The 139,760-nt window shown below is 46.9% G+C and overlaps 7 protein-coding genes and 1 non-coding gene across 17 annotated transcripts in view; 4 read left to right on the forward strand and 4 right to left on the reverse strand.

Annotated features, from left to right (window-relative positions):
* Positions 1-2,771: 2,771 nt before the first annotated feature.
* Positions 2,772-13,125, reverse strand: PTGES3L (prostaglandin E synthase 3 like). 3 transcript variants are annotated; one of them, XM_074389133.1, is made up of 7 exons: positions 13,069-13,125; positions 11,910-12,023; positions 11,737-11,803; positions 11,529-11,627; positions 6,852-6,941; positions 4,367-4,420; positions 2,772-3,234 (listed from the first exon to the last, which is right to left on the reverse strand). In XM_074389133.1, the coding sequence occupies exons 2-7, from the start codon at positions 11,975-11,977 to the stop codon at positions 3,199-3,201; spliced, it is 414 nt and encodes a 137-aa protein (XP_074245234.1). In that variant the 5' UTR covers positions 11,978-12,023; positions 13,069-13,125; the 3' UTR covers positions 2,772-3,198. The 3 variants fall into 3 exon arrangements, with proteins under 3 accessions (XP_074245234.1, XP_074245233.1, XP_039331926.1); XM_074389132.1 differs by having other exon boundaries at positions 13,002-13,087; XM_039475992.2 differs by lacking the exon at positions 13,069-13,125 and adding an exon at positions 12,753-12,905.
* Positions 13,126-13,179: 54 nt separating this feature from the next.
* On the forward strand, positions 13,180-32,867 carry RUNDC1 (RUN domain containing 1). Its single transcript, XM_003942730.4, has 5 exons — positions 13,180-13,773; positions 20,966-21,124; positions 23,576-23,774; positions 24,851-24,970; positions 25,392-32,867. The coding sequence occupies exons 1-5, from the start codon at positions 13,279-13,281 to the stop codon at positions 26,255-26,257; spliced, it is 1,839 nt and encodes a 612-aa protein (XP_003942779.2). The 5' UTR covers positions 13,180-13,278; the 3' UTR covers positions 26,258-32,867.
* Positions 32,868-33,451: 584 nt separating this feature from the next.
* RPL27 (ribosomal protein L27) lies at positions 33,452-37,165 on the forward strand. 2 transcript variants are annotated; one of them, XM_039475994.2, is made up of 5 exons: positions 33,452-33,559; positions 33,837-33,919; positions 35,353-35,522; positions 36,876-36,986; positions 37,072-37,165. In XM_039475994.2, the coding sequence occupies exons 2-5, from the start codon at positions 33,839-33,841 to the stop codon at positions 37,118-37,120; spliced, it is 411 nt and encodes a 136-aa protein (XP_039331928.1). In that variant the 5' UTR covers positions 33,452-33,559; positions 33,837-33,838; the 3' UTR covers positions 37,121-37,165. The 2 variants fall into 2 exon arrangements, with proteins under 2 accessions (XP_039331928.1, XP_074245236.1); XM_074389135.1 differs by lacking the exon at positions 33,452-33,559 and adding an exon at positions 33,613-33,636.
* A 4,599-nt stretch (positions 37,166-41,764) lies between these two features.
* Positions 41,765-52,268, forward strand: IFI35 (interferon induced protein 35). Of its 2 annotated transcripts, none has more exons than XM_010330577.2 (7): positions 41,765-41,979; positions 49,633-49,734; positions 50,909-51,056; positions 51,130-51,236; positions 51,339-51,525; positions 51,642-51,748; positions 51,925-52,268. In XM_010330577.2, the coding sequence occupies exons 1-7, from the start codon at positions 41,959-41,961 to the stop codon at positions 52,114-52,116; spliced, it is 864 nt and encodes a 287-aa protein (XP_010328879.1). In that variant the 5' UTR covers positions 41,765-41,958; the 3' UTR covers positions 52,117-52,268. The 2 variants fall into 2 exon arrangements, with proteins under 2 accessions (XP_010328879.1, XP_003942778.1); XM_003942729.3 differs by having other exon boundaries at positions 49,636-49,734.
* A 170-nt stretch (positions 52,269-52,438) lies between these two features.
* VAT1 (vesicle amine transport 1) lies at positions 52,439-63,221 on the reverse strand. The gene is made up of 6 exons (XM_003942726.4): positions 62,717-63,221; positions 57,215-57,422; positions 56,657-56,827; positions 56,462-56,551; positions 54,124-54,365; positions 52,439-53,960 (listed from the first exon to the last, which is right to left on the reverse strand). Exons 1-6 carry the CDS (start codon positions 63,125-63,127, stop codon positions 53,880-53,882), a joined length of 1,203 nt encoding a protein of 400 aa, XP_003942775.3. The 5' UTR covers positions 63,128-63,221; the 3' UTR covers positions 52,439-53,879.
* A 3,319-nt stretch (positions 63,222-66,540) lies between these two features.
* RND2 (Rho family GTPase 2) lies at positions 66,541-70,516 on the forward strand. Its single transcript, XM_003942728.4, has 5 exons — positions 66,541-66,807; positions 67,306-67,393; positions 68,482-68,591; positions 69,353-69,487; positions 69,720-70,516. The coding sequence occupies exons 1-5, from the start codon at positions 66,706-66,708 to the stop codon at positions 69,966-69,968; spliced, it is 684 nt and encodes a 227-aa protein (XP_003942777.1). The 5' UTR covers positions 66,541-66,705; the 3' UTR covers positions 69,969-70,516.
* A 6,142-nt stretch (positions 70,517-76,658) lies between these two features.
* BRCA1 (BRCA1 DNA repair associated) overlaps positions 76,659-139,760 on the reverse strand; it is an 89,163-nt gene continuing 26,061 nt past the window's right edge. For 3 of the 6 annotated variants that reach the window (XM_074389105.1, XM_074389107.1, XM_074389103.1), the window contains exons 9-23: positions 139,123-139,199; positions 134,440-137,856; positions 133,942-134,030; positions 122,934-123,105; positions 116,391-116,517; positions 112,962-113,149; positions 109,620-109,930; positions 106,256-106,343; positions 103,769-103,846; positions 103,237-103,277; positions 96,876-96,959; positions 92,261-92,315; positions 91,498-91,571; positions 90,299-90,359; positions 86,177-88,050 (exon numbers count right to left, since the gene is read on the reverse strand). In XM_074389105.1, the coding sequence (XP_074245206.1) occupies positions 87,926-88,050; positions 90,299-90,359; positions 91,498-91,571; positions 92,261-92,315; positions 96,876-96,959; positions 103,237-103,277; positions 103,769-103,846; positions 106,256-106,343; positions 109,620-109,930; positions 112,962-113,149; positions 116,391-116,517; positions 122,934-123,105; positions 133,942-134,030; positions 134,440-137,856; positions 139,123-139,199 (4,987 nt within the window). In that variant the 3' untranslated portion in view covers positions 86,177-87,925. Of the gene's footprint in view, positions 77,209-86,176; positions 88,051-90,298; positions 90,360-91,497; positions 91,572-92,260; positions 92,316-96,875; positions 96,960-103,236; positions 103,278-103,768; positions 103,847-106,255; positions 106,344-109,619; positions 109,931-112,961; positions 113,150-116,390; positions 116,518-122,933; positions 123,106-133,941; positions 134,031-134,439; positions 137,857-139,122; positions 139,200-139,760 lie in introns of those variants that run through there. The other 3 variants (XM_074389108.1, XM_074389106.1, XM_074389104.1) reach the window with 2 other exon arrangements.
* On the reverse strand, positions 89,157-89,218 carry LOC120367007 (U7 small nuclear RNA). The gene has a single exon (XR_005581510.1). It is a non-coding gene; the product is annotated as a U7 small nuclear RNA (small nuclear RNA).

The raw sequence follows: 139,760 nt of genomic DNA on the forward strand, positions 1-139,760 counted from the left end.
AGAAACTCTCTCTACTAAAAATACAAAAAATTTATCGAGGCATGGTAGCGCATGCCTGTAATCCCAGCTACTTGGGAGGCTGAGGCAGGAGAATAACTTGAATCCAGGAGGCAGAGGTTGCAGTGAGCTGAGATCATGCCATTGCACTCCAGCCTGGGCAACAAGAACAAAACTCCATCAAAAATAAATTAAGTAATTAATCAAATTAATTTTTTTAAAGTAAACAATTTGGCCAGCCTGTCCAACATGGTGAAATCCTGTCTCTAAACATACAAAAATATTAGTTGGGCATGATGGCACACACTTGTAATCCCAGCTATTTGGGAGGCTGAGGCAGGAGAATCACTTGAACCCAGGAGGAGGTTGCAGTCAGCCAAGATCACACCAATGCACTCCAGAGTGAGACTCTGTCTCAAAAAGAAAGAAAACCGCCGGGCGCAGTGGCTCAAGCCTGTAATCCCAGCACTTTGGGAGGCCGAGGCGGGTGGATCATGAGGTCGAGAGTTCGAGACCATCCTGGTCGACATGATGAAACCCCATCTCTACTAAAAATACAAAAAATCAGCTGGGCATGGTGGCGTGTGCCTGTAATCCCAGCTACTCAGGAGGCTGAGGCAGGAGAATTGCCTGAACCCAGGAGGCGGAGGTTGCGGTGAGCCGAGATCGCGCCATTGCACTCCAGCCTGGGTAACAAGAGCGAAACTCCGTCTCAAAAAAAAAAAAAAAAAAGAAAGAAAGAAAGAAAACCAATTTGGGCTGGGCGCAGTGGCTCACACCCGCAATCCCAGCAGTTTGGTAGGCCAGGGTCCCTGGATCAGTTGAGGCCAGGAGTTTGAGACCAGCCTGACCAACATGGCAAAACCTTGTCTGTACTAAAAATACAAAAATTAGCTGGGTATGGTGGCAGGTACATGTAGTCCCAGCTACTTGGGAGGCTAAAGCCGGAGAATCACTTGAACCCAGGAAGCGGAGGTTGCTGTGAGCTGAGATCCCACTACCGCACTCCAGCCTGGGTGACAGAGCAAGACTCCCTCTCAAAAAATAAATAAATAAATAAAAGCAAATTAAACCAGGTACTAATTTTTATTTTGTCAAATATCTGAAAAGTTTTACAGAATGTAACACTCTCATTGTTGGTAGGAGTGAGAACTGGTACGATTTCATCAAAGAGCAACTTGGTAAAGGCTATCAAAATATTTAAATGTATTTTATCTACTCTCTGACCTAGCAATTCCACTTCTAGAAATGTACCCTACAGATATTCTGGCAAACATATGTAAAGATCCACATTTTTTTTTCTTTTCTCTTCCAATTAACTGTATTAGTCTGTTTTCATAAAAGATCCACATTTTTATTTATTTATTTATTTATTTTTACTACCCAAAAGATTTAGGATTTTTTTTAATCCACATTTTAAAATGTTGATTGCAACATTGTTTGCAAATGGTAAAAGACTAATGACCTAACTGTCCTTCAATAAGGAACCTGTGAAATTACAAAAAATACATTCAATGGAATACCAGGTAGCCATGAAAAAAAGAGAGTTAGATATATATGTGCTGACTTGTAAAGATCTCCAATATATAAAGTGAAAAAGGGCACAGTGCAAGGTTTGCATGGTATGATTCCAGTTGTGTACACACACACATCACATTTGCTGATAATTATGATTAAATTTTAATATACTGCATATAAACAATACATACGATTTATGTTTATGTTCCATGTTATGTACTGTTTTGTATCTTATGTAATTATACCTTAAAACTACATAGTATAAAATAAATTATAGGTATTATAGTATTTATAATGCAGTATGGGGCCAGGGATGGTGGCTCAGGCCTGTAATCCCAGCACTTTGGGAGGCTGGGCAGGAGGCTTAAGGCCAGGAGTTCGAGACCAGCCTGGGCAACATAGAAAGACCCTGTCTTTACAAAAATATATTTTCACTTAGTCAGGTGTGGTGTAGTCCTAGCTACCCAGGAGGCTGAGGCAGGAGGATTACTTGAGCCCAGAAAGTCAAGGCTGAGGTGAACAATGAATGCCCCACTGTATGCCAGCCTGGGCAACAGAGCAAGACTCAATCTCAAAAATAAATAAATAAATAAATAAAGTTTACTTTTTAAGTAAATCCTAATAGTTCACCATGAGTTCAAGAGCAAAGCCTGTGGCCAATGCATTTATTTTAAGTTACAGTCATTTGTACCTATTAGGAACTCAGAAAATATTTACAGACAAATGGAATAGCCATTGAATGGACAAGTAAACATACATATTAACTAGAGTAACAGTTTTAAAAGCATAAAGAGGGCCGGGTGTGGTGGCTCACACGTGTTAATTCTAGCATTTTGGGAGGTTGAAGTGGGTGGATCACTTGAGGTCAGGAGTTCGAGACCAGCCAACATGGTAAAACCCCATCTTTGCTAAAAATACAAAAATTAGCTGGGCGTGGTGCTGCATGTCTGCAGTCCTAGATACTTGGAAGACTGAGGCAGGAGAATTGCTTGAACCTGGGAGGCAGAGGTTGCAGTGAGCCGAGATCATGCCACTGCACTCCAGCCTGAGCGACAGAGTGAGACTCCATCTCAAAAATAAAAAAGTATAAAGAGGTTTCTAGAGTGTGCAGAAAGCTGAAGTGGCTAGTTCTAGGGATGACAGAATTGGCTGTAACAAATCAGAGCACAAATCTGCACAAGAGGAAGCACCTCCGCTTGTTTACTAAAGGGAGAAGAGGCTTGCCACCAGGAGGAAGAAGTACAAAGAGACAGACAGAACAGTTCCTAGAGATTTATTATATAATCTCTCTTTCTTCTTTGGCTGTTTGCTTTGCCCCATATGCGCACAAACTAGAGATTTCTGTAATCTGCATGCTTCTTCTTTAGCTTTTGTTTCAACACATACACATGTACTCAAATAATCAAGTGGCCTAAATAGAGAGGTTAGAAACCAATCAGTAAGAAATCAAAAGCCCTATGAGTCTACTCCTCCCTGACCCTACCCGATTTGGAGCCACAGTCAAGCACCTAGGAGGAAGACAAGCATGAAGGAAGAACCTTAATGAAGAGCTTCTAGGAAAGTTCAGAGATCCTGGAGGAACTTGGTGCACAGCCAAAGCGCTGATAAAGGCCTAGGCCGCTAGCTTTCCAGAACAACTGGAAGATAGCCACAGGCATCTTCCAGCTTTGCCATCACAGAAGGTTAATTACTTGTTGCATCTGCACTGTCAGAATCATCCTAGGGAAAAAAAAAAAAAAAAAAAAGACAAAGCATGTGTAGACTGCAAAGCAGGAACATTGTGTTCACAAATACTGCTCCCTCCCTCCTGCTCGCCTAGTTTCTTTTTGTGATTTCCTAAACCACCCAATTTAGGGGACCAATATGGAAAGCTTTTAACTTACTTTGGACAATAAGTAAAAAAAAATGCTACTTTGTCATACATCATTGTTTCGGGATTTTTGTTGTCTGTTGTTGTGGTTGTGGTTTTGAGACAGGGTCTTGCTTCATCACCCAGGCTGCAGTGCAGTGGCATGATCTCAGCTCACTGCAACCTGTGCCTCACAGTCTCAAGCCATCCTGCCATCTCAGCCTCTTGAGTAGCTGGGATTATAGGCTACCACGCCTGGCTAATTTTTGTATTTTTGGTAGAGACAGGGTTTTGGCCTGTTGCCCAGGCTGGTCTTGAACTGCTGAACACAAGCAATCCACCTGCCTCAGTCTCCCAAAGTGCTGGTATTACAGGCATGAGCCACCACACTGGGCCTAGCTTTAGAATTTTAATTAATGCTATTATTCATTACAGTTCTAAAGACACTTGGCAGGGCCAGGTCTGCTCTAGGATGGAGAAACGGAGGGGGAGATGGAAAGCAGGAGGGTCTTGCTAGGGTTTTCTAAAGCCTGGAGAAGAATATTAGCCCTCTTGGGCTGGGCGCAGTGGCTCACGCCTGTAATCCTAACACTTTGAAAGGCTGAGGTGGGTGGATCACCTGAGGTCAAGAGTTAGAGACCAGCCTGGCCAACATGGCAAAACCCTGTCTCTACTAAAAATATAAAATTAGCCAGGCATGGTGGCAGGTGCATGTAATCCCAGCTACTCAAGAGGCTGAGGCAGGAGAATCGCTTTAACTGGGGAGGCAGAGGTTGCAGTGAGCCAAGATCACACCACTGCACTCTAGCCTAGGTGAAAAAGTGAAACTCCTCCCCCTGCCCACCAAAAAAAAAAAAAAATTAGCCCTCTTTGATCAAATTCAAATTTGGTTAACATGCACTGAGAACTACTCTGTGCTAGGAACTGGGATAGGAGCTTTCTAGTAGGTTATTTTTAAAGGCTACAAAGAAACTGAAGGGTTGAGGGGAAGGCTGTACTTACATCCAGGTCATCCATGGCAGGTGGAGGTCTCTTGGTGCTGACCTTCTTCAAAAGCTAGTGGGAAGAGAAAATAATCATAAGAGAGAAGGGAGTGAGGGAAGAGCAATCTGCACATTGATGGGCCATAGAAGAATGGTCCCAGCCAGAACCGGTTAGGCAATTGCTCCCATCTTTAAAACATCACTTTAAAAATTAATTTGAGAAAAGTAAATTGATCCCCTTTTTAAAAGAAAATGTAAACACACACAGAGCATCCTCCTTACAAATCCAGATTGGAATTTAGTGTTTTTATAACTGAAACCTAATAATATAATGACAGGGTGTGATTTATTGGGAGCCAATGATTTATAATATGAATTTTTATACTGCTAGTTTTAACTTCCCATGAAATTGTCTGGTTCAAGAAACGCATACACACACACCCGCACAGGCCGGGTGTGGTGGCTCACATGATCTCAGCACTTCGGAAGCTGAGACAGACAGATTACTTGAGGCCAGGAGTTCAAGACTAGCCTGGCCAATATGATGAAACCCCATCTCTACCAAAAATACAAAAAAATTAGCCATAGGGGTGGCATGTAATCCCAGCTACTTGGGTGGCTGAGGCATAAGAATCGCTTGAACCTGGGAGGTGGAAGTTGCAGTGAGTCACTGCACTCTAGCTTAGGAGACAGAGCAAGACTCTGTCTCAAAAAGAAAACCACATGCAAAGGCCAGGCACAATGGCTCATGCCTGTAATCCCAACACTTTGGGAGGCCAATGCGGGCAGATCACCTGAGATCAGGTGTTTGAGACCAGCCTGACCAACATGTAGAAACTGTTCTCTACTAAAATACAAAAAATTAACCAGGCATAGTGGCACGTGCCTGTAATCCCAGCTACTCAGGAGTCTGAGGCAGGAGAATCACTTGAACCTGGGAGGCAGAGGTTGCAGTGAGTTGAGATCATGCCACTGCACTCCAGCCTGGGCAACAGAGCAAAACTCCATCTCACAAAAAAAAAAAAAAAAAAAAAAAAAAAATTAAGAATCGGCCAGGAGGCCGGGCGCGGTGGCTCAAGCCTGTAATCCCAGCACTTTGGGAGGCCAAGGTGGGTGGATCACAAGGTCGAGAGATCGAGACCAACCTGGTCAACATGGTGAAACCCCATCTCTAATAAAAATACAAAAAATTAGCTGGGCATGGTGGCGTGTGCCTATAATCCCAGCTACTCAGGAGGCTGAGGCAGGAGAATTGCCTGAACCCAGGAGGCGGAGGTTGCGGTGAGCCGAGATCGTGCCATTGCACTCCAGCCTGGGTAACAAGAGCGAAACTCCATCTCAAAAAAAAAAAAAAAAAAAAAGAATCGGCCAGGAGTGGTAGCTCATGCCTGTAATCCCAGCACTTTGGAAGGCTGAGGCAGGCAGATCACCTAAGTTCGGGAGTTCGAGACCAGCATGACCAACATGGAGAAACCCCATCTCTACCAAAAATACAAAAAATTAGCCAGGCATAGTGGTGCATGGCTGTAATCCCAGCTACTCAGGAGGCTGAGGCAGGAGAATTGCTTAAAACCCAGGAGGCAGAGGTGGCAATGAGCCGAGATCGCTTCATTGCACTCTAGCCTGGGCCACAAGAGCAAAACTCTGTCTCAAAAAAAAAAAGTAGCCAGACGTGGTGGTGGGTGCCTGTAATCCCAGCTACTCGGGAGGCTGAGTCAGGAGAATCACTTGAACCCGGAGGTGGAGGTTGCAGTGAGCTGAGATCATACAATTGCACTCCAGCCTGGGCGACAAGCGTGAAACTTTGTCTCTGAAAAAAAAACCACACACACACACACACACACAAAGAGAGAGAGAGAGAAACAGAGAGAGAGAGAGAGAGAGAGACAGAGAAAACAGGAGAACAAGAATTACAGAAAAGTAGAAAAGGTTTTGTCAAACGTCTTCAGAATAGAGGTTCTAGGCTGGGCACATTGGCTCAGGCCTGTAATCCCAGCACTTTGGGAGGCCAAGGCAGGCGGATCACAAGGTCAGGAGATTGAAACCATCCTGGCTAACACGGTGAAACACTGTTTCTACTGAAAATACAAAAAATTAGCCTGGCATGGTGGCACATGCCTGTAGTCCCAGCTGCTTGGGAGGCTGAGGCAGGAGAATCACTTGAACCCAGGAGGGAGAGGTTGCAGTGAGCTGAGATTGGTCACGCCACCTCACTCCAGCCTGGGCAACAGAGCAAGACTCTGTCTCAAAAAAAAACATAGGCTGTACACTGTGAAAAGTAAGTGGATCTACGTATATAATTTCAATAATATTCTTTCCTCTCATCCCTATTAAATAAACATTGCACGAAATACATAAAGAATATCAGCATCAATTAGTAACCTGCCTAGAGAGCTTGCATATCTCTGCCTGGCCCCAGTGACATGTGTGCGGAGACGTGTGTGCAGAGAAACACAAAGAATGAGCAAATGTGCAGAACACAGCACGTGCTGTCTCTCTCTCACCTCTGCATAATGTTCCACATGAGCCAGCTCCACCTCTTCATCCCCTTCCCAGTCTCTCCAGTTATCAAAGTCCACAGACAGCCACACTGGCTGCAAGAAGAAGCACCAAGAGTCACAGGCCAGGAGAGCAGGAGCAGGAGAGTGTGGGAGAGTGTGGGCATATGCATGCCAGCATGCATGGGAAAAAGAGGGTCAGTAGGTGCATAGTCCTCTCAACTGCACCCCTTTGACCAGCCCCCTCTAGGCTGCCATGTTATCATCATCACCCACAAAGATTTACCAGGAACCTGCTAATCTCCACACAATGCTAGGCATCATAGGGTCTGAAAATCTCAGAAGTCCTACCCTCCTGCCAGGAGCGGTAGCTCATGCCTGTAATCCCAGCACTTTGGGAGGCTGAGGCAGGCAGATAATGAGGTCAGGAGTCAAGACCAGCCTGGCCAATATGGTGAAACCCCATCTCTACTAAAAATACAAAAATTAGCAGGGCCTAGTGGCGGGTGCCTGTAGTCCCAGCTACTCGGAGGGCTGAGGCATGAGAATCTGTTGAACCAGGGAAGGCAGAGGTTGCAGTGAGCCAAGATTGTGCCACTGCACTCCAGCCTGGGCAACAGAGCAAGACTCCATCTCAAAAAAAAAAAAAAAAAAGGTCTACCTTCCAGGAGCAGATTGACTGTGACAACACATCTGGAAAGATAACTGTATCATAAAGCAACATAGGAGTCAACCAACAAGACAGACAAGCTGTGGCTGGGCATGGCAGCTCACATCTGTCATCCCAGCACTTTGGGAGGCCAAGGCAGGTGGATCATCTGAGGTCAGGAGTTCGAGACCAGACTGGCCAACATGGTAAATCTCTCTCTCTACTAAAAATACAAAATTAGGCCAGGCGCGGTGGCTCAAGCCTGTAATCCCAGCACTTTGGGAGGCCGAGGCGGGTGAATCACGAGGTCAAGAGATCAAGACCATCCTGGTCAACATGGTGAAACCCTGTCTCTACTAAAAATACAAAAAATTAGCAGAATGCCATTGCACTCCAGCCTGAATAACATGAGTGAAACTCCGTCTCAAAAAAAAAAACAAAAAAAAACCCCACAAAATTAGCTGGGCATGGTGGCGCATGCCTGTAATCCTAGCTGCTTGGGAGGCTGAGGCAGGAGAATAGCTTGAACTCTGCAGGTAGAAGTTGCAGTGAGCTGAGATTGTACCATTGCACTCCAGCCTGGGCAATAGAGCTAGGCTCTGCCACAAAAAAAAAAAAAAGGGGGGGGGCTGGGCACGGTGGCTCAAGCCTGTAATCCCAGCACTTTGGGAGGCCGAGGTGGGCGGATCACAAGGTCAAGAGATCGAGACCATCCTGGTCAACATGGTGAAACCCTGTCTCTACTAAAAATACAAAAAATTAGCTGGGCATGGTGGTGCGTGCCTGTAATCCCAGCTACTCAGGAGGCTGAGGCAGGAGAATTGCCTGAACCCAGGAGGCAGAGGTTGCAGTGAGCTGAGATCGCGCCATTGCACTCCAGCCTGGGTAACAAGAGTGAAATTCCGTCTCAAAAAAAAAAAAAACAGGCCGGGCGCGGTGGCTCAAGCCTGTAATCCCAGCACTTTGGGAGGCCGAGGCGGGTGGATCACGAGGTCGAGAGATCGAGACCATCCTGGTCAACATGGTGAAACCCCGTCTCTACTAAAAATACAAAAAATTAGCTGGGCATGGTGGCACGTGCCTGTAATCTCAGCTACTCAGGAGGCTGAGGCAGGAGAATTGCCTGAACCCAGGAGGCGGAGGTTGCGGTGAGCCGAGATCGCGCCATTGCATTCCAGCCTGGGTAACAAGAGCGAAACTCCGTCTCAAAAAAAAAAAAAAAAAAAAAAAATCTGAGAGCCAGATCCAGCCATCAGGCAGTCAGTTTTCAACCTTTATGGAAGGAGCCATTGGTGGGCCTTGTGTGGGAGAGTGTCAGGGTCAAATGTGTGTTTTACACAGACCATGCTGGGGACAATGCAGAGGATGCATTGAAAATGGGGCTGAAAATATGCAACAAACTTCTCACCCTATGATGGATAAGGCTTGAACAAGGAAGAAATTAAGTAGTGAATTCAATAATATTTAGGAGGTCAGTAAATCCTGGTTGTAAGCCACTATGAGAAAAAATAGGATTCAAAAGGGCTGTATACAATAGCCCATGCCTGTAATCCCAGCACTCTGGGAGGCTGAGGCAGGAAGATCACTTGAAGTCTGAAGTTTGAAACCAGCCTGGGCAACATGGCGAAACCCTGTCTCTACTAAAAATACAAAAAATTAGCTGGGCGTGGTGGTGGGCACCTGTAATCCCAAGTATTTGGGAGGCTGAGAACCACTTGAACCTGGAGAATCAGGAGAACCACTTGAACCTGGGAGGTGGAGGCTACAGTGAGCTGAGATTGCGGCATTGCACTCCAGCCTGAGCAACAAGAGAGACACTCAGTCTCAAAAAACAGAAGAAAGAATAAAACTCATCAGGCCGGGCACAGTGGTTCATGCCTGTAATCCCAGCACTTTGGGAGGCCGAGGTGGGCAGATCATGGGGTCAAGGATCAAGACCATCTGGGCCAACATGGTGAAACCCCATCTCTACTAAAAATACAAAAATTATCCAGGCATGGTGGTGCGTGCCTGTAATCCCAACTACTTGGGAGGCTGAGACAGGAGAATTGCTTGAAACTGGAAAACAGAAGTTTCAGTGAGCCAGGATCCCACCACTGCACTCCAGCCTGGTGATAGAGCAAGACTCCACCTAAAAAAAAATTAAAATTAAAAAAATAAATACACGCCTGTAATCCCAGGACTTTGGGAGGCTGAGGCAGGCGGATCACCTGAGGTCAGGAGTTTGAAACCAGCCTAACCAATATGGTGAAACCCCATCTTAAAATAAATAAATAAGAAAGAAAAAATAAGACTCATCAATCAACTTCTATAGCGGAAACTACTTCTGGGACTGCGATATAAAAAAAACAAGAATCAGGGGCCAGGCATGGTGGTTCATGCTTGTAATCCCAGCGCTTTGGGAGGCAGAGGTCGGTGGATCATGAGGTCAGGAGTTCAAGACCAGCCTGGCCAATATGGTGAAACCCTGTCTCTACTAAAAATGCAAAAATCAGCTGGGTGTGGCGGCACACACCTGTAATCCCACCTACTCGGGAGTCTGATGCAAGAGAATCGCCAGAACCCAGGAGGCGGAGGTTGCAGTGAGCCGAGATCACGCCACTGCACTGTAGCCTGGGCAACAGAGCGAGACTCTGTCTCAAAACAACAACAACAACAACAACAAAGCAAGAATAGCCCAGGTGTGGTGGCTCACGCCTGTAATCCTAACACTTTGGGAGGCTGAGGTGGATGGATCACCTGAGGTCAGGAGTTCAAGACCAGCCTGGCCAACATGGCGAAACCCCATCTCTACTAAAAATACAAAAATTAGCTGGGTGTGGTGATACACTATTCGGGAGACTGAGGAAGGAGAATTGCTTCAGCCTGAGAGGTGGAGGTTGCAGTGAGCCGAGATCTCACCACTGCACTCCGGCCTGTGCCACAGTAGTGAGACTTCATCTCAAAAACAACCAAGAATCAAAGGTTTTGATTGTGAGTTCCAGTAAAGGGAAAGACCACGTTCATAGCAGCGCCAACGTCTGAAATGAAGTCTTACCCATTTAAGCGCCTACAATGGAAGCAGTTAACTGGGAGAGATTACCAAGAGAATAAAAAGAGACCCAGGACAAATAGCTAATATATGCAGGGGTTAAAACCTAGGTGACAGGTTGATAAATGCAGCAAACCACTGTGGCACATGTATACCTATGTAACAAACCTGAACCTGCACATTCTGCACATGTATCCCAGAATTTAAAGTAAAAAAATAAGTCAGGTTCAGTGGCTAATGCCCATAATCCCAGCACCTTGGGAGGCCAAGGCTGGTGGATCACCTAAGGTCAGGAGTTCAAGACCAGCCTGACCAACATGGAGAAACCCCGTCTCTACTAAAAATACAAAATTAACCAGGTGTGGTGGCACATGCCTGTAATCCCAGCTACTCGGGAAGCTGAGGCAGGAGAATTGCTTGAACCAGGGAGGTGGAGGTTGCAATGAGCTGAGATCACGCCATTGCACTCCAGCTTGGGCAACAAGAGTGAAACTCCAACTCAAAAAATAAATAAATGAATGAATATAAATAAAAATAAGAGAGACTAAGGCCGGGCGCGGTGGCTCAAGCCTGTAATCCCAGCACTTTGGGAGGCCGATGCGGGTGGATCACGAGGTCAAGAGATCGAGACCATCCTGGTCAACATAGTGAAACCCCGTCTCTACTAAAAATACAAAAAATTAGCTGGGCATGGTGGCGCGTGCCTGTAATCCCAGCTACTCAGGAGGCCGAGACAGGAGAATTGCCTGAGCCCAGGAGGCGGAGGTTGCGGTGAGCCGAGATCGCGCCATTGCACTCCAGCCTGGGTAACAAGAGCGAAACTCTGTCTCAAAAAAAAAAAAAAAAAATAAGAGAGACTAATACAGTCAGAAAAAAATAAAAAACATTTAGGCAAGACTTGGTGAATGACTGAATGTTGGCTGGAAAGAAGGCAAGAAGAAAAGGCCAATCCTGGCTCTAACCTGGGTACAGAGAGAAGGAGCAGGCCACTTTCCACACCCACCTTGATATCCTCCTTGGTAAGCCGGGGCCAGGCCACCTTTTCCTTCCATTTCCTCACAAAGCAGGTAATAGAGCGGGAAGAGCGCTTATCCTGGGAGTCCTGCCAGATAAAGAGCCTCATTCTTAGGGTCTGAGGTTTAGTATTAATCTCCAGTTTTCCTGGGCAGCTCAGTTTCCATCCAGACCGTACTGTCCCTTCTCACCCTTACCTTGGAGTTCACTTTGGCATAGAGCTCAATCTCATTGTACAATTCCATTCCATCGGCATTCTTGCAGCTGAGGAGATAATGAAGCTGAGAAGATGCAGAATACTCTGTGTGGGGGCATCAGGAGAAGAGGGAGGTTCCCGGGAAGGCAGGCCCTCAGAGGGGAGGGCCACTACCTGAACACAATGCGGTGATCCTCAATAAGCACGTGGACATCCGTGCTGTCCTCAACACAAAACTCCATGAATACATACTTGGGCCTGTCGTACCACAGGGTCCGGGCATGCTGCCTGAAAAGACGTTGAGGTGGAGAGGGAAGACTGAGGGCATTTGGGAAAGATGGAGGGAGGAGACTACCCAGGAACGTTTGATACCACAGTTTTTTCTTTTTTAAAAATTAAATTTAACTATTTTTTAAGAGATGGGGTCTTGCTATGTTGCCCAGGCTGGAGGGCAGTGGCTATTCACAGGTGCGATCCCACTAATGATCAGCACGGGAGTTTTGACCTGTTCCGTTTCCAACCTGGGCCGGTTCACCCCTCCTTAGGCAACCTGGTGGTCCCCCGCTCCGGGGAGGTCACCATATTGATGCTGAACTTAGTGCGGACACCCGATGGATCAGCATAGTGCTCTACAGCCCAGAATTCCTGGGCTCAAGCGATCCTCCCACCTCAGCCTCCAGAGTGGCTGGGACTACAGGCACGTGGCATCGTGCCCGGGGATGCCACAGTTTTTTCAAAGTGGACCTAAATAAGGTGGGGGCGGGGAGGGAAGGGAAAGACGGGAGTGGGTGGGTGTGGTGAATGTGAACCTGAGAAGAATATAAAGTGCAAGACTAGGGAAGTAGGGCGTCAGGGAGAACATACAGGTCATACCTCCCCTCACCCCACAGTTACAGAGACCAGGGGTCTGGGGTTCCCATAGAGCCTCACAGAACCTGGAGCGCCCAGGAGAAGACCTGGAGCAGGGACTGTCCAGGGAAAAGGGCCAGGGGGAGCACCGGAGCTGGAAACACTCACCGTGCCATTGCGGCTCCCGCTCCAGGGTGGCATTTAGAGTTCTGGGCAAGGGCCGCTATCTTTAGATCCTAGGGACGCCCCCAGCAGCTGCCTCTCCTTATATGGTGGGGAGAACAGCTGAGAGGAAGGGAGAAAGTGACCTGACAGCCAAGGGATCTGCATTCTGGAGATATTCTGGGAGAGCTTAATCCTTGCAGCCCTTCACCCTGGGGTCTTCAGAAATGCACAGACTAGGAACAGACAACCCACCTGCTGGAACCAGGTCAAAGGCTGCCCTAGACGCCACTGGGAATGACTTTTCCCCAGTTACATTCACCTGTTTCTCCCAGGCTTAGCGCTCAGTGCCCGATTCACAATAGGCGCTCAATAAAACATTATTGGCCTGAATTAAATCCCGAAGGAAGCCGCGCCTTTGGGACTTCGGAACTTCAGGCCCCCCCCGCCGCTCTTCCGGGGTTCCAGGCCGCCGCACCGTTGCCATGGCAGCAGGGGGGCGCGGCTGACGTGCAGCGGCGTTTCCGGAAAGATGGCGGCTGTCGAAGCGGCTGCGGAGCGAGTGGTGGTGGCGGCTGTTGAGCCAAAGGCGAAAGACGAAGAGGAGGAGGAAGAGGAGCCGCTGCCACCGTGTGAGGCGGTGCGCTGGGCCCCAGTGGGGGCTGTGGCGGAGGCCCGGCCTGGGGCAACCGCGTTTCTGGAAGAGGCGGCGGCCGAGGAGCCTGGCGCGGCCCCGGGCTCTCCGCCGGATTCGCCGGGCCGGACGCTGCGACGGCTGCGAGCCGAGCGGCGGCGGCTGGACTCGGCGCTGCTGGCGCTGTCCTCGCACTTCGCGCAGGTGCAGTTCCGTTTGCGCCAGGTGGTGCGCGGGGCGCCGGCGGAGCAACAGCGCCTTCTGCGGGAGCTCGAAGATTTCGCCTTCCGCGGCTGCCCTCACGTCCTGGGTTACGAGGGGTCCGGGGGCCCCGCCAGCGATGAAGGCGATGGGCTGCCGGGGGACCGGCCACGATTGCGGGGCGAGGACCAGGTGGGTGGCTGGAGCCGGGCCGCGAGGGATATGGGAATGGGAGGTCGTGTGGGTGGCGATGCAGACCCGGATGATGGTGCATGAGGGGGAGAAGCCTCGCCGACTCTGTCGGGTGAGTCAGTGGGTCGGAGACGAGGAGACTGGAGTGCGGGGCCGGCTGAAGGGCAAGAGCACAGAGGCTTGGGAACCTGAGCGGTGTGCGCGGAGGACTTGGAGAGAGGCCGGTGTGTGATGACGTGAGGGGCAGAGGAGCGGTGAGTGAAGTGAGTCATTGGGAGGGCCGCAGAGCAACCCCACTCAACTTTCCCTCACGTACCTAAGTCTTGAGCACTTTTGCTGCTAGAGGACCCCGACTCTGGAGATTGGGAAAACTGGCAAATGAAAGAAAAGTGAATTGGAATCCGTGGAAATTTAGGTTAACTCCCTGTCCCTGCTTTCCTAAAATCTAAGCAAAGTCTTCACACTTCTCTGGGTGAGAGTTTTAGTAATAGCAGAGTCTGTTAGTAATTGAAAGAAACACAACTCTGGATTATATAAATTTCCTAATACTGGAATTTTTAATTTTTTTTTTTTTTTAATGAACAAAGTCTCCAAGAAGTTGTGTTTTTTGTTGTTGTTGTTGTTTTAAGACGGAGTTTCACTCTTGTTCCGCCTCCTGGGCTCAAGCAATTCTCCTGCCTCAGCCTCCTGAGTAGCTGGGATTACAGGCACGCACCACCATGCCCAGCTAATGTTTTGTGTTTTTGGTAGAGACGGGGTTTCACCATGTTGACCAGGATGGTCTCGATCTCTTGACCTCGTGATCCATCCGCCTCGGCCTCCCAAAGTGCTGGGATAACAGGCGTGAACCACCACGCCTGGCCTTTTTTTTTTTTTTTTTTAATGAGGAATTTTTCTTTTCTTTTCTCTTTTCTTTTCCTTTTCCTTTTTCTTTTTCTTTCTTTCTTTTTTTTTTTTTTTTTTTTGAGACAGACTCTCGCTCCGTCGCTGGGAGCCAGGCTGGACTGCAGCAGCAAGACCTCGGCTCACTGCAACCTCCGCCTCCCGGGTTCACGCAGTTCTCCTGCCTCAGCCTCCCGAGTAGCTGGGACTTCAGGCACCTGCCACCACGCCCAGCTAATTTTTGTATTTTTAGTAGAGATGGGGTTTTACCATGTTGACCAGGATAGTCTTGATCTCTTTTTTTTTTTTTTTTTTTTTGAGACGAGTTTCACTCTTGTTACCCAGGCTGGAGTGCAATGGCGCGATCTTGGCTCACCGCAACCTCCGCCTCCTGGGTTCAGGCAATTCTCCTGCCTCAGCCTCCCTAGTAGCTGGGACTACAGGCGTGCGCCACCATGCCCAGCTAATTTTTGTATTTTTAGTAGAGACGGGGTTTCACCATGTTGACCAGGATGGTCTCGATCTCTTGGCCTCGTGATCCACCCGCCTTGGCCTCCCAAAGTGCTGGGATTACAGGCGTGAGCCACTGCGCCCGGCGGAATTTTTGATTTTTTTTTTTTTTTAAGACGGAGTTTCGCTCTTGTTACCCAGGCTGAAGTGCAATGGCGCGATCTCGGCTCACCGCAACCTCCGCCTCCTGGGTTCAGGCAATTCTCCTGCCTCAGCCTCCTGACTAGCTCGGATTACAGGCATGTGCCACCATGCCCAGCTAATTTTTTGTATTTTTAGTAGAGATGGGGTTTCACCATATTGACCAGGATGGTCTCGATCTCTTGACCTCGTGATCCACCCGCCTCGGCCTCCCAAAGTGCTGGGATTACAGGCTTGAGCCACTGCACCCGGCCCGGAATTTTTGATTTTTAAGAGGGGAATCTCACTGTGTTGCCCAGGCTGGTCTCGAACTCCTGGTCTCAAGCCATCCTCCCTCCTCAGCTGCAGGACTACAGGCATGCGCCACTGTGCAGGCTGTAATGTTGGAATTTTTAAACTCTTCCTCCATCCTGCTTAATCATTAGGTATTCTGAATGAGGTCCTCTGGTAACTGTCACAAGGTCGATTCAGTGTGCCTACCCCAAAAGTAGTGAAACTGTGTATAAGACCCAGGTGAACGTTTCCAGAAGCTTTGCATCTCTGGAAGTGCACAAACCGCAGGCTTTATTGGAAGTTTTGAGACCTAGGCCAGAGTGCAGTGATACAATTTTGGCTTACTGCAACCTCTGTCTCCTGGGCTCAAGCAGTCCTCCTGCCTCAGCTTCCCCAGTATCTTGAGACTACATATGTGTGCCACCATGGCCAGTTAATTTTGTTTATTTTTTATAGAGATGGGGTTTCACCATGCTGCCCAGGCTGGTCTCAAACTCCTGAGCTCAAACAATCTGCCCTCCTCAGCCTACCAAAGTGCTGGTATTATAGGTGTGAGCCACCATGCCCGGTCCCTTTTCACCTTTTTATTTTTCAAGCTACATCCCACATGTGGCTTTCTTCCCACTTACATTGGTTTTAGCCAAGAGGATTTCTCAGCAGCCGATAATGATTTGTTTATTTTAATCTGAACTGTTCCCAGTACAATCCCATGTTTACTGTTCCACCCTTCTCCACATACCCACAACTCCTTACACAAGGAGCAGCCACCTCAAACTGGCAGATTTAAGGGCTAGAAAGGAATAGACAGCACTAAAGGTTCTATGTGCTAAGAAACTCCGTCTGTTGTTCATTTTCACCTTCAGAAACAGTAGGCCAACCCCATTTTCCATGCTGTGTGATTACAAGCATGCAGTGTGTCATAATCATGTCATAAACATGCAGTGTGCAACATTTCATGTACCTTTTAAATATACAAGCATACTATGTACCCATAAAAATTAAAAACTAAAATTTTAAAAAGTAGACTGCCTGCAGTGGCTCATGACTGTAATCCCAACACTTTGGGAAGCGAAGGCTGGAGGAGGATCACTTGAGCCCAGGAGTTCAAGGCTGCAGTGAGCTATGATCATACCACTGCACTCCAGCCTGAATGACAGAGCAAGACCAGTGCCATGCACACCAAGGCCTTCAATTCTGAGTCTGCACTGCGCTTAAAAGGGTCATGCTCTGTCAGTACCATGTGGATGGCTGTCAGTAGTCTGTGTTTGGGGGTCTCAAAAGGAAAAAAGAAACATTCTACCACCTTAAAACAAAACAAAACAAAACAAAAGCGCTCAATCTACCTACAAGTTGTAATCTTGTATTTATACATTGACAGACAGGCAAACAGGTAGGACTAGAGTAGGGGATATGTTTGAACTGAATGATTTACTTCTTACCGCTTACTGTTTTTATCTCTTTCTTTCTTTGAGACAGGGTCTCACTGTGTTGCCCAGGCTAGAGTGCACTGGTATGATCAGGGCTCATTGCAGCCTTGACTCCCAGGCTCACTAGATGCTCCTACCTCAGTGTCTCAAGTCATTGGAACCACAGGGGAGCACCACCACACTCAGCTAATTTTTGTATTTTTTCTAGAGATGGGGTTTCACCATATTCCTCAAGATAGTCTTGAACTCCTGGGCTCAAGCAGTCCACTTAACTTGGCCATTTAAAGTACTGGATTACAGGCATGAACCACTGTAACCAGCCTTTTTTTGGGGGGGTGGGGGGACAGAGTCTCACTCTGTCACCCAGGCTGGAGTGCAGTAGCATCTTGACTCTTGACTCACTGCAACCTCCACCTCCTGGGTTCAGGTGATTCTCCTGCCTCAGCCTCCCAAGCAACTGGGAATATGAGTGCTTGCCACCATGCCCAGCTAATTTTGTATTTTTAGTAAAGACAGGGAGGGTTTCGCTGTGTTGGCCAGGCTGGTTTTAAACTCCTGACCTCAGGTGATCTGCTTGCCTCAGCCTTCCAAAGTGCTGGGATTACAGGCATGAGCCACAGTGCTCAGCCATACTTTTCCTTTTTTTTTTTTTTTGAGACGGAGTTTTGCTCTTGTTACCCAGGCTGGAGTGCAATGGCGCGATCTCGGCTCACCGCAACCTCCGCCTCCCGGGTTCAGGCAATTCTCCTGCCTCAGCCTCCTGAGTAGCTGGGATTACAGGCACGCGCCACCATGCCCAGCTAATTTTTGTATCTTTAGTAGAGACGGGGTTTCACCATGTTGACCAGGATGGTCTTGATCTCTCGACCTCGTGATCCACCCGCCTCGGCCTCCCAAAGTGCTGGGATTACAGGCTTGAGCCACCGCGCCCGGCCTTCCTTTTTTTTTTTCTTTTTTTTTTTTTTTTTTTTTTTTTGAGATAGAGTCTCGCTCAGTCTTCCAGGCTGGAGTACAGTGGTGTGATCTTGGTTCACTGCAACCTCCACCTCCTGGGTTCAAGTGATTCTCCTGCCTTAGCCTCTTGAGTAGCTGGGATTACAGGTGTGTGCCACCATACCCAGTAGCTAATTTTTGTATTTTTAGTGAGACAGGGTTTCACCATGTTGGTCAGGCTGGTCTTGAATTCCTGACCTCGTGATCCACCTGCCTCGACCTCCCAAAGTGCTAGGATTATAGGCATGAGCCGTAACGCCGGCCATACTTTTCTTTCTTTTTTTTTTTTTTTGAGACGGAGTTTCGCTCGTTACCCAGGCTGGAGTGCAATGGCGCGATCTCGGCTCACCGCAACCTCCGCCTCCTGGGCTCAGGCAATTCTCCTGCCCCAGCCTCCTGAGTAGCTAGGATTACAGGCACGAGCCACCATGCCCAGCTAATTTTTTGTAGAGACGGGGTTTCACCTTGTTGACCAGGATGGTCTCGATCTCTTGACCTCATGATCCACCCGCCTCAGCCTCCCAAAGTGCTAGGATTACAGGCTTGAGCCACCGCGCCCGGCCGGCCATACTTTTCTTAATTCAGTTCAGTAACAAACATACAACAGATGCATGTTGAGAGCTTATCTTGTGTCAGACACTGTGCCTGGCATTTGTGGTTCAAAGTCAAAACCTTTGTCCTTAAGAAGTTCGTAGATTAGAAGAGACAGAATCCTAAATAATGTGATAACAGCTAGAATAGAAGTGTGTACAAACTCTAGAGGAAATGATTAGTTATGTCTGGGGAAATCAGGAAACCTCTTAAAGGAAAATTAGGCCTTCACCGAATGCGGAAGGGGAACAGGGTTCTAACAAAATGCAGCAGCACTTTGAAAGGATTACAGAGGGACTGTCCTGAGAAAAGGCTTGCTTTCATGTTGAACAAAGCTAAACCAAGTGGATTGCTTTTTAAATACTTAAACGAAAAGTTAATTTGTTGTTTTCTCTTTTTTTTTCATTTCTTCTCTCTCATTATTTCTGGAGGGCCTGGTAAGTACCGTTTTTAAGGTTAAATGTAATACCCTGTAGACTTCTAGTTTAAGACGCAGCCTTACCCCTACAGATGATTTGCTGGTTTTGCTTTTCGTTTTTGAGACTCAAGAAAGACAAGCAAGAACCAGTGTTTAACAGAGAATACATTGGCAAGACTTTACCAACCTGAAGTGTTTTTATTAATTTAAATGCAGAAACTACTGGTGACCAACAGTTGGAAAAGGAGTCACTAGTCAGAGAAACTTATAGATACGTTTCTTTTCTTTTTCCTTTTTTGTTTTGAGACGGAGTCTCGCTGTGTTGCCAGGCACCAGGCTGGGGTGCAGTGGTGCCATCTCGGCTCACTGCAACCTCCACCTCCCCGAGTCAAGCAGTTCTCCTGCCTCAGCCTCCCAAGTAGCTGGGGCTACAGGTGCATGCCACCACACCCAGCGAATTTTTGTATTTTTTAGTAGAGACGGGGTTTCACCATGTTGGCCAGGATGGTATCAATATCTTGACTTCATGATCCGCCCACCTCGGCCTCCCAAAGTGCTGGGACTACAGGCGTGAGCCACCACACCCAGCCCAGATAGTTTTTAAAAAAACATTGTTACCTTCCCAACCCAGTTATGTGGCTTTTGGATTTTTTTCACTGCCCCAGGCACTTGCCTTTTATTGTTTTGTTTTTGGTTTTGGTTTTTTGAGACAGAGTCTTGCCGTATTGCCAAGGCTGGAGTGCAGTGGTGAAAACAACCTCCTAGACTCATTCGATCATCTTTTTCCCAGTTGCTTATGTGGCTGGGACCACAGGCACGTGCCACCACACCGGCTTAATTTTTTCTTTTTTTTTTTTGAGACAGGGTCTTGCGAAGCCTTGACTTCTAGGCTTAAGCAATACTCCCACCTCAGCCAAGTAGCTGGGACTATAGGCATGCAACACCATGCCCAGCTAATTTTTTTTTTTTTTTTAACTATCCTTCCTCAAATCCTATTTCTCAAATGCCCAGCTAATTTTTAAAAATTTTTTGTGGAGCTGGGCCTGTGTATAATCCCAGCACTTTGGGAGGCAAAGGTGGGCAAATCACGAGGTCAGGCGTTCAAAACCAGCCTGGCTAACCTGGTGAAACCCCGTCTCACCAGGTGGTAAGGCGTGGTGGCAGGTGCCTGTAATCCCAGCTACTGGGAAGGCTGAGGCAGGAAAATCGCTTGAACCTGGGAGGCAGAGGTTACAGTGAGCGGAGATCGCATAACTGCACTCCGGCCCAGGTGACAGTGCAAGACTCCATCTCAAAAAAATAAAAATAAAAATTGTGGAGATGAGATCTCACTATGTTGCCCAGAGTGGTCTCAAAACTCCTGGGCTCAAGGAATCCTCTTGCCTTGGCCTCTCAGAGTGCTGCGATTACAGGTGTGAGGCTCCACTCCTGGTGCGTTTGATGCTTTTGATTTTGCAGAAGTGGTCTATCATCCATCATAGGGGCTTCGGTGAACATTAGGAAAGCTGGTTGTGAGTTTTAAAGCCTCTCTCCACACCCTTACCCCAGATTCTTTTGCAAAATTTGGCTGCACAAAGTAATCAGGAGTTATGGTAACTGGCTGCAGAGGATGGCATGTCTAATTCCTAGGAGGCTATCTTGGCTGAAATAGGTTGTCTCTACCCTAACTAGACCTTTGAGGGGGGGCAAAAAGGCAGTCTTAACAAAAAGTCTCATTATATTCATATGCTAATTCCAGTGAGGGGCAGATAGTTTGTTAAAGAAAACACCCATTTAACAAATTGCCAAGGATGAAATAATTATTATTCTTTTGAACCTATCATATGAATTGTGTATTTCATTTGGATTATGGGAAACATCTTATATTTTATTGGTCATTACTGGCTCGAGCAGCTTCCTAATGTGCCCTGAGTTCTTCCTTTTCTGTGTAATAGACTCAGTTATCTTCTTGCTTTAGAGTGAGCAGGAAAAACAAGAGCGTCTGGAAACCCAAAGGGAGAAGCAGAAAGAACTGATACTGCAGCTCAAGACCCAGCTAGATGACCTGGAAACGTTTGCCTATCAAGAGGGCAGTTACGACTCCCTGCCACAGTCTGTGGTGTTGGAAAGGCAGCGGGTAAGCAGAGCCCAGGGGCACCTCTACCACTGCCCCAGGTTAACTTGTCCCTTCCAGCATTCACAGGGCATCTTCTCTCACTTCTCCTTTGGCCTTACTGAGAATCCCTCTGCTGGCCCAAATAAAAGGGAACTACTATAAGGAGCCATTCTTTGCTCATACATGGAAAAAACAGGTTCCAAAGTTTTGTGATACAATCATTGAGAAGTAAGAATATAACAATAATTGAGAAGTAAGAATATAACAATAATTTCTTCATTTGAGCACTGGAAAACATTCTACTTGGGCCCATCATACAGTGTAATCTAGTTTTTTCCCTACATCTCATCACCTTTTGATAAATATGCCAGGAATCCAGACTAACTTTAATATTGTATTTATGTAAGACCTGGGTAGACAGGTAAATATCTGCTGGTAGAGATAAAGTTACAATACAGTTACAACCTCCTCTGCATGTTTCTCTAGCCCTGTGCTATGGCTGTTTTTCTAACTGAGCTGGAGTTTATGTTAACCTTTTCTTTTTTTTTTTTTTTTTTTTTTTTTTTCGAAACAAAGTCTTGCTTTGTGGCCCAGGCTGGAGTACAGTGGTGCAATCTTGGCTCACTGCAACCTCCACCTCAGGTTGAAGGGATTTCCTGCCTTAGCCTCCCGAGTAGCTGGGATTACAGGCACCGACCACCATGACTGGCTAATTTTTATATTTTTAGTAGAAACGGTATTTCACCATGTTGGCCAGGCTAGTCTCAAGCTCTTGACCTCTAAAATGATCTGCTTACCTTAGCCTCCCAAAGTGCTGGGATTACAGGTGTGAGCCACTGTACCTGGCCTGTTATCATAATTTTAAATTGTTCCTAATAATGTCACTAGGATATTTTGACTATAGTACACCTTGATATTTTATAGAGATTTTTCTTTTCTTTCTTTTTTTTTTTTTTTTTTGAGACAGAGTTTTGCTTTTGTTGCCCAAGCTGGGGTGCAATGACGTGATGTTGGCTCACTGAAACCTCCACCTCCCTGGAGATAGAGTTACAATACAGTTATAACCTCTGCATGTTTCTCTAGCCCTGTGCTGTGGCTGTTTTTCTAGCTGAGCTGGAGTTTTTGTTAACTTTTTTTTTTTTTTTTTTTTTGAGACAAAGTCTTGCTTTGTGGCCCAGGCTGGAGAACAGTGGTGCAATCTTGGCTCACTGCAACCTCCACCTCAGGTTCAAGCGATTCCTGCCTCAGTCTCCCGAGTAGCTGGGATTACAGGCATACACCAGCACACTAGCCTAATTTTTTTTTTTGTCTTTAGTAGAGACACGGTTTCACCATGTTGGTCAGGCTGGTTTGAAGCTCCTGACCTCATAATCCACCCGCCTCAGCCTCCCTAAGTGCTGGGATTACAGGCATGAGCCACCGTGCCCAGCAGAGATTTTTCTTTAGTTGCCTACAATAGGGCAAGAAGGGGTAAGAAGGATTAGAAATTAGGAAAAATAAGGTCAGGTGCAATGGCTCATGCCTATAATCCCAGTTCTTTGGGATGCTGAGGTGAGAGAATCCTTTGAGGCCAGGAGTTTGAGACCAGCCTGGGCAACATAACGAGACCCTATCTCTACAAAAAATTTAAAAATTAACCAGGTGGTAGCATGTGTCTATAGTCCCAGCTGTTGGGGAAACTGAGGCAGGAAGATTGCTGGAGCGTAGGAGTCTGAGGTTACAGTGAGCTATGATCACACTACTGGACCCTAGCCTGGGTGACAGAGCGAGACCCTGTCTCTTTTTTTTTTTTTTTTTTTTTTTTTTTTGAGACGGAGTTTCACTCTTGCTACCCAGGCTGGAGTGCAATGGCGCGATCTTGGCTCACTGCAACCTCCGCCTCCTGGGTTCAAGCAATTCTCCTGCCTCAGCCTCCTGAGTAGCTGGGATTACAGGCAAGCGCCACCATGCCCAGCTACTTTTTTGTATTTTTAGCAGAGACGGGGTTTCACCATGTTGACCAGGATGGTCTCGATCTCTCGACCTCGTGATCCACCCGCCTCGGCCTCCCAAAGTGCTGGGATTATAGGCTTGAGCCACCGCGCCCGGCCGACCCTGTCTCTTAAAGAAAAAGAAAAATCAGCACATATTCTCCTTGAAGCCTTTAGAACAACTACATATGAGGCTTGTTGGATCATCAGCCACTTTGGACTTTTCATACTGTTCTCCTGAGTGAAATTGGACTGGCCTGGTAGAAAATTTACAGTGCGTGGGAGGAGCCATTTTTATCAGAGAACTGAGGGTTCTTTTCACTTTAAAAGTAGAGAGTCTGTGTCCTCACGTTGATCAATCAGCAGTTAAGTCATTTTCTTTCACAAATTTAGCAGTCTGTTTTTTATTTCCATTTATGGGCAGAAGACATATTTAGCTTCTCCTCCCTACCCTCTCCCTAAAAATTTCAAAGGGTATGCTCATTGCTTGTGATCTTGATAGGTGATCATAGATGAGCTAATAAAGAAATTGGACATGAATCTGAATGAAGACATCAGTTCCCTGTCCACTGAAGAGCTTCGTCAACGTGTAGATGCAGCAGTGGCTCAGATCGTGAACCCAGCCCGAGTCAAAGAACAATTGGTTGAGCAACTGAAAACTCAAATCCGAGACCTTGAGATGTTCATCAACTTCATCCAAGGTTAGAGGAGGGGATGGGATGAGAAGAGTGGACAAGTGTCATAATAATTTTTTTTTTTTTTTTTTTTGTGATGGAGTCTCGCTCTGTCACCCAGGCTGGAGTGTAGTGGCATGGTCTCAGCTCACTGCAACCTCTGCCTACAGGGTTCAAGCAATTCTCCTGCCTCAGCCTCCTGAGTAGCTGGGATTACAGGCGTGCACCACCACACCCAGCTAATTTTTCTATGTTTAGTAGAGATAGGGTTTTACCATGTTGGCCAGTCAGTCTGGTATCGAATCCCTGACCTCCTGATCTGCCTGCCTCAGCCTCCCAAAGTGCTGGGATTACAGGCATGAACCACCACGCCCAGCCATCATCATAATTATATTTATTTTGAGTACTGGTAAAAAGGTGCCAATTTTTTTCTTTCTTTCTTTTTTTTTTTTGAGACCAAGTCTTGCTCTGTCACCTAGGCTGGAGTACAGTGGCATGATCTTGGCCTACTGCAACCTCTGCCTCCCAGATTCAACGGATCTTCCCAACTTCAGCCTCCCAAGAAGCTGGAATTACAGGCGTCTGCCACCATGCCTGGTTAATGTTTATATTTTCATTAGAGATGAATGGGGTTTTGGCATGTTGGCCAGGCTGGTCTCATACTCCTGACCTCAAGTGATCCGCCTGCCTCAGCCTCCCAAAGTGCTGAGACTACAGGCACCAAAAGGTGCCAATTCTTCATGTACTATTTAAGAGGCTTGATTGCTTAGTAGGGGAGGCAGCATGGCAGAGGAGAAAGAACATGGGTTTCAGAATCAGATAGTTAAAATCCTCGCTCTGCTGCTCATTGGCTTTATGTCCTTGAGCATGTTACGAACCTCATCAATCTAACTCTTCTCATCCATAAAATGATTCATGGTTCATTCACTTAGCAAATATTTATTGAGCCAATTACTGTATGCCAGTCATCATTTTACACAGTTAAATAGGACAAGATTTTGTGAAATTCTTGCATGTAATAGACACCATTAAATATTATTTTTCCCTTAACGATCTGTCATAAAGGGGCTAATAAGTGTCTCTTGTCTAATTTCTGATTCCAGATGAAGTGGGAAGCCCCTTGCAGACAGGGGGTGGACACTGTGAGTGCAAGGCCAGTGGGAAGGCAGGCAATGGTTGCACCAGAACAGGCAGCAGCAGACCACCTCCAGGAAACCCCAAAAGTAAGTGCAGTTTCCAGAACAGGCAAATCTACAGAGACAGAAAATACATCAGTGTTTGCCTAGGGCTTCAGTGTGTTGAGGAGGAGTGGGGAATGAGAAATGCTGATGGTATGGGGTTGCTTTTGGGGATGATAAAATATTCTCAGATTGATTGCAGTGACAGTTACACAAATCTGAATATACTAAAAACCACTGAATTCAATACCTTAAATGGGCCAATCATATGGTCTGTAAATTATATCTCAGTACAGCTATTATTAACCAAAAAAAGGAAGTCCAGCTACATCCTGGGTGGCTTTTGCCTTCATGTGAGACCCATAATGTGGCTCAGAAGCAAGACTGATCTCGGCCTGTGATTTGTTAAGTGTAGCTCTGTGCTATCATGGCCTCTCACTGATGACCTATTGTCTTTTCTAAGCAGCAAAGGCAGAGGATGTCAAGAAGGTCCGGGAGACAGGGCTGCACCTGATGCGGCGAGCGCTGGCAGTGCTCCAGATCTTTGCTGTTAGCCAATTTGGTTGTGCCACAGGCCAGATCCCTCCAACCCTGTGGCAGAGGGGCCAGGCTGACAGAGACTACTCTCCCTTGCTGAAGAGGCTGGAGGTGTCAGTGGACAGAGTGAAGCAGCTAGCTTTGAGGCACCAGCCACACGACCATGTCATCACCTCTGCCAACCTCCAGGACCTCTCTCTGGGAGGCAAGGATGAGCTGACCACGGCTGTGCGGAAGGAGCTGACAGTGGCTGTGAGGGACCTGCTGGCCCACGGACTGTATGCCTCCTCCCCAGGGATGAGCCTTGTCATGGCGCCTATTGCTTGCTTGCTGCCAGCCTTCTCCTCAGCCCCTGAGGCCATGCACCCCTGGGAGCTCTTTGTAAAGTACTACCATGCCAAGAACGGCCGTGCTTATGTGGAATCCCCAGCCCGGAAGCTCTCCCAGTCTTTCGCCCTTCCTGTTACAGGAGGCACTGTTGTGACCCCCAAACAGAGCCTACTGACAGCCATTCACGTGGTGCTGACAGAGCACGACCCTTTTAAGCGCAGCGCAGACTCAGAATTGAAGGCCTTGGTGTGCATGGCACTGAATGAGCAGCGTCTGGTGTCCTGGGTGAACCTCATCTGCAAGTCTGGGTCGCTCATCGAGCCTCACTACCAGCCTTGGAGCTACATGGCACACACAGGCTTCGAGAGTGCCCTCAACCTGCTCAGTCGCCTCAGCAGCCTCAAGTTTAGCCTCCCTGTAGATCTGGCTGTGCGCCAGCTCAAAAACATCAAAGATGCCTTTTGATGAGAATGCCCTGACCCAGTCCAGCTCCTTGTTCGCTAGGGATAGATGTATTAGTCTTCTAGCATAGGAGGGAGGAATCAAAGGTGGGGTTAAAGGCATTTTTCCCAGACCCCGCTCAGGTAGTCAGCCAAGTGAGTGCAAAGTCTATTTTCCCCACCAACTTAGCATCTTGGAAAGATGTGCTCGAGTTCCTCCTCTTAAAATGTTCTCCCCCAGTATATGTGAGGGCATATGTGCTTGAGCCTGTATTAGAGGAATCAGGTTGGGTACGGTGGCAAGTATGAACTTGTAATCTCAGCACTGGGAGGCCAAGGTGAGCAGATCACCTGAGATCAGGAGTTCAAGAGCAGCCTGGCCAACATGGTGAAACCCTCTCTCTACTACAGATGCTAAAATTAGCTGGGTGTGGGGTCACACGCCTATCCAGCTACTTGGGAGGTTGAGGCAGGAGAATCCCTTGAGCCTGGGAGGTGGAGGTTGCAGTGAGCCGAGATCATGCCACTGTACTCCAACCTGGGTGACACAGAGACTCCATCTCAAAAAAAAAAGATACTCAACTCGAGGCTCCTGTTGGTTGAGCTATCTTCTTTCACATGAAGCAGGTTTGAGAGGCCAGGGCCAGAATTTAAATTCGTTTTATGAATAGATTTCCCTTTCTTCCTGACCCCAAGGAGAGATTATATTCCATGGCTGCCTCTAAGACTAGGAATAGGAATATCTGAAAACAACATTTCTAAGGGAGGCAACCACAGGTTGATTTTAATATGAGCCCTTTCTCTTGTAGAGGTAAGAAGTGAGATCTTCCTGATAAGGCAGGCCTCTTCTCATGGCACGGACAATGGGCTTTCTGTTTATGAGGAGCAAGAACCCATGTTTGTTACTATGTTCTATAGCAACTCATATTTCCCTGCTCACCTCCCAGCAAGACTAACACAGTCTTTTTAAAAGTAAATATATTCAAGAGAAACAAGAAAATCCTTGCCACCCAAGTCAAGTACAAATCAGTAACCAGCAGGTGTACCTCAGGTTGTGACTCACTGAGCGCTACTTGTCCTGGAGGCTGGATGATGGAGGACACCTGATCTGGTCATAGGTCCTGCAGCAGGGATAGATGCCACAGCAGGTTAGGAGCTACAGCAAATCACTGTTTCCAGACCAGGGGGAGGAGCATTTCATTGTGAAATAGACTCTAGAGTGGTTTTATTTGGTCTTCAGTATTTTAGCCTCATTAGTCACATTTGTCCTACAGCTTGTGAGTACTGCTCTAGGACTGGCCAAAGATGGGCAAAATGTATCACTCCAGACACTACCGATTCAGCATTGTCTTCATGTCTTAAATTGCCATCTGCACTTTGTTTCTGCACTATTATGTAGTGCATTTTAACTTAATATTTTTTCAGCAAGATGTTACTTATTTAAGATACATTGTTGATATTTTATTAGTTTGCCTTCCATGTGAAAGGAGATAATTGTAAAATGTTGTGGAAAATGGTACATACGTGGTTGCTATTGAAATCATAGTATTTTGTGTAGCTTCTCTGAAGACCTTAGAGACCTGCAGCTTTGGTTTATAAGTGTTTTGGCATTATCAGCCCATCTGATCCAGATGAATTTTTTTTTTTTTTTCAAAAGCTGCCTGCATCCTCTGTCCTCTGCCTGCCTTGGATCAACCCAGCTTTGGTAGTGATGGTAGTGGTGGTAGGGGTTTTTTGCCTGAAAAAATGCACTAAAAAGTGTACTTGGCATGACCATCCCCTCTTGCCCGGGCCTACAGTCCCTCCCCACAACAGATGTCATCACACATGCTGCTTTTGGAATTGGCACTTTTGTTTTGTTTTGAAGATGGGAGTTTCACTCTCGTTGCCCAGGCTGGAGTGCAGTGGCCCAATCTCGGCTCGCTGCAACCTCCACCTCCTAGGTTTAAGCGATTCTCCTGCCTTAGTAGCTGGGATTACAGGCGTATCACCACACCTGGCTAATTTTGCGTTCTTAGTAGAGACAGGGTTTCTCCATGTTGGTTAGGCTGGTCTCAAACTCCCGAGCTCAGGTGATCCACCCACCTCAGCCTCCCAGAATGCTGGGATTACAAGCATGAGCCACCGTACCCTGCCAGGATTGGCCTTTTTTTTTTTTTTTTTTTTTTGAGATAGAGTCTCTCACTCTGTCGCCCAGGCTGGAGTGTAGTGGTGCAATTGGTGCAATCTTGGCTCACTGCAACTTCCATCTCCCAGATTCAAGTGATTCTCCTGCCTCAACCTCCAGGGTAGCTGGGACTACAGGCATGTGCCACCACGCCCAGCTAATTTTTTGTATTTTTAGTAGACATGGGGTTTCACCATGATAGCCAGGATGGTCTCGATCTCCTGAGCTCATGATCCACCTGCCTCAACCTCCCAGAGTGCTGAGATTACAGATTTGAGCCACCACGCTCTGATGGGGATTGGCACTTTTAAATCTACTTGTCTGGATATCACTTAGGGTGAGTGGCAACTGGTATGGCCATATGGCATAGTCCAGCGATCAGCCAGTATTATATTTTTCATATACTCAAAAAAACAAATTCACATTGAGGCTTTGTGCTAGCATTACAGGAAGCATTTTCGTTTGTCTCATTCTAATTTAATTCTTACTACTTACAAGGTGGGACAGTATTATCCCTACTTTACAGCTAAGGAAACTGAACTGCAGAGAGGTTAAATGTTTTGTCACAGTTTACATAATGATGGAAGACCTGAGATTTGGAGTCAAGTTTCCTGAATCCAAAGCCCATAGTTTATCGTGTTTCCTCATTGTATCCTGGTTTCTAGATCTTTTGTTCCTCTTTCTCCTTTATCCACCCCCTCACTCCTGCCCTCACTTTGGGGAGGAGAAGTTATTTTTCCACACAACTGCCAGAAATTTCAGCTGCCAAAGGACTAGGCTGCAGGGAGATAGGCAGGCAGCCATGGCTTTCATGGCCAAATTCTTCTTGAAACCTACATGTGTGTATCAACTGAGACAATCCCAGCACTCTCATCAGCATCCATACACTTGGATATCTGCTAATCTCTGATATCATCTGTCATTTCTGAGAACAGAGCTCTGTCCTTGGCTTAGGTGAGACAGGACAAGGGAGGAGAGGCAAACCAGTCAACCCAGATCCAAGGTTGTGCAAGAATGGAAGGGAAGAGCTGTGGATATGTATGTAGTGAAAGTGTAGGATCTGTTGTGCAAGTATGATCTGCAAAGAATTGTTAAAAATGGGCTGGGTGCCGTGGCTCACACCTGTAATCGTAGCACTTTGGGAGGCCGAGGTGGGTGGATCACCTGAGGTCAGGAGTTCAAGACCAGCCTGGCCATCTTGGTGAAACCCCATCTTAAAAAAAAAAAAAAAATTGTTAAAAATGTCTAAGGTGCTCTTCAATCATTCATTCACTATTGATCACTTACCAACTGTTTGCCCCAGGCTAGATCTAAGGAAAGAGGTAAGTAAAACCTACCCTGTTCCTTCAACAAACAGTCTAGCAAAGGACATACCATCCCATTGGGGATTTGGGGAGATCGTTTTTTGTTTGTTTTTTTTTTTTTTAAAAAAAGTCTCTTTCCAGGCTGGAGTGCAGTGGCACAATCCAGGCTCACTGCAACCTCCACATCTGGAGTTCAAGAGATTCTCCTGCCTCAGCCTCCTAAGTATCTGGAACTACAGGTGCATGTCACCATGCCCGGCATTTTTTTTTTTTTTTTAATTTTTTTTATTTTTATTTTTTTTTGTATTTTTAGTAGAGAGATGGAGTTTCACCATGTTAGCCAGGATGGTCTCAATCTCCTGACCTCGTGATCCACCCACCTCAGCCTCCCAAAATGCAGGGATTACAGGCATGAGCCACCGTGCTGAGTGAGATTGTTAAAATGTAGATTGCTGGGTCCCATCCCCAGAGTTTTTCATTTGGTTGTTCTGGGGTGCAGCCTGAGAATTTGGTTTCTAACAAGTGCCAGGGTTTTGGTGATACTGCAACTCTGGGAACTACTTCGGTCCAAACTAAGATATGTTCTGTAATAAAGGTTAAGTACGGATTGGATTGCTGAGAGAGCCCAGAGAAAGGAAAGATTAAGTCTGCCTGGGAGAATTCTGCACTAACCTTGAAGGATGGATAGAATATGAATAGGATTTTGCCTGGCTACTTGGAGAAGAAGATACAAGGAACAGCTGAGGGGGTATGTGAAGGTTGGGGGAGTCAGGACTGTAGGTTGCAGGTAGGGTAGTAAGGAAGGAAAGGAGTGAAAGTTCACATTTTTGAATAAACAGCCAACAATGGATTTTAAGAAAAGTGAAAGACATTTCAAGAAAAAGTTGTCAGACCTGTTGCTCAAAATAAGATCTATAGATCACATGTCTCCACTCCAGACCAGAATTACAATCTCTGAGGTTGGAGACACTTCCTTAATAAGCATCCCGGCCAGGCACTGTGGCTCAACACCTGTAATCCCAGCACTTTGGGAGGCCGAGGTGGGCAGATCACCTGAGGTCAGGAGTTTGAGACCAGCCTGGCCAACATGGTGAAACCCTCCCTGTCTCTACTAAAAATAGAAAAATTAGCCGGGTGTGGTGGATGGGCACCTGTAGTCCCAGTTACTCGGGAGGCTGAGGCAGGAGAATTGCTTGAGCTCGGAGAGCAGAGGTTGCAGTAAGCACAGATCACACCACTGCACTCCAGCCTGGGTGACAGAGCAAGACTCTGTCTCAAAAAATACATCAAAATTCATAGGATTTTACCAATTTGATTTGGAGGGTGAGGTGGCTTAGTCCCAGCTATTTGGGAAGCTGAAACAGGAGGATCGCTTGAGGCTAGGAGTTTGAAGCTGCATCACACCTGTCAATAGCCACTACATTCAAGCCCAGCAATATAGCAAGACCTCATCTTCTTAAAAAATGAAATATATAAGAAAAAGACATTTTAAAAACCACTGGAAGCTAGCCATGGTGGCTCATGCCAGTTTGAGGCAGGCAGATGACTTGAGGCCAGGAGTTTGAGAGTAGCCTGGCCAACATGGCAGAACCCCATCTCTACAAAAAATACAAAAATTAGCCAGGTGTGGTGGCGGGAGCCTATAGTCCCAGCTACTCAAGTGGCTGAGGCAGGAGAATCACTTAAACCCAAGAAGTGGAGGTTGCAGTGAGCCAAGATTGTGCCAGTGTACTCCGGCTGGGGTGACAGAGTGAGACTCCTGAGGAAAAAAAAAAACTATGATGGGGCCAGGCACAGTGGCTCACCTGTAATCCCAACACTGGGAGGCTCAGACAGGAAGATCACTTGAGCTTGAGCCCAGCCTGAGCAATATAGTGAGACCTCAACTCTACCCAAAACAAGCAAATTTAAAAATAAGGTTTTTAATTTTTTTTTTTTTTTGAAAATTACATGGTCATGATGGCACATGCATGAAGTCCTACTACTCAGGAGGCTGAGGTGGGAGGATCACCTGAGCCCAGAAGGCTGAGGCTGCAGTGAGCCATGATTGTGCCATGATTGTCACCTGGGTGACAGAGTGAGACCCTGTCTCTCAAAAAAAAAAAAGTGTGTATATATATATATATATATATATACACACACACACAAGCCATTGGAAAGGGATCCTGAGAGATTCAGGGAAAATTGTATCTCACTGGACAGCCTCGGAAGACAACTGATGAAATCCTGATTGTTCCAACCAACGTCTTGCCCAGGACAAATCCTATAGGTTCAGATAAGCAAAAACTGAGATAGTTTGTCTTTCCCTCAGCATATAAGGTACCATCTGAAAACACTTCGGGTGAGTGACGGGAAATAATTCCATATGAGAGCCAACTAGATCTAGATTCAGACCTAGATTTGAATCCCATCTATGCCACTGATTAGGATTAACCTCAGGCAATTTATCCTCTCCGAATTGCAATTCCTCATGGCTAAATGGAAGACTCCCCAAGATGCAGAATTGTGAGGATTAAACAGGCTGCCGGCTTATATAAATGCTCACATCTTGCCTGGGAGGGAATTGGTGTTTGGGATGGTGAAATGGTAAACAGGATGGGCTCAGGAGCTGAACTGCTTGAGACAGCCCTAGCTCCACCGCTTACGCACTATAGACTTTGGGCAAATCTGTCTAAGCCAGTTTCCTGGACTCTAGAATGGAGGAGATAATGGCACCTATCTCCCAGTGTTATGAGGACCAGATCAGATTATGTGCATAAGTAGATTAACCTGGCCTGGCACAGGGTAAGCAGCTGCCATCCTCCTATTCCTCCTCCTCTACCTCCCTCATGCTTATTCTAGTTGGTAATGTCAGTGACACCACTAGACTCTGTTAGTGGCAAATATCCTTTTTTTTTTTTTTTTTTTTTTAAGGCAAATTTAGCAGTGTAGGGGGTTGTATAATAGTGACCCTAACTACCGAGGCCAGCTCCAGCTGCCTTCGGAGCTGAGAGCCTCAGAGGGACTGACAGCATTCGGGGCTGCAGGCCTCGGGCAGACTCTGACCCACGTATTTAGTCTCTCTGAACAGGTGGTTATTGTTAACAAACAGGTGTTCTGTGTTTTCTCATAGAACAAAAATAAACTAGGTAGGCAGCTGATGTCTGCTTACCACTGATCAAGGACAGACTAGATTGTATTCTCCACGAGGGAGCCGCGGGGGCAGGTCACATATCCGCGCTTTAAGAATTGTTTTAACTGGTGTATGATACCCTGTTTTGCTACTTTAGAATCGCGGGGGTGGTGGCGGCGGCTAGGTTTTCCTTGCCGTCGTTCTTCTTAGCAAACAGTAATCACTCAGCATTTCTCAACACCTAATGTTGATACGTTCTGATAACCCACTACCATCGGACCAGCCACCTTTGTCTGATCTTTGTCTCTCCCTCTGTAGCTAACAGTGCGCACGGTCGGCACCAATAAATGTCCTATTTTTTTTTCCCCAAGATGAAAAAGTAAATTTCAGATTGTGTTCCCCTTCCTAGCGCCAGAGAAAGGAATTACAACAAAGCCTCGCCGCTGAGTCCAGAGAGCGCGCGCACATTCACCCCCGCAGCTCTTCCGTCCTCCAGGACGAGTCGCCTTTGCTCTTATCTACTGCTGGAGCTGCTAATAAAGCTTGATTCAAATACTTGAGTCACCCCGCCCTGCGTTCCCCTCATGGGCTTCTTCCGCCCGCAACACTAGACGCGGCACCACGCAAGTACCGTGGCAAGGCCTGAAGGGCGGGACAGGAAGTGAGGTCACTCCTCCCCGGGGTGAAAGGTTAGCGGAAGTGTTCTCCTTTCCTTTTTGCCGTAGGCCCGAGTGGGTGCTGCCGGTGAGTAGAAGCTTGTGTTGAATCTTTCAATCTGCCGCCATCCGCGGCTTGGGGGTCGAGGGCCAGGGCGGCGCCGGGTGTGTTCTTTTCCTATGTCTCTGGCGGCTGCGTAGCCGATACTGTCCTGCGAGGAGGGCCCGTGGGCGGCCTGGGCCAAGGGAGCAGTGAACACAGTCTGAAGTTCCGGCCCAAGACCTGGGCTTGCTGGCAGGAGTCGGCTCTGGGCGTCTTTGGCTTTACGGATTTTAAAACGGCCCTTTCTCCTTATTCTCTGCAGAAATGGGCAAGTTCATGAAACCCGGGAAGGTGGTGCTTGTGCTGGCTGGACGCTACTCTGGACGCAAAGCCGTCATCGTGAAGGTATCAGCCTCGCGGTCTCTGCCTTCTTGCATCCCGGGTCCAGGCCGGCTGCGGCGGGGCGGACAGAGTTGAAGTTCAGGGCCTGCTTCTGGGGCAGTAGCCACTGAGCACGGTGGGGGGAATGGTGAATGAAGGAGAGCTTTTCAGAGAGGAAGAGCACAGCAAAAGCAAATGCCAGTAAAAGCAAATGTGAGGTGAACTGGGTTTCTAACGCATAACGCCTTCTCCACCAGAGGCTTTAAATATGGAGTAATAGTGTCTGACATTTACTGCATGCTTGCTAGGTGCTCCCACTGCCTTTCAGGTATTGTCATGTGCAATCCTTGAAATAATCATAGAGGATATCTTTTTTTTTTTTTTTTTTTCTTTTTTTTTGAGATGGGGTCTGTCCAGGCTGGAGTCCGTTGGCGCGATCTCTGCAGCCTCAACCTCCTGGGCTCAAGCGATCCTCTCATCTCAGCCTCCCAAGTAGCTGGGACTTACAGGCGTGTGCCACCATGCCCATCTATAGGGGGTTCCTTCCTGTTGCTAAGGTTTAGAGGTGTTCTGTTACCTGAGGTGCTGCAGCTGGGAATCTGTAAGAAGAGAAAGTTGCTTTTAGACAGAACGATCATGTGGGTATTGTAGCCCATCGCTGTTTTCCTCCTATCCATGTTTTTGTAGCTTCTTGAGAGGTTTCCCTCGGCTCTGGCAAAACACCACTGCGTTTTGCTGTTGTGGGGACACTGGATACCCCTGGTTTCCCCTCTCTCGTCTACCCGAGACTGGCCTCTGAAGTGAGGCTCTGGTGTCTTAGCCTTGGCTGTACACTTTACTAGCAGTGGAGGGAGTGAATAGACATCAAGTCCCGTGAGCAGTGCTTGGCATATAGCCAGTACTTCTTAAATGTTAACTATTGTTCCTTTTTTTTTTTTTTTTTGAGACGGAGTTTCGCTCTTGTTACCCAGGCTGGAGTGCAATGGCGCGATCTCAGCTCACCGCAACCTCTGCCTCCTGGGTTCAGGCAATTCTCCTACCTCAGCCTCCTGAGTAGCTGGGATTACAGGCACGCGCCACCATGCCCAGCTAATTTTTTGTATTTTTAGTAGAGACGGGGTTTCACCATGTTGACCAGGATGGTCTCGATCTCTTGACCTCGTGATCCACCCGCCTCGGCCTCCCAAAGTGCTGGGATTACAGGCTTGAGCCACCCCGCCCGGCTATTGTTACTTTTAAATACCTTGCTTCTAATAAGCCTTTCCATTTGCTTTCTAGTGGAATAAACTGTTTAGTTTCTCTTTTGCCGTTTTGCATAGTTTTCTGTGATTTTTCTTTTTATAATGATGGGTCTTGAAGACCTGAGGGTGGGAATATTTTTTTGACACTGCCCTACCTCTAGCACAGGGCCTAAATAGACCCTCAGTGAATACCAAATGTAATTCTTGTTCATTTAGAACATTGATGATGGCACCTCAGATCGCCCCTACAGCCATGCTTTGGTGGCTGGAATTGACCGATATCCCCGCAAAGTGACAGCTGCCATGGGCAAGAAGAAGATCGCCAAGAGGTCAAAGATCAAGTCTTTTGTGAAAGTTTATAACTACAATCACCTGATGCCCACAAGGTGAGCATTTCAAGAACTAGAATTTTTTAAACTTCTTCCTCTCTGTTGAATAAGGAGACAAACCTTGCAGCCATTCTAACACCAGGAACTGACATCGTTTTCAAATTCTTTGTCCTCAGCTCATAAGTGGCCATGGTTTCCAGTTCTGCCTTTCATCCATCTTTCTCCCCCCATTTTTTTTTTTTTTTTTTTTTTTTTTTTTTTTTTTTGAGACAGACTTACCCTGTCATCCAGGCTGTTTTGAGACAGAGTCTCACTCACCCAGACTGGAGTGCAGTGATGTGATTGTGGCTGACTGCAACCTGCAACCCCTGCCTCCTGGGTTCAAGTAATTCTGTGCCTCAGCCTCCCAAGTAGCTGGGATTACAGGCACCCACCGCACCTGCCTAGTTTTTGTATTTTTAGTAGAGGCAGGTTTTGCCATGATGGCCAGGCTGGTTTCTAACTCCTGGCCTTGGGTCATCTGTCCACCTTGGCCTTCCAAAGTGCTGGTGTGGCTGACAACTGTAATCCCAGCTATTCTGGAGGCTGAGGTGGGAGACTCGCTTGAGCTTGGGAGGCAGAGGCTGCAGTGAGAGATTGTACCATTCATTGCACTTCAGCCTGGGTGACAGAGCAAGAGTCCATCTCAAAACATAAAAGGGCAGAAAGGGCTGTTTCTTGGGTGCTAGGATGTGGTGAGGTTGAGGCAGCTAGTTTTTGTGCGGTCACAAGAGTGACTGCATTGGCAGAACTTGAACGATAAGGAAATAGTTTCAAGTAGAAAGTTAGCAGACTCCCATAATGAAAGTCAAAAAGGCCTGATTTGATGATTCTTAGTTAGAAAAGTAAAGTAGTGGGAATTGAGAATGAAACATGAGATTTTACATTTTGTTGACTTGAATCCAGTAAATGTTACAAGTGTAGATTTTCAAATAATGTCATCAGGACATGACTTTTTTTTTTTTTTTTTTTTGAGACGGAGTTTCGCTCTTGTTACCCAGGCTGGAGTGCAATGGCGCGATCTCGGCTCACTGCAACCTCCGCCTCCTGGATTCAGGCAGTTCTCCTGCTTCAGCCTCCTGAGTGGCTGGGATTACAGGCATGTGCCACCATGCCCAGCTAATTTTTTGTATCTTTAGTAGAGACGGGGTTTCACCATGTTGACCAGGATGGTCTCGATCTCTTGACCTCGTGATCCACCCGCCTCAGCCTCCCAAAGTGCTGGGATTACAGGCTTGAGCCACCGCGCCCGGCCAGGACGTGACTTTGACGATTGCGTCTCAGGAGGCAGACCCTGCTTCCCTAGTGTACCGCAAAGATTTGGGCTGTGTGTGGGCCAATCCTCTCTCTCCTCTCCACCTTTGTCCCCAGGTACTCTGTGGACATCCCCTTGGACAAAACTGTCGTCAATAAGGATGTCTTCAGAGATCCTGCCCTTAAACGTAAGGCCCGACGAGAGGCCAAGGTCAAGTTTGAGGAGAGGTGAGTAGGCTTCGGCAGTGAGTGGTTGAGTATGATTTCACTATGTCCATTCCTCTCCTCATTCGTGTCCTTTATTCCCTTCTAGATACAAGACAGGCAAGAACAAGTGGTTCTTCCAGAAGCTGCGGTTTTAGATGCTTTGTTTTGGTCATTAAAAAATTAAAAAAAAAAAAAAAAAAGCCTGTGTCTGCCTGCTGTGTGTGTTACCAGACTGGAAAACAGAGAACATTATTGAATAAGAGACACTGGGTGATGGATGAGGGGCTGAGAAAATACAAAAGTTAAATCTGCCTTAATGAGATTTATACTGCCTTTGTCCTTAGCCTGATAATCCCTATGAAGAATTGTGTAGCGTGCCTGGCTTCTACCCATTGCACGCCAGGAGAGCCTCTGCCACACTCTGCCCCTCCTTGTGACAACCAAAAGCCCCTGAGTGGTGGCGATTGGGTATTTTTGATTGAGAACCACTAACCCCGAATTCTCCAACCTTAGCACAGATAGAGGTCACCTGGATGGTTTGTTAAACCACAGATGCCGCCTCAGACTGATGCAGTAGGTCTGAGTGTTTCTAGCAAGTTTTCAGGTGACTCTGGTACTAGTGCAGGTGAGATGGGGACCACAGATGCCAGTGGTGAAGCCCTGAGCCTAGAACAGCTGTTGAATAGGACAAAGGAGCGCTCCTCAAATGGCCAGAGACTTGAAAGAAAGTGATCAGAGGGGCTTGGGCATTGGGTTGTGCCATTACTGTGTAGTAGAGACATTTGGCCCTTAGGATCTGGCATTTTACCTCAGTGTATCAGTAGCCGTATGGATGAAATAGGTGCTCCATCTGAATTCGTTCTGTCACTAGGGGGAACTAAGATTCAAACAGGCCAGTTTGCCAAATCTGCTGGATACCACACTTGCTATTTGGGAACTGGAGGGATCAGGAGTGGCTGGAAGGGGCCGAAAGTAGGATTGGTGAGTAAAGAAAAAACCTTGGACTAGATTATTAAGGAACTTTTTTAAAGACAGAGTCTTGCTCTGTCTTTTAAAAAAAAAAAAAACTCCAGTTGTCCAGGCTGGAGTGCAGTGCTGTGATCTTGGCCAGTTTTCTGCCTCAGCCTCCCAGGTAGCTGGGATTACAGGTGCTCTCACCACACCCAACTAATTTTTCCATTTTTAGTGGAGATGAGGTTTCACCATCTTGGACAGGCTGGTTATTAACTCCTGACCTCATGATCCACCTGATTCAGCCTCCGAAAGTGCTAGGATTACAGGTGAGCCGGTGAGCCACCGAGCCTGGCCAGGAAGCTTTTCTGAGATGGGAGTTCTCTTTCGCCCACGCAGTCTGAAGTGAAGTGGTACAATCTCTCCTCACCTCCGCCCCAGGGTTCAAGTGACTTTCCTAACAGGCCTCCCAAGTAGCTGGGATAATAGATGCCTGGCTAATTTGTATTTTTTATTTTTTTGAGACAGTCTTGTTCTGTTACCAGGTTGGAGTGCAGTGGAGTGGTCCTGGCTCTCTGCAACTTCCCATTTGGTTTCAAGCAAGTTTTCTGTCTCAGCCTCCCAAGTTAGCTGGGACTGCAGGCACCCACCACCATGCCCGGCTGATTTTTTTGTAGTTTTAGTAGAGATGAGGTTTCACCATGTTAGGATGGTCTCAATCTCTTGACCTCATGGTCTGCCCGCCTTGGCCTCCCAAAGTGCTGGGATTACAGGCGTGAGCCACCGCGCCCAGCCTAATTTGTATTTTTAATACAGATGGGTTTTCACCATGTTGGTCAGGCTGGTCTTGAACTCCTAACCTCAGGTAATCCACCCACCTTGGTCTCCCAAACTGCTAGGATTACAGACGTCAGCCACCATGCCTGGCCATTAGGACACTGTTGGGTTTTTTAATTTGTTTTTTTGTTTGTTTGTTTTTGAGATGGAGTTTCGCTCCTGTTACCCAGGCTGGAGTGCAATGGCGCGATCTCGGCTCACCGCAACCTCTGCCTCCTGAATTCAGGCAATTCTCCTGCCTCAGCCTCCTGAGTAGCTGGGATTACAGGCATGTGCCACCATGCCCAGCTAACTTTTTGTTATTTTTAGTAGAGACGGGGTTTCACCATGTTGACCAGGATGGTCTCGATCTTTTGACCTCGTGATCCACCCGCCTCGGCCTCCCAAAGTGCTAGGATTACAGGCTTGAGCCACCGTGCCCGGCCTTTAATTTGTTTTTTTTGACGGAGTCTCGCTCTGTTGTCAGGCTGGAGTGAAGTGGTGCAATCTTGGCTCACTGCAGTCTTCACCTCCCAGGTTCAAGTGATTCCCCTGCCTCAGCCTCCCAAGCAACTGGGACTACAAGTGCATGCCACCACACCCAGCTAATTTTGTGTACATTAGTAGAGACAGGACTTCACTGTGTTGGCCAGGATAGTCTCGATCTCCTGACCTCGTGATCTGCCTTCCTCGACCTCCCAAAGTGCTGGGATTACAGGCCTGAACCACTACACCCAGCTTTATTTTTGTTGTTACTAGTTCCTGAGTTGGAGTCTTGCTCTGTCACCCAGGCTGGAGTGCAGTGGCACAATCTCAGCTCACTGCAACCTCTGCCTCCTGGGTTCAAGTGATTCTCCTGCCTCAGCCTCCTGAGTAGCTGTGATTACAGGCCTCTGGTTAATTCTTTTTTTTTTTTTTTTAAGTAGAAACGGGGTTTCACCAGCTTGGCCAGGCTGGTCTTGAACTCCTGACCTCATGATCCACCTGCCTCGGCCTCCCAAACTGCTGGTATTACAGGTGTGAGCCACCACGCCCGGCCTCATTAGGAAATTTTTTTTTTTTTTTTTTTTTTTTTTTGAGACAGTCTTGCTGCATCACCAGGCACCAGGCTGGAGTGCAGTGGCATGATCTCGGCTCACTGCAACCTCCACCTCCCTGGTTCAAGCAATTCTTCTGCCTCAGTCTCCGGAGTAGCTGGGACCACAGGTATGTGCCACCGCGCCCAGCTAATTTTTGTATTTTTAGGAGAAACAGGGTTTCACCATGTTGGCCAGGATGGTCTCCATTTCTTTTTATTTATTTATTTATTTATTTATTTTAGAGATGGGGTTTCACCATATTGGTCAGACTGGTCTTGAACTCCTGACCTCAGGTGATCCACCCGCCTCGGCCTCCCAAAGTGCTGGGATTACAGGTGTGAGCCACCACGCCTGGCCAGGAAACTTTTTAACTTGAATCTTTTCAAAAAAAAAAAAAAGATTTTCTCGCCGGGTGCGGTGGCTCAAGCCTGTAATCCCAGCACTTTGGGAGGCCAAGGCGGGTGGATCACGAGGTCAAGAGATCGAGACCATCCTGGTCAACATGGTGAAACCCCGTCTCTACTAAAAATACAAAAAATTAGCTGGGCATGGTGGCGCGTGCCTGTAATCCCAGCTACTCAGGAGGCTGAGGCAGGAGAATTGCCTGAACTCAGGAGGCAGAGGTTGCGGTGAGCCAAGATTGTGCTGTTGCACTCGAGCCCGGGTAACAAGAGCGAAACTCCGTCTCAAAAAAACAAACAAACAAACAAACAATTTTCTCACACCTAAGTATTGAGGCATCTTTATTGAGACAGAGTCCTATTAAGTAGCTTACTCAGGGTCACAGAAATTGGGCTGAATTTAAAACACTTAACTAAAAATACAGCAAGTTTTCTCCATTGTACCTCAAAGCCCAAGTTCAAATACTATTCCTACCAGTTTTGGATCCATGCTTCTCTGATTCCTTGCCCTGTGACCTTGGGCAAGTTTTAAATTATCTGTGCCTCAATTTTCTCATCTGTAAAGTGAAGAAAATAGAAACCACTTCATGGCTTTTTTTTTTTTTTTTTTTTTGAGACAGAGTCTTGCACTGTTGCCCAGACTCCCAAGTTCAAGCAATTCTGCCTCAGCCTCACCAGCAGCTGGGACTACAGGTGCATGCCATCATGCCTCGATAATTTTTATATTTTTAGTAGAGATAGGGTTTCACCATATTGGTCAGGCTGGTCTCAACCTCCTGACCTCATGTTCTGCCCGACTCCGCGTCCCAACATGCTGGGATTATAGGTGTGAGCCACCATACTCGGCCATAGCATTGTTTTGAAGAGTTAATTTATGTAAAACAGAAGGTTTTTGGGCACATAATAGCTCTCTGTGCTAGCCACTGTTACAGTTTTGTGAACTTGAACTATGGGCTTTATCTGTCCTGAATATGTTTCTCATTCATTCATCATCATTATTATTATTATTATTATTTCGAAATAAGAGTCTTGCACTGTCGCCCAGACTGGAGTGCCATGGCGTGATCTTGGCTCACTGCAACCTTTGCCTCCCGGGTTCCAGCTATTCTGCCTCAGCCTCCCAAGTAGCTGGGATTACAGGAATGCACCACCTTGTCCCAATAATGTTTGTATTTTTTTAGTAGAGACCAGATTTCACCATGTTGCCCAGGCTGGTCTCTAACTCCTGACCTCAGGTAATCTGCCCGCCTGGGCCTCCCGAAGTGCTGGGATTACAGGTGTGAGCCACCACTCCAGCTCATTCAGCAATTACTTTACCAATGTGGAATATGCGCAGCATTATTCTAAGCTCTACAGCAATAATCTATCGACAAAGCAGGGTTTACCAATGTGCTTCTTGGAGATTGATTGCCTGGGAATGGTTGACTGGGACCAGTTTGCAGTTGCTGTGAGGTGGCTGCCCTTGAGAGAGCACAGCTGAGTGAAGTCGGCTTTGATGACCAAGAATGCTCCTCCCAGGGGTGGAGAAACCTCGGCAGGGGGCGGCATGTGAGCACCAGAGGGCAGGGATTTCACTGAAATGAAAGCGGAAGCAAACAGCCTTCGAGCAAAACCATTTCGGGTCTGGCTGGGGCTGGGAGACACCAAAAGCCCTTCAGAAGGTACAAACAGGAGTTCAGCTGTGGTGGATTCTGCCACTGTGCCCAGCTCTGAAGCCTCAGCTCTTGCCAAACAGACTGGAGACCTATGTCAGCCCCGAAGGATGGCGTAAGTGAGGAGAAGGGAGTTGGGAGGTGGGGAAACAGGAGCGATCCTCTTGGCTAGGAACCCGCAGGTATCTCAGGGCCTGGTGGCCAAGCCTCTCCCTGCTCATCTGAGACCGGCTCAACGGCTGGGGAGAAACGCGAGGCCGGAATGACCTCCCCACTATGCAGTTGGTCCCCTAACCTATTGCCTCGGACAGCAGGAGCTCATTAAATCCTGTGTCTGTGTGCACTTCTCTGGAGAGAGAATTGTAGTTTCCATCAGATACTCAAAGGGTTCTGTGACCCAAATAAGAATTGTTCTAGGCAGGGCGTGGTGGCTCACGCCTGTAATCCTAGCACTTTGGGATACCTGGGCAACACTGTAAAACCCTGTCTGTACTAAAATACAAAAAATTAGCTGGGTGTGGCGGCATGCTTCTGTAATTCTGGCTACTTGGGAGGCTGAGACAGGAGAATTGCTTGAACCTGGGAGGTGGAGGTTGCAGTGAGCCCAGATTGCACCATGGCACTCCAGCCTGGATAACAGAGTGAGACTCCATCTCAAAAAAAAAAAATTGTTCTAGTAACTTAACACATCCTTATCCCCTCCTGAGGTCTCCCGTCTACCAAAATTCTCCTCCTCCTGATAATTCCATCTCATCTTAACCTTGGGCCCTCTCCAGGTTCAGGAAGAAGTTTTCCTCCTCTGGGAGCTAAACTTCCCTCTCCCTTGGTCTACCCTTTCCTGACATAAATGTCCCTTCCTGTGCTAGACTAAGCTCTAGGAGGACTGGTGCCCTGTCTACCCTGCTCATCACTCATCCCCAGTGCCCAGCACAGTGCCTGGCATATACACCCTGCATGTTTCCTGGCATGCTGCAGGCACTCAGTAAACACTGTTGAATAAATGAATCTCATCCTCTCTCCACTTTCTTCAGCCTATCCCTCCCTGATACCACGCTGTCACAAACACACAGATCCCTCACCAGGAAATGTTTCATTTGCCCCTCAAGTATAATAAGATCCCCGAGCCAGTTATGGTGGCCCATACCTGTAATCCCAGCACTTTGGGAGGCCAAGGTGGGCAGATTGCCTGAGCTCAGGGGTTCAAGACCAGCCTGGGCAACATGGTGAAACACCGTCTCTACAAAAAATACAAACATTAGCCAGGTGTGCTGGTGCCCACTTGTAGTCCCAGCTACTTAGGGGGCTGAGGCAGGAGAATAGCTTGTACCCAGGAGGTCAAGGCTGCAGTGAGCCATGTTCACACCACTGCACTCCAGCCTGGGTGACAGCAAGACACCCTCCCCACCCCCCCACCCCCGCTCCCATGTCTAAGACAAAAAAAAAAAGGAGCTATCCTGCCTCTTTTCAAATCCTGCTTTATTCCATTGCGTAGTGCAGGGAAATCATTAGCCATTTTTTTTTTTTTTTTTTTTTTTTTTTTTTTTTTTTTTTTTTAAACAGGGTCTCGGCGTGTTGCCCAGGCTGGAGTGCAGTGGCTATTCACAGGCACGATCCCACTATTGATAAGCACTGGAGTTTTGACCCGCTCCGTTTCCAACCTGGGCTGGTTCACCCCTCCTTAGGCAACCTGGTGTTCCCCCGCTCCCAGGACGTCACCATATTGATGCCGAACTTAGTGCGGACACCCGAATGGCATAGCGCACTGCAGCCCAGAACTCCTGGGCTCAAGCGATCCTCCCACCTCGGCCTCCCGAGTACCTGGGACCACAGGCACGCGCCACAAAAAAAAAAAAACAACTCATTGCACTGTTTAACACCTACTGAGCATTCAATATGTGTTTCTTATTATTAATATTATTGCCAACCTTTTCAGAACTCCAATTCCCCAAGGACAATCTGTTTTTTTTTTTTTGTTTTTTTTTTTGAGACGGAGTCTTGCTCTGTTGCCCAGGCTGGAGGGCAGTGGCTTGATCTCAGCTCACCACAACCTCTGCCTCCCGGCTTCAAGCAATTCTCCTGCCTCAGCCTCCTGAGTAGCTGGGATTACAGGCGTATACCACCACACCCAGCTAATTTTTGTATTTTTAGTAGAGGTGGGGTTTCACCATGTTGGTCAGGCTGGTCTCCAACTCCTGACCTCGTGATGCACCCACCTCAGCCTCCCAAAGTGCTGGGATTTCAGGCATAGGCCACCAAGCCTGGCCCCCAAGGACAATCTTAATTCACCCACACACTCCTACCTCTCTGCTAAAACTGCTGGGTTTTTTTTGTTTGTTTGTTTTTTGTTTTAATCCGGTTCTCATTCTTCCAGACTGGAGTACAGTACAATCTTGAACTCCAGTGTTCAAGAGATCCTCCCAACTCAGCCTTCCAAGTAGCTAAGACTGTAGGCAGGCACCACCATGCCTGGCCAATTTTATTAAAATTTTCTAGCCGGGCGCGGTGGCTCAAGCCTGTAATCCCAGCACTTTGGGAGGCCGAGGCGGGTGGATCACGAGGTCGAGAGATCGAGACCATCCTGGTCAACATGGTGAAACCCCGTCTCTACTAAAAGTGCAAAAAATTAGCTGGGCATGGTGGCACGTGCCTGTAATCCCAGCTACTCAGGAGGCTGAGGCAGGAGAATTGCCTGAGCCCAGGAGGCAGAGGTTGCGGTGAGCCGAGATCGCGCCATTGCACTCCAGCCTGGGTCACAAGGGCGAAACTCCATCTCAAAAAAAAAAAAAAAAAATTTTCTGGCCGGGCACGGTGGCTCAAGCCTGTAATCCCAGCACTTTGGGAGGCCGAGGCGGGTGAATCACGAGGTCGAGAGATCGAGACCATCGTGGTGAACATGGTGAAACCCCGTCTCTACTAAAAATACAAAACATTAGCTGGGCATGGTGGCACGTGCCTGTAATCCCAGCTACTCAGGAGGCTGAGGCTGAGGCAGGAGAATTTCTTGAACCCAGGAGGCGGAGGTTGTGGTGAGCCGAGATCGTGCCATTGCACTCCAGCCTGGGTAACAAGAGCGAAACTCCGTCTCAAAAAAAAAAAAAAATTTTTTTTCTTTGTAGAGATAGTTCTTCAACATGTTGCCCGGGCTGGTCTTAAACTCTTGACCTCAAGTGATCCTCTGCCTTGGCTTCCCAAAGTGCTGGGATTACATACATGGCCCTCTTAAATGGCCTTTGTATATTAAAAGGAAGGGAGAAATGAAGGAAAGACGCTGGCCAGAAAATTGTATTTTTCTTTTTTTTTTTTTTTTTTTTGAGACGGAGTTTCACTCTTGTTACCCAGGCTGGAGTGCAATGGCGCGATCTCGGCTCACCGCAACCTCCGCCTCCTGGGTTCAGGCAATTCTCCTGCCTCAGCCTCCTGAGTAGCTGGGATTACAGGCACGCGCCACCATGCCCAGCTAATTTTTTGTATTTTTAATAGAGGCGGGGTTTCACCATCTTGACCAGGATGGTCTCGATCTCCTGACCTTGTGATCCACCCGCCTCGGCCTCCCAAAGTGCTGGGATTACAGGCTTGAGCCACCGCGTCCGGCTGAAAATTGTATTTTTCTAAAAAAAATTGCACAAAATAGCCAGGCACAGTGGATAACGCCTGTAATCCCTGCACTTTGGGAGGCTGGGGCGGGGAGATCACAAGGTCAGGAGTTCAAGACCAGTCCAGCCAACATAGTGAAATCCCATCTCTACTAAAATACAAAAATTGGCCAAGAAATGGTGGCATGTGCTTGTAGTCCCAACTACGCAGGAGGCTGAGGCAGGAGAATCACTTGAATCTGGGAGGTAGAGGTTGCGGTGAGCAGAGATCCTGCCACTGCACTCTAGCTTGGGCAACAGAGTGAGAATTCATCTGAAAAGAAGAAAAAAACAAAAAAACAAAAACGGGTGCAGTGGCTCATGCCTATAATCCCAGCACTTTGGGAGGCCAAGGTGGGCGACTCACAAGATAAGGAGTTCAAGAAAAGCCTGGCCAATATGGTGAAACCCTGTCTCTAGTAAAAATACAAAAATTAGCTAGGTGTGGTGGCATGTGCCTATAGTCCCAGCTACTTGGGAGGCTGAGGCAGCAGAATCATTTGAACCCAGGAGGCAGAAGTTGCAGTGAGCTGAGATTGTGCCACTGCACTCCAGCATGAGCAACAGAGCAAGACTCTGTCTCAAACCGAAGGAAAAAAAAAAAAAAAAAAAAAGGCTGGGCACAGTAACTCATGCCTATAAAATTCCAGCCCTTTGAAAGGCCAGGCAAAGTGGATGGGAGGCTGAGGCAGGAGAATTGCTTGAACCCAGGAGGCAGAGGTTGCAGTGAGCCGAGATTGCGCCACTGCACTCCAGCCTGGCAACAGAGTGAGACCCTGTCTCCAAAAAAAAAGGCCAGGCATGATGACAGGTACCTGTAATCCCAGCTACTTGGGAGGCTGAGGCAGGAGAATCTTTAACCCAGGAAGCGGAGGTTGCTGTGAACCAAGATCACGCCACTGTTCTCCAGCCTGAGCAACAGGGAGAGACTCCATCTTAGAAGAGGGGGGAGAGGCCGGGCGCGGTGGCTCACGCCTGTAATCCCAGCACTTTGGGAGGCTGAGGCGGGTGGATCACGAGGTCAAGAGATCGAGACCATCCTGGTCAACATGGTGAAACCCCATCTCTACTAAAAATACAAAAAAAAATTAGCTGGGCATGGTGGCGGGTGCCTGTAATCCCAGCTACTCAGGAGGCTGAGGCAGGAGAATTGCCTGAACCCAGGAGGCGGAGGTTGCGGTGAGCCAAGATCGCGCCATTGCACTCCAGCCTGGGTAACAAGAGCGAAACTCTGTCTCAAAAAAAAAAAAAAAAAAACAGCCGGGCGCGGTGGCTCAAGCCTGTAATCCCAGCACTTTGGGAGGCCGAGGCGGGTGGATCACAAGGTCGAGAGATCGAGACCATCCTAGTCAACATGGTGAAACCCCGTCTCTACTAAAAATACAAAAAAATTAGCTGGGCATGGTGGCGCGTGCCTGTAATCCCAGCTACTCAGGAGGCTGAGACAGGAGAATTGCCTGAGCCCAGGAGGCGGAGGTTGCGGTGAGTGGAGGTTGCGGTGAGCCGAGATCGCGCCATTGCACTCCAGCCTGGGCAACAAGAGCGAAACTCCGTCTCAAAAAAAAAAAAGAAGAGGGGGGGGGAAAAAAAGCCAGCATGATGGCACATGCCTGTTAGCTACTTGGGAGGCTGAGATAGATGAGAGGATCGATTGATTCTGAGAAGTTGAAGCTGCAGTGAGTCATGGTCGAGTAACTGTACTCCAGCCTGGGTGACATTGAGACTTTGTCTCAAAAAATGAAACAAAACAAAAACATGGGTAGATTTGCATAGGGCAAAACTTGGTTGGGTTTTTTTTTTTTTTTTTGAGAAGGAATTTTGCTCTTGTTGCCCAGGCTGGAGTGCAGTGGCACAGTCTCAGCTCACTGCAACTTCCACCTCCTGAGTTCAAGCGATTCTACTGCCTCAGCCTCCCAAGTAGCTGGGACTACAGGCACGCGCCACCATGCCCGGCTAATTTTGTATTTTTTTTTTCTTTTTGTTTTTTTCAAGCAACAACATGCAGGGGTTTTTTCGTAGAGGTGGGGTTTCTTCATATTAGTCAGGCTGGTCTCAAACTCCCGACCTCAGGTGGTCAGACCGCCTCAGCCTCCCAAAGTGCTGAGATTACAGGCGTGAGCCATCATACCCAGCCAGGAGAGATTTACTTTAGCAGGGACCTGGTCTCTCCAGTGCATCAGAGTCCCCACCACTCTCTGTCCTCCTACATGGCTCTATTAACTCATTGATGTCATCTAACTGACCCTTAAAGGCACTGTGTTGGCACTCTCTGATTTACAGAAATACGAATAACTAAGGGTCTTCATAAACCAGCATAATTTGGTCAAGCTCTAGTTTTCCTCTGCTAAAAATAGAACAAACTCACACTGAATTTCTTTGGTGCCCTCTGTAACGTGCTCCTTTGCTGTCATTCATTCACTTCATTTATTCATTCGACACACTTGTACTAGAGACATCTTTTGTGCCAGTGACCTTGCTGGACACTGGGAATACAGAGATGGTCAGAACAGAGTCCTGTCTTTCCAAGGACCTCATGCTTCTCTGAGCTGACCTTATTTATCAGGATTCCTAACCACAAGGTGAGCTCTGCTCCATATCGCAAACAAAGGTGCATTTATTGGTATCCCTGGTGTCACTTCCCTGCCTATGATGTCAGCTCTCTCTGGACCCACTCCAGATCACACCCAGCCTAAAGGGCTGCTTGGTGTACAGTGGAAAGTGGGGCAGTCAATGGACAAACTAGAAGATGAGTAAGCTACCTCCCCACCCTGGGCTTCATGTCTTCACTGTAAAGCACAGGCCAGCAGGGTGGGCTCTGGAGTCAGATAGCCTAGGACCACATGACTTTGGGCAAGTCATTTAACCTTTCTGAGCTTTAATTTCCTCATCTATAAAATAAGGATTGGTTGGGTGTGGTGGATTACATCTGTAATCCCAGCCCTTTAGGAGACTGAGGTGGGTGGATCATCTGAGGTCAGGAGTTTGAGACCAGCCTGGCCAACATGGTGAAAACCTGCTTCTACTAAAAATACAAAAATTAGCCAGGCATGTTGGTGGGTGCCTGTAATCCCAACTACTCGGGAGGCTGAGGCACGAGATTTGCTTGAACCTAGGAGGTGGAGGCTGCAGTGAGCTAAGATCATGTCATTGCACTGCAGCCTGGGAGACAAAGCAAGACTCCATCTCACACACACACACACACACACACACACACACACACACACACACACAAATGGGCGGGGCATGGGGCTCACGCCTGTAATCCCAGCACTTTGGGAGGCCCAGGCAGGTGGATCTCAAAGTCAGGAGTTCGAGACCAGCCTGCCCAACATGGTGAAACCCCGTCCTCACTAAAAATACAAAACTTAGCTGGGTGTCGTGGTGCATGCCTGTAATCACAGCTACTCAGGAAGCTGAGGCAGGAGAATCACTTGAACCCAGGAGGTGGAGGTTCCAGTGAGCCAAGATCCAACCATTGCACTCCAGCCTGGGCAACTGAGACTCCATTAAAAATAATAATAATAATAATAATAATAATAATAATAATAATAATAAAATAAATAAAATGTGAGAATGGAATGAAATAATTCATCAGAGGGTTTAGCACAGTGCCTGGCATATAGTAAGTACTTAGCAAATGTTAACAGTATTACTGTATGACATTTTGCAACTAGTCTCTGCTCCTCTTGGAGGTGTCCCTAATTGGGTTAACCCCTTTGGATTGTCTCTCCTCCAAACTCTGGCTGCCCTTCACAATCAGGCATGTGATTGTTGACTACCTTGAGCACTGTTTGGCCAGCCTGAGGACTATGTACGCTTATCTTCCACTGCCCCGTCAGTGCCCAGCACTTCCTAGCAGGAGCTCAGTGTGTGTTGAACTCTAGATCTGTGATCAGGAACAAGTCATGGCTGCTGCAAAGGCTCCTGCCCTTTCAAGAACAGCTGAGATGATGCCAACTGAGCCCTGAGTGGAGGGGGTCAGGACCAGCCCAGGGCAGCATAAGGGGGTTGGGTTGTACTGGAGCTTCGCATCAACTTTGCTTCTGGAGAGTCCAGGATAGGCCCCCATTCCCCTGGGCTTGTGGAGTCTCCTCTGGAAGGGCAGGTAGAAGTCTGGTTGTTTCCTTCTGTTCCAGCAGGCCCTCCATGCCCTTCTGGAAGAGCAGGCCAGACTCAAGATGAGGCTGCAGGAGCTGCAGCAGCAGAGAAAGGAGGTCGGGGACTCCCCCAGAGACAAGGTAAGGTGGGAGACCTGGTGGGGTTCGGTAAAAAGGAGCTGGTGAGGCCGGGCATGATAGCTCACACCGGTAACCTATAATCCCAGCACTTTGGTAGGCCATGGTGGGCTGACCACTTGGGGTTAGGAGTTGGAGACCAGCCTGACCAACGTGGTGAAACCCTGTCTCTACTAAAAATACAACAATTAGGCTGGGCGCAGTGGCTCATGCCTATAGTCCCTCCTGAGTTATATTTTTTTTTTAGTAGAGACGGGGTTTCTCCATGTTGGTCAGACTGGTCTCGAACTTTTGACCTCAGGTGATCCACCTGTCTTGGCCTCCCAAAGTGTTGGGATTATAGCCATGAGCCTCCCAGGACAAATTAAGATGTTGTATGTAAATTGCCCGGTATGGACCAGACCACTCTTCTTTTTTTTTTTAAAGACAGTTTTTGGCCGGGCGCGGTGGCTCAAGCCTGTAATCCCAGCACTTTGGGAGGCCGAGGCGGGTGGATCACGAGGTTGAGAGATCGAGACCATCCTGGTCAACATGGTGAAACCCCGTCTCTACTAAAAAATACAAAAAACTAGCTGGGCGTGGTGGCGCGTGCCTGTAATCCCAGCTACTCAGGAGGCTGAGGCAGGAGAATTACCTGAGCCCAGGAGGCGGAGGTTGCGGTGAGCTGAGATCGCGCCATTGCACTCCAGCCTGGGTAACAAGAGCGAAACTCTGTCTCAAAATAAATAAATAAATAAATAAATAAATAATAAAAAAAATAAAGACAGTTTTGCTCTTGTTGCCTAGGCTGGAATGCAATGGTGTGATCTTGGCTCACTGCAACCTCTGCGTCTCAGATTCAAGTGAATCTCCTGCCTCAGCTCCAGGCTAGCTGAGATTACAGGCGCGCGCCACCATGCCTGGCTAAGTTTGTGTTTTTAGTAGAGATGGGATCTCATCATGTTGGTCTGGCTGGTCTCGAACTCCTGACCTCGGGTGATCCTCCTGCCTTGGCCTCCCAAAGTACTGGAATTACAGAGGTGAGCCACCCTGCCTGGGCCTCATCCACTCATTTATCTGGCTTTTCTTTCAGTAAATGTATTTATCCCCAGCACTCAGTTATCAATGGAATGGAATTGGGGATGCCTTCCTCCTAGGTGGGAATGAGAAACACTCCTACTCCCCTCCCCACTTCCAGGTCTTATTTTCAGTGCCGAAGATCCCCTTGGTATTCCGAGGACACACCCAGCAGGACAGCGAAATGCCTAAGTCTTTAATTTCCAATTTGAGGATCCACTGCCCTCTGCCTGCAGGCTCTGCTCTGGTCACCTTTGATGACCCCAAAGGTGAGCTCTTGGGGAGTGTCAGGAGACAGGTGGGGAGGATTCCCAGTACTGACCCTGTTTCCCCACCACCCAGTGGCTGAGCAGGTGCTGCAGCAAAAGGAGCACACGATCGACATGGAGGAGTGCCGGCTGCGGGTGCAGGTCCAGCCCTTGGAGCTGCCCATGGTCACCACCATCCAGGTGACAGAATGGCAGAATCCTGGGACATGCAAAGGGTGCCATGCACCTCGGGCTGGGGAAGTGGAGCTGTGTCTGGGACCACCCCTTGCTGTCTCCTGCTAGGTGTCCAGCCAGATGAGGAGCCAGAGGGTGTTAGTCAGTGGATTTCCTGCCACCCTCAGTCTGAGTGAGGAGGAGCTGTTGGACAAGCTAGAAATCTTCTTTGGCAAGACTAAGAACGGGGGTGGCGATGTGGAGGTTCGGGAGCTGCTGCAAGGGAGTGTCACGCTGGACTTTGCTAAGGATGGAGGTAAGGGTCATGCCGACCTCCTGCAGGGGAAATGAGGGTACAGGGTGCAGAAAATGAGGGTTCAGGGAGTGGAGAGAGCTTGATGCTAAAGGTCCACCCCTCCTTGTTCCCCACAGTGGCCCAGCGCCTGTGCCAGATTGGCCAATTCAGAGTGCCACTGGGTGGGCAGGAAGTCCCTCTGAGAGTCTCTCCCTGCATGAATGGGGAGATCCAGAAGGCTGAGGTAAGTAGGAAGGTGGTTAACAGGGTCTGGGCTGGGTAACCTGTTTGCCTGTCAGGAACTTGCCCAATGAAGGATCAGAGACCCCAAACCCCACTGACCTACCCACTGCCTGCCCTGCCCCCTACCCCCCACGCCTTACTCCCATGACCTTTGCCATCTCTTGGCTACTTTTCCAGATCAGGTTGAAGCCAGTGTCCCGCTCTGTGCTGGTGCTCAACATTCCTGATGTCCTGGATGGCCCGGAGCTGCATGACGTCCTGGAGATCCACTTCCAGAAGCCCACGCGGGGGGGCGGGGAGGTAGAAGCCCTGACAGTCATACCCCAAGGACAGCAGGGCCTAGCAGTCTTCACTTCGGAGTCAGGCTAGGGCCTCCCTTCTCATCCTCCCTGCCCCCTCCCAAGGTTCTCATGCCAGGCTGGACTTGGGTACCTATGTAGGAGGTCTTTCCATTCACCAACAGCGGGGAGGGATTCCACATTGCAAAACACCGCTGAGAACAGTAAAAAGCCAGCATGGCATGACGTTCTTCCTCATTTCACTCATGAAAGGAAACCTGGTTTGGGAATGGAAGGAGGCAGGGGGATGGGAAGGAGGCAGGGGGATGGGAAGAAGCCCAGATCTTCCGCCAGCACCGCTGCCTTCCAGGAGCTCACCTTGCCCTCCACTCTCAGAGGTAAACAGCAGGAGCCAGGGTTTGGCTTTTTATTGACACAAACACAAAGGCAGCTGTGGTAATGGGGTGGGGTACACAAAAGCCGAGATCGCACTTCACACATTTAGTCCTCATTTAGACAATGAGGAGGCTGAGCCTGTCCCCCCACCTCCCATTGCAGTGGTTGGGGCGATAACTCTCCCTAATCCTAGCTCAGTGAGCAGAGGGAGTGACCTCCCTACCCAGGAAGTCCCCATTTTGGTCACAGTGGCCCAGGTCCTGACCATCCCCCTCTGCACTCCCCTGCTCCATCTCCCCACCCATGTAAACAAAAGTTTTGGGCTGAGTTTGATAAGCTGCCTCTGTTTTGAGAAGGCAGTGGGGCCTCCCCTAACTGCAAGGGGAATGTGCTTGGATTTTTACTTTGGTCCCAGAACAAGAAACAGACAGCACTGCCTTTCAGACCTCTGGCTGGCAAATGCCACACATATCTGCAAGGCTGAGGAAGCTTCCCCGCCTTTCTCCTCAACCACCACGCAGACAGGACACGGCACAGACCTCGATGAGGGCACCTGTTTTTGCCCTGCTCCCCAGGAGGCTCGGGGCTGCCCCCACCCAATGGCACACAGATTTTTGGCAGTGTTGTGGGACTGGGGAGGAGTGAAACCCCAGCTCCACCAGAACAAGGAAGGCACTGGGGAGAACAGGGGTGGAGAAGGAGGTGGGAGACAGGGTCCTCCCTCCGCCCCACCACACACGCACAAGCACAGGTTTTCATTGCTAAGGCACTGAGAACAAATCCAGAGAACTCAGTGAAGGGTGGGGGCTCTGTATCCCTCCTAGAGTTGTGACCTAGGGGAGTAGGTCAGATTCCTGCCCTGTTGTTAAGAGGCAGCCTTGGTTAAGAATGGCAGAAAACCTGGAGATGGAAGAAGCCCAATTGTGCTTAAGAAGTTGGGAACAGAGGACAAAGTGGGGACTGGTCAAGCCCAGAGGTGGGCGCTGGTTGGCCCAGGCTGAAGGGACACTAGGGAGAGACAGGTACATGCTGGACTCACAGAGATTGGCCCCATATCCTGAGCTGACATTTCTATTCTCTGGGGAGGCGGCGGGGCAGGGTGGGAGGGAAGATGAGGCAGAGGTGGAAGCTCACAGAACACAACAGTGAGGACTGGCGAATCTTGGCACAAAAGCAGCACAGCAGGCCCGGGGAAAGGGTGGGGGCAGGAAGCAGCCAGCCTCCCTCTGACCCTCCCTGTCCCCTTGGCAGGGCCCAGACATCCAAATGGTCACTTCCCAACCTCTTCAGAGGTCAGGAAGCAGGGAGGGGCAGGGGAGCACGGTCATCACCACAGAGACCTTCGGGGGAGGGAGGGCAGAGCACTATGAGAGGCTGAAATGCAAGTCTGGTGGTCAGCAGAATGCAGCTTCCTGACTTCTCCCTTCACTGGTCTCGAGGGTCTCACAGCCCCTTCGCCTAGTTCTTCTCTGGCCCTGGAACCAGGAGGACCTTGCCCACATTCTTCTTCTCTTGCATCTGCTTCATGGCATCAGCCACCTGGGGAGGAAGGAAAGCTTCGGCTCCCAGTGCTATCCAGCCCCCGGGCAACAAGCGCCAATTCGATGCAGGCAGCCCTCCTCTTCCCCAAGAATCAGCCCCTCGGGACCCCAGCCTGCATGAGCCCTACCCAAGCCCTCCCGGCAAAGTCCTCACAATTCACCTTCTCGAAGGGCCAGACCGAGTCAATGCGGGGCTTGATGTGGCCCTGGTTGTACAGAGCCAGGAGGCGGGTCACCACGCCACCGACCAGCTCCATTTCACCCTCCAGGTAGCCCAGGTGGAAGCCACACACAGCCCGGTTGGCCTGAAGCAGCTGCAGAGCTGTCACGCTGAACTGATTCCACCATGTGCGGGCCAGGGCCATCAGGTTCCGTTTGGGGCCCGTCAGCAGGTTGGCCATTCCTGAGGGACAAGGTGATATGGCCTGTGAACCGAGGCGCCAGGCACATCCCTGTGTGCCTGACTCTGTGCTCTCTGTTCCCTGTCATCCCCTTGTGATTCTCTGTACTTGCACCAGGGGGTGATAGGCTAATTCTCAAACTGCTGGTTACCAGGCCCAAACCAACCCTGGCTGACTTAAAATTGCTCTAGGGGCCAGGCACTGTGATTCACACCTGTAATCCCAGCAGTTTGGGAGGCCGAGGTAAGAGAATCACTTGAGGTCAGGAGTTCAAGACCAGCCTGGCCAACATGGTGAAACCTTGTTTCTACTAAAAATTCTAAAATTAGCCGGGCACAGTGGCATGCTCCTGTAGTCCTAGCTACTCGGGAGGCTGAGGCAGAAGAATTGCTTGAACCCAGGAGGTAGAGGATGCAGTGGGCTGAGATTGTGCCATTGCACTCCAGCCTGGGTGACAGAGTGAGACTTGGTCTTAAAAAAAAAATTAGCCGGCCGGGCGCGGTGGCTCAAGCTTGTAATCCCAGCACTTTGGGAGGCCGAGGCAGGTGGATCACAAGGTCAAGAGATCGAGACCATCCTGGTCAACTTGGTGAAACCCCGTCTCTACTAAAAATACAAAAAATTAGCTGGGCACGGTGGCGTGTGCCTGTAATCCCAGCTACTCAGGAGGCTGAGGCAGGAGAATTGCCTGAACCCAGGAGGCGGAGGTTGCGGTGAGCCGAGATCGCGCCATTGCACTCCAGCCTGGGTAACAAGAGCGAAACTCCGTCTCAAAAAAAAAAAAAAAAAAAAAAATTAGCCAGGCGTGGAGACGGGCGCCTGTAATCCCAGCTACTCAGGAGACTGAGGTAGAATTGCTTGAATCAGGGAGGTGGATGTTGCAGTGAGCCAAGATCATGCCACTGTGCTCCAGGATGGGTGACAGACTGAAACCCTCTCTCAAAAAAAAAAAAAAAAAAAAAAGCTCTAATCTTCTTGTATTTGTTTGTTTGTTTGAGTCAGGGTCTCACTCTGTTGCCCAGGCGGGAGTACAGTGCTACTGTGCCTGGCTAATTTTTGTATTTTTTTGTAGAGATGAGGTTGCATCATGTTGCCCAGGCTGGTCTTAAACTCCTAGGCTCAAGCGCTCCACCTGCCCTGGCCTCCCAAAGTGCTGGGATTACAGGCATAAGCCACCATGCTTGGCTTATTTTGTTGTATGAAGTACTTTTTTAAATGAAAATGTACCTTGCCTAAGACAACTCAGGGAGGCAGGACAGAAAGAAGGCAGGCTGGTTGTTCAAGAACAAATCCCCAAACAAAAATGCAGAATTGGGCCAGGCACGGTGGCTCACAACTGTAATCCCAGCACTTTGGGAGGCTGAGGCAGCTGGATCACCTGAAGTCAGAAGTTCAAGCCGGGCCAACATGGTGAAACCACACCTCTACTAAAAATAAATTAGCTGGGCATGGTGGTGGACACCTGTAATTCCAGCTACTTGGGAGGGTGAGGCAGGAGAATCACTTGAACCCGAGAGGTGGAGGTTGCAATGAGCTGAGATCGTGCCATTGCACTCTAGCCTGGTGACAAAAGCAAAACTCTGTCTCAAAAAACAGAATGTAAGGCTGGGCACGGTGGCTCAGACCTGTGATCCCAGCACTTTGGGAGGCCCAGGTGGGCAGATCACCTGAGGTTGGGAGTTTGAGACCAGCCTGACCAACATGGAGAAACCCCATCTCTACTAAAAAAAAAAAAAAATAGTCAGGTGTAGTGGCGCATGCCTGTAATCCCAGCTACTCAGGAGGCTGAGACAGGAGAATCACTTGATCCCAGGAGGCGGAGGGTGCAGTGAGCCAAGCAACAAAAGCAAAACTCCATCTCAAAGAATGTAGAATTTACTATGACTCACATGATAAGTTTTGACAGAGAATGAAAAGAGCTGGCACCCAGGAATCAGCAATCTGAATGCAACATACAGGACCATTCTTAACCCTGCTCGTCTACAGAGCACCTGAGTCCCTACCCCTTCATTCCAAAGCCCTGGACCCCTATGTCCCACTCTTTAGACCCTCCCTCCTGCCCTAACATGCTGTCTCCATCCATGACCCACTAACTCACCATAGGTGACGACTTTGCCCATGGGTTTGAGGAGGTTGTAGCCCTTGGCAGTATCTGATCCGCCCAGAGGGTCCATGACGATGTCCACTCCTGTCACAGAAAAGAGGAACCCAAGAACAACATTAGGATCCACAGATCTGCAGCTCCCCTCCCTGTCCTGTCCCTCCCTAGCCCCTCCCATGTTCTGCCCCCAACCTTTAGGGGAAATCTTCTTGATCTCATCCACGTAGTCAGTCGTGTGATAGTCGATGGGATGTGTGACCCCATTCTCCTTCAGTGCCTCATGCTTGCTGGCCGAGGCTGTTCCGAACACTGTCACATTCTCCACTGTACGGCACAGCTGCACGGCAGCCATACCCACACCACCTGCAAGCAAGACACCCGTAAGCAGGGGATATGGAGTTGCCCTGGCCACCAACCACTCCATTGTAGCCTCCCAAGGACTCAGCCCGTCACCTTCGCTTTGCCTAGGCTCATTTTAGGGTTCATGTCCAATTTCCATGACTGAGAAGTGATGGAGAGGGTGGCTAGAGAGGTGGGGGTGTGGGGTGAGGGCATGTTGCTAAGGATAACACACCAGACTAGACCTGGTGTCTGAATGTTACCACGGCAACTCTACTGCAGAGGCCTCTGGGTGCCACAGGCCAAGGCAGCCTGGTGTTGCCATGACAACAGTCCAGAGAGGCTGCAGGGAAGGGGTCTGGAAGGAAATCTGGGTGGGGTAAGGAGTGATAAAGGGAGGCCCCCTGTCACCTGCAGCCATGTGTACCAAGACGCTGTGGCCAGGCCGTAGGTTGCCGAAGTCAAAGAGGACCATATAGGCTGTAATGTAATTGACGAGCAAGGCAGCGGCTTCCTCAAAGGTCATGGCCTCAGGCATCAGGAAGGTATGGAGCGAGGGCACAGTCACCTCCTCCTGCCACATCCCTGATCGGTTCAACACCATCACCCGGTCTCCTACCTTGAAGAAGAGAAGAAGAGCATTATTCAATCACTCATTCATTCACCCCCAGGATATTTACTGATTTTCCCCTAGGTATAAGTCCACCTTCTTCCAGACGAAGTAGCAGGAGAAGCAGCAAAGTAGTCATGGTAATAATAATAATAATAATAACCTCATCACCAACAGCAATAACAACTCACCTTTGGCTGGGCACGGTGGCTCACACCTGTAATCCCAGCACTTTGGGAGGGTGAGGCATGAGGTCAGGAGTTCGAGACCAGCCTGACCAACATGGTGAAACCTCGTCTCTACTAAAAATACAAAAATTAGCCAGGCATGATGGCACACACCTGTAATCCCAGGAGGCTGAGACAGGAGAATCAGAGGCAGAGGTTGCAGTGAGCTGAGATCATGCCACTGCACTCAAGCCTAGGCGACAGAGCGAGACTCCGAATTTAAAAAAAGAAAAAAAAAACTCACCTTTACTCAGTGCTGACTGAGGGCCCAGCCTGATTTCAAGTGCTTTATATAAAACGCTCAATTAATCCTTGCATCAGCTCTTTGAGGTAGATACTATCCTTATCACCTTTTTACAGAGCTTACATGTCACTATTGCGTAAGATCCCCGAATGCAAGAAGCTTACAGTTAGGGCAGCATGAAGTATCGTGGAAGAGATCAAACTGCTGTGATTACAAAAGTGGTCTCCACTGTTTACTGTGTGACTTTGAACGAATAAAAGTAACTTAATTTTTTTGAGCTCCAGTTTTTTGTTTGTTTGTTTTGAGACAGAGTCTGGCTCTAGCGCCAGGCAAGAGTGCAGTGGCACGATCCTGACTCACTGCAACTTCCGTTTTCTGGTTTCAAGCAATTCTCCTCCTGAGTAGCTGGGACTAGAGGTATGCACCACCATGCCCGGCTTTTTTTTTGTGTATTTTTAGTAGAGATGGGGTTTCGCCATGTTGGCCAGGATGGTCTCCATCTCTTGACCTCATGATCTGCCCGCCTTGGCATCCCAAAGTGCTGGGATTACAGGTGTGACCATGATGCCCGGTGGAGCTCCAGTTTTCTTATCTGTCAATTAGAACACTATCAGGACCAAATGGAAAAAAAACAACCACCATTTTCAGCACAATGTCTGGCACATAAGCATTTAGTAATGTTAGCCATAATAATAATAATAATAATAATAATAATAATATAATAGCAAGGAAGTCACACAAACAACCAAAATAAGATGGCACTTTATGATCAGGTGGTATGGTGAGCTTCATCTGCTACCAAAGTGCAGATAAAGTTCTCTGAGCACTTACAGCAGGGTGTGATCACCTCGGGAGAAGTGTGTTTGAGCCAGCACTGAGAGCACAGAAAACACGTCCACTCAGAGATGGTGCAGGAGGGGTGACAGACGAGGGCTACACAGGCCTACGCAGCAGTAAAAGGCTTTTTCCCCTCACCAGAGCCTCTATGCAGGAGGGAAAGGGGGCAAAGATAACAGAACCTGTGCCTCCAGGTTAGCAGTGAAGTCAAGGGAAGGGAAGGGAAAAGGAGAGAGTGTCAGGAGAAAAGACCTCTCTGCGCTCTCTGAAGAGCATGGAGAGGGAGGTGTGGGTGCTGTTCTGGGACAATCCAGGTTTGTCTTGATCCCTTTGAGGAATGATGGCAATTCTGTATTTTTTTTTTTTTTTTTTTTTTTTTTTTTGAGACGGAGTTTCACTCTTGTTACCCAGGCTGGAGTGCAATGGCGTGATCTCGGCTCACCGCAACCTCCACCTCCTGGGCTCAGGCAATTCTGCCTCAGCCTCCTGAGTAGCTGGGATTATAGGCACGCGCCACCATGCCCAGCTAATTTTTTTGTATTTTTAGTAGAGACGGGGTTTCACCATGTTGACCAGGTTGGTCTCGATCTCTCGACCTTGTGATCCACCCGCCTCGGCCTCCCAAAGTGCTGGGATTACAGGCTTGAGCCACCGCGCCCGGCTGGCAATCCTGTATATTAACAAGAGTTAGGGTCCATGGGAAAGGGGGATGGGACTCCCACATAAGCAATTTTTGTTTTTTTTTGAGACGGAGTCTTGCTCTGTCACCCAGGTTAGAGTACAGTGGCGTGATCTCGGCTTACTGCAACCTCCGCCTCCTGGGTTCAAGCGATTCTCTTCCCTCAGCCTCCTGCCACTGCGCCAGGCTAATTTTTGTATTTTTTGGTAGAGACCAGGTTTCACCATCTTGGCCAGGCTGGTCTTGAACTTCTGACCTCGTGATCCACCTGCCTCGGCCTCCCAAAGTGCTGGGATTATAGGTGTGAGCCACTGCGCCTGGCTACATATGCCCTTTTTTATGTCCTCAAGCCCCCACACTCCACTGAAGAGAACTGAGGGATGCTGGGGTCTTTCCTTCCAGGTTCTGGCCTGAGTTGAGGTCTGGAGAACGAGAACAATGGAAGTCTGCCATCCAGGGACTCAGGACCAGTAGACACAGAACAAGCAGGAGAGCTCTGAGGACTGCACTGCTCATTTGGGGTCGTGGCCAGTCCCAGATTTGGCCCAGAACAAGTCTCACCCTGTCTCATGCTAACCCTCAGCCCATCCAGATCAGGGCCATGACCCTCCCCAGTCCAGATACCAGGAGGGAGGAGGAGGGAGGGAGGGAGGGAGGGAGGGAGGGAGGGAGAGAGAGAGAGAGAGAGAGAGAGAGAGAGAGAGAGAGAGAGAGAGAGACCGTTCCTGCAGAATCCAGGCTCTTACATCAGATTCTTGCCCTGGACAGGATATCCTGTATTTACCAGGCGGAAAGTGTGGGGAGGGGAGGTGAGGTGGGTGGCCTTCAGCAGTAACATGAACTGCAACTACCCCTAAAAAACATTCCTCGTAGCACCTTCTCAAGAGTGGGATCATTCAGAAGTCAGTTTGAGGGTGGGGCCAGAGCTGAATTCACAGGGAAGCCTTTTTTTTTTTTTTTTTTTTTTTTTGAGACGGAGTTTCACTCTTGTTACCCAGGCTGGAGTGCAATGGCGCGATCTCGGCTCACCGCAACCTCCGCCTCCTGGGTTCAGGCAATTCTCCTGCCTCAGCCTCCGGAGTAGCTGGGATTACAGGCACGCGCCACCATGCCCAGCTAATTTTTTGCACCTTTAGTAGAGACGGGGTTTCACCATGTTGACCAGGATGGTCTCGATCTCTTGACCTCGTGATCCACCCACCTCGGCCTCCCAAAGTGCTGGGATTACAGGCTTGAGCCACCGTGCCCGGCAGGGAAGCCTTTAAGAAGCTGTTTGCGCCGGGTGCGGTGGCTCAAGCCTGTAATCCCAGCACTTTGGGAGGCCAAGGCGGGTGGATCACGAGGTCAAGAGATCGAGACCATCCTGGTCAACATGGTGAAACCCCGTCTCTACTAAAAATACAAAAAACTAGCTGGGCGTGGTGGCGCGTGCCTGTAATCCCAGCTACTCAGGAGGCTGAGGCAGGAGAATTGCCTGAACCCAGGAGGCGGAGGTTGCGGTGAGCCGAGATCGCGCCATTGCACTCCAGCCTGGGTAACAAGAGTGAAACTCCGTCTCAAAAAAAAAAAAAAAAAAAAAAAAAAGAAGCTGTTTGCTTGGGGGGCCAAGGAGGGTAGATAATGAGGTCAAGAGATCGAGACCATCCTAGTCAACATGGTGAAACCCCGTCTCTACTAAAAATACAAAAATTAGCTGGGCATGGTGGCACATGCCTGTAGTCCCAGCTACTCAGGAGGCTGAAGCAGGAGAATTGCTTGAACCCAGGAGGCAGAGGTTTCGGTGAGCCGAGATCGCGCCATTGCACTCCAGCCTGGGCAACAAGCAAGAGTGAAACTCCTTCTCAAAAAAAAAGAAGCAGCAGCAGCTGTTTGCTTACAGGATGAATCCAACAAACCTGGCTCTGATTTCTGGGGCTGGCAGGTCTGCAAAGAGGCTGCATCTGAGGAGCCTCTCTTTGCAGGGTCTGCTTTAAAAAGAAACCCCTGGCCGGGCTCGGTGCTCATGCCTGTCATCAATTCCAGCACTTTGGGAGGCCGAGGCAGGTGGATCACCTGAAATCAGGTGTTAGAGACCAGCCTGACCAACATGGAGAAACCCCCTCTCTACTAAAAAATACAAAATTAGCCGGGCATGATGGCTCATGCCTGTAATCCCAGCTACTCAGGAGGCTGAGGCAGGAGAATCACTTGAACCAGGGAGTCGGAAGTTGCAGTGAGCCGAGATCATGCCATTGCACTCCAGCCTGGGCAACAAGAGCAAAATTCCGTCTCAAAACACACCCCCACCCCCCACCCCCACACACATAAACCCCTAAACAAATGGCTTGCTGAGGCCTCATCCCAGGTCTCTCAAAAAGCTGATCATTTTGAGTTCTCCGGTGTCCAGGGTTGTGACCAAGATTAATGATAAATGAGAAGAAGAAACAGGCCTGCAGACTTGGCCAACCTGTTCAAGGAGCCACACCTCTCCGTTCCAGTCCGAACTCTTGGCACCGGGGTTTCTGAAGTGGGGGTCCTCCGCAGAGGGAAGGCAGAGGCGGGTCCCCACCCCCACTCCCTGCACTGGGCGTTCCCAAGGGCAGCCCCGGGTCGTGGCCCGATGGCTGAGTCACAGGAGGAGGAGATACTGCAGTCACGAGAGACACAGAGCCCAAGACAAAGATCGGGTGGCCCAATCCCGCCTACCCCACCCCAAAACCAGATCGGCGGTGTGAGGCTGGTGGCGGTGGGGGAGCAAGGCTCTCTCTCCTCCATGATGGGCGTGTCTCGCCTCTTTGGCCTTGCTCTGGGAGGGGCCGCCTCACACCCCCACAGACCACGGGGCTGCATGTGACCAGGGTTCTGGCACGGCCGCAGTGCCCCCGCCCAACCCCGATGGCAGAGCCACTCAAGCTCCCTCGGGGAAAAGTGGCACTAACCGTCACTCACAGTCACAGACTGCAATTATCCAGGGGGTGAGTGTTTGGTGGGCAGGGGTACAGGTGTGGTTTTAATGGGGGCGGGGGGCGGTAGGGACCGTAGAGTCGTTGTGCGCATGCGCAAGGGCGCCTTATTGTTTTTTTCCCCCCCACCAGCACCGCTTATGGGCGGCGGCCACAATTACAATGGTTGGGGAGGGGACGATAATTCCGTCTCCCCTCCCCACATAAATGCGGTTCTCCAGGAGCCCCAAAACACAAGTTCCTTTCCTACACTTTCCACGCTCGTGCACCCAAGTCCGCGCCAGTCTTCCCGCCCTGCCACACCCCCAGCGCCCGCCCACTGGTGACCCACTGCCCCTTGGCCTCCGCAGCCCTGCCCTGCGCAGCCCGCTCACCTTGCGGTCGCTGACTCCCTCGCCCACAGCGATCACGACGCCCGCGCCCTCCATACCCGGAGTGACGGGCAGCGGCGGGAGCCGGTCGTAAAGCCCCTGCCTGGCCATGAGGTCTGCGAAGTTGAGCCCGCAGGCCCGCACGCGCAGGGTCAGCTGGCCGGGCCCGGGGGCCGGGGGCGCGGCCGGCCGGCTCTGCAGCTTCACCTTGTCGTAGCCTCCAAAGCCCGTGAGAACCAGGCAGCGCAGCGGTGGCGGCGAGGCGGCGGCGGCGGCCCCTTCAGAGGCTGCCGGCTGCTGGGGGTCGCTCGCTGCCTCGGCTTTCGGGGGCGGTGAAGAGGCGTCTTCCCCGACCCCTGCCTCGGCCGCCGCCACCACGGTGGCCGCCTCGGCTACCTCTCTCTCGGCGGACATGGCTGGGACTCCCGACGAGAGAGCACAGCTGGACTGAGAGTACACAGCTGGGGAGGGCGGGGCGCGCCGAGAAGAGCCGCGGCAGCGAGCTCCAGCGGGAGGGGCGGGGCGGGGGTGGTGCCAGGAGGGGGCGGAGCCTCGCGCTCAGACTTAAAGGGCCAGGGCTACAGCGGCGCGAGCTGGGAGGGCACGAAAAGGGGAACAAGGAACGTCGGTGGTCTTGGGATCAAGCAGGCCGCGATTTATTTATTCATATTCAACCTTATTCAAATTAAAAACTATGTTAAGGGATAGGCCGGGCACGGCGGCTCATGCCTGTAATCCCAGCACTTTGGGAGGCTAAGGCCGGTGGATCATTTGAGGTCAGGAGTTCAAGACCAGCCTGGCCAGCATGGTGAAACTCCCGTCTTTACTAAAAATACAGAAATTAGCCGGGCAGTAGTGGTGGGAGCCTGTAATCCCAGCTACTCGGGAGGCTGAGGCAGGAGAATCGCTTGAGCGTGGGAGGCGGAGGTTACGGTGAGCAGAGATTGCGCCACTCCAGTCTGGGCAATAGAGTGAGATTCTGTCTCAAGAACAAAGTTAAGGAGCAGTCCCAAAACTTGAACTTACATCAGATTTCATATTTGGCGAGTCAGCCACCTGTGGACTGGAGCCCAACTAAATTGTGTCTCAGGCTTTGACTCTACCTTTAGGTAACCCAGGTAGGGATAAGACTTCACTCACTCTGGTCTTGAAAAGGCAAAGTAGGGGCATGGAGACAAAGCCTTTAAAACTTTCTGACTTTGTTGTTAATGTTCTGTTCCTCAGTTTCCTTCTGTAAAATAACGATGATGCTATGTGCTCTGGTTATGTTTTTATTTATTATTTTATTTTATTTTTATTTTATTTTATTTTATTTTATTTTGAGACGGAGTTTCGCTCTTGTTACCCAGGCTGGAGTGCAATGGCGCGATCTCGGCTCACCGCAACCTCCGCCTCCTGGGTTCAGGCAATTCTCCTGCCTCAGCCTCCCGAGTGGCTGGGATTACAGGCACGCGCCACCATGCCCAGCTAATTTTTTGTATTTTTAGTAGAGACGGGGTTTCACCTTGTTGACCAGGATGGTCTCGATCTCTTGGCTTCGTGATCCACCCGCCTCGGCCTCCTAAAGTGCTGGGATTACAGGCTTGAGCCACCGCGCCTGGCATGTTTTTATTTTTTATTTATTTATTTTTAATACAGGGTCTCACTCTGTCACCCACGCTGACGAGGTGGTGCGATCACGGCTCCCTGCAGCGTGAAACTCCCGGGCTCAAGCAATCTTCCCACCTCAGCCTCCTGAATAGCTAGGAACACAGGCGTGTGCCGCCACGCCCGGCTAATTTTATTTTTCATTACTCTTTGCAGAGCAGGGCTACCCCATAGGCAGTGTGCCTAGAGTGGTCAAACCCGGATAATTTTTAATTTTTTTTTCTAGAGACAGGGTCTCACTAGGTTGCCCAGGATGGTCTTGAACTCCTGCATGTAAGCACGCCTCCCAAAGTGCTGAGATTACAGGCGTATGCTACCGCGTCCGACTTCTAGTTATTGCCTCAGCCTCCCCAGTAGCTGGGACTACAGGCACGCGCCACCATGCCCGGATAATTTTTGGGTTTTTTTGTTTTTGTTTTTGTTTTTGTTTTGAGACGGAGTTTCACTCTTGTTACCCAGGCTGGAGTGCAATGGCAGGATCTCGGCTCACCACAACCTCCGCCTCCTCGGTTCAGGCAATTCTCCTGCCTCAGCCTCCTGAGTAGCTGGGATTACAGGCATGCGCCACCATGCCCAGCTAATTTTTTGTATTTTTAGTAGAGACGGGGTTTCACCATGTTCACCAGGATGGTCTCGATCTCTTGACCTCGTGATCCACCTGCCTCGGCCTCCCAAAGTGCTGGGATTACAGGCTTGAGCCACCGCGCCCGGCCTAATTTTTGTATTTTTGGTAGAGAAGAGGTTTCACTATTTTGGCCAGGCTGGTCTCGAACTCCTGACCTCATATTCCGCCTGTCTCTACCTCCCAAAGTACCGGGATTACAGGCATGAGCCACTGCATCCGGCCAAAAGAGCACTTTTTTTTTTTTTTTTTTTTTTTGAGACAGAGTCTTGCTCTGTCGACAGGTGCCAGGCTGGAGTGCAGTGGTGGGATCTCGGCTCACTGCAGCCTCCACCTCCCAGCTTCAAGCAATTCTTCTGCCTCAGCCTCACGTAGCTGGGACTACAGGCGCGTGCCACCACGCCCAGCTAATTTTTGTGTTTTTCACCGTATTGTAATTTTGTATTTTTCACCATATTGGCCAGGCTGGTCTCAAACTCCTGACCTCGTGATCCACCCACCTTGGCCTCCCAAAGTGCTGGCATTACAGGTGTCAGCCACCACGCCCGGCCAAAAGCAGTTTTAAAAGGTAAAGTCTACAAAAATTAGTAGGGCATGGTGGCGCGCGTCTGTAGTCCCAGCTACTCAGGAGGCTGAGGCAGGAGAATTGCTTGAACTCGGCAGTCGAAGGTTGCAGTGAGTTGAGATTGCACCACTGCACTCCAGCCTGGGCAACAGAGCGAGACTCGTCTCAAAAGAAATAAACAAATAAATAAAATAAAAGATTAAAAAATGCCATGCAAATGCTTATCTGTGGTTTGATTATTGTTAGACTCTGAATCCAGCCTGACTTTTGGACTTAGCTCTGGCTCCAGCAGAGCAGGGCTGTCACTGTGGCGGTTATTTCTCTTCCTCCCCATCTCCTTCCTCCTCATCTCCCAAACATCCACCAGAGGACGCAGCGCCCCCAAAACTTTGCACACAGTGCTTGGCTGGAGGAACTCAGTCCATGTTTCTCTGCTGGTCTAGGCCCGCGGTTAAGTCAACGAAACCCGAGACCCGGCTGCCCGTTGCCATGGGGACGGAAAGCTATGACGTCACCACCGTCCGGGTGGGTGTGCTGGGGTTCACCCTCCCATTTCCCCAAGACCTTCTGCCGGGACATGAGCGGAGGCGGGAGAGAAAACCAAAAAGGCTCCCTTCTTCCCCTAGCATCTTTCTCCCGCCGTCTTCAGGAAGTGGATGGCTGTCGCCGCGCTGTCCGCACTGGCACACCTGCGTGCACGCGTGGGTACACAGCAGGCCCCAGCTTCGCGCGTGTGCCGCTCACATTCTAACCTAAGAACTTCGCCTGAACTCTGCCCTGCCCTAATCTCCGAGGAAGTCCTATAAGCCCTGTTCGGCAGATCCCAAACCGGCAGGGGCCCCTCAGACCACGCTGGCGCGCTGGACCCCGGCTCTGAGGCCTATGTTCCTAGGGCTCCGCCCAGATCTGCTGGGTCCCGCCCCCTGGCTGCGCGAGTGGGAGGCGGGGCCGGGGGCGCGGCCGCCGGGCTGGGGGCGGGGCGGAGGGGGGGCCGCAGTCCCGGGGCGGGGGCTCGGCGCGAGCCCGCGAGATGCCGGTGTCGGCTGCCCGAGCGGCTGCAGCTGCAGCGGCGGGGGAGGCGGTGGCAGAGGCGGTGGCAGAGGCGGCGGCGGGGCCCGGGAGGGGGGTGGCGTGGGGGACCGGCGCGTAGCCGGGACCATGGAGGGGCAGAGCGGCCGCTGCAAGATCGTGGTGGTGGGAGACGCGGAGTGCGGCAAGACGGCGCTGCTGCAGGTGTTCGCCAAGGACGCCTATCCCGGGGTGAGGGACCGGTGTCTTGGGAGGGGGGCGCTAAGGCTGCTGGGGGTGGGTGACAGGGGCCCTGGGGACGGTTGGGAACGGGTACTCGGGTAACCAGAGACAAGAGACGGGGCCTCGGAGGACGAGGGGGAGACGTTGGGGGCTCAGGAAGGACTGCAGAGGATTGGGGTGGGAGGAATTAGGGAGCAGGGTGAGATGGTTGGGGTTTGGGAGAACCAGAGCATCCGGGAGGGAGGGCGAGGGGAATGTCGGAGGTCCTGGGCAATAGAGCGGGGAAGAACTAGGGGGCTGAAGGTACGAGAAAGGACCAGGAGGAGGTCTGGGAGCTTAGCAGAGATTCTGCGGGGGTGCAGGAACTCCTGGGATCTCCCCTTTGCCCAATCCCAGACCAACTTGTGTCCAGGAGCAGGGCTGGACCGGGTGTGGGAGTGAGGAGGGCATTTGTCTGTGGTGAGGACCTGGAGAGAGGATCTCATTTGGATCCATCCGTGTCTGCAGAGTTATGTCCCCACCGTGTTTGAGAACTACACCGCGAGCTTTGAGATCGACAAGCGCCGCATTGAGCTCAACATGTGGGACACTTCAGGTAGCCAAGTCCCTGGGGGTCACCCTGACTTCCAAGGTGGCCCACTCTGTCCCCTCCCTTGGCTAGATCCTTAGGTTCCAGGTCAGCCCAGCCCATCAATCCAATTCCAGCAGGAAGGAAAAGTCAATTTTCTGCTTAAAGCCAGGGAAACCAAGGCAGAACTTGCAGAGCCTGACAGAAACCATGTCCTGAAGGAAAAAGCCTAGGATCTGAGCCCCTCAACTGGGTTTTGCCTACCTGGGAAAGTTGGGAAGGAATGGCTTTTAATTTGGAACATGTTTCTTAGGAGATAAGACTGGGTTTAGAAAAGACATTTAGCGGTGGCTCACACCTGTAATCCTAGCACTTTGAGAGGCCAAGGTGGGCAGATTACCTGAGGTCAGGAGTTCAAGACTGGCCAACATGGTGAAACCCAAAAAAATTAGCCAGTTGTATGGTGTGTGCTTGTAATCTCAGCTACCCAGGAGGCTGAGGCAGGAGAATCACCGAAACCTGGGAGGCAGAGGCTTCAGTGAGCCAAGATCCAGCCACTGCACTCCAGGCTGGGTAACAGAGCAAGACTGTCTCAAAAAAAAAAAAAAAAGAGAGAGAGACAGAAGACATTTAGAATGTCTTGAGTGAAGGGCAGGCAGGGGGACTATTTATCTCAACTGAACTAGAAATCTGAGGTCAAGTCCCAGGAGGATGGGAGTACTTTCCCCGCCACTGCTTTTTCTCCACCTGGTGCAGGGAGGGTTTTTATTTCTACAAGAGTTCCCTTCAGGGCTTCGGTTGCCAAAGCCCAGAAAGAACATGCAACATTTCATGAGAATGTCTGTAGATTTCCTGAGCTTCTCAAAGGGGTCCAAACCTCAGTTAAGATTAAAAATTATTACTTTTTAAACCCCTAGGGAAACAGCCATTTCCCACCATCTCACCTCCCTTCTGCCTGCTCCCTTGCTTGGGAAACATAGACTCTATGATGAGTATCAGTGATTGCTCTTTTCCACTCTTTGCTCCCAGCATCCCTTGACCAGGCTCTCTAAGGTCTCCCATTCCCTTCCAGGCCTCCCACCCACTCAGGCCCCTCATGCCCTGTCTTCCTTCAGGTTCTTCTTACTATGATAACGTCCGGCCTCTGGCCTATCCTGATTCTGATGCTGTGCTCATCTGCTTCGACATTAGCCGACCAGAAACACTGGACAGTGTTCTCAAGAAGGTGGGAGCCTGGGGAAATAGGGCAGCTAGACCAAGGGGGACCAGACACCATCGTCCTGACACACGATGGGCCAGGAGGAGGGAGTGATGGCTGGGGTATGGCCATCAGCTGGTTAGCAGGTGAAGTTCTCATCCCTGCCACCCCTCCAGACCCCATCCCTCCCAGCCACCCCCTTTCTGAAAGTCCTCAGAGCTGGATACAGCAGCTAATGGAGGTGGGGGAGTGAAGGGAGAAGCACTCACAGGGTTCCTCCTCTGTTCTTCCCAACTGCTTGGGGTTGGGAGCCCCAGATGGAGGGGATGGGTGGGAATGCTGATCCTGGAGCTCAGGAAAGCCCTGTGGCCTCCTCTCAGGCCCCTATTTCCATGAGAAAAGCTGGTGGTGAATGGACAGAAGTCAGCTAGGGCAGCCCCAGTTCCCAGGTGGGGGAGGGGAGGGTAGGATAAGTTTATTCCCAGGAAAGAGAGTATGGGAAAGGCGAGTGGGAATGGGAAGGTTCCAGGCTGGCAGACCCTTCACAGCCACCGTGGGAGAAGAGTCCGCAGGCCCACACCAGCCCTCTCCTCTCCCTGCTTCCCTCACCCCATCCTGCTCTCAACCCACGCCTAGCATTCTCACCTCCTTCCTCATATGGAGAGTCCAGAGGGATACATGGTTTCTGTGTGCTGTGAGGAAGAGAGGGCACACTGCTGGCATGGAGCAGGGGCTCACCCTGTGCCTCCCTCTACCCCTCCACAATTCTCTTTTCTTCTCCTACATAGTGGCAAGGAGAGACTCAAGAGTTTTGCCCCAATGCCAAGGTTGTGCTGGTTGGCTGTAAACTGGACATGCGGACTGACCTGGCCACACTGAGGGAGCTGTCCAAGCAGAGGCTTATCCCTGTCACACATGAGCAGGTGGGACCCTTGACCTCTGATCTCTGACAGCCTAGACCTGTCACCTCTACCCCCTTCAGTTTCTGATTTGAAAACACCCTACCTGGATCATCCCTTGTCCTGGCCTGTCACCTCTGACCTGATCCCTTGGTCGCCCCCAGCCGTGACCTTCAACCTCAGCCCTCAGCCTCCATGACCCTTTCTAAGCTTCAGGCTAAGACGTATAACTTTCTCCCATGCGCTCCTTTTCCAGGGCACTGTGCTGGCCAAGCAGGTGGGGGCTGTGTCCTACGTGGAGTGCTCCTCCCGGTCTTCTGAGCGCAGCGTCAGGGATGTCTTCCATGTGGCCACAGTGGCCTCCCTTGGCCGTGGCCATAGGCAGCTGCGCCGAACTGACTCACGCCGGGGAATGCAGCGATCCACTCAGCTGTCAGGACGGCCAGACCGAGGGAATGAGGGCGAGATACATAAGGATCGAGCCAAGAGCTGCAACCTCATGTGAGGGGCTAGGAGGGCGCAGGGTGTGAAGCGGGTGGTGAGGGACACAAGTGTTTCCCTGCCTGCACCCAGGCTTCCTGACCTCCTGAGCCTGTCTGGGAAGTCTGGGCAGGCAGAGCAAGCAATTCTTCAGGCAGGGGAGCTGGAGGGCAGAAGGGTATCATTTCTCATATCCTCCTCCTTCCTCTTCTCCAGTGGATGTTGAGGGAGCTAACAGGGCTGGCATCTGGGGCATGAACTGGGATGGGGCAGGTGGGGGTTAGGGAAGCTGGTATCAAACAGTGACCTCAGTGGAGTCTCCTATGTGAAGGGTACCCTCTCTCTCTACCCCCACCCTCCATATCCTGATTCAGACCCAAGGAAAATGTTCATTCTGTGACCTTCTCTTTTCTTTCCTCTCACTTGTGCAGCTGTTCTCACACATCTTAACCTCTAGGAAACATGCACTAAATTCAAAAGCAAGGAGAAGCCCCTCCCCCCATCAGTCCACCAGCCTTAGAACCTCCCTTGCCCCAATAGTCACCCAATAAAGCCCACGTCCATGGAAAACGGCTGTGGCTTTAGTTTCGTTGCTTTAAAAAAAATCCATCTACCAATCTCTAGCAGTAGGAGGGAAAGTTAGACCTCAGTAGGGGAACTTTCCTGTCCATGTCCACAGGTGGAACAGAGGACAAAGCCATAGGTTGGATCATTAGTGTCCTTTTAGGAGTCAGAATTGGGAGAAGGAGACATGCTGGGATTGTTCATCCCAGTTAATGAAGTGGGCAATTCTCAGGCCATTTGGGGGTTTTAGAGCAGCTGACATGCAATTAGTCAGCATTTCTCAGCCCAGCCAGGCCTGCTGCTAGTGGGAGGGGTCCTGCTCATCATCAGTACCCCTGGCTTGGAGCCTGCTGGTGCCCTGGGGGTTGCAGGGGTAGGGAGGCATCAAAAGTCTCCACTACGTCACAGAAGCTAACCCTGTACAGCATGCAGTTTCCCCCAAGGGGTCAGTAGTTTGATTCTGGGGTCTCCTTAGGTGCTCAGGCCAGGGACCTTTCTCTCCTTCCATGCTGAGTTCCTTGATGACTTTCAGGGGAGCATCAACTGTGTGTTAGAGTCACCCTTACCCTGTCTCTTAAAGGAAAGATGGTGGAGGGGACTGCTGAGCGCCTGTTGTCAGGAAAGACAGTGCTGGTCTGTTTTCTCGGGAGTCTGGTTTCAGATTGTCCTGTATTCCCTCCCTGGCTCTGGTCCCACTGGCCTCTTTTCGGTGACATTCTCCCCCAGGAACCATCCCTGGCCCTTCCCTCCCCCAGCTCCACCCCCTGCCCTAGCCCCAGCCAGTTCTTCCAGACACTGAAGAGAACACTGACCTTATGGGACTATCTGTGGGATCCCACCCAAATTTATAGCCCATTCTTCCTTCATTCAGCAAATATGTACTGAACACCAACTGTGTGTCACACACTGGCTTGGGAGATTGCAAGGACCAGTCTCTCAGCTTCTGGAGGCCAGCCCAATGTGGAAGAGCAGTACCTCAGGTGTGAAGGTGCCATGGCTTAGGGATTTTTTTTTAATTCAAATTTCGTTTAACAGCTCTGGGTATGGAGGCTGAGGAATATTTGTACATGTATGGGGTGCTATGGGAGCTCTTTTGCAGCCTGAGAAGTCAGTCCTGTGAGCCAGGGCCTGAGGGTTGAAGAGGAGTTTGCCACGTGGGGAAGGCGTAGGAAAGGCACTCTGAGCAGAGGGTATAGCATGTGTAAACACGTGGGGATGAGAAGGAGCATGGCACTGTTGGGGCTCCCATGGCAGGGAGAGTAGAAGACAAGGCTGGGAAAAGGAACCAGGGTTTCATTCTGAGGATGTGAGGAGCCACCAGGAATTTCAGGCAGAGAGTGAGGTGATCAGATTTGTTTTTTGGATAGATGGTTATCTGGATGAGGTATTGGGGCTGGGAGATTTGGCTCTGAGATGTGCCGTTTAAAATAGCTTCTCGGTGGTGGCTCACACCTATAATCCCAGCAGTTTGGGAGGCCAAGCTGGGAGGATGGCTTGAGGCCAGGAATTCGAGGCTGCAGTGAGCTATGATCATGCCATTGTCTTCCAGCCTGAGTGTCAGAATGAGACCCTGTCTCTAAAAAAAAATAAAAAAATAAAAAATAGCTTCTCCTTTCCCTTATACCAGGTTCTAGTCTTGAGAGAAAAGGAAATCCCTACCCGCCACTCCCTGGCTCATCAGATACCCCTATCCCAACCTCTCTTATGGGACTGGTCCATCTCAGCCAGTCTGAAAGTCTAGGAAACTTCAATGACATTTGAAATTAAGTGCTCTTGGATAACCACTCCTTCAAACTGAGACCTGGTTAGGGACTGACTCAAGGACCCCCGAGTCCTGGGCTAAAGGTACAGGAGAGGGCAGGGCTCCAGGCCCAGTGAGGTGGATCTCCATCTGTCTCTGAGGACTGACCCTTTCCCTACCAGGACCTGCCATAAAAACCGACTTGTGGTTTTTAGCTGAATGGCTTCTCTTTTCCACTTTGGGCTTCTCAGTGCATAGCAGGTTCAAGCCTGCAACCACCAAAGTGTAGAGAGTGGAGGGTTTGTGTCCTCTCTTTCCTCCAACCTCCATCTCCTGCCATGTGAGCTCAGGGAATGCAAATGCATTTCAATATCCCCCTAAAGCAAACATAATTAGAAAGATCAATCAGCTGGAGGAACCCTCAAAGTTTAATACCTTTTCAATACCATCAGGAATGGATTTTTGGTCCCATTCTGCTGGTCTCGGTTACCAGATGTTTTATTTCTGGGGAGGAGGGCTCTGGGCTGAGGAGCTCAGTGGGTGGGAGGAGGAAATGGGACTGTTCCTGATCCCCAAAGCCCTCTGTAGGCTGGAGAGAGGGGACCTTACTCCCTCCACTACCACAGATGCAGGAGTCACCCAGCTTCCTTCTCCACAGCTGTTTCCCCACAAATTAGACACTGGTTTGGGAAACAATGTAGCCTCGTTAATCATTTAATGAAATAAACAACTAATCACACTGTGATGCCAGTGTTTCTGTTTTGGTTTTTTTTTTTTTTTTTTTGAGATGGAGTCTCGCTCTGCCATTCAGGCTGGAGTACAGTGGTGCGATCTCAGCTCACCATAACCTCCGCCTCCCGGGTTCAAGCCATTCTCCTGCCTCAGCCTCTCATGTATCTGGGATTACTGGCGCGTGCCACCACACCCAGCTAATTTTTCTTTTGAGATGGAGTCTCGCTCTGTCACCAGTGCAGTGGCATGATCTTGGCTCACTGCAACTTCCGCCTCCCAGGTTCAAGCCATTCTCCTGCCTCAGCCTCCTGAGTAGCTGGGACTATAGGCACATGCCACCTTGCCCAGCATATTTTTGTATTTTTAGTAGAAACGGAGTTTCACCATGTTGTTGGCCAGGATGGTTTCCATCTCTTGACTTCATGATCTACCCGCCTTGGCCTCCTAAAGTGTTGAGATTGCAGGTATGAGCCAGCATGCCTGGCCTAATTTTTGTATTTTTAGTAGAGATGGGGTTTCATCATGTTGGCCAGGCTGGTCTTGAACTCCTGCCCTCAGGTGATCCATATACCTCAGCCTCCCAAAATTCTGGGATTACAGATGTGAGCCACTGCACCCAGGCTAGTGTTTCTTAACCTAGCCAATCAGCCTGCCTAGGAGGGAGGAGGGGGAAGGACAGGGTAAACGGGGAACAGAGGACTCAGTTGAACCCCAGAAACCCTTCAGCTGACAAAGGTCCTCCCCTTGTGACTCTGGCTCTCCTAGGAGGGACGATCATAGGAAGAGCTTCAGATTGGGAGGCAGAAGTCCCAGAGCCTGGGTTGAGCTCCACTGCTTTTTCCCTGGGGAGCTTCTGGTGAAGCCCAGCACCTCTCTGAACCTGTTTTTGTACCTAGAAAAGGTGGCTCATCACCGTGCCCGGCTGTAATCCCAGCACTTTGGGAGGCCAGGGTGGGCAGATCATGAGGTCAGCAGATCGAGACCATCCTGGCCAACATGGTGAAACCTCAGCTACTCAGGAGGCTGAGGCAGGCGGGTGAATCGCTTGAACCCAGGTTCAAGAGGATGCTGTGAACCGAGATCGTCCCACTGCACTACAGCCTGGGTGACAGAGCAAGACTCCGTCTCAGGAAAAAAAAAAAAAGGAAAAAAGAAAGAAAGGGGGCTGATCTGATCACCACATCTACCTCATTGTGTTGCTGAGCTGATGCCAATCTTTGTTCTTTACAACTACCACACCAAGTCTTTAGTGCTTGTAAGCTGGGCCTGAGGGAATCAGGAAAGGCTTCTTGCAGGGATATTTTGTGCTGGGACTGGAAGGCTGGAGGAAGACAGAAGACAGGAAGCAGGAGGTGGTTATGTCTTGTTCCCATACCTATCTTGGGGCCTGAAGGTCTTTAGTGACTCCTCCAAAGATTGGGGTCCCTTGGTCTCCATTTTTCTGAACTCCTCTCATTACTTTTTCTGCAGTCTCTGGGTGAGGACCTCATGTTGCCATAGTGACCCTCTCCCTGCTTCAGATGCACTCAGACTCGTCTCGCAGGCTGGGAAAGTGCGGGGGAGGGGTCATGTCCCTGAGATTCCCAGTGGGTCAGGCAATCCTGGCACAGCTGCCTCCCCCAATCCACATTATCTTCCCCAGGAAAGGGTTTAGCGTTTTGTTCTCAGTTTCTTCTACACAAGGCAGCTCCTCTCCAGCTTCTTTCCTTCCAGTGGGGTTCCCGGACCTCCAGCCATCTCTGGTCAATCCTTTACTTGCTCTCTTCTGGTCAGTCCTTTAGTTGCTTTCCTCAAGGCTGTGAGTGAGGGTCAGAGAGAGGGGAGGCTCCAGGTCCGGAGTAGCTACTCTCCAGAAGCCAAGAGACAAGAGAGCCATGTACACTAGTGGCCCTCCCCACAAGAAAATGCCTTTGTTGTTGACTTCTAAATAACAGATGTCTGTCTGCATATTAATGAGATTGGACGAATAATTGGTGAGTTTTTCATTCAGTGTCAGAATGAACTCAGAGGGCTTATGTTCATGCACACAGACACCCACTCACCCCTGACTCTCCCCTTCCCCCACATCACAATGAAACAGACACAGACGCTGGCAGGCTTGACCCACAACGGGGAGGGGCAGACGGGGAACCACCGGGAGGGGTGTTAGCAGGAGGGAGACCCCCATGGTTGGTCTGGGTTTGTCAGGTTTCTCTCTTGATCACTGTCTTCCCATCTCCCCAGAGGTGAAAGCTTACATTGGGTGAGACTTCGACACCTGCAGAAGGGGCCCAGAAGAGGAGGGGGTTCTGGGGAGGGGAGGCAGCCACTGCCTAGAGGAGAGCAACAAAACAGTGGCCTCCTTCAGCAACGTTGTGCCTCACTTGAGTCTGGAATCAATTAGCCCCTTACCTTGTGTTAGACCAGGGTGTGACGTGGAAGAATAGAGGTTTCAGAGTCAGGTAATCACAATTTGCTAGCTGAGTGCCCTTGCACAAGTTACTTAACCTCTCTGAGCCTCACCCTTTTTGTCTCTAAGAACACCTTCCTTGCAAGATTGAAAGGATGAAATGTGTCATGTGTCTTAGTGCCTGGTTTATAATAGGCCCCAACACATATTTTTCTCTCCCCACCTATCCCCAAAACAAACCAAGACACTTGCTAAATTGCCGCCTTTCCTGCCAGATCCATCTTTGTTAGGCCAGGGGTTAATTACAAGTCTAGTAATTATACTAGCTGCCTGGAAACCAAGAGGAAAAGATAGAGGGGAACAGAAACAGAGAAAAAGAAGGAGACACAGGGACAGAATGATGGAAACGAAGGCCCTGGGACAGGAGAGAGACCACACACATAAATCGGGGCATGGAGAAGATATTGTGGGGAACAAAGTGAGCCTTCCGAAGACAGTTTAGAATCCAGGCCCGGTGCAGGCTCATACCTGTAATCTCAGCTACTCTGGAGGCTGAGGTGGGAGAATCACTTGAACTCAGGAGTTTGAGACCAGCCTGGGCAACACAGGGAGACACTATTTATAGACAAAAATAAAAGAGAGGCTGGTGCGGTGGCTCAAGCCTGTAATCCCAGCACTTTGGGAGGCTGAGACAGGCAGATCACCTCAGGTCGGGAGTTTTAGACCAGCCTGACCAACGTAGACAAACCCCGTCTCTACTAAAAATACAAAATTAGCTGATGTGGTGGTGCACATGCCTGTAATTCCAGCTACTAGGGAGGCTGAGGCAAGAGAATAGCTTGAACCTGGGAGGTGGAGTTAGGTGGAGGTTGCCGTGTGACCTGAGATCTCGCAATTGTGCTCTACCCTGTGCAACAAGAGTGAAACTCCATCTCAAACCAAAAGGAGGCTGGGTGCCTGTAATCTCAGCACTTTGAGAGGCCAAGGCAGGTGGACCACAAGGTCAGGAGTTCAAGACCAACCTGACCAACATGGTAAAACCCTGTCTCTACAAAATAATTAAAAAAAAAGAAAAGAAAAGAAAAGAAAAAAATTAGCTAAGTATAGTGGCATGTGCTTACAGTCCTAGTTACTCAGGAGGCTGAGGTGGGAGGATCACTTGAACCAGGAGTTCCAGGCTGTAGTGAGCAGCGATCACACCACTGCCTTCCAGCCTAGGTGACAGAGTAGAACCCTATCTCAAAAAAAAAAAAAAAAAAAAAAAAAAAAAAAAAAAAAAAGGCCCAGTGCTGTGGCTCACACCTGCAATACTAGCACTTTGGGAGACCAAGGCTGGAAGATCACTTGAGCCCACAAGTTTGAGACCAGCACAGGCAACACAGTGAGACCTTGTCTCTACAAAAAATTAACTGGGTATGGTGGCCCACAAAAGGCTGAGGTGGGAGGATCACTTGAGCCTGGGAAGGAGAGGTTGAAGTGAGCTGAGATTGTGCCACTGTACTACTCCAACCTGGGTGACAGAGCCAGTCCTTGTCTCAAAGAAAAAGGATCCAGAGGTTAGTCTGAAACGCTTAGTTTTACCATGTTCTCCCTGTTGCCCACAGCAAGTCTCACCCTCTCTCAGCACCTCAGTCTCTTCTTCTGTGAAGTGAAGGGGTGATTTTCTCTCTAAGGTCCCTTCTCATTGTGTGAGAACAAGAGTCCCAGTGGCCTGGGAGCACAGGGGAGGGGAGGCGGCTGTCCACCCTTCGACACCATTACCCATCGGTCACTTGTGCTGTCTTCTCTCCGCCTTGGTAAATGGATCTGCTGCGCCAGCAAACAACTGTCCATTGTGTCCTAATGAGGGACGAGCAGGGAAAACCAATCACTTATGATGCAAATGAGCCGACGGCTGCAGCCTCCTCACATTCACTGAGTGCTTCTCTTCTGCCCAGAGCCCGGCGTGGCGCCGCCCCAGTTGGGCCTTTCTTCCTAGCCCCAGTTCCCATCTGGTCCTAGAGGAGGAATGGGGAGGCCCAGACTGCCAGACTTGCCTCCCCATTGTTCACTGCCACTCCCTGTAAGGAGTTCCAATCCTCATGGCCTAGCTCCTCTCCCTACCCTCAAAGGTGGCTCTTTTTTTTTTTTTTTTTTAAATGGATTGAAATTCACTTAACACACAATTAGCCATTTTAAGTGTACAACTCAGGGGCATTTAGTGCATTCACAATGTTGTGCAACCACCACTTCTCTGGACTCAGGTTTTATGCCCCCTGCTCATTCTATGCCCCACAGCCATCAGTGGGACTGGGAAGCTGCTGAGGCCTCAGCAGAGTTGAAGACTAATGGAGGCTGGTGTATAGGCTGAGAACAGCCCAGAGCTGGCCTGAGGTGAAGAGGTTATCCCCACGCTTTAGGATGGTGCTAGAGGCTTGGGCTTTGGTGGGAAGGGGACATCACTGCCCTAGCCAGCAGTCCTATGGCCATGTCATAGAACAGTTTTTTTTGAGACGGAGTTTCGCTTGTTACCCAGGCTGGAATGCAATGGCGCAATCCCGGCTCACTGCAACCTCCGTCTTCTGGGTTCAAGCAATTCTCCTGCCTCAGTCTCCCAAGTAGCTGGGACTACAGGCATGCGCCACCATGCTCACCTAATTTTTGTATTTTTAGTAGAGACGGGGTTTCACTATGTTGACCAGGATGGTCTCGATCTCTTGACCTCATGATCCACCTGTCTTGGCCTTCCAGTGTTGGGATTACAGGCGTGAGCCACTGTGCCCGGCCTTATTATTATTTTTTTTGGAGACAGAGTTTTGCTCTTGTTGCCAGGGCTGGAGTGCAGTGGTGCGATCTCAGCTCACTGCAACCTTTGCCTCACAGATTCAAGTGATTCTCCCGTCTCAGCCTCCTGAGTAGCTGGGGTTACAGGTGTACACCACCATGTCCAGCTAATTTTGTATTTTTAGTAGAGACAGAGTTTCACCATTTTGACCAGGCTGGTCTTGAACTCCTGACCTTACATGATCTGCCCACCTCGGCCTCCCAAAGTGCTGGGATTACAGGCATAAGCCACCATGCCCCGCCTCAGAACAGTCTTGAATTTCCATGGGGATTTTCTTTTTCATCTTAATTTCTCAGGCATTAGAAACCAGAAGTGGCTTCTGTACAGATCTTGGTTTCCATAGCTTTCAGAGCTTCTGTGGGCTTGGAGATGATCCTATTAGCAGCTTTCTCACTTTAACAGCTGCAGAAGGCCCTGAGACAGCTCTACAGTCCTTTACCTCCAGGAAAGACCTCCCTCCGCCAAGCTCCAGGAACAGGGTTTACCAAGGGAAGACTTTCTACCTAATTTGTACTAGCTTATTCCAGAGTCGTATAGCGTAACAGCTGGGGAGAACCTCCTAAGTTGAGTTTCTCCTGCTAATATACGCTACCATTTGGTTTGAGATGACTTTCAAGAGAAGATGGCAACATCTGCTTACCTGTGTCTGTGTTACCTTGGATTCACCCTCTCTTCCCTCATCTAGGACATGCGATTTTGCACACACACACATACACACGCACCCCCTCTGGAATTAACCAGTGCCAACTGCTGCAGCACTGCAGAGAAAAAAAAATTCCATAGTCACACACTTTCTCTTATCTTCCCCAGTGCTTATCTCCATTCAGCTGGAGTGCAGGTAGTTGACTCTTTCCTAGACACATCCCAGAAAACATAATGAAGGCATTTCCATCTGTGGCCTAATGAATAGGGGCTCCTGGGCTACTTATTTCCAGGTCTGCCACCAGCTCACTGAGTGACCTTTGACAAGGCCCTGGACCTGTTTTGGCACCTATAAAGTGGGGTTAGCAATCTTTATCCTAGTGAAGTGGGAGAGATAATGGCTGGGCTAGTGCTTTGTACTTGCAAAGAAATCATCATGAACACCATAATTATTTCCCTAGTGACGGCAGCAGCAGTCTCTCTGTCTGCCTTGAATGGCCAGCGTGGAGAAAAGCTCAGATGGATAGGGGAAAATGTTATTCTGTGTGGGTGGATGTTGGTCTGATTAATTACAAAGCAGTAGTCTTCATGATACGCAAAAGAGAATCAAAGAGGCCGGGTGTGGTGGCTTATTCCTGTAATCCTAGCACTTTGGGAGGCTGATGTGGGTGAATCACCTGAGGTCAGGAGTTCGAGAACAGCCTGCCAACATGGTGAAACCCTGTCTCTACTAAAAATACAACAATTAGCCAGGCATGGTAGCAGGCGCCTGTAGTCTCAGCTACTTGGGAGGCTGAGGCAGGAAAATCGCTTGAACCCAGGAGGTGGAGATTGCAGTGAGCCAAGACTGCGCCATTGCACTACAGCCTGGGCAACAAGAGCAAAGCCCCGTCTCAAAAAAAAAAAAAAAAAAAAAGAGAACCAAAGAGACAATCCTTAGGCGTGGGTTTAGGAGTCATTCTTGGACACTTAGATCCCTTATATTGTTTTTGGAATAAATCTGGATCATAGAAAAACGGATGAAAGGCATTGAAGAGAATTAGCATTCCAGAACATGGCTAGTTTTCCAAAGTTCCCCCCCACCTTTTTTTTTGAGACGGAGTTTTGCTCGTTACCCAGGCTGAAGTGCAATGGCGCGATCTCGGCTCACCGCAACCTCCGCCTCCTGGGTTCAAGCAATTCTCCTGCCTCAGCCTCCCGGTAGCTGGGATTACAGGCATGTGCCACCATGCCCAGCTAATTTTTATATTTTTAGTAGAGACGGGGTTTCACCATGTTGACCAGGATGGTCTCGATCTCTTGACCTCGTGATCCACCCACCTCGGCCTCCCAAAGTGCTGGGATTACAGGCGTAAGCCACCACGCCTGGCCTTCCAAAGTTCTTAAGAGTGGAACCAGTAGTTGGATAAGCCCTTCAATGCACTGAGTCCATCCATTCATTTAGGAAAAACTCATTGGGTGCCTAACAAAGTATCTGCTAGTTATAGAGCTGGGTTATACCAAAGATAAAATAATTACGGTCGTAAGGGATTATAAGGGCCTTCTAGTCAAATAAAGAGGATAAAATACGCACACAAATAACTTCAACTGAATAAAGTGTCACAAATAAAGCAAAACTTCTGGAGTATTCTACATGGGGAGAGATTCTGGCCTAGAAAACCTGGGGAAGGTTCTGTAGGAGTGAGGGGCAGGATTAAGGCCTGTCTCTACAGGCCTTAATCAGGACAGATCAGGACTTGACTAGAAGAACATGAGAGTATGAGCAAAATTTATGGGTTCCCATATTTGATGGCCAGGGTGCCTGAAAAGAATAGTGGATAAAGAATTGGAGAGGTTGGGTTTGGGTTTGGGATGAAAGGTCTGGGGAGACTGGGTGGGTATTAAGGGTCAGAAATATTTACCCTTTCAGGACTCTCGTCTTATCTCTTTCGATCAGTGCTCCTTCCTCCAATTCTAGCTGGAGGCTCTCACCTGGGCCTGTGGAATCTTCCGTTTTCCTTTTCATCTGGCTAAATCTTACCTAAGACCCAAGGCCCAGTTGAGATGCCTCTGCCAGAAGTCTCCTGCAACACGCAGGGCCTGACCCTACCACACAGGCCCCCAAAAAACTTTTGTACCAGAATTCTGCAAATGTTCTTTAGCTTTTTGTTTTTTGAGATGGAGTCCCACTCTGTCACCCAAACTGGAGTGCAGTGGCACAGTCTCGGCTCACTGCAACCTCCGCCTCCTGGGTTTAAGCTATTCTCCTGCCTCAGCCTCCCGAGTAGCTGGGACTACAGGCATGTGCCACCATGCCCAGCTAATTTTTGTATTTTTAGTAGAGATGGGGTTTCACCAGCTGGCCAGGCTGGTCTTGAACTCCTCACCTCAGGTGATCCGCCCACCTTGGCTTCCCAAAGTGGTGGAATTATGGGCGTGAGCCACTGCCCGGCCTTCTCTGGCTTTCTTTTCTTGCCTTGACCATTGAATAGTAACCAATCTGAAGGCCAGAAATTGAGTTTTTCACCCTCTTTCGCACAGCTGCACACATACACGCACACATAGACACATGCATGCCATACACAACACAACAGAACTGGGCACAAAGTGTCCCCTCAATCATTAACCTTGTTACTCACCACCTCCCAGGAGTGGTTCTCAGCATAATGCACTGGAAAGAGCACAGGGCTTTAGTCTCACACAAATCTTTGTTTGAATCTGGGCTCTGCCCCTTCCTTTTGTTGTATGACCTTGCATAAGTGGCTTGACCTCTCAAAACTTCATTTTCCTCATTTGTATGTGGTGAATAGTGCCTGGCACTTAGTAGGAGTGTGGCAAATGATAGTCATTAACGGTGATTGTTGTTGCTGCTGAGAGCCGGCAAGATCAGATGGTCGACAGGACCCAGGGCTGGGTTTTCATTTTCCTTCTCTTTTAATTTAATTTTCTTCTCTTCCCACCTGCCTGCTCTGTTTTGTTTTCTCTGTGTCTTTCCTGTCACCAGTCTCTGGTCTGCCTGCTTCTCTCCCTCCAGGCTGGCTTTCTCTTCTCTCAGAGCTCGGCTGTTGCTGACTCTCACAGGGTATGGGCTGTCTGTGCCTTGCGCACCATCAGTCAATAAAGATAAATTACAAAATCATTTGTTTTATTTGTTCTTGTTACCTTGAGGGCTGTCTGAAATTGCCTTTCTCTTGAAAGCCACATTTTCTTATCTCTATGCTGGAGTCAAAGGCTGCAGCTGTGGTTTCAATACAATTTAAATATTAATAAAACCTCCTAAATCTTTAGCTGTTTTTTAAAAAAGCAACCTGGCCCTCTGCTCCTAGATTGCTAATATAATCTTTGTCCTTTGGATTGTTCAGCAGTCCCCCCTTATCTGTGGGGGACATGTTCCAAGACCACAAATGGATGCCTGAAACCTCGGATAGTACCAGACCCTATATATAACTATGTTTCACCCCATACATACATACCCATGATCAAATTTAATTCATAAATTAGGCACGGTAAGAGATTAACAATAATAGTAAAATAGAACAAGTCGAACAATACTCAAAATGGTGTACAATTTAAAATGTATGACTGGTTTGTTTCTGGAATTTTCCTTTTAATATATTTGGACCATGGTGACCACAGGCAACTGAAATCCAAACCATGGATAAGTGGGGGGACTACAGCCTTTGCTTAAAGGGCCTTTTTTTTTTTTTTTTTGAGACGGAGTTTCGCTCTTGTTACCCAGGCTGGAGTGCAATGGCGCGATCTCGGCTCACCGCAACCTCCGCCTCCTGGGTTCAGGCAATTCTCCTGCCTCAGCCTCCTGAGTAGCTGGGATTATAGGCACGCGCAACCATGCCCAGCTAATTTTTTGTATGTTTAGTAGAGACGGGGTTTCACCATGTTGACCAGGATGGTCTCGATCTCTCGACCTCGTGATCCACCCGCCTCGGCCTCCCAAAGTGCTGGGATTACAGGCATGAGCCACCGCGCCCGGCCTAAAGGGCCTTTTTGAAGTTAACTGAAGCCAGCTGTTGCAACCTTGTAGATAAGAACCACTTACCAGCCTGCAATCCTTATTTATCCTGAACAAGCCCTTACAAAATAGACCACAGGTAACATTTTCTACCAATTAGCAGCGCTTACACGAAGCCATTGGTTCTCAAACTTGAGCCTGTTACAGAATCACAGGTTGCTGGTCCCACCTAAGTTTGGGATTCAGTGGGTCTGGGAATTTGCATAAATAACAAATTCCTAGGTGATGCTGTTGCCCTCTCACACTCCCACCAGGGGATCATGCTTTGGGAACCTCGGCACTGAACTGTAATGTTAAGCTGTCATATCAGTCTGAGTCCTTGAAACCAGCTCTCCAGAGTTCATATTCCCCAGCCACCAGAGTTGAGGGGGGAAGTCGCTCCAGATCTTGATCTCTTCTAGTCCCTAAATAACTTACATTTTCCTGATCCTCCAGACATTCAGGATCAGCTGCTGCTACACCTCCCCAATCCCTGCTCCACAGAGGAGCTGTTTCTAGCTTTCCTTCACTTTCTATTTGGCCAGATTTGTTTAATTTTCTCCCTGTTACAGGCAGAGTTACAGGCTGTTCAAAGGAACTAGGCCTCACTGAAGTATGGTGGAGGGGGCTGCTGGCTCAGCCATTTTCCAGTAGTCTTTGATAAGTGAGCCCCCACATTCCCTGGGCAGCAGGCCCCATTCTCTAGGGCTTCTTTGGGTAGACTGTAGCTCCCCCTCATCCTGCCATTCTCTGTGTGCCATCTGCCTCTGGGGTTGACCTTATCTGCTCCTCACAGCCTTCAGAGGACACATTCCGGGCAGCTTGGCTCCTTCCACTCTGACCACCCCAACACGGATTCCTTTCTTTTCTCCTGCGTGTTTTTGAGGCGATACTTTGTTGACGATTCTGGTTGGATATTTTAGGAGGGAGATAATCTGCCAGAGTTCTTCTCTAGGCCCCCTCCCTGTGCCTGCCTGATAATCCTTTCTCCTCCTTCCTTTCCAGCTTCTTTGTAGAAGTTTGTTTTGTAAAATGAGATAAAGGCAGTATAGGAACTAGTTCCCAAGTGCCGCTGTGCCCAGAGAGGGCTAGAGATTGTGGGGTGGAAAAGTGGGAGGACATCCTACAGTCAGAGGTCAAAGGAACGCGGATTAACTCCATCGTCAGACAGGACTCTTAACCTGGGTCAGGTATCATGAGGCCAGGGACTGAACTTGACTTCTGGGAAAGGTTATGTAGAGCTTAAAACAGATGTTGTGTGTACTTGTTGGAAGACCTTAGAGACAATTATAGAAAATTTAATGTGTTTTAGTCATCTTTGCCTTCACTCACTATTCTTGAAAAGGCAGGCTGTACTAGATAGATATTGCTTTTGCTATTAACCCGTCAGTGATGGGGGCCTGAGGCCTGGCTCACCCGCAAGGCCCAGTAGCACTTCTGCTTGCTTCCTGCCTGCCTTTACTGCTAACACTGAGACCCATCAACTTACTGGCAGGTAGACAGAGAGCTGGCATGGGCCCTAGGGAAGTCAAGCTGTAGGTGAGGATGAACTGGAAGGCTTTGACAACTAAGATACACAGTCATAAGCTGGGAGGCCAGAGAGGAGTGGAAATAGTAGCCATGATCCACTCCTGCAAGACCCTTTGTCTGACATGGGGCTGCTTTTACTGTCTCCTACCATGGCCCCAAAAAGGAAATGAGTGCTAGTTCCCCTCACAATCTACTTCTCTCCCAAAATTCCCTTAAGGCTTGAACCTTCCATCCTGAGGTCAGTGACAGAAGCAGATGGAAAACTGATGATGGGAATAGAAAGATGGCTTTGGATCTCCATGTAGTCATTTATTAGCTGACAATTCTGAGTAAAATCTTATAAGGAACTTGAGATTCAACTCCAGTTCTTCAAATGAGGTAACAAATACCCACTTCGTAGAGCTGTGATGAAGACTAACTGTAATAAAATGTAATAATGGCGGTTAGCTCCATTTTCTCTATCTTCCTTCACTGTCCCCACCAAATACAGCAGTACTGAATTGTGTGATGACATCATTCTCTGCTCAAAAAAGATTCCAGGCCGGGCGCAGTGGCTCAAGCCTGTAATCCCAGCACTTTGGGAGGCCGAAGCGGGTGGATCACGAGGTCAACAGATCGAGACCGTCCTGGTCAACATGGTGAAACCCTGTCTCTACTAAAAATACAAAAAAAAAAAAAAAAGAAAAAAAAAAAAAAAAAGATTCCAATCCCTGAGCAGTGTGAGGACTAGGAAATAATGGTACACAATGTCATCTGTAGATTAAGTATGCTAAATAGCCTTGTGCAGTGACTCACACCTGTAATCCCAGCACTTTGGGAGGCCAAGGCAGGTGGATCATAAGGTCAGGAGTTCAAGACCAGCCTGGCCAAGATGGTGAAACCCCATCTCTACTAAAAATCCAAAAATTAGCTGGGTGTGGTGGCGGCCACCTATAATCCCAGCTACTTGGGAGGCTGAGGCAGAGAATTGCTTGAACCCGGGAGGTGGAGGTTGCAGTGAGCCGAGATTGCACCACTGCACTCCAGCCTGGGCGACAGAGTGAGACTCCATCTTGAGAAAAAAGAAAAAAAAAAAGTATGTTAAATAGAAGTGGTAGGCAGATTTCTTTCTTTTTTTTTTTTTTTTTTGGTAGGCAGATTTCTAATGACATCCTCCCTTGATTGCTATCTTCTGGTTATTCAATCCAACACTAATCTAGGTACTGCTCTGAAGGGACTTTGCAGCTATAATTAAGGCTATGGACCTTAAGATACGGAGATCACTTTGGATAATCTGGTGGGTGCAATCTAATCACTTGAGCCCTTAGAAACTGAAATGTCTCTGCAGGAGTTAGAAAGATGTAATAGTCAGAAAGATTCAATGTGAGGAAAAACTTGACCCCCTGCTGCTGGTTTTGAAGATGGAGGCAGAAGGGCCAGAAACCTAGGAACGTTAGGAGCCTCAAGAAGCTGAGAATGATGCTTGGCCAACAGCGGTGGGAAACAGCAATCTTAGTCCTAAAATTGCAAGGAACAATTCAGCCAACAACATGAATGTTTATCCCTAGAGCCTCTAGAAAGAAGCACCACCCTGCCAACACATTTATTTTAGCCTTATGAAACCTGAAACAAAGAAACAGGTGAGCCACCTCAGACTTCTGACCTTGTGACAATTTGTTTTGGCAGCAGTAGGAAATACAAAAGGTATTTAAGCTGCCTCAATAAACCCTAGGAGGTAGATACTATGATTACCCCCATTTTACAGAGGAAGAGACTGAAGCACAGTGAACAGGCTCTGAGAAGGTCTGCTGGCCTGTCTCAGGAACAGTCATTCATGGCGGAAGTGTTTGCTACCAAGTTTATTTGCAGTGTTAACAGCACAACATTTACAAAACGCATTTTGTACAATCAAGTCATCACTGCCCTTGCACACTGGGGGGCTAGGGAAGACACAGTCCTTCCAACAGCTATAAGCAGTACTGGATAATGAGTTTCTGAAAAACATCTTTTCTTCCTTCAGCAAGCAAAATTATTTATGAAGCTGTATGGTTCAGCAATAGAGAGCAAAGGGAAAAAAAATGCCTCAAAGAAAGCAACAGCTCTTTTCCTGGTGGGATCTGTCATTTTACAGACATGAAATATTCATGCCAGAGATCTTATATATATATTTTCTTTTTCCTGTATGAGGTACACGCTAAGAGATCTTATATTTTAAGAGGAATGGGTTACATACCAGAGCTACAACAATAAACATTTTATTTATTACTAATGAGGAATTAGAAGACTGTCTTTGGAAACTGGTTCTTGAAAATCTTCGGCTGTTTTAGAACACATTCTTTAGAAATCTAGCAAATGTAACTCAGACTTTTAGAAATCTCTTCTATTTAACCCTCAAGTTTCATTTACTTTTCTTTTTTTTTTTTTTTGGAGTCACAGTCTTACTCTGTTGCCAAGGCTGGAGTGCAGTGGCATCATCTTGGCTCACTGCAACCCCTGCCTCCCAGGCTCAATTGATTCTCCTGCCTCAGCCTCTCAAGTAGCTGGGATTACAGGCGTCCACAACCACACCTGGCTAATTTTTGTATTTTTTTTTTTTTTTTTGAGACGGAGTTTCGCCCTTGTTACCCAGGCTGGAGTGCAATGGCGCGATCTCGGCTCACCGCAACCTCCGCCTCCTGGGCTCAGGCAATTCTCCTGCCTCAGCCTCCTGAGTAGCTGGGATTACAGGCACGTGCCACCATGCCCAGCTAATTTTTTGCACTTTTAGTAGAGACGGGGTTTCACCATGTTGACCAGGATGGTCTCGATCTCTCGACCTTGTGATCCACCCGCCTCGGCCTCCCAAAGTGCTGGGATTACAGGCTTGAGCCACCGCGCCCGGCGCTAATTTTTGTATTTTTAATAGAGATGGGGTTTCACCATCTCTGTTGCCCAGGCTGGTTTCAAACTCCTGACCTCCAGTGATCTGCCTGCCTCGGCCTCCCAAAATGCTGGGATTACAGGCGTGAGCCACCATGCCTGGCCCTCAAGTTTCATTTTCATATCTAATACCTGCCTCAGAATTTTCTCCCCAGTGCTCCACTCCAACATTTGAGAACTGCCCAAGGACAATTCTGATTTTAAGTCACATATTTGATCCCAAGTACTCTCCTTCCACTGAAGGGTCTGACTCCCTGCCTTTGTGAACACAGGGTTTTTTAAAGAGAAGCAAACTTAGGGAAACCAGCTATTCTCTCAAGCCACTCTGTGCCTCCAGCCCTAAGCCAACAGCCCTAATAGAAATAATACGGTTGATAAATAATGAATCAGCATCTTGCTCAATTGGTGGTGGTTAAATGGTTTTAAAATTTTCTCAGGTAAAAAATTACCATAATTTTGTGCTCATGGCAGATTTCAAAGGGAGACTTGAGGCAGAAAATCTTTAAGGGAACATTGCACAGCCAGAAGCCCTTTTCAGGCTGATGTACATAAAATATTTAGTAGCCAGGACAGTGGAAGGACTGAAGAGTGAGAAGCGCTCCCAGGGCCTGGAAAGGCCACTTTGTAAGCTCATTCTTGGGGCCCTGTGGCTCTGTACCTGTGGCTGGCTGCAATCAGTAGTGGCTGTGAGGGATCTGGGGTATCAGGTAGGTGTCCAGCTCCTGGCACTGGTAGAGTGCTACACTGTCCAACACCCACTCTCGAGTTACCACAGGTGCTTCACACATCTGCCCAATTGCTGGGGACAGAGAACACAAGCAAAGATTAGTGTCAATTCACATTCTCCTGGACCAGGCTCTAATCAATCTACTCTAGGGTCCTGGTTGTATGAGTTCTTAGGATTCATGAGGTAGAAGCCAAATTTTTTTTTTTTTTTTTTTTTTTTAGATGGAGTCTCACTCTTGTCACTCAGTCTGGAGTGCAATGGTGCAATTTTGGCTCACTGCAACCTCCACCTCCTGGGTTCAAGCGATTCCCCTGCCTCAGCTTCCCAAGTAGTGGGGATTACAGGCACCAGCCACCATGCTCGGCTCACTTTTTTTTTTTTTTTTTTTGGTATTTTTTAGTAGAGATGGGGTTTTGCCATGTTAGCCAGGCTGATCTCAAACTCCTGACCTCAGGGGATCCACCCTGAAGCTGAGGCAGGAGAATCCACTGAACCCAGAAGGCAGAGGTTACAGTGAGCCAGATTACTCCAGCCTGGGTAACAGAGTGAGACTCTGAAGCCCAAGGAATGACACTGGTGAAGGCCCACAACCTCTGACAACTGTATTAACATGAACTTCAATCTGTTAAAGGAAAGCCACCAGGAAAACAGCAATGTAATTTAATGATGTGGAAAAATATATGTAATATCTTAAGGCAAAAAGCAAAACAGTGTAATTATCACATTTTATAAAATACACATGTATATATATATATAGGCACATATACCTGGTAGAATTTTTTTTTTTTTTTTTTGAGACGGAGTTTCGCTCTTGTTACCCAGGCTGAAGTGCAATGGCGCGATCTCGGCTCACCGCAACCTCCGCCTCCTGGGTTCAGGCAATTCTCCTGCCTCAGCCTCCTGAGTAGCTGGGATTACAGGCATGAGCCACCATGCCCAGCTAATTTTTTGTATTTTTAGTAGAGACGGGGTTTCACCATGTTGACCAGGATGGTCTCGATCTCTCGACCTCGTGATCCACCCGCCTCGGCCTCCCAAAGTGCTGGGATTACAGGCTTGAGCCACCGCACCCGGCTTACCTGGTAGAATTTTATGGTGATCATCTCTAAGTGGTGGAATTACTGGGATTATTTTATCGTTTTTGTGCAAATTTATTCTTTTTTTTTTTTTTTAGTGAAAGGGGCTTTCCGGCAAAAACCGGAAAGCCTGCTAGACAAATTCTAAAAGAGCTGTAACATTTATACTTCCTTGTTTTTTTTTTTTTTTTTTTTTTGAGACGGAGTTTCACTCGTTACCCAGGCTGGAGTGCAATGGCGCGATCTTGGCTCACTGCAACCTCTGCCTCCTGGGTTCAGGCAATTCTCCTGCCTCAGCCTCCTGAGTAGCTGCGATTACAGGCACGCGCCACCATGCCCAGCTAATTTTTGTATTTTTAGTAGAGACAGAGTTTCACCATGTTGACTAGGATGGTCTCGATCTCTTTTTAACTTTTTTGTTTTTTTTTTTTGAGACGGAGTTTCACTCTTGTTACCCAGGCTGGAGTGCAATGGCGCGGTCTCGGCTCACTGCAACCTCCACCTCCTGGGTTCAAGCAATTCTGCTGCCTCAGCTTCCTGAGTAGCTGGGATTACAGGCACGTGCCACCATGCCCAGCTAATTTTTTTGTATTTTTAGTAGAGACGGGGTTTCACCATGTTGACCAGGATGGTCTCGATCTCTTGACCTCGTGATCCACCCGCCTCGACCTCCCAAAGTGCTGGGATTACAGGCTTGAGCCACCGCGCCCGGCTTTCTTTTTTCTTTCTGAGACACGGTCCCACTCTGTCACCCAGGCTGGAGTGTAGTGGTGTGATCATGGCTCACTGCAGCACTGACCTTTTGGGCTCAAGGGATCCTCCCACCTCAGCTTCCCAAGTAGCTGAAACTACAGGCATGTACCATCACACCCAGCTAGTTTTTAAATTTTTTGTAGAGATGAAGTCTCCCTATGTTGCCCAGGCTGGTCCTGAACTCCTAGGCTTCTTGGCCTCCACATTGGCCTCCCAAAGTGCTGGGATTATAGGCGTGATCCACCATGCCTGGCCTTGATTTATATTTTCTGTGATGAACATTCATATCGAACCCCCACCCCATAGAAACAGTTAATGTATTACTTTTACAATGTAAAACAATTAAAATGCCAACAAGACATTTTAGCCGTTCATTAGGCAAATATTTAAAATGTGCCAAGAACTGTGCTATTCAAGCACCAGGTAATGAGTGGCAAACCAAACCCATGCAAAAGGACCCCCTGTAACACAGGTACATGCAACCACCTTACCATGGAAGCCACTGTCCTCTGTCCAGGCATCTGGCTGCACAACCACAACTGCACGGATACCCTGCATCCCCAGGAAGGAAACGGCATTGAAGTGTCAGAGCAGGACTACTGGAACTGTCACTTCATCATTTTTTTTGAGACAGGGTCTTGCTCTGTTGTCCAGGCTGGAGTGCAGTGGTATGATCGTCAGCTCACTGCAACCTCTGCCTCCTAGGCTTAAGCAATCCTTCTACCTCAGCCTCCCAAGTAGCTGGGACTACAGGTGCGTGCCACTACCCCTGGATTATTTTATTTTATTTTATTTTTTTAGAGATGGGGTTTCACCATGTTGGCCAGGATGGTCTTGATCTCCTGACCTTGTGATCCACCTGCCTCAGCCTCCCAAAGTGCTGGGATTACAGGCGTGAGCCACAGCGCTCAGCAATTTTTTTGTATTTTTGATAGAGATGGGGTTTTGCCATGTTGCCCAAGCTGGTCTTGAGCTCCTAGGCTTAAGTGATTCTCCTACCTTGGCCTCCCAAAGTGTTGGGATTATAGGTGTGAGGCACTGAGCCCAGCCCATCATTTTTTTTCTCTCTCTTTTTTTTAGATGAAGTCTCACTCTATCACCCAGGCTGGAGTGCAGTGGTGCAATCTTGGCTTACTGCAACCTCTGTCTTCCAGGTTCAAGCAATTCTCATGCCTCTGCCTCCCAAGTAGCTGGGATTACAGGCATGCTCCACCAGACCCAGCTAATTTTTGTATTTTTTTAGTAGAGACGGGGTTTCACCATGTTGGCAAGGCTGGTCTAAAACTCCTGACCTCAAGTGATCCACCTGCCTTGGCCTCCCAAAGTGCTGGGATTACAGGCATGAGCCACCATGCCCGGCATCCAGCCCATCATTTCTTGATTATTTGTTGAAACATGGTATGCTGGGGGAGTAGAGAGAAGAGTAGGAGGGGGATATGGCAAAAAGAGTTAGAGGGAAAGGGCCTTCCCTCACTATATTTAGTATGTGCAGCTCTCAAGTCTGTACGCATCCCTTACAGACTTGAGAACTGCACATATTAAATATACTTCTGGCACAGGTTATGTGGGGAGAGAAGGCTTCTGAGGCTACAGTAGGGGCATCCATAGGGACTGATAGGTGCCAGTCTTGCTCAATCACAGGAGAGAACATTGTGTCCTTCCTCTCTGACAGGGCACCCCCAGTACTTACTGTGCCAAGGGTGAATGACGAAAGCTCCTTCACCACAGAAGCCCCACACAGCTGCACCATCCACTCCAGTTGATCTGAACAGGACATTTAGATATAAAATCACCACAGTAATCTGTGTACTTAACACAGGCCCTCTGCCCTACACTCTCTGGGTGAAGGCTTATAGCAAGACCTCTCACTGGGAGAGTCTGTCTCTCTGCTTCAAAGGACTACAGTCTTAAAAATAGTAGGGGTATGGATTTTAAATCAATTTGCCACTGATATGCTGCATACTCTGGTTATCAGTCTCCATAAGGCCACTTGGTAGATAAGGTCTGATAGTCTCTCAAATAAAATACTTGAAAGAAAAAAAAAAGATTGAAGATCTAATTTCCATTAATTTGCTAAGTTGCTGGCTAAGACACTATGAAAAAACACTCACCTTCTTTTCCTCCCTTCCTCCCTGCCTCCTAATTCTGTGTTGGTAATTGATAATCACGGCCACTGAAAATATCATACTTGGTGACAATTACTGTAAATGTCAAGAGATGGGAAGATAATTCATCCAGTCAAAAAAAAAATACACATCATCCTGGTTAGAGACTCAGCGGAGAAAGGTTATATGCTGAGCTGGAATCCGTATACTCAGGAGAACAGAAATCAGAACAGACTGTGTAGATTTCACCAATCTGAGGAACCCTCATTGGGGGAATCTTGCTTTTAACACTCCACTATGTAAGACAAAGGCTAGTGCTGGAACTCTGCAGTTCTCCCAGACTCTTACCTGTGGGCATGTTGGTAAAGGGCCCATAACAACAGATTTCTAGGCCCCTGAAGATCTGAAAGAGAGGAAGAGAGATTGACAGGGAAATGGAAAGAAAATTTAGTTATAAAAGAATTGGCTTTTATTCAAAAAACAGACTTTCATAAAGGAAGAGCTTTTCTTTTTCTTTGGTTCACCACCTGATGATTTCTGCTGTTACTTCCCAGGGACAAGCAGTCCAATGTCCAGAACACTAAGGGATTTCAGAAGACCTTTTTGAAGTGCAACGTAGTTGACCTGCACTCTACCAGCATTCTTTGTCATTCAAGGACTGAGCATCTCACGTAGTCACCAGTCAGGCCCAGGCTCCTCCCTAATGATCTCTGCAGGTGCTTTTACTTGTTAGATGCAAAAGAAAAATAAGGTCCTTCTGTATGTTTAATAAAAGGCTTGGATGGCTAGAAATTCAAAGCTAGTGGCTGAAGTTTGATGTTCATCCAGACTTAGTACCTCAATACTCACCATGATGCCATCAGCAGAGGAGTCTATGTTGATTTTAGATGTACATGCTCCTTGTCTCCTGACTTTTCTTCTAGCCCCTCAAACACCTGTTCTTCACAATACTCTGAGAATGGCCATTGCATCTTTAGGCCACCTAAGCAGTTTTAAAACTAGAAGTGAAGCCAGGTTCTGCCTCTCCTCATTGAACTGGTCTGACTGCCTGGTTTCCTGAAGACACAGATCACATCACAGCTCCTTTTCCACTTGCAGGGCTTGGCAACACTGTTCTAAAGAACTTTCTGTGATAGTCAAAATGTTCTGTATCTGTGCTAATAAGGTAGCAATGAGTCACATAGAGTTATTGAGCACTGGAGATGTGGTCAGGGTGAACGAGGAACTAAACTTCACATTTTCTTTTCTTTGACAAGATGAGGTCTCATTCTGTCACTCAGGCTGGAGTACAGCGGCATGACTATAGATTGCTACAGCACTGAACTCCTGGGCCCAAGTAATCCTCCCACCTCAGCCTTCTAAGTACCTGGGACTACAGGTGCATACCACGACTGGCTGATTTGTAAAAATTTAAATTTACAGTCCCGTGTGGCTGGTGGCAACAGTGTGGGACAGTGCAAATTCTCATACATACATTGGGATAAGTTCTTAGCAAAGAACTTGGGTATCACTTAAAAATAAACCCTGCTGGCTGTGGTAGCCCACATCTGTAATCCCAGCATGTTGGGAGGCCAAGGCAGACAGATGACCTGAGGTCAGAAGTTCGAGACCAGCCTGACCAATATGGAGAAACCCCGTCTCTACTAAAAACACAAAATTAGTCAGGCGTGGTGGCACATGCTTGTAATCCCAGCTACTGGGGAGGCTGAGGCAGAAGAATTGCTTGAACCCAGGAGGCAGAGGTTGGGGTGAGACGATTTCACGCCATTGCCCTCTAGCCTGGGCAACAAGTATGAAACTCCGTCTCAAAAACAAAACAAAAACAAAAAACAAAAAACCTCAATAAACCCTATATTTGTATCATTTGGATGGATATGTTTTGGGTAACTCTCAGTCTCTTGACCCTCTTCCTACCTTTCCATTTCAATAAAAACAAAATTGCCAAGGCCTAAAATTCAGCTGGCCTCAAAGAGACTGCGATAGAGAAAAATCAGGAAGGTAAAAAAAATACACGGATGGCTTCTTAGAAAGTGGTCACCTTCCCCACTGATAGACACACATACACTTTACAGCCAGAGGGAAAAGAAAGGAGAGCAGGACAAATCTGTTTGTATGAAAGGACAGCATCCATCTGTGCCACTCTCACTATCTGTATGAATAAACTGTACCCCCAAACTGTGGACAGGACCTGCATGCTCCTAATGCTAGAAGTTCTCCCTTGGCAGCTAGCTGGAGCCAAATGGTGACATGAAAAGTATAAAAGAGTCTGGGTGCAGTGGCTCACACCTGTAATTCAAGCACTTTGGTAGGCTGAAGCAGGCGAATCATGAAGTCGAAAGATAGGGACCATCCTGGTCAACACGGTGAAACCCCGTCTCTACTAAAAATACAAAAATTAGCTGGGCATGGGGGCACACGCCTTTAATCCCAGCAATTCAGGAGGCTGAGGCAGGAGAATCACTTGAACCCAGGAGGCTGAGGTTGCAGTAAGCCGAGATCACACCACTGCACTCCAGCCTGGTGACAAAGTGAGACTGTCTCAAAAAAAAAAAAAAAAAAAAAAAAAAAGGTTCAAAAAATTAGGAGTGTATCCAGGCTAACACTCAGTGATGAGGATGTCTAGTTATGAGATAAGAAATTTGAAGTTTCACCTCTACATACACGTTTCTCTTCCAGAGGAAAATACTATGGTGACATTTCGTATCTTCAGAATGTCATTACTTTGACCACATACTTTCCATTATTGCTATTCTGCATGGAGGAAAAAATCCAAAGCGGCCGGGCGCGGTGGCTCAAGCCTGTAATCCCAGCACTTTGGGAGGCTGAGGCGGGTGGATCACGAGGTCAAGAGATTGAGACCATCCTGGTCAACATTGTGAAACCCCGCCTCTACTAAAAATACAAAAAATTAGCTGGGCATGGTGGCGTGTGCCTGTAATCCCAGCTACTCAGGAGGCTGAGGCAGGAGAATTGCTTGAACCCAGGAGGCGGAGGTTGCGGTGAGCCGAGATCGTGCCATTGCACTCCAGCCTGGGTAACAAGAGCGAAACTCCGTCTCAAAAAAAAAAAAAAAATCCAAAGCACTAGATTTTCTTTTTAAAGAAGGGAAGAATCCGGTGCTAATACTGCACAGCATACAGCGGAGTAAAAACAGAGGACCGGCTCACATGGAACTCCCCTGTGGTAAACGAGAAGCAGTAATAAGGCCAGCAGCTTTTCTTGGCATCTGGAACAATTACTTGATAGGCTCAGAAGACAAGAACAGGCTGACCTCAAGGGTTCAAAACGCCAGGCTTGATTTGTGATCATGCCCAAAGCAGTTTTCCTTAGGAAATTACCTCTACTCCTTCCCTCTTAAGTTGCTATGAAGGGACGGAAAGTACTTGGTAGAAAGATGTTTCATTTTGTTTTGAGACAAGGTCTCACAATGCTGCCCAGGCTGGAGTGCAGTAGCACGATCATGGCTCATTACAGCCTCGACCTCCCAGACTCAAGCATTCTCACCTTAGCCTCCTGAGTAGCTGGGAACACAGGAATGTGCCACAACATTAATTTTAAATTTTTTTGTAGAGACAAGGTCTCACTATGGTACCCAGGCTAGTCTTGAACTCCTGGGCTCAACGGATCCTTCTGTCTTGGCCTCCCAAAGTGCTTGGCCTCCCAAAGTGCCTCAGCCTCCTAAGTAGCTGGGATTACTTTTTTGGTAATTTTAGTAGAGACAGGGTTTCACCACGTTGACCAGGCTGGTCTCGAATTCCTAACCTCAGCTGATCTGTCTGCCTCAGCCTCTCAAAGTGCTAGAATAGCAGGGGCGAGCCACCGCGCCTGGCCTTATTTTTTATATTTTTATTAGAGAGGAGGTTTTGCCCTGTCGGCCAGGCTGATCTTGAACTCCTAGTCTCAAGTGATCCACTTGCCTTGGGCTCCCAAAGTGCATGAGCCACTGCACCCAGCCTCCAAGTCTAAACTCTTAATGATAATACCATAGTTTCTTGAAAAGTTGTTGAAGGACTTCACAGAAGAAAAAAAATAGAGCATTTTAACAACTTTGGAAATGAGACCCAAGAAGACTCAGTGACTTTCTCCAGATCACATTGTAGCAGATGACGCAGGCAGAACTATAACTTCCTCTCAGGGAGAACTCTGTGCAAGATTTTTCACCTACCTATCAGGCCTGAGCTGGCTACTTTCTCAGCTCACTGACTAGGTGCTGTGTTCCCAGTCTGCTTTTCTTCCTTTTTCACGTGTGCACTACCAGACATTTCAGAACATCCCAGCACTGTGCATGCCCTGCTTACAGCATTTACCATACTGTTTTAGAGAAAGACATCCCGGGCCGGGCATGGTGGCTCATGCCTGTAATCGTAGCACTTAGGGAGGCAGAGGTGGGGGGATCACCTGAGGTCAGGAGTTCAAGATCAGCCTGGCCAACACAGTGAAACCCTGTCTCTACTAAAAATATGAAAAATTAGCCCAGTGTGGTGGTACATGCCTGTAATCCCAGCTACTCGAGAGGTTGAGGCAGGAGAATTGCTTGAACCTGGGAAGTGGAGTTTTCAGTGAGCTGAGATCATGCTGCTGCACTCCAGACTGGGTGACAGAGCAAGACCCCATCTCGGGGGAAAAAAAAGAGAGAGAGAGAGAAAGATACCCTCATGAAGTGAAAAGAGCAAAGGCTTTAGATTCCCATCGGCTTAAAGTCCCAGCTCTTCTACTTATCAGCTGAGATCGGAACACCAGATAGGAATCCAAATTACACAGCCTCTCTAAATCTCTTAGTTCTATCATTCATAAAGTAGAGACAATACTTATTTATGTGGAAAAAATAACCTGTGTGAAAGTACCTAGCAGTGTGTATGTATGTAACAAGCCTTACAAGATGAACTGAACCATCTCAAGAAAGGGGATTGGAATACAGAGTGGTAGGATAAGATTTTTGTCAACTTGAGGGAGGAAGCTTTACCTTTTTGCCCTGGGATTCTCTTGCTCGCCTTGGACCTTGGTGGTTTCTTCCATTGACCACATCTCCTCTGACTTCAAAATCATGCTGAAAGAAAACAAACACAAACCATCAGGATCAGAGAAAGAGAAGCTTCCTCAATGGAAGTGGAGCAGACTCGTCATATTCAAGGCATTCAAGCTTGGTGTGGTGGCTCACGACCTGTAATCCCAGCACTTTGTGAGGCCAAGGTGGGTGGATCACTCGAGGTCAGGTGTTTGAGACCAACCTAGCCAAGGTGGGTGGATCACTCGAGGTCAGGTGTTTGAGACCAACCTAGCCAACATGGTGAAACCCCATCTCTACTAAAAAAAAATCCAAGGCTGGGCACGGTGGCTCAAGCCTATAATCCTAGCACTTTGGAAGGCTGAGGCAGGTGGATCATTTGAGGTCAGGAGTTCAAGACCAGCCTGGCCAACATGGCGAAACTTGTCTCTACTAAAATACAAAAAATTAGCTGGGCGTGGTGGTGGGTGTCTGTAATCCCAGCTACTCGGAAGGCTGAGGCAGGAGAATTGCTTGAACCTGGGAGGTGGAGGTGGCAATGAGCCGAGATCTCTCCACTGCACTGCAGCCTGGGTGACAGAGTGAGACTCTGTCTCAAAAAAATAAATAAATTAGGCCGGGTAAGGCACTTTGGGAGGGTGAGGTGGGCAGATCACAAGGTCAGGGGTTCAAGACCAGTCTGGCCGACATGGTGAAACCCTGTCTCTACTGAAAATGCAAAAATTAGCTGGGCATTGTAGCATGTGCCTATAATCCCATCTACTTGGGAAGCTGAGGCAGGAGGATAGCTTGAGACCCATCTGGGCAACACAGTGAGACCCCTTCTCTACAAAAGATATATAAAACTTTAACTAGGCAAAGTTGTGTGTGCCTATAGTCCCAATTTCTTGGGAAGCTGAGGCTGGAGGATCACTCGAGCCCAAGAGTTGGAGGCTGCAGTGAATTATGATCACACCACCTCACTCCCGACTGGGTAACAAAGTGAGACCCTGCTTAAAAAAAAAAAAAAAGGAGGGAAAGAAAAGAAAGGAAGAAAGGAAGAGAGAAAAAGAGAGGGCTGGGTGTGGTGGTTCAATCCTATAATCCCAGCATGTTGGGAGGCCGAGGCAGGCAGATCACCTGAGGTCAGGAGTTCGAGACCAGTCTGCCCAACATGGTGAAACCCTGACTCTACTAAAAATTATCCAGGCCTGGTGGTGGGCACCTGTAATGGAGGCTGAGGCAGGAGAATCACTTGAAACCAAGAGGTGGAGGTTGCAGCAAGCTGAGAAAATGCCCTGGGTGATAAGAGTGAGAAACTCCATCTCAAAATAAAAAAAGAAAAAGAATTTTGCTGGGCAGAGATTTGACCAAAAGCAAGTAAAATCATTCTATTGGTAGACCAGGTGAAATGACCAGGAGCTTGGCTGTTGAAATCACTCACTGAAGCGTATCTTAGTGTGCAGAAATTAACAACTGGCTTTTCACCTCACTGGGACTTAACGTATTTTAATTTTCAATGTCTATCTCTTCTCAAAACATTCACTTAGCATTTAGATTAAACTGCTAATACAGTGCTGTTATAAAGATAACAGATAAATTCCCTATCTTCTATATCAACTGTAATATTATCATTTAAAGAAACATAGGCTTTTCAAATTTCCACTGAGAGATTTACACAGTAAATGGAACCAAAATGATAAAATATACAATTAATATACTGAAGAAAGTTAGAGGTTTTTCATAATCACTATTATGACCGGTCATGGACATGAGAATGAAGAATAATGAGACTGGGGAGAAATTTGAGGAAGAATGCTTAGAAACAATTCTGACTGAAACTCAGATTGTAGGGAAGGCCACATGTGTTGCCAAGAGTTTTGTGAAGAAAAATAAAGGCAAGAGTATAACCACCAGCTATTACTAGGGGAAGAATACCTGATGTTTCCTAGTTACTTGAATGAGGAGTCTAGTGATAAATTTGTCATTTATTTGAAGACTCCCATGTTTATAGTTCTGATTGTATCCGCTTCATACAATGTGTCCAACTGCCGATTTAACCTCTCCATCCAGATGTCTAGTATATATCTCAAAATTCACGCATCTGGCTGGGCATAGTGGCTCACACCTGTAATCCCAGCACTTTGGGAGGTCAAGGTGGGTGGATCACCCAAGGTCAGGAGTTTGAGACCAGCTTGGCTAATATGGTGAAACCCCTTCTCTACTAAAAATATAAATATTAGCCAGGTGTTATGGTGGGTGCCTGTAATCCCAGCTACTCAAGAGGCTGAGGCAGAACTGCTCGAACCTGGGAGGCAGAGGCTCTAGCCTGGTTAACAGAATGAGACTCCATTGCCAAGAAAAAAAAAAAGATAAAATAAAAATTCATGGATCTAAAACAGAGTTCCTGATTCCACTCCTGCTTTCTGCCCTTCCCACTCCCCCAAATTCCCTACCATGTCTTCCTTATCTAATTTAACATTTACTAACAAGATCAGGCCAAAACTCAAATGTCACCCCCCTTCAATTTCTCTTTACCTTATTGTCCAAATTTAATCCATTAGCAAGTCCTATCTTCAAACCTATCCCAAACCAACCTGCTTTTTTTAAAACCTTCTCCCCACCACCAACTATGTGATTTGGCCGTCATCTATGATCTTCTCCCATTCCTTGTCTAATTTCTGCCTCCATACATAATTTGCCAATTACTACTCTTCAGCTACACTGGCCTATCTTTTATTATTATTATTATTATTTTTTGAGACGGAGTCTTGCTCTGTCACCCAGGCTGGATGGAGTGCAGTAGCGCCATCTTGGCTCACTATAATCTACCTCCCGGGTTCAAGTGATTCTCCTGCTTCAGCTGCCCAAGTAGCTGGGATTACAGGCTTGTGCCACCACCCCGAGCTAATTTTTGCATTTTTTTTTTTTTTGAGACAGTCTCACTCTGTTGCCCAGGCTGGAGTGCAGTGGCATGATAGCTCTTTGCAACCTCTGCCTCACAGGTTCAAGCAGTTCTGCCTTAGCCTCCCGAGTAGCTGGGACTACAGATGCCCACCATGTCTGACTGATTTTTGTATTTTTAGTAGAGATGGGGTTTCATCATATTGGCCAGGCTGTTCTCAAATTCCTGACTTTGCGATCTGCCTGCCTCAGCCTCCCAAAGTGTTGGGATTACAGGTGTGAGACACCGCCCAGCCTAATTTTTGCAATTTTTTTTTTTTTTTTTTTTTTTTTTGAGACAGAGTCTCGCTTTGTTGCCAGGTGCCAGGCTGGAGTGCAGTGGTACGATCTCGGCTCACTGCAACCTCCACCTCGTGGGTTCAAGCAATTCTCCTGACTCAGCCTCCCGAGTAGTTGGGATTACTGACGCATGCCACCATACCCGGCTAATTTTGTATTTTTTTTTAGCAGAGACAGGGTTTCACCATGTTGGCCAGGATGGTCTCGATCTCTTAACCTCATGATCTGCCCGCCTCGGACTCCCAAAGTGCTGGGATTACAGGTGTGAGCCACAGTGCCTGGCCAATTTTTGCATTTTTAAAAAGATATGGAGTTTTGTTATGTTGGCGCGGCTAGTCTCGAGCTCCTGACCTCAGGTGATCCGCCTGCCTCAGCCTCCCAGAGTGCTGGGATTGCAGACATGAGCCACCATGCCTGGCCCTTTTATTATTATTTGAGATGGGAGTCTTGCTGTCGTCCAGGCTGGAGTGCAGTGCAATCCTGGATCACTGCAGCCTCCCCCCTGACAGGTTCAAGCAATTCTCCTGCCTTGGCCTCTGGAGTAGCTGGGATAACAGCCACATGCCACCATGCCTGGCTAGTTTGTTTTTTTTTTTGAGACAGTCTTGCTCTGGCACCCAGGCTGGAATGCAGTGGCGTGATCTCAGCTCACTCTAGCCTCCGCCTCCTAAGTTCAAGTGATTCTCCTGCCTCAGCCTTCCGAGTAGCTGGGACTATAGGCTCGTGCCACCACACCTGGCTAATTTTTTGTATTTTTAGTAGAGACAGGGTTTTACCGTGTTAGCCAGGATGATCTTGATATCCTGACCTTGTGATCTGCCCATCTTGGCCTCCCAAAGTGCTGGGATTACAGGCATGAGCCACGGCACCTGGCCTACTTTTTTTTTATCTTTCTGGTAGAGGTGGTAGCATGAGCTACCATGCCTGGCCAACACTGGCCTATCTTTTAAAAATAAATCAAGCTCTGGCCGGGCGTGGCAGTGGCTCATGCCTGTAATCCCAGGACTTTGGGAGGCTGAGGCAGCCGGATCACTTGAGGTCAGGCGTTTCAGACCAGGCTGGCCAATAGGGTAAAACCCCACCTCTACCAAAAATATAAACAACTAGCCGGGCATGGTGGCACGTGCCTGTAATCCCAGCTACTCGGGAGACCAAGGCAGGAGAATCGCTTGAACCCAGGAGGCAGAGTTTGCAGCAAGTCAAGATTGTGCCACTGCACTCCAGCTTGGGGTATACAGTGAGACTCTGTCTCAAAAAAAAAAAAAAAAAAAAAAAAAAAGCAAAAATAAAAAAGCCAAGCTTATTATCACAAGACCTTTATGTTTGCTATTCCTCTGCCTATAACATATATTCCCTCCAGTTTTCAAGGACAATTCTTTCTTGTTATTTAGGTCTCAGCTCAATCTTTTCAGAAAGGCCTTCCCTGGCCTCCTTAAAAGAAAGTAATCAACAACCTTTATTGCTATCTAATTCATCTTTATTGTGTATCTCCCCTCAATAGAACCTGAATCCTACCAGGGACTTGGTTAGTCTTGTTTACTGCTGCATTCCTAGTGCCTAGCACATAGTAGGCTCACATAAATAGCCACTGAATAAAAGTTAAAACCAACACAAAAATCATTTAATTAATTATGAATATATTGAATTGTGTATAATAGTTTATAAAATTATTTTCACATTTTATTTCGCCTGATCTGTTGTTAGAGAAGCTCTCAGATGGCTGTTCTAAAATTATTCCTCCTCCTACACTCTATCTTATTTACCTCTCACTGTTCTCAGCATCATAAAGTGCAACATCTTTTTGAAGTAATCTGAATTCTAAACAGATACATTTGCATGTATATATACGTAAATATGCATATGTGTACACACAAGCACACCTTTTTTTTCTTTTTAAAGAGATAGGGTCTTGTTCTGTCACCCAGGCTAGAGTGCAGTGGCATGATCACAGCTCACTGCAGCCTTGAACTCCTGGGCTCAAGTGATTTTCCCAGTTTAGCTTCCTCAGTAGCTAAGACTACAGGTGCACACTTCCATGCCTTGCTAATTAAAAAAAATTTTTGTGTGTGTAGACAGAGTCTCACTCTGTTGCCCAGGCTGGTTCCAAACTCCTGGCCTCTAGCAGTCCTCCTGTCGCAGCCTCCCAAAGTGCTGATATAAGTGTAAGGCACTGCACCTGGACTGCATATTAATATGAAGCATTTTTCTTCAACAGTGAATGGTTTGTTTTCTACAAAGGTATATGTAAGTGGGCCCACTTCTTGTCCTTATGAATCTTTTTTTTCCCCCTTCCCTTTTCCCCAAAGAAAGGACTGTTTCTTTTGAAATCTAGAACAAATGTGCTGGGCGCGGTGGCTCAAGCCTGTAATCCCAGCACTTTGGGAGGCCGAGGCGGGTGGATCACGAGGTCAAGAGATCCAGACCATCCTGGTCAACATGGTGAAACCCCGTCTCTACTAAAAATACAAAAAATTAGCTGGGCATGGTGGCACGTGCCTGTAATCCCAGCTACTCAGGAGGCTGAGGCAGGAGAATTGCCTGAACCCACTCCAGCCTGGGCAACAAGAGAGAAACTCTGTCTCAAAAAAAAAAAAAGAAATCTAGAACAAATGAGAACACAGAATATCCTGGTTTGCTCCAAATAATTATTGATGATCCCCATAATCAAAGAAAATTTCTGCATTATCAAGGAAAGTGGTGCATTGATGGAAGGAAGCAAATACATTTTTTTTTTTTTTTGAGACGGAGTTTCGCTCTTGTTACCCAGGCTGGAGTGCAATGGCGCGATCTCGGCTCACCGCAACCTCCGCCTCCTGGGTTCAGGCAATTCTCCTGCCTCAGCCTCCGGAGTAGCTGGGATTACAGGCACGCGCCACCATGCCCAGCTAATTTTTTGCACCTTTAGTAGAGACGGGGTTTCACCATGTTGACCAGGATGGTCTCGATCTCTTGACCTCGTGATCCACCCGCCTCGGCCTCCCAAAGTGCTGGGATTACAGGCTTGAGCCACCGCGCCCGGCGCGGAAGCAAATACATTTTTAACTATGTGACTCAATGACACCATGTCTCTGATTAGTTTGTAACATCAAGTACTTACCTCATTCAGCATTTTTCTTTCTTTAATAGACTGGGTCACCCCTAAGGAGATCACAGAAAAGACAGGTTACATACAGCAGAAGAATGTGCTCTTTTCATGGAGATGGAGAGGTCAGTGATTCACAAAAGAATGACAGAGGTCCTTTCCTTCGAAAGCCACAGCCCTTTAATAAGGCTTCTAGCAGCAGTTTCCTTCTGGAGACACAGTTGATGTTTAATTTAAACATTGTAAGTTTGGCTGCTGCACATGGATTCCTGCCGACTATTAAATAAGTCCCTAGTTCCTATGCTAACATTGCTAGAAGCAGATTAGGTCCTATTAGTTATAAAAGGGACCCATTTTCCCAGCATCACCAGCTTATGTGAACAAAGTGATACGTATTAAGGATAAAGGTAGTTTTGTGTTACCATTAAAGACCTTTTGGTAATTGAGTCTCAGCATCAGCAAAAACCTTAGGTGTTAAAATGTTAGGTGTAAAAATGCAATTCATGAGGTGTTAAAGGGAGGAGGAGAGAAACAGTTTTGTACTTACAGAAATAGCTAACTACCCATTTTCCTCCTGCAATTCCCAGAAAATATTTCAGTGTCCGTTCACACACAAACTCGGCATCTGCAGAATGAAAAACATCCAAAGGATTAGAAGTTGAAAACACATTCAGGAAGTGCTGTCCTAAGAAGCTAAAGTGCCTCCAAGCACTTTGGAGGCCAAGGCGGGTGGATTACCTGAGGTCGGGAGTTCAAGACCAGCCCGACCAACATGGTGAAACCCCGGCTTTAAAAAAAAAAAAAAAAAAGCAGCTCCCAAGATCAATCTGGATTCATGATTCTAAAATCCTGGTGACAGAACCAGAAACTGAAAACACCACTAATTATAACCAGCAGGTGTGGATCTTTGGAAGCCTAGGAGAGGCTGATATGAAGACCAGAAGAAACATCTATCAACGCCCTCTCCCCAACACCCATCTTCTAGATGCTAAGGCTAGCTATAGATTGCCATTGTAGTGTTCAAGGAATTAGGAATTATCCATGTCAATAGTTTTGATTAATGTGGATGGAGAACATCTGTATTACTAGATGGTAATATGTAAAAGGAGAAGAAAACAGTATTGTTGAAAACCTAAAGCTGAAATATCAATGTAATGACAAATTTTTACCCCTAGAATGTCCAATCTGGGGAGTCCTAACCCTCTAATATTCCCCTGAGAGGGATAGGAGAATATAGCGTTTTCAGAGCTTCTGTAAAAGTATTTTAGAAAGCAGTAGCTAAAGAATCACTTGTTTATTTCCCAGTGTTTTAAAGGTCCTTCTGAAGAACTAAGCAAACTAAGGAAAGACCATTTAATTTTAAACAGGAGAAATGTATTTAACTCAATCCTGAACACAGTAGGCTATCTGCAAGCATTAGCAGCAGCCATTCTCCCTCACAGAATTCCTACAATTTTTGAAGTTTTTTTGTTTAACTGCTATAAAATTCGATTTAATAATATGTGTGTGTATGCATATATATATATATATATATATAGAGAGAGAGAGAGAGAGAGAGAGAGAGAGACGAAGTCTTGGTCTGTCGCCAGGCTGGAGTACGGTGGCACTATTTTGGCTCACTGCACCCTCCGCCTCCTGGGTTCAAGTGATTCTCCTGCCTCAGCTTCCTGAGTAGCTGGGACTACAGGCACGTGCCACTATTCCCAGCTAATTTTTTGTATTTTTAGTAGAGATGGGGTTTCATAATATTGGCCAGGATGGTCTCAATCTCCTGACCTTGTGATCTGCTCACCTCGGCCTCCCAAAGTGCTGGGATTACAGATGTGAGCCACCGCACCCCACAATATATATTAAACTTAAAAATTTAGCTCATTTTTAGTTCAAAAGTAGCAAATGTTATATTGCCTTTAAGTTTAAAGACTGAACTACTTTAGATTTAGTTTGCATTTTAAAGTTTTCTTTTTTTCTTTCTTGAGACGGAGTCTTGCTCTGTCCCCCAAGCTGGAGTGCAATGGCACAATCTCAGCTCACTGCAACCTCTGCCTCCCGGCTTCAAGTGTTTCTCCTGCCTCAGCCGCCTGAGTAGCTGGGAGTACAGGTGCATGCCATCACGCTCGACTAATTTTTTGTAATTTTAGTAGAGATGGGGTTAACCAGGATGGTCTCGATCTCATGACCTTGTGATCCGCCTGCCTCAGCCTCCCAAAATGCTGGGATTATAGGCGTGAGCCACCATGCCTTGCCTCTATTTTTTTTTTCTTTCACCCAGGCTGGAGTGCAGTGGTGCGATCTCGGCTCACTGCAACATCTGCCTCCCAGGTTCAAGCAATTCTCCTGCCTCAGCCTCCTGACTAGCTTGAGTTATAGTCCTGTGCCACCACATCTGGCTAATTTTTGTATTTTTAGTAGAGACAGAGTTTCACCATATTGGTCAGGCTGATCTTGAACTCCTGACCTCAAGATCTACCTGCCTTGGCCTCCCAAAGTGCTGGGATTACATGGGTGAGCCACTGCACCCAGCCTACCCTCCAAATCTTAACCCAAAACAGAAAAGGGTAAGGAAACAGCAAAACCATTATTTGTCTTTCATAAAGTAATTGACTGACTATTAGAAGACTATCATCCGGCCGGGCGCGGTGGCTCAAGCCTGTAATCCCAGCACTTTGGGAGGCCGAGGCGGGTGGATCACGAGGTCGAGAGATCGAGACCATCCTGGTCAACATGGTGAAACCTCGTCTCTACTAAAAATACAAAAAAATTAGCTGGGCATGGTGGTACGTGCCTGTAATCCCAGCTACTCAGGAGGCTGAGGCAGGAGAATTGCCTGAACCCAGGAGGCGGAGGTTGCGGTGAGCCGAGGTCGCGCCATTGCACTCCAGCCTGGGTAACAAGAGCGAAACTCTGTCTCAAAAAAAAAAAAAAAAAAAAAAAAAAAAGAAGACTATCATCCATGCTATGCTTAACAACTATTCTAATTTTTTCATGTGGTTTTATACAGCAGATACAAAGTATTTTGTTATAGTTCTTGGTATACCTGTTTTCATAACAACATGAGTAGTCTCTTCAGTAATTTGATTAGTTAAAGTGATGTGGTGTTTTCTGGCAAACTTGTACACGAGCACCTGAAATTAAATCAAATATTCTGTTATCATAAGTTACCTCTAGTACACAGCTTAGAATATTCATCATCCTACCATAGCACACGTTTACCTATGTAATAAACCTGCACATTTGGCACATATATCCCGAACTTAAAGTAAAAAAAAAAAACCACTAATTATCCTAGCTTTTAGTCTTCATTTTTCTCAGAAAGGGTATATTTAAAAAATTCTAAGATGCTTGAAGTCTCAAATAGTTTAATAAAAATTATGTACATATCAGCAGATGTAGAATTACAGCTAAGTGTTCAAAATAATATTATACACCTACTATGTACCACAAAACTTAAAACAAAAAAAATATATATTGGGCTGGACATGGTGGCTCAGGCCTGTAATTCCAGCACTTTGGGACTTTGGGAAGTTGAGGTGGGAGGACTGCTTGAGCCCAGGAGTTTGAGACCAAGCTCAGCCTGGGCAATACATTGAGATCTCATGTCTTTAAAAAAAAAAAAAGCCGGGCGCGGTAGCTCAAGCCTGTAATACCAGCACTTTTGGGAGGCCGAGGCGGGTGGATCACGAGGTCAAGAGATCGAGACCATCCTGGTCAACATGGTGAAACCCCGTCTCTACTAAAAATACAAAAATTAGCTGGGCATGGTGGCGCACGCCTGTAGTCCCAGCTACTAGGGAGGCTGAGGCAGGAGAATTGCTTGAACCCAGGGGGCGGAGGTTGCGGTGAGCCAAGATCGTGCCATTGCACTCCAGCCTGGGTAACAAGAGCAAAACCCTGTCTCAAAAAAAAAAAAAAAAAAGTAAGGGCAGGGTGCGGTGGCTCAAGCCTGTAATCCCAGCACCTTGGGAGGACGAGGCGGGTGGATCACGAGGTCAAGAGATCGAGACCATCCTGGTCAACATGGTGAAACCCCGTCTCTACTAAAAATACAAAAAATTGGCTGGGCATGGTGGCACGTGCCTGTAATCCCAGCTACTCAGGAGGCTGAGGCAGGAGAATTGCCTGAACCCGGGAGGCAGAGGTTGTGGTGAGCCGAGATCGCGCCATTGCACTCCAGCCTGGGTAACAAGAGTGAAACTCCGTCTCAAAAAAAAAAAAAAAAAGTAAAAAGAAAAAATATGTATTAATTTTTCTTTAATAGCAGATATCATTTGATTCCCTAAGACAGTTTCTTTGCATAGTGACACTCTACTATAAATGTATTCGCTTACATTTTATAAGTTGAGAGGTAATAGTCTACACAAAAAGTTATGCTACAGACACATATGGCTTAAAACCAAGACTCAACCCTCTGACAATTACAAAACACTGAAATCAAGATGTTACTAAAAGTCAGTGCAAAAGCTATCATTCTCTCGTAAGGAGAAGGCTTTGAAGGGGTTCACATTCTTCCCAAAAGAAATTTAGAGTCCTCTAGCTATTATCTATCAACCAAATAAAAATCAATAGGCAGCAAAAAAAAATTAACCAGATCCATTATGGGCACAGTGACCTAACTGGTAGGTATTGTCTGATAAATAACTTTGTTTACCAAGGGCCATCATTTACTAGCCATAGCTACCCACACCAGTGTTTACGTTCTGCACAATACTGCCATGAAGGTCAGGCCATCTTTCTTTCATGTTGCCTCACTCCATACTGCCACAGGGCACTGAAATAATGCAGGCTAGAGAAGTTAATGACATCCTCCTCTTTTGCCACCACCCTCTGCCAGGATCATTAGCAATTCTGACCTGATTAATTGCTGAAATCTCAGCCTTGAAACAGTGTTCAGTTAGAGCAATGCTGAACGCTGAAAGATCATCTTAATATGGGCTTCAGAATTAATCATGTGTAATACAGTCAGTGGCTTTCATCATAAATTTACCACACTTCACCAAGTCTGAATAGAGCTCAAAATTTTCCTCTTTGCTTGTTTAAAGACAACATGTACCCAAGCCACTTGTAGTCTAATCTTCAGCTCAGAATTGCCCTTGGCAAAAAAGATTAGACCATTTCAGACATTTCTTAAAAGCTGAGCTTGCAAAACAAAGGGATAAAGAATGCTAATTTTCAATGAATACATACAGAATTCTGTAAGTGATCAAGAGCCACTGAAACAGACACAGGTAAGAGCTTTCAGAGAAAGTTGTTGGTCTGGACATGGGACTATGAGATGAAAACATTTATAGCCATCACTGTGCACTTACTTGTATCTACCAGGGCAGCCACAGCTTGCTTTACCCTTTTAGTGGTGGGATACAACTGGCCACAGAGATGTTATGCTAAGTCACTATCTATGAAGAATTCCAGGAAGGATATATTAAGAAAGATATTTCAGAATGACTTGGTCATCTCTCAGTGTGCAATAAATGACACCCACTACTGAATCCATTTGATACTCTGGTATGTTATCTCACCGTAGTTTTTTTTTTTTTTTTTTTTTTTAGTTTTAAAGAAATATTCATGTAATTTTTTTTTAATGAAGTAATGCCAATGACAATTAATAGTGGTAAACATCTCAGGATGTCTGAAATCTACAAAGAGCGCAAGCAGAAAGGAGGTGTTACTGGTTTTCTGGTTTTTTTTTTTTTTTTTTTTTGAGACAGAGTCTCGCTCTTTGCTCTTTCGCCAGGTGCCAGGCTGGAGTGCAGTGGTGTGATCTCGGCTCACTGCATGCTCCGCTTCCTGGCTTCAAGCAATTCTCCTGCCTCAGCCTCCCGAATAGCTGAGACTACAGGCACGTGCCACCATGCTCAGCTAATTTTTGTATTTTAGTAGAGACGGGGTTTCACTATATTGGCCAGGGTGGTCTTGATCTCTTGACCTAGTCATCCGCCCACCTCAGCCTCCCAAAGTGCTGGGATTATAGGCATGAGCCATCGCGCCTGGCTGGTGTTACTGGTCTTAATATCTTAATGAGTATTTTTCCACATTGTGAAGTAATTCCCATTCTGGCATTAAGGGCCCAAGGTGATGCTAAAATCCTAATAGCAAGGGGTGTTGCAGAGCAGAAGTGACAGGTCAGGCTATTGAATAACTGTCTTACAAGCCAAGATAAAAACAAATACTAGAGAAATGCTACTGTCTGGCAGTACGTTTGGAACCAGTCTGAATTTAGTTAAACATGCTGGTAAGTTCACTTAGAAGTGAGCCAAGGGGGAAAAAAAGATGCCTTCTGGGGAATGAAGCTATACCTACTTGCTTTTATAGATAAAAATGAAAACTCAAATTCAAAAGTCCTATATCATACCCAAAGTATAGCTTTTCCGCCAATATTTAATAATACATATGGATATACTCACAAATTCTTCTGGGGTCAAGCCTGACACTACCATGGACATTCTTTTGTTGACCCTTTCTGTTGAAGCTGCCAGTTCTGGCTTCTTCCTGCTCACACTTTCATCCACTGCATTACACCCAGCAGTATTAGTAGTATGAGCAGCAGCTAGACTCTTGGCACATTCTGCAACTTGAAACTGGGGTACTTTCAATGCAGAGGTTGAAGATGGTATGCTGCCAGCATGAGATGATTCTGGGGCTCTGTCTTCAGAAGGATCAGATTCAGGGTCATCAGAGAAGAGGCTGATTCCAGATTCTAGGTAAGGGGTTCCCTCTGAAAGAAATGGGAGAAGTTTAATTTACACAACAATGAATGTTGAATTACAAAGTTCTGTTCCCTGCTAAGAATTAAAAAGACCAATTAAGTTAGATTAAGAGAAAAATGGGTACATGAATACAATGTTGGTGGAAATGCAAAGTAGCTTAATTTCCTAAAAAGGAAATACGGCATTATGTACCAAAAACCTTAACATGTGATTGCACTGCCAGGTAACAATGCTAGTTTTAGAAATATATCTCAGGGATAGAAAAGATGTACGCAAAGGTGTAGTCATAGGAATGTTCACGATAACACCGCTTATAATAGTATAATTTTAGAAACAATCTGAATGTCCAACAATAGGACATGAAATTATGATATATCTAGTCCAATGGAATACTCTTCACCCATTAGTTTGAATATAAAAGTTGATGTACAATAAAACAGAAATGTTACTATTAAAGTAGATACCTAAGCAATATTATTATCATGACATTATTTTAAAAATAGAAGTTTACAGGCCGGGCGCGGTGGCTCACGCCTGTAATCCCAGCACTTTGGGAGGCCGAGGCGGGTGGATCACGAGGTCAAGCGATCGAGACCATCCTGGTCAACATGGTGAAACACCGTCTCTACTAAAAATACAAAAATTAGCTGGGCATGGTGGCACGTGCCTGTCGTCCCAGCTACTAGGGAGGCTGAGGCAGGAGACTTGCTTGAACCCAGGAGGCGGAGGTTGCGGTGAGCCGAGATCGTGCCATTGCACTCCAGCCTGGGTAACAAGAGCGAAACCCCGTCTCAAAAAAAAAAAAAAAAATAGAAGTTTACGTAAAATGACTGAAGAAACACATCGATATTTTATTATGAAAGAATAAGAGTACAGGTAATTTTATTTTATTTTTTTGAGACAGAGTCTTGGTCTGTCACCCAGGCTAGAGTGCAGGGGCACAAATATGGCTCACCTGCAGCCTTGACCTCCTGGACTCAAGTGATCTTCCTGCCTCAGCCTCCTGAGTAGCTGGGACCACAGGTGTCTGCCTTCCAGCTAATTTTAACCTTTTTTTTTTTTTTTTTAAAAAAAAAAAAAAAAGACAGATTCTCCTTCTGTTGCCCGGGCTGGAGTGCAGTGGAGCGATCTCGGCTCACTGCAACCTCTGCCTCCCTGGTTCCAGCGATTCTCCTGTCTCAGCCTCCCGAGTAGCTGGGACTACAGGCACCTGCCATCATGCCCAGCTAATTTTTTTGCATTTTTAGTAGGGAAGGGGTTTCACCGTGTTAGCCAGGATGGTCTTGATCTCCTGACCTTGTGATCCGCCTGCCTCAGTCTCCCAAAGTGCTGGGATTATAGGCGTGAGCCACTGTGCCTGGCTTAATTTTTTAACTTTCTGTAGAGATCAGGTCTCATTTCATTGCCTTGGCTGGTCTTAAACTCTTGGCCTTGAGCAGTCCTCCCACCTTGGCCTCCCAAAGTATTGGGATTACAGGCATGAGCCACTGCACCTGGCCTTATTTTATCTTTTTTTTTTTTTGAGGTGGAGTTTCGCTCTTGTTACCCAGGCTGGAGTGCAATGGCGTGATCTTTGGCTCACTGCAACCTCTGCCTCCTGGGTTCAGGCAATTCTCCTGCCTCAGCCTCCTGAGTAGCTGGGATTACAGGCACGAACCACCATGCCCAGCTAATTTTTTGTAATTTTAGTAGAGACGGGGTTTCACCATGTTGACCAGGATGGTTTCGATCTCTTGACCTTGTGATCCACCTGCCTCGGCCTCCCAAAGTGCTGGGATTACAGGCTTGAGCCACCGCGCCCGGCCCTTATTTTATCTTTTAAGAGGTAGCATCTTAGTTTGGTAAAGTGGCTTACGCCTGTAATCCCAGCATTTTGGGAGGCTGAGGCAGGGAGACCGCATGAGGCCAGCAGTTAGAGACCAGCCTGGGCAACATAGCAAGACCCCATCTCTAATCCCCACCCCAAATTATCTTCTTTATTCCCTATATTGTCCAATTTGGGGGCAATGAGCATATAGCAATTTTGTAAGAAAGGGAAAAAAAAAGTTGAATAATGTAAATACTTTATTTTTGTTTCTTCATCCAAGGTAATGACACCATTACTTTTTTCACTTAATAAATCAACAGATATAATTACCAAATTAAGAAGAGCAGAGACCTCCAAACATTTCAGAAAATGTCATGCTATCAGGAATTAAGCACAGCTAAGTAGAATGTATGAGATGCCTAAAATGACCCTAATGAGCATGGCCAAATACCACATTTGATGTCAGAGAGTGCCTTTTATAATAATGTGTTTTTGAGGATTAATTAAAAACTTTCTTTACTGATTAAAACTTTGATTTACAAGCCATAAAACACCATTCGTTAAAAGTGATTTATAAGGCATAAAATATATAGTCATTTATATTCATTAACTCATAAAAAAGATTGCTTTGGGATTTGACTCATTTTCCAATAAAGGACCAGCCTAAATACGGCCTTAGGACTCTTGTCTAACAGTTGAAATTTAAAAAAAAAAAAAAAAATGTATTTTTAAGAATGGAGTCTTACTCTGTCGCCCAGACTGGAGTGCAGTGGTGTGATCTTGGCTCACCACAACCTCTACCTCACAGGTTCAAGTGATTCTCCTGCCTCGGTCTCCCAAGTGGCTAGGATTACAGGCATACACTACCACACCCAGTTAATTATTTTATATTTTTAGTAGAGACAGGGTCTCACCATGTTGGCGAGGCTGGTATTGAACTCCTGACCTCAAGTGATCCACCCACCTTAGCTGAAATATTTAGAGCACAAGACTCCTTTGTCCTCAAAATTATTAGTTAAAACGTTAATTAAAATACAGATGGATTAACAGCTCCAATAATTTTGAAGTAAACCTGGATTAACACTTGAGTTATTTTTCTAAAATGGGCTTAAGTATAACAAAAGTATCCGTGATAGACTAGTACATCTAAAAGTTGGTTAACTAGAATATCTTTATGTAGGATTGAGAGTAAAATCAAAGTGTTTGTTCCACTAGAGCAGATGAAATATTACCTAGATCGTGCCTTGGCAAGTAAGATGGTTCCATTAAATCATGTGGCCCAGACTTTTCCAGTTGTTGCTCCTCCATATCAACCTTAATAAGCTCCTCTTGAGATGGGTAGTTTCCATTCTGAAGACTCCCAGAGCAACTGTGCATGCACCACCTATCATCTAATGACTGGCATTTGGAAGGGGATGACCTAGAAAGATGAATGGAAGGAGAAAACCATCACCACCAACTGTGAAAGGACAAATCATACTTCCTGGGCAGCCAAAGCATAAATGAAATAGCTCGTGTCAGAGAGATCAGAAATGACTGGCAAAAAAGAGCCCACATGACAGCCTAGAAGTCTGGATTCATGTTGCCTGCCAATATGTCAGAGTTGACATATAACATCTCCCCTAGGGGTTGGGTTGGTCTGAGGCACTGTATCTGCTAGCTGTTTAAAAGCAGGTCAGTTGCTGGGTGTGGTGGCTTGTGCCTGCAATCCCAGCTACTCGGGAGGCTGAAGCAGGAGAAATGCTTGAACCTGGGAGGCGGAGGTTGCAGTGAGCTGAGATTGCACCACTGTACTCCCTCTTGGGCAACAGAGCTAGACTCTGCTCCCCTCGGCCACCAAAAAGAAAAAGAAAAGAGAAAGAGAAAGAATAAAAGCAGGTCAGCAAATTTTTACGAAAGTACTCACTGCCACTCACTCTAGACAGAATATTCTACTTGAGTCTAAATGGGTATGTTAGAATCGTATCTCTTATGAACATAGAAAGCTGATCAATGTTGACATCTCTACACTCATTCTTTCTACTCAGTTTTAGAAGAATTTATAGAATCATCCCTATTCCCTGACTTTTCAATGTTCAAATTCATTCTTTTGTTTTGTTTTTTTTTTGAAATGGAGTCTAGCTGTGTTGCCCAGGCTAGAGTGCAGTGACACTATCTCGGGTCACTGCAACTTCTGCCTCCTAGGTTCAAGCGATTCGCCTGCCTCAGCCTCCCTAGTAGCTGGGATTATAAGTACCTATCACCACAACCAGCTAATCAGTAGAGATGGGGTTTCATTGTGTTGGCCAGGCTGGTCTTGAACTCTTGACCTTGTGATCTACCTGCCTTGGCCTCCCAAAGTGCCGGGGTTACAAGTGTAAGCCAACGCACCCGGCCCCAAATTCATTCTAAAAACAAAAGCCATGTTGTTAGAAAAGCATATACAACCAGTATGTGTACTTTTCCAAGTGTTTATTAGGACTTTGCAAAATAAGATACTTATCAATAGATTTAAAGAGCCTCGCCGGGCGCGGTGGCTCAAGCCTGTAATCCCAGCACTTTGGGAGGCTGAGGCGGGTGGATCACAAGGTCAAGAGATCGAGACCATCCTGGTCAACATGGTGAAACCCTGTCTCTGCTAAAGATACAAAAAAAAAATTAGCTGGGCATGGTGGCACGTGCCTGTAGTCCCAGCTACTCAGGAGGCTGAGGCAGGAGAATTGCTTGAACCCGGGAGGTGGAGGTTGCGGTGAGCCGAGATCGCGCCATTGCACTCCAGCCTGGGTAACAAGAGTGAAACTCCATCTCAAAAAAAAAAAAAAAAAAAAAAAAGAGCCTCAGAGGTTAATTAATTAATTTAAACAATATTAGGTGCTTACTATGGGTCAAATACTAAGGCTAGGCCCCGTGGATTGAAGATGAGTGAGACCTGAATTACTGCTCTGAAGTAATCTAATAGAGGGAGCAAGTTTGATCAATGTGTAGGTTGTATGACAGAAATCTCTGTAGAGTATCTCTAGAATGAGGAAGAGCAGGAATATTTGGTCTGAATATTAAATGGAGAAGTAGCTTATTTGGTAAAAGCATGCTCATAAGGTCATTACCTCTGCACATGGCTTTAGTGACAACTGAAGCTAGATCTTTTCATTCTCTGTCATAGCCACAGTACCCAAGCCTCAAAAATATATTCTCAGTCAAGTCCAAGGGGCTTGAAAAAGATGGTGTAATGATATTATTGACAACCTGCCACCATTCCCAAAAAGATAAGTAGAAAAATATATACATGTAGTAGGAACTCAAGAAGAAACATGAGAACACGAGTTTCTCTTTTTTTTTTTTGGAAAGAGTTTCATTCTTGCTGCCCAGGCTGGAGGGCAAAGGCATGATCTTGGCTCACCGCAACCTCTGCCTCCTGGGTTCAAATGATTCTCCTGCCTCAGCCTCCCAAGTAGCTGAGATTACAGGCATGTGCCACCATGCCTGGTTAATTTTGTATTTTTGTACAGACGCGATTTCCCCATGTTAGTCAGGCTGATCTCGAACCCCCGACCTCAGGTGATCCGCCTGCCTCAGCCTCCCAAAGTGCTGGGATTACAGGCGTGAACCACCCCGCCCAGCTAAGAAACATGAGTTTCTTTACCTTACTAGAATGGTAAAATGCGTGAATCTAATAGCTCTATGTCTCTCTTTCCTGAATTACGAAACAGAATTAACAATAGTCTTGAACTTGTCCTTTTAATAGCAATCTTATTAAAAGGATCTTAGGAGGAAATAGATAAAGTATTTAAAAAAACATAAAGTGCTGGCCAGGCATGGTAGCTCATGCCTGTAATCCTAGCACTTTGAGACCAGTCTGGTCAACATAGCAAGACCCCATCTTACATGGGAGGCTCAGGAGTTTGAGACTAGTCTGGTCAACACAGCAAGCCCCCCTATCTCTACAAAACAAAATAGGAAAAAAATAAACTAAACTGAAATAAAGTGGTATTGCTATACAGACCTGTATCAATAGTGGTATAAATACACATCTCTTAAAGATATTCTAAATGTTTTCTGGCTTTGGGAGGCCAAGGCAGGCAGACTATGTGAGTTCAGGAATTTGAGACCAGCCTGGGCAACAAGGTAAAACTCTATCACTACCAAAAATACAAAAACTCAGCTGGGCATGGTTTTGTGGACCCAGCTACTCAGGAGGCTAAGGTGGGAGGATTGCTTTGCTTGAGCCTGAAAAACAGAGGATGCAGTGAGACATGATTGCACCACTACACCCCAACCTAGGTGATAGATAAATACCCTATCTCAAAAAATAATAATTACTTTCTGTGGTAAATCAACAGCTAGACTTTTTCTAGAAAGAATTTCAATTAGGGTAAGGGCTGTCTTGAAGAGACATCCCTACCATCAACTTTCAAGCTTGTTCAGGTTTTAGTTCCATTATATTTTTTTCTGGCCTTCAGAAGGGACACATCTACCTAACTACACATTTCTTACGTTGTAGCTTATGTTATAGGTCCAAAAAGCCTACATACAATCAAACAAAAGAAGTATCCTAGAGCAATGAAAGGTTATAAATGTCCGTATACAAAAAACTGGAGAAAGTATGGTGAAAAAAATTAACAGTAAGAGTTCAATATAAATAAAGATGTCAGATATCACAACATCTTTGCATTGATGTTTCTTACCTTTCCACTCCTGGTTCTTTATTTTTACTGGTAGAACTATCTGGAGACACCTCAAGCTTGTCAGCAGAAAGGCCTTCTGGATTCTGGCTTATACGATATTCACTATTTTTCTGTGAAGTTAATACTGCTTTAAATGGAATGAGAAAACAAATCTACTTTACTGCTTTGTCTTGATAGTGATAATTCAGGTTAGAATTTTGATTTTTTCAAAAGCATCAATCTGTAATACACAAACTGGTTTTTAAACAAGTATATCAGGCAGAATTTTATAAACATAAGTAATGCAACAGACATGCCAGCATCAAATGGAACTCAATGATTAAAAAATAATAATGATAGGTCAGGCGCGGTGACTCAAGCCTGTAATCCCAGCACTTTGGGAGGCCGAGGCGGGTGGATCACGAGGTTAAGAGATCGAGACCATCCTGGTCAACATGGTGAAACCCCGTCTCTACTAAAAACACTAAAAATTAGCTGGGCATGGTGGCGTGTGCCTGTAATCCCAGCTACTCAGGAGGCTGAGGCAGGAGAATTGCTTGAACCCAGGAGGCGGAGGTTGCGGTGAGCTGAGATCGCGCCATTGCACTCCAGCCTGGGTAACAAGAGCAAAACTCTGTCTCAAAAGAAAAAAAAATAATAAAAATAATAATAATAATGATAATAAAAGGAAAACTTTAAGACAGGGTAAATAAAGACACCTAGCTGAGACAAGACTGAAAAAAAATGTGCATTCCTTGGCCCTGAATTTTATATATATATATATATATATATATATATATATATGAAATTTTTATCTCTGTAGCAACATAATTATGCCCAAATCCCCTGAGATAATAGGAAAGAAAGAGTACTGGAAAGCACAAAGTATATTCTTTTCTATATCTCCACTGCCTCCACATCAAAGACTGTAAGATGAGGTTTCAGCTTCTGCATGTGGGGGGTAAACAAGACAAGAGTGTCAGATGAGAAAGAAAAAACAGGTGACATTTTTACTTCACATTTTCAATTACTGGAAAAAAAGAAAAAGAAAACCAAATAAATAAACCCCTAAACAAACACATACAAAAAAAAAAAAAACAAAAACCCAAGGTGCTGGTTGATAAGAAATCTTAAGTAATACATGGAACTGAAGATGAAATGGCACAAGAAAGGAAAAAACACAAAACATACTGAAGGCAAAATTCTGGCATATTACTTCATTCTTTTTTTTTTTTTTGAGATGAATTCTCACTCTGTCACCCAAGCTGGAGTGCAATCTCGATTCACTGCAACCTCTACCTCCCGCGTTCAAGCGATTCTCCTGCCTCAGCCTCCTTATCAGCTGGGATTACAGGCGCCCACTACCATGTCCAGCTAATTTTGCTTTGTATTTTTAGTAGAGATGGGGTTTCACCATGTTAGTCAGGCTGGTCTCAAACTCCTGATTTCAGGTGATTGACCTGCTTCAGCCTCCCAAAGTGATATATATATATATATATATATATGAATTCCTCCAAATGTATCACTGTGTCATTGCCTCTAGGAAGTATCTTAAAGGCAGAAGTTATTTATTTATTTTATTTTTTTAAGAGATGGGGTCTTGTTATGTTGACCAGGGTGGTCTCAAACTCTTTTTTTCTTGAGATGAAGTCTTGCTCTGTCACCCAGGCTGGAGTACAGTGGTGTGATCTCGGCTCACTGCAAACTCCACCTCCAGGTTCAAGTAATTCTCCTGCTGTAGCCTCCTGAGAAGCTGGGATAATAGGTGCCTGCCACCACCCTCAGCTAATTTTTTAATTTTTTTTTGTAGAAACGGGGTTTCACCATGTTGCAGGCTGGTCTTGAACTCCTGACCTCGGCTGATCCACCAGCCTTGGCCTCCCAAAGTGCTGGGATTATAGGCATGAGCCACCATACCTACCCTGGTCTCAAACTCTTGAGCTCAAGTGCTGGGATTACAGGTGTGAGCCATCATGTCCGGCCAAGGCAGAAATATTTAATAAGTAAAAACAAATAGTTAAAAGTTGCAAATGTCTTCTATTCATTAAAAAGTCCCTGATGACTGTAATTCATTTTGAGCTTTTATTAGAAAAGCTAAAGGTCATAAATTTAGGTAGAAAATTGAAACAAAAGATTGTATTAATTAACCTGTTTTTTTTTTTTTTTTTTGAGACGGAGTTTCGCTCTTGTTACCCAGGCTGGAGTGCAATGGCGCGATCTCGGCTCACCGCAACCTCCGCCTCCTGGGTTCAGGCAATTCTCCTGCCTCAGCCTCCTGAGTAGCTTGGATTACAGGCACGCACCACCATGCCCAGCTATTTTTTTTGTATTTTTAGTAGAGATGGGGTTTCACCATGTTGACCAGGATGGTCTCGATCTCGACCTTGTGATCCACCCGCCTCGGCCTCCCAAAGTGCTGGGATTACAGGCTTGAGCCACCGCGCCCGGCCAATTAACCTGTTTTTTAAGACACTGGGTAGCCTTGGGGGAAATAATCATTGATTTCCTGGGTTAGTTTTCAAATGCATTATTTATAGTTTCCTTTATGCTTGCCTTTTCTGGACCTGTGAGTTTCTTGGATTGTAAGAACTCTGCCTGAGGCTACCAGCTGTTCAAAGTAAGCAGGATCTAACTATGAAGAGAGGTATCATCCTCCCCAACTCCAATACAGGGTGATAATTGATAAAGAGTAATGTGCAGTTTTCAAGAAATCATATCAAATGAATTAACCATCAGAACGAGTTAAAAGAAAAAAAAGTGGCTGGGCATGGTGGCTCATGCCTGATATCCCAGTACTTTGGGAGGCTGAGGTGGGGGGAGGATCACCTGGGGTCAGGAGTTTAAGACCATCCTGGCCAACATGGTGAAACTCTTTCTCTACTAAAAATACAAAAAATAGCTGGACATGGTGGTGAGCGCCTCTAATCCTAGCTACTTGGGGGGATGAGGTGAGATAATTGCTTGAACCAGGGAGGCAGAGGATGCAGTGAGCCGAGATAGTGCCATTGCACTCCAGCCTGGGCAAAAAAAGCGAAACTCTTGTCTCAAAAACAAACAAACAAACAAAAAACAGTGAAAGGCAGAGAGAAGGTTCAGATACAAACACAGCTATATATATATATTTTTTTTTTTTTTTGAGACAGAGTCTCGGTCTGTTGCCAGGCTGGAGTGCAGTGGCGAGATCTCGGCTGACTTCAACCTCTGCCTCCCGGGTTCAAGCGATTCTCCTGCCTCAGTCTCCTGAGCAGCTAGGACTACAGGTGCCTGCCATCACCCCCAGCTATTTTTTGTATTTTAGTAGAGACAGCATTTCACCATGTCGGCCAGGATGGTCTTGATCTCTTTACCTCCTTATCTGCTTCCTTGGACTCCCTAAGTGCCAAGATTACAGGTGTGAGCCACCATGTCCAGCCATATTTGCTTTTTGAATGACAGGAAATCCAGGAGAAAATAAAACAAAGTGTCTATCTAACATGAAGTAGCTTTATCTGTGGGGACAGGTACATACAATTTATAATGGGTAAGTATACACATTTGTACCCAAATATTATGCAGACTTAGGAAGTAACCTTAGATAAATAATAGGACAAATCTATGCTGAAGGGTAGGACATTGATGTAAAGACTGTAAAGAAAAGAAACTTTTTATCATATTTATGAATACTGGATCTTAAAAAATAAAAAACTAATGAAATCCAAGCAAATTAGAGTTTCACTCATCAATAGCCATGAATGAATTCTTGGTTTCTTAGTTTTGATAAAAGTACCATGGTAATGTAAGATAACATTAGGAAGAAACTAAAGCATGCAGGAATTCTCTGTACCATAATTTCAACTTTTCCATAAATCTATTAAAAAATAAAAAGTTTATTAAAAAAAAAAAAGCAAGCTTGGGCAACATAACAAGACTCCATCTCTACCAAAAATAAACAAAATTAGCGGGATGTGGTGGTACACACCTGTACCTATAGTCCCAGCTACTCAGGAGGCTAAGGCAGGAGGACGCTTGAGCCTAAGAGTTCCAGGCTGCAGTGAGCTGTTATCAGGCCACTGTATTCCAGCCGAGAAAAGCCATGAGTATAGCAGAAGGTAACAATAGCACAGTATCTTTTATTTTTTTTTTAGATGGAGTCTCTGTCACCTAGGCTGGAGTGCAGTGGCTTGATCTCAGCTCACTACAACCTTCACTTCCCAGGTTCAAGAGATTCTCCTGCCTCAGCCTTCCAAGTAGCTGGGATTACAGGCATGCATCACCATGCCTGGCTAATTTTTGTATTTTTAGTAGAGACAGGTTTTCACCATGCTGTTCAGTTTGGTCTGGAACTAAGGGCCTTGTGATCCACCCACCTCAGCCTCCCAAAGTGCTGGGATTACAGGAGCCACCACGCCCAGCCAACAATACTCTTTTTATTAGACATTGTAGCCAGGTGCCATGGCTTACACTTGCAACCCCAGCACTTTGGGAGTCTGAGGTGAGAGGATTGCTTGAGTCCGGGAGTTTGAAACCAACTTGGGAAACAGGGAGACCTTGTCTCCACAAAAAATTTTAAAAATTAGCTGGCTATGGTGGTGCATGCCTATAGTCCCAGCTACTTGGCAGGTTAAGGCAGGAGGACTGCTTGAGGAGGTTGAGACTACAGTGAGCTGTGGTTATGCCGCTGCCCTCCAGCTTGGGGAACAGAGTAAGACCCTGCCTAAAATGTGAGGCTGAGGTATGGCAGGATTGCTCAAAACCAGGAGTTCAAGATCAGCCTAGTTAACATCAAGTCCCTGTCTCTACTTAAAAAAATTAAAGAAAATATTATTTTTAAAAAGTTCAGCTGGGCGCAGTGGCTCAGGCCTGTTATCCCAGCAGTTTGGGAGGCTGAGGTGCGTGGCTTACGAGGTCAAGAGATAGAGACCATCCTGGCCAACATGGTGAAACCCTGTCTCTACTAAAAATACAAAAATTAGCTGGGCGTGATGGCACATGCCTGTAGTCCCAGCTACTTGGGAGGCTGAGGCCAAATAATCGCTTGAACCCAGGAGGCGGAGGTTACAGTGAGCCGAGATTGCACCACTGCACTCCAGCTTGGAGACAGAGCAAGACTCAAAAAAAAAAAAAAAAAAAAAAAAATCATTTGAATTTCAGTTAGACTCACACCAGATTTAGGAAGAAAAAGGCTCAAAACTTAAGTTGGTATTAAGTTGTGATATCCAAAACGTTTCAGAAATGAAGCATTTCTCTTATAGATCTCCAGGAAAAAATAAACAAACATATACAACAAAGAGGAGATAGATTTATACAGATATTCAAAGTCAGACAATAATTAACATTTTATATCTTACCCATTAGAACTGAAAGTCTAGTCTGTTTTTAGAATGAAGATGGTGAAAGTACCCCAAAGAAGAGTTTTATACTGGAGATGGGACTCTGAACTCTCATTATCTGAGAGATGAACTAAATGAAGATAGTTACAAAGAAAGCATTTAAGGAAATACATTTTGAAGCACTGCTATAGCAAGAGTTTCCAGCTAGCTTTTCATGCATGAGCTACTGTTTCTTCCTGAACACAAATACTGCAAGGCACAACTGGGGACCAAGGCCACTGTTCTGTATACATAACAGACTTGGGTTCCTAGAAAGACTCAAAGGAAGGCCTTAAGGTCCCCAGGTGGACTGTGGAACAGGGTGCTGAGGAAGAAACTTTAAGACTCAGATAGGAATCACTGAGATAGGAATGAAGTGTACTTTGGGAGGAGTCACCACCCCTGCCTGTTTCCAGGCAGCATCCTGGTGGGGACCCCGTGCCTAGCCTCTCCTATGTGTCTATGTGATTGTCCCTGGCTGATGTGTTGTCTTTCCAATTAAAAACTCAAATTTCCATCTCACTGTCCTTCATTTATGCCATGATTCCACAGCTCAGTGCCCACTTCTTATAGGAAGTCAGCTCTGATCAACTATACCTGCCTGGTGACTCCAATGGCATCCTCTCAGAGGTCCACCTGGATTCTTCTGATAACTACAACATTGTTATAAAGCACTTGACTCTACTGCATAATTAGGCTTTCTGTGTTGTTCTTTTCTTTTTCTTTTGAACTAACAGGAGCTCTGCATAACTAGGCTTTCTGTGGATGAAAGTGCAGTTCCTGAAGTATAGGATGTCTCTTCCTATAAATCAGAAGCACATTAAATAAGTCATTGTCATGTGATACCAGTGTTACAAGAAACATGCTTGAATATTTTTTCATAGCTTTCTGAAATTATGGGGTTGCCTGTCACTAATTTCTCACATTCCACTTAGCTTTCAATAGAGCAAGAGCTATGTTGTATACCATCGATCTTCCGTGGGCTCTCCATAGCATCTGCTTGTTGTAGGTACTCAGATGACAACGTGAATGACTGCCTTGGGTCCCTCTGACTGGTAAATTAGTTGCGAGCAGGGACAAGAACCAAGGCTCCATAATTACTCATGTGTTGAGCAAGGATCATAAAATGTTGGAGCTAGGTCCTTAGTTTTCAGGAGATAAAGGGGAGGAAAAAAAATTTTGCTTAAGATATGAGTGTTTGGACAATATTACACACCTTTTTCTGATGTGCTTTGTTCTGGATTTCGAAGGTCCTCAAGGGCAGAAGAGTCAGTTATGACGGAAGGGGAGCTGTGAGAAGGCTGGCTCCCATGCTGTTCTAACACAGCTTCTAGTTCAGCCATTTCCTGCTGGAGCTTTATCAGATTATCTTGCATGGTATCCCTCTGCTGCAGAAACAATAAATGGCACCAAGAAAATGAAATACTTTTGAGAAGCTTTCCACTAAATGAAAATATGTCATACAAATTAATTTTGGTACAGGAATTGAAATCATCTAGTATGGAACTATAAATTCTGGCTGAACAGCTTTTAATCCAACCACATTCATGCAATTAATGCCCGTGAAATTATTTCCAAATGATGTTAGTGAGGGAAGAATCCTTAAAACTACCACAAATAGACTTGACTTATCGTGATGTCCTTTTGAAGTTTTTTTTTTTTTGAGACAGAGTTTCGCTCTTGTTGCCCAGGCTGGAGTGCAATGGCATGATCTCAGCTCACCACAACCTCCATCTCCCGGGTTCAAGAGATTCTCCTGCCTCAGCCTCCCGGAGTAGCTGGAATTACAGGCATGCACCACCATGCCTGGCTAATTTTGTATTTTTAGTAGAGTTGGGATTTATCCATGTTGGTCAGGCTGGTCTCAAACTCCCAACCTCAGGTGATCGACCTGACTCAGCCTCCCCAAGTGCTGGGATTACAGATGTGAGCCACCATGCCCAGCTGAAGTTGGTTATTTTCTTTTAAAGCTAGGGAGTGAAAAAATAATTAAGGTATTTAAACACATTGATATTTAAAATTATCATGAATCTGTTAACATTTTATTTATACAGGCACACTTCAAAGATTTGGTGTTGTGAGAGTTATCAGATATTTAGGTTAGTTCATATAAAAATGTGTGATTTTTAGACTGATGTAATGGGGAAAAAAGCCCCCTCTCTATGGCATTTTACAAAAATACAAATATAAAAATACTATCAGTAATCCTGCCTAGATTACTGGCTTGGGAAGACTCGTCCTTTTCTAGGATTCTTTTTTTTTTTGAGAGGGAGTTTCGCCCGTTACCCAGGCTGGAGTGCAATGGTGCGATCTTGGCTCACCACAACCTCCGCCTCCTGGGTTCGGGCAATTCTCCTGCCTCAGCCTCCTCAGTAGCTGGGATTACAGGCACACACCACCATGCCCAGCTAATTTTTTTATATTTTTAGTAGAGGTGGGGTTTCACCACGTTGACCAGGATGGTCTTGATCTCTTGACCTTGTGATCCACCCACCTCGGCCTCCCAAAGTGCTGGGATTACAGGCTTGAGCCACCGCACCCGGCCTCTAGGATTCTTTGAAACTTCAGTTTGTTTTCTTTTTTGGGGCTCACTGCAACCTCTACCTCCCAGGTTCAAGCGATTTTCCCACCTCAGTCTCCCAAGTAGCTGGGATTACAGGGGCTAGCCATGATGCCCAGCTAATTTTTGTATTTTTAGTAGAGGCAGGGTTTCACCATGTTGGCCAGGCTGGTGTTGAACTCCTGACATCAAGTGATCCTCATACCTCAGCCTGCAGAAGTGTTAGGATTACAGGCCTGAGCCACTGTGCCTGACCCAAACCTTTCGTTTCTAACAGAAAAAGAAAAAAGCTAATTCATGAATCTATCTGCTCAATTAATTAGACAGTTATTTACCATCTATAAAGCACCAGGCACTGTCCTAGTACCGGGGATATAGCCCTAATGGTGCTGCCATTCTAGACAGGGACATCTTGTCTAGAATGTGTCTACCCAGAGATCATTAGCAAGGATCTGTGAGAGGGAAGGATTCAACAGAAAGAGCCCTAAGAAAGCCTGTAAGGATAGCTACTGTTTTGTTTTTGAGATGAGTTTTGCTCTTGTTGCCCATTCTGGAGTGCAATGGCATGGTCTTGGCTCACCGCAACCTCCACCTCCTGGATTCAAGCAATTCTCCTGCCTCAGCCTCCTGAGTAGCTGGGATTACAAGGCATATGCCACCACACCCATCTAATTTTGTATTTTTAGTAGCGATGGGGTTTCTCCATGTTGGTCAGGCTGGTCTCAAACTCCCAACCTCAGGTGATTTACCCATCTCAGCCTTACAAAGTGCTGGGATTACAGGCATGAGCCACTGTGCCAGCTAATAGTTAACTGTTTTTTTTAAATAATGGGTTCTTCTTGCTTGTGAGCTTCTGTTGTTTACTGCTCCATTTCAATGAAGAATGTATTAAGTCCAAGTATTTGATAAACAAAGAATTAAGGTATATAAGGAGTTGTCCAAAATATACTATTTTTTTTTGAGATGGAGTCTTCTTCTATCACCCAGACTGGAGTGCAATGGCATGATTTTGGCTCACTGCAACCTCTGCCTCCCGGGTACAAGTGATTCGCCTGCCTCAGCCTCCCCAGTAGCTAGGATTACAGGCGCATGCCACCACATTCAGCTAATTTTTGTATTTTTAGTAGAGATGGGATTTTACCATGTTGGTGAGGCTGGTCTCAGATTCATGACCCCAGGTGATTGATCCGCCTTGGCCCCCCAAAATGCTGAGATTACAGGAGTGAGCCACCATGCCTGGCCCAAAATATACTTTTTTTTTTTTTTGAGACGGAGTTTCGCTCTTGTTACCCAGGCTGGAGTGCAATGGCGCGATCTCAGCTCACTGCAACCTCCACCTCCTGGGTTCAGGCAATTCTCCTGCCTCAGCCTCCTGAGTAGCTGGGATTACAGGCACACGCCACCATGCCCAGCTAATTTTTTTTTTTTTTTGTATTTTTAGTAGAGACGGGGTTTCACCATGTTGACCAGGATGGTCTCGATCTCTTGACCTTGTGATCCACCCGCCTTGGCCTCCCAAAGTGCTGGGATTACAGGCTTAAGCCACCACGCCCAGCCAAAATATACTTTTAAAAAAACATTTTTTATTTTTATTTTTTGAGATGGAGTCTCGCTCTGTTGCCCAGGCTGGAGTGCACTGGTGCAATCTTGGCTCTCTGCAACCTCTGCCTCCTGGGTTCTCCTTGCCTCAGCCTCCCAAGTAGGTGAGATTACAGGTGCCTGTTATCACACCCAGCTAATTTTTATATTTTTAGTAGAGACAGGGTTTCGCCATGTTGGTCAGGCTGGTCTTGAACTCCTGATCTAAGGTGATCCATCTGCCTCGGCCTCCCAAAGTGCTGGGATTACAGCTGTAAGCCACCATGCCTTGCCTTAAAATCTACATTTTAAAATATCACTTTTAGAAAGAACATCAATGATTGCCAAAAAGTACAGTGGGTTGGGGGCAAGGGTGGGGCAGGAACACATTGTTTCACTCTCCATTTCTTCTTCTTCTGATCCTTGAAAGCAATTTAGCCCTCTACTAAAAACAAGCCATCTTTCTTTCTCCTGCTACAATGAGTTCATAGTTTTCAGGAGGTTTTTATGACCAGAAAATGTATCCCTAGCTTCACAAAGGTTTCCACTGCTACTCTGACATTGCTTTGCTGCCAATGTCTACAGCAACGCCACTGCCACCATGTGGTATTCATGAGTAGTTACATCACTGATCAAACCCTAGCCAAGGTCTTGCCTCAGTAAATCTGGAAGGAAAGCACACAGATGTGTGGCCAAAATCCTTCACAGGCTGTATTAGTCACTACTGTCACAACCATCACGTCTAACCTTTGTGTGGCCATTACATAAGTCAGAAAAAATAGTAGTGGGGTAATTATTAATAGATAAGTTTTCTTTGGCTTTCCCAAAATAATTATTTTTTATAACTTAGACAAATTCCCCAGCAGGCAAGTGACCAAATACATTAGGGAGAATAAAACCAACAGGTTACCGAGACTTTTTTTTTTTTTTTTTTTGAGACGGAGTTTCGCTCTTGTTGCCCAGGCTGGAGTGCAATGGCGCGATCTCGGCTCACCGCAACCTCCGCCTCCCGGGTTCAGGCAATTCTCCTGCCTCAGCCTCCTGAGTAGCTGGGATTACAGGCACACGCCACCATGCCCAGCTAATTTTTAGTATTTTTAGTAGAGACGGGGTTTCACCATGTTGACCAGGATGGTCTCGATCTCTTGACCTCGTGATCCACCCGCCTCGGCCTCCCAAAGTGCTGGGATTACAGGCTTGAGCCACCGCGCCCGGCCTGAGACTTCTTAATTCTAATTCTGAAGCGCTCTTTCAATGAGCTCTAGTCTTCTATTTATTTTTTTCTTTTTTTTTTTCTATTGAAAACAGTCCTGCCGTCTGGAGTGCAGTGGCATAACCTCAGGTCACTGCAACCTCCGCCTCCTGGGTTCAACTGATGCTCTTGCCTCAGGCTCCCGAGTAGCTGGAATTACAGGCCTGCACCACCACGCTTGGCTAATTTTTGGATTTTTAGTAGAGACGGGGTTTCACCATGTTGCCCAGGCTGGTCTTGATCTCCTGACCTCCTGATCCACCCACCTCAGCCTCCCAAAGTGCCAAGACTACAGGCGTAGGCCACCGCACCTGGCTTTCTATTCTAATTCTACTATGCTGCTCTAACCTCTACTTTTAATACAGCTACATTACTATAGAAGTTCCATAAAAGCCCTGTTTATTATGTCTTTTCCTTCCATAAAGACCTTAGTGTTACAGCCTGGCCATCACGGTGAAACCGTGGATGAGGCAGGAGAATCACTTGAACCTGGGAGGTGGAGGTTGCAGTGAGCCGAGATCGGGCCAGGGCACTCCAGCCTGGGCAACAGAGCAAGATTCTTCCTCAAAAAAGACCTTAGGCCGAGCGCGGTGGCTCAAGCCTGTAATCCCAGCACTTTGGGAGGCCGAGGCGGGTGGATCACGAGGTCAAGAGATCGAGACCATCCTGGTCAACATGGTGAAACCTCGTCTCTACTAAAAATACTAAAAATTAGCTGGGCATGGTGGCATGTGCCTGTAATCCCAGCTACTCAGGAGGCTCAGGCAGGAGAATTGCCTGAACCCAGGAGGCGGAGGTTGCGGTGAGCCGAGATCGCGCCATTGCACTCCAGCCTGGGTAACAAGAGCGAAACTCCGTCTCAAAAAAAAAAAAAAAAAAAAAAAAAATGAGTAAGTATAGTTAATCAGTCTTCTGTAAAAACAAACAAAACTCCAGATACCAATGATACCAAATTAGGAGTTCTCCCTGGTCTATATAACTTTTCTTGGTTGAGTACAAACAGGGATAAAATTCCACTTCAATAATTTTTCCTGCCTGTGCTACTCTAGAAGTAAGATAGACTGAAATCTGACTTCAGCTGTTTTGGGTAGAGGCTCAGTAAAAACACTTTGCAAAATGAATTCTGAACAAATAGACACATCTCTGGGAATAAGATCAGAAATACTGAAAAACAAGGATGTAGTAAATCGAATGTCAAATATAATACAGTATGGCTAAGGCAGATGTAATCAGAAATTGTAACCTTAAACTTTAAAACACAATGGACAGAATTCGATGATGGATATATTGACAAAGTCCCAAATCCACATCCAAAAAGGATCATAGAAATTGCAAACAGAGAAAAGGCCTCCTAAATCTTTTTATCAGTTTAGTTGCCATGGCAATCCTGCAGAAGTGGCAAACACTCGTGACAACTCAGATACAGAGTGGGAAGTCATCTCAAAGGTTTCTTGCCAACTCCAAGGGGCTTCAGGCCTAGAGGGATTTGCTCTGTATGCAGAATGGGCAGTAGAAGATAAGCCCTCTCTAACTGTAGTTCTCATAGCAATGCAAGATTAAGATTTTAAAACTGGGTATCACTCAGTGTTGGCAAGGTACAGGAAGATGGGAACTATCATATACCACAGGGGCTGGAAGAGCACAAACTGGTTCAGTCTAAAGAACAATTTAGCGGCCGGGCGCGGTGGCTCAAGCCTGTAATCCCAGCACTTTGGGAGGCCGAGGCAGGTGGATCACAAGGTCAAGAGATCGAGACCATCTTGGTCAACATGGTGAAACCCCGTCTCTACTAAAAATACAAAAAAAATAGCTGGGCCTGGTGGCGCGTGCCTGTAATCCCAGCTACTCAGGAGGCTGAGGCAGGAGAATTGCCTGAACCCAGGAGGCGGAGGTTGCGGTGAGCCGAGATCGCGCCATTGCACTCCAGCCTGGGTAACAAGGGCGAAAACTCCGTCTCAAAAAAAAAAAAGAACAATTTAGCAGCATGTATCAAACACCAAAATCCTAGTCCTAGGAATTTATACTAAGGAAATATTCAGAGATGTGGGCAAGTATTTAGCTACCAGGATGCCACTATAGTGAGGTATGTAATAGCAAACTGTGCCTCTTACACTGAAACCGTCAACACTCACCAATAGGTCAAATAAATCATGATATACTAGAAGGACAGAATGCCATATAGCAATTAAAAATGAAGTCACTTAAGCATTTTAATGGCCAGGCGTGGTGGCTCATGCCTGTAATCCCAGCACTTTCGGAGGCCGAGGCGGGTAGATCATGAGGTCAAGAGATCAAGACCATCCTGGTCAACATGGTGAAACCCCGTCTCTACTAAAAATACTAAAAATTAGCTGGGCATGGTGGCACGTGCCTATAATCCCAGCTACTCAGGAGGCTGAGGCAGGAGAATTGCTTGAACCCAGGAGGCGGAGGTTGCAGTGAGCCGAGATCGCGCCATTGCACTCCAGCCTGGGTAACAAGAGCGAAACTCCGTCTCAAAAAAAAAAAAAAAAGAATTTTAATGACCTGGCTGGGCACGGTGGCTCACAGCTGTCCCAGCACTTTGAGAGGTCGAGGAGGGCAGATCACGAGATCAAGAGATCGAGACCATCCTGGGCAACATGATGAAACCCCGTCTCTACCAAAAACACAAAAATTAGCCAGGCATGTCATCCCAGGTGCCTGTAGTCCCCAGCTACTTGGAAGGCTGAGACAGGAGAATCGTTTGAACCTGGGAGGTGGAGGTTGCAGTGAGCTGAGATTGCGCCATTGTACTCCAGACTGGGAGACAGCAACACTCAGTCTCAAAAAAAAAAAAAAAAAAAAGCCAGGTGTAGTGACTCAAGCCTGTAATCCCAGGACTTTGGGAGGCCAAGGCAGGTGGATCACAAGGTCAAGAGATCAAGACCATCCTGGCCAACATAATGAAACCCCATCTCTACTAAAAAAAAAACATACAAAAATTAGCTGGGCATGATGGTGCATGCATGCAGTCCCAGCTACTCGGGAGGCTGAGGCAGGAGAATTGCTTGAACCCGGGAGGAAGAGGTTGCAGTGAGCCGAGATTGTCCAGCTGGTGCCTGAGCAAGACTGTCTCAAAAAAAAAAAAAAAAAAGAATTTTAATGACCCAGTAAAAGCTAGATACAACATACAGTATTATCTGAATTTCTCTTTTTTTTTGAAACAGGGTCTCACCATATTATACAGGCTGGAGTACAGAGGCACCATCATGGTTCACCACAGCTCAACTTGCTGAGATCAAGCAATCCTACCCCAGCCACTCAAGTAGCTGAAGCTATAGGTGTGTACCACTAAGCCCCACTAATTTTTTTTTTTCAGATAGAGGTTGCCCAGATCAGAGTACAGTGGTGCAATCACAACTCACCGCAGCCCTGAACTCTGGGGCTCAAGCAATCCTCCTGCCTTAGCCTCCCAAAGTGGTAGGATTACAGGTGTGAGCCATGTGCCTGGCCTACTGGATATATTTTAAAGCTAAATTATATACAAGCACCCCTGTACACACGCAGGAATACTGAAAGAATACACACCAATATATTCGTAACCATTTCTGGATAACACAAATTGCAATTACTTACCATTTTAATCATTTCAAGAGTACAATTCAGGGCATTATGTATTTTCACACTGTTGTGTTACCATTGCCACTATCCACCTCCAGAACGTTTTCATCCCAAACTGAAATCTGTACTCATCAAACAGTAACTCCATTTCCCCCTCTCCAAGTCCCTAGTAACCACTATTCTACATTCTGTCTGAATTTAGTTTTTTTTTGTTTGTTTTTAACTGTTCCTTGTGGAGCAAAGCTAACCCACAGGCAGCATGCCCAGAGTAACCAAATTTAACTATTCTAGGTATCTCATATAAGTGGAAGCATATAACATGTGTCCTTTGGTGTCCAGTTTATTTCAGTTAACATGTCTTCAAGGTTCATCCACAGATGATTTTTGTTTATATGTATTTTCTAAGTTTTCTATGATGCACATATATAACTTTACAAGAATATCAGGCTTTTCTCAACTTCACCTAATCTGACTTCAGAAACTTCACACACAAAAAAACATCATTTACTTACTAGCAGCTAAAAGGGTATTTAAGACTTAGGTGAGAAAAAGAGGCTACAGCAGGAGGATTCAAGGGGGTCTGGACAGCTCCACTTTAAGAATGTGCCTATAGCAGGTCAGAGAACGTAAGCAAACTGTCTAAGATCACATGGCCCGGTACAGAACTCTCACCAATATTACTGTTAGCAATTGCTGTGTGTATTCTGCACAGAACCCTGTGCTAGGAGTACAAATAACCAACCAAACTATTAGAAGTTGTCAATCTAATGGGAGATAAACAAATGAAAAAATAAACAGATGAGCCTGAATTTTTGCATGAGGACTTGGAAAATTTTGGTGCTGCTTCTACAAATAAAAATTAGGAGGCCAGGGATGGTGGCTCACGCCTATAATCCCAGTACTCTGGGAGGCTGTGGTGGGCAGATCTTTTGAGGTCAGGAGTTCGAGACAAGCCTGGCCAACGTGGTGAAACCTTGTCTCTCCTAAAAAAATACAAAAAAAAAAATGAGCCAGGTGTGGTACAAGGCACCTGTAATCCCAGCTACTTTGGAGGCTGAGGCACGAGAATCACTTGAACCTGGGAGGTAAAGGTCGCAGTGAGCCAAGATTGTGCCACTGCACTCCAGCCTGGGTGCAGAGCAAAATTCCATCTTAAAAAAGAAAAAAAAAATTAGGAGACATAGCCGGGTTCTATGATGAAGATGCTGCTAATTTTTAGATGCTGTGATAGAGAATGTTTTTTCTAGACTATTCTGCCTTTTGTACAGAGACATTTCACATTACCAAATGGTCACATATATAGTAAAGCTGGCTGGGTGCAGTGGCTCACACCTGTAATGCCAGCACTTTGGTAGGCAGGCAGATCACAAGGTCAGGAGTTCGAGACCAGCCTGGCCAACATGGTGAAACCCCCATCTCTACTAAAAATACAAAAATTAGCCAGGCATAGTGGTGCAAGCCTGTAATCCCAGCTACTTGGGAGGCTGAGGCAGGAGAATCACTTGAATCTGGGAGGCAGAGGTTGCAGTGAGCCAAGATTGTGCCATTGCACTCCAGCCTGGATGACAAGAACAAGACTCTGTCTCAAAAAAAAAAAAAAAAGGTAAAGCTTTTATTTATTTCATAAGTGACCAAACTATTGGCCTTGACCATTAGGTCCAGAAAGTAAAATTGCGTACTTTCTCTTTTTAAGACGGAGTTTCACTCTTGTTGCCCAGGCTGGAGTGCAGCAGCATGATGTCAACTCATTGCAACCTCTGCCTCCCAGGTTCAAGTGATTCTCCTGCTTCAGCCTCTCATTTTTTTTTTTTTTAAATTCTTTTTGTCCTCCATCAAGACAAACTGCCCTTGGTTTAAAAAAATCTTTTTTTTTTTTAAAGAAAAAAGATGATTTATGAGCAATTAAAAAAAAATACTAAAAATACAAAAATTAGCCAGGCATGGTGGCACGTGCCTATAATCCCAGCTACTCAGGAGGCTGAGGCAGAGGTTGCAGCAAGTCGAGATTATGCCACTGCACTCCAGCCTGGGCAAGAGTGTAAGACTCTGTCTCAAAAAAAAAAAAAAAAAAAAGGAAAAAAGAACACCAACAACAAATAGGCCAGGTCTGGTTGCTTATGCCTGTAATCCCAGCATTTTGGGAGGCTGAGATAGGAGGATCACTTCAGCCCAGGAGACCAGCCTGGGCAACATAGTGAGATGTTGTCTCTAGTAAAAATTTAAAAATTAGCTGGGTGTGTTGGTGGGAGCCTTGGTCCCAACTACTCTGGAAGCTGAGGTAAGAGGATTGCTTGAGCCCAGGAAGTAAAAGCTACAGTGAGCCATGACTGCCCCACTGCATTCCAGCCTGGGCGAAAGAGTAAGACCCTGTCTCAAAGAAACCAAAACAAACAAACTAGATTTTAAAAGGAAAAAAATAAAGAACAGAAAGAAGTATACACAAAACAGTGAAAGGCTAGATGGTCTCTAACATGAAGAGAACCCTATAGGCTCCAACTTGGTACCAAAAATTAACGCCCAAATTGCAATTGCTGGCAATAATATTAGTGAGAGTTCTGTACCTGGCTGTGTGGCCTTAGGCAGTTTGCTTACCTTCTCTGATCTGCAGTAGGCATATTCTTAAAATGAAGATATCCAGGTCCCTTTTAATCATCCTGCTGTGGCTTGTTTTTCTCACCTCTCTTGATACAATGGTGCTGTCATGTTTTTGCTATAGGCCAAATGATGTTTTTTGTTTTTGAGATGGAGTCTCACTCTGTCACCCAGGTTGGAGTGCAGTGGTACAATTCCAGCTCACTGCCACCTGTCTCCTGGGTTCAAGCGATTCTCCTGTCTTAGTCTCCAGAGTAGCTGGGATTACAGGCGTTGGCCACCACACCCAGCTAATTTTTGTATTTTTAGTAGATACAAGGTTTCACCATGTTGACCAGACTGGTCTCAATCTTCTGACCTCAGGTCATCTGCCCACCTTAGCATCCCAAAGTGCTGGGATTAGCAAATGGGATTTGAAGGTTTAGCTTATTCATGAAATTCAATATTTAGTATGCTATAATGAGCTAGGCAGTGTGTGTGTTTGCGTGTGAAACAAAAGGTGGTATGAGTTCCATCGAGGTGCTTACACTTTAAGGAGACAATGAACCACAAAACACCTGTTACACTATTAATTCAAAGAGATTTCAGCAAACCTGAGAATGTGGGATATATATTACTGATACAAAGGACACCACACATATACACACACACGCTTTTTACCTGAGTGGTTAAAATATCGCTCTGAGAGGATAGCCCTGAACAGTCTTCAGTGATGCTTGTTTCACTCTCGTACCCAAATGCTGCTTCACCTTAAGGAACAATAAAAACAGAGGTTCAGATGTAAAAGCAGACTATAAACACTGCAACTTGCTGTATCTTTTTCTTCTCACTGGCAGGACTGGATTTACTTTCATGTCACACAAAATGACTAAACTCCTGCTTTGGGACACCGGGATTTCCTTTTAGAAAATGAAACCACAAGTAAGTCCACCAATAATTAGGATGTTAAATCTCATTCAGTCAAAGATGACACTCTAACTGGGTGAATGACTTTTGACTTTTTAGGAAAAGCACTTTAGGAGGAACATGTTTCATGTTTAAGAAGCAGTTCCTTTAACTATACTTGGAAATTTGTAAAATGTGCTCCCCAAAAGGCATAAACATTTAGCTCATTTCTATAAACAGACTGGAGCAAACACAAAAACCTGGTTCCAATACCTAAGTTTGAATCCATACTTTGCTCTTCTTGATTATCTTCTTCCAAATCTTTTCCCCTTTCTTCATCATCTGAAACCAATTCCTTGTCACTCAGACCAACTCCCTGGCTTCCAGACTGATGCCTCATTCGTTTGGAAGAATCAATCAAGAAAGGATCCTGGGTGTTTGTATTTGTAGTCAAGTCTTCCAGTTCACTGCACTGTGAAGAAAACAAGCTACCAGAACATTTTGTTTCCTCACTAAGGTGATGTTCCTGGGATGCCTTTGCCAATATTACCTGGTTACTGCAGTCATTTAAACTACTCTTCAATGATAATAAATTCTCCTCCGTGTTCTTAGACAGACACTCAGTAGCAACAGTGCTATGCCTGGTAGACTGAGGTGTATTGCTTACTTTACCAAATAACAAGTGTTGGAAGCAGGGAAGCTCCTCTTCCTCACTAGATAAGTTCTCTTCCGAGGACTCTAATTTCTTGGTCCCTCTTTGGTAAACCTGAGCCAAATGTGTATGGGTGAAAGGGCTAGGGCTCCTGCTGAGCTCTCCTCTCTGGACACTTTTGCTAAAAATAGCAGAAGTCTCCTTACTGCCATATTCAGCAAAACTAGTATCTTCCTTTATTTCACCTTCATCTGACAGGTCGTCAGGTGTCTCGGAACAAACCTGAGATGTATGACTGCTTCCCACATGCTGTTCTAGGTTATCTGAAATCAGACATGGAGAGAGGTCTGTATTAACAGTCTGAACTTCTTCATGTTCCTGCTTTTTAATTTCAGGATGTTTACAATCACTTATAGGAAGACTTTGCTTATAAATCTCAGGTTGCAAAAGCCCTAATCTAAGCATAGCATTCAGTTTTGGCCTTCTGTTTCTACCCATCTCTGCTTGAATGTTTTCATCACTGGAACCTACTTCATTAATACTGGAGCCTACTTCATTAGTACTGGAACCTACTTCATTAATACTGCTTGAGCTGGTTTCTTTAAAAGCTTTTTCTCTGTTATTATGGCTAACTGTGCTCACTGTACTTGGAATGATGTTCTTGTTTCCCATTGCTCTTTCAGATGACACTGAATGTTCCTCAGAGTTTTCCTCTAGCAGGTTTTTCTTACATTTAGTTTCAATAAATGACCTGGTGGGAATAAGTGGTGGTATATGATACGAGTTTTGTAAAAGTCCATGTTTATTTGGAGTAATGAGTTCAGTTTCATTGCCTCTGAACTGAGATGATAGACAAAGCCTAGAGCCTCCTTCGATACATTTGGCATAGTCAACTGGCTTATCTTTCTGACAAACCATAGGAATGCCTGCAGTGATATTAACTGTCTCTACAGGCTCGATATTAGACTCTTTCTCTCCTTGATTTTCTTCCTTTTGTTCACATTCAAGAGTGACCTTTGGACTTTGTTTCTTTAAGGACCTGGAGTGGGCAGAGAATGCTGCACATTCCTTTTCTGGATTTCCTGGATTTGAAAACAGAGCAAATGACTGGCGCTTTGAAACCTTGAATGTATTCTGCAAATATTGAGTATCAAGTTCACTTTCTTCCATATCTATGCTTGTTTCCTGACTGTAGTTAACTTCAGGTCCCAACGGATACTTAAAGCCTTCTGTGCCATTTCTAGTATCTTTAGAACAACCATGAATTAGTTCCTTGGGGTTTTCAAATGCTGCACACTGGCTCACACATTTATTTGGTTCTGTTTTTGCCTTCCCTAGAGTGCTAACTTCCAGTAATGAGATACTTTCCTGAGTGCCATAATCAGTACCAGGTACCAATGAAATACTGCTACTCTCTACAGATCTTTCAATTTGCAAAACACTTTCTCCACTTAACATGAGATCTTTGGGGTCTCTGGCATCATTAGACAGTTTAACTGTTTCTGGTTTCTCTTCTTTTTCTTCTCTTGGAAGGCTACGATTGACAAATTCTTTAAGTTCATTAGTATTTGAACAGTTAGTAAAAGAACCAGGTATGTTTGTTAACCTCGGCTCTGGGAAAGTATCACTGGCATGTCTTTTATTTGTTTGTTCATTTGGCTGGCTACTCTTTTTGGCTCCAGTTGCATGTTCTTTATCTTCCACGAGTTGTGGTTTTCTGCTGTGCCTGACTGGCATTTGGTTGTAATTTTTTTTCTTTATCTCTTCACTGCTAGAACAACTATCAATTTGTACTTCAGTATAATTAGGTGGGCTTAGATTTCTACTGACTACTAATTCAAGCTCATGAATATGCCTGGTGGAAGACTTCCTCCTCAGCCTATTCTTTTTAGATGCTTTGGAATTGTGGATATTTAATTCTTGTTCCATATTGCTTATACTACTGCTTATAGGTTCAGCTTTACTTCTGAAAGATTCTTTTTCCAGTGATTCTACTGGGTTAGGATTGTTCACATTCTGAATAGAATCATCTTTTGTTTTATTCTCATGACCACTGTTAGTAATATTCATCACTTGATCATTCTGCTCCATTTGGTTAGTTCCCTGATTTATCTTTTCAGGAGTCTTTTGAACTGCCAAATCTGCTTTCTTGATAAAATCCTCAGGATGAAGTCCTGATGTAACTCTCCTTTTACGCTTTAATTTATTTGTGAAGGGATGCTCTTGTGTTATCTGTGGCTCAGTAACAAGTGCTCCTATAATTAGATTTTCAGTTTCATGGCTCAAGTTAGGGAGGCTTGCCTTCCTCCGATAGGTTTTCCCAAATATTTTATCTTCAATACTACTCTCTACTGATTTGCAGTGAACTCTTTCACTTTTACATATTGAAGCATCATGAGGATCACTGGCCAGTAAGTCTATTTTCTCTGAAGAACTAGAATATCCATCTACCTCATTTAGAACTTCCAATGCTTCAGCTACTTTGGCATTTGATTCAGACCCCTCGTCATGTGAGTCATCAGAAGTTAACAGTTCATCACTTCTGGAAAACCACTCATTAACTTTCTGAATGCTGCTATTTAGTGTCATCCAAGCAACATCTTCAGTATCATTATTAGAATTCTCAGAGCATGGAGGTTTCTGCTTATTCCATTCTTTTCTCCCATGCAGGGGATCAGCATCCAGATCTACCTTTTTCTCTGTGCTGGGAGTCTGCCTATCATTACATGTTTCCTCACTTTCAGCCCATCTGTTATGTTGGCTCCTTGCTAAGCCAGGCTGTTTGCTTTTATTACAGAATTCAGCCTTTTCTACATTCAGTCTGTCTTTAGTGAGTAATAAACTGCTGTTCTCATGCTGTAATGAGCTGGCATGAGTATTTGTGCCACATGGCTCCACATGCAAGTTTGGAACAGAACTACCCTGATACTTTTCTGGATGCCTCTCAGTTGCATGCTTCTCAGTGGTGTTCAAATTGTTATTACTGGATTGATGATGTTCAGTATTTGTTATATCCTTCTCAGAAAACTCACAAGGAGCTGAAAATATACAAAAAGAACAAAGTATTCAAAAGCTGAATTGCCATTAAAAAAATACATACTTAATACAACTTGGTGGTGGAAATCAACCAACTGGCTATATTTAGAGAAACCAACCTCATGAACTACCAAGTATACCGAGGATATAGCTCATACTTTTCATTTAATTCCTATTTACCTAGATTATTTCCACTTAAGATCCGTTAAATTTTTAAATTCAGAATTTTCCCTATACAAAAACCACAACTCCTATTTCTCTAATATCTAAGAGTGAATTAAAAGCAGACTGGTCATCAGAAAACTGGTTCTGATGTACTCAAAAGATCACTGGTCTACTTAATACTCTGTTCTACCTACAGACTTACCACTCCCTGTATTTAAAAACCAGTAGGTAAAAGATGAAATACAAATACATCAATTAAAAGTAAAGGGCAGGCCAGGCACAGTGGCTCATGCCTGTAACTGCAGCACTTTGGGAGGCCAAGGTGGGCAGACTGCTTGAGTCTAGGAGTTTGAGATCAGCTTTTATAGAGACCTCTCTATAAAACCATTAAAAAATAGCCAGGTGTGGTGGCATGCACCTGTAGTCCCAGCTATTCAGGAGGCTGAGGTGGGAAGATAGCTTCAGCCTGGGAGGTGGAGGTTGCAGTGAGCCGAGACTGCACACCTGCACTCCAGACTGGGCAAGAGTGAGACACTGTCTCAAAAAAAAAGTAAAGGGCAACAATCAGTTATAGAAGGTCTTATTACAACTACATTAGGGCCAGGCGCGGTGGCTCACGCCTATAATCCCAGCACTTTGGGAGGCCGAGGCGGGTGGATCATGAGGTCAAGAGATCGAGACCATCCTGGTCAACATGGTGAAACCCCGTCTCTACCAAAAATACAAAAAATTAGCTGGGTGTGGTGGCACATGCCTGTAGTCCCAGCTACTCAGGAGGCTGAGGCAGGAGAATTGCTGAACCCAGGAGGCGGAGGTTGCGGTGAGCCGAGATGGCGCCATTGCACTCCAGCCTGGGTAACAAGAGCGAAACTCTGTCTCAAAAAAAAAAAAAAAAAAAAAAAAAAAAGAACTACATTAGTGTTAGTACCATTGAAATTTAACGGGCCATACCATGACACTTGACAAAGAATGATACTTTAACTTTGCCAAGAGATTTTGTGGATTGTAAAGGTCCCAAATGGTCTTCAGAATAATCTAATTACAGTACAGTATCTACCTACTCTCTCTTCAGTGCCTATTAGGTTGGGAAACCTTGCCATTACCCTTTTTTGCAGAATCCAAACTGGTTTCATCCCTGGTTCCTTGAGGGGTGATTTGAAACAATTCTTGATCTCCCACACTATAGGGAAAAGACAGAAGTCCTAATGAGAAACACTAATAATATGCATGCAGAACTGTAAAATGATCAAGATCAAATATTTTAGCTCTTTCAGTTGCAGAAAGTCAACCAATCTTATTCACTTATTGAAAGCTACTATCTCCTTTAGAAAATTCTAGTTGAAATGGAATGGTTGCCAGGTGTGGTAGCTCACGCCCATAACCCCAGCACTTTGGGAGGCCAAGGTGGGTAGATCACTTGAGGTCAGGAGTTCAAGACCAGCCTAGCCAACATGGTAAAACCCCATCTCTACTAAAAACACAAAAATTAGCTGGGTGTGGTGGCGCATGCATGTAGTCGCAGCTACTCGGGAGGCTGAGGCAGGAGTATGGCTTGAACCCGCGAAGCAGAGGTTGCAGAGAGCTGAGATCATGTCATTGCACTTTAGCCTAGGCAAGGGAACGAGACTCTGTTTCAAAAAAAAAAGAAAAAGAAAGAAATGGAATGGCCAATTAGCCGGGTGTGGTGGTGTGTGCCTATAGTCCCAGCTACTTGGGAGGCTGAGATAGGAGAATCGCTTAA

The sequence above is a fragment of the Saimiri boliviensis genome, chromosome 17 (genome assembly GCF_048565385.1).
Source record: "Saimiri boliviensis isolate mSaiBol1 chromosome 17, mSaiBol1.pri, whole genome shotgun sequence".
In the NCBI taxonomy this organism is placed as follows: Eukaryota; Metazoa; Chordata; class Mammalia; order Primates; family Cebidae; genus Saimiri; species Saimiri boliviensis.

Coding starts and splice junctions, on each gene's coding strand:
- PTGES3L (XM_039475992.2), bottom strand. Junction 11,628..11,736: donor ATGCCAAAGTGAACTCCAAG/GTAAGGGTGAGA, acceptor TTTATCTGGCAG/GACTCCCAGGATAAGCGCTC. Junction 4,421..6,851: donor ATGTGGAACATTATGCAGAG/GTGAGAGAGAGA, acceptor TCTTCCCACTAG/CTTTTGAAGAAGGTCAGCAC.
- RUNDC1 (XM_003942730.4), top strand. CDS start 13,279: ATGGCGGCTGTCGAAGCGGCTGCGGAGCGAGTGGTGGTGGCGGCTGTT. Junction 13,774..20,965: donor GATTGCGGGGCGAGGACCAG/GTGGGTGGCTGG, acceptor TTCTTGCTTTAG/AGTGAGCAGGAAAAACAAGA. Junction 24,971..25,391: donor ACCTCCAGGAAACCCCAAAA/GTAAGTGCAGTT, acceptor TTTTCTAAGCAG/CAAAGGCAGAGGATGTCAAG.
- RPL27 (XM_039475994.2), top strand. CDS start 33,839: ATGGGCAAGTTCATGAAACCCGGGAAGGTGGTGCTTGTGCTGGCTGGA. Junction 33,920..35,352: donor GCAAAGCCGTCATCGTGAAG/GTATCAGCCTCG, acceptor TTGTTCATTTAG/AACATTGATGATGGCACCTC. Junction 36,987..37,071: donor AAGGTCAAGTTTGAGGAGAG/GTGAGTAGGCTT, acceptor ATTCCCTTCTAG/ATACAAGACAGGCAAGAACA.
- IFI35 (XM_010330577.2), top strand. CDS start 41,959: ATGTCAGCCCCGAAGGATGGC. Junction 51,237..51,338: donor CCATGGTCACCACCATCCAG/GTGACAGAATGG, acceptor GTCTCCTGCTAG/GTGTCCAGCCAGATGAGGAG. Junction 51,526..51,641: donor GGACTTTGCTAAGGATGGAG/GTAAGGGTCATG, acceptor TGTTCCCCACAG/TGGCCCAGCGCCTGTGCCAG.
- VAT1 (XM_003942726.4), bottom strand. CDS start 63,127: ATGTCCGCCGAGAGAGAGGTAGCCGAGGCGGCCACCGTGGTGGCGGCG. Junction 56,828..57,214: donor CTTGGTACACATGGCTGCAG/GTGACAGGGGGC, acceptor TCTTGCTTGCAG/GTGGTGTGGGTATGGCTGCC. Junction 56,552..56,656: donor CAAGAAGATTTCCCCTAAAG/GTTGGGGGCAGA, acceptor TTTCTGTGACAG/GAGTGGACATCGTCATGGAC.
- RND2 (XM_003942728.4), top strand. CDS start 66,706: ATGGAGGGGCAGAGCGGCCGCTGCAAGATCGTGGTGGTGGGAGACGCG. Junction 66,808..67,305: donor CCAAGGACGCCTATCCCGGG/GTGAGGGACCGG, acceptor CCGTGTCTGCAG/AGTTATGTCCCCACCGTGTT. Junction 69,488..69,719: donor TCCCTGTCACACATGAGCAG/GTGGGACCCTTG, acceptor CTCCTTTTCCAG/GGCACTGTGCTGGCCAAGCA.